Genomic DNA, 137196 nt, shown 5'->3' on the forward strand with positions numbered 1-137196 from the left:
TACCAGTAAGGAGAATGAATCACTGTGGCTTTCCGGTGGCAATTTGTTTGCAGAAATGTCTCTGATCTTCCTGAGGGACGGGCCCTCACTTGTGTGTTGATTTTCACCTGTCTCTAGAAGTTGGTGACCTCGTTTGGGGAGGTGGGCTATTATGGCTGTCAGTGCCCTGTATGCATTGACTGCTGCTACTGCCTACAATTTTTTTCCATCTACTCCTCTGTTTTGCTTACCTTGGGAGAAGAAGCGCCATATTGGAAGTGTTTTTAGAAGAATTTTTCTTGTTCTTTTGTCTCAGGGATATGGTGACAAGCGTGATACAGAAGCTAGTTTTACTTTTACATGTTTCTTTCTTGTTCTTACCCACCTCTGGATAAGATTGTTTTCGTAAAGTTGGGATCATAACGTATGCGTACCATTCCATCTGCTTTTTTCCACCGAACTTTACGTTTTTATGTTTTAACTTGATTTATGCTGTTTTATTGATGGTACGATATTCAGTCACACTCATCACCCATGATTTACTAAACAATCCCTCTGTTTTGGGTTTAAGGAAGCATATCTGAAGGAATTATCTGATCAAATTAAATCTGCTTGAAAGTTGTATATCCCAGCCTGTAGGGGAAGGCTGTTCATACTTGCTTGGTTATGTGGGTAATTCATTACTTTAGGACTGCAAGAGTGGAAATATGTAAACATTGCATTTGATTTCTTTGAGATTTTTTTTCTTGCCCTTTGTGCCCACTTTCACTGGAAAGTGTTTGCATCGCCCTCTTATCTCCCTCTTTGCCTCCCTCTTTGCTTTCTCCCTATGGTTTGTTTTAAAACAGGTTTGCAGATTGACTGCGTTCCTTCTGTGGAGGGTTACTCAAAATGAAACAGGGCATCTGCCTCTTGGGCGGCTTTCCCGGTATGGGGTGGATTTTCTTTCTTCCTGTCTGTGGCTCTGAAGGGCTGGAACTCTGGTCCTCAAAGAGCGTGGCAAAAGTTTACTGCTTTGTGAATGCTCAAGATAGGGCCCCTGTCTGTGCCTTGCCACCCAGAAGCCAGGGCAACCTTCAGAGCACTATGACTTAATGTAAGGTTACTTGCTTGACAGTGTTTGAAATTTCTGTGAGCAGCTTGCCGAGGGTGCGGAACAAATAGGCGTGAAGGCTGGTCATTCTCTGCAGATCCTTTGAAGCATTTCAGGGAGCACATGTGTTCAACCTGCCCATGCTTTCCCAGATTACTGGCTCTCTGAGGATTGTCACCTCACTGTCTATTGTCCCATGGAGAGCCCTTCTTGAGAGGAGCTTCTATAAACCAAGCAGGCAGTGCTGCTGGCTGCCTGCTACTTCTGGAGTGCCCTGCCTTGGTAAAGTAACCCTGACGAAGGTGCCTATCATCAGGGCATGCAATTTTGTCAGATGTCGGCAGGCATAACAATTAGTGGTCTCAGCAAGAGGCAAATCAAGTCTACTCTAAGGTACCATTTCCCACCAAGGAAGAAAATCATGACAAAATATATCTTTTAGGAACTAGATGAAATTAACATTCAATCCAGTATTAGCCTATGTAATATAGTGAGTATTTCATGTGTACTTTGGAAAGGCAACGGGGTCATTTTATGGACAGTCATTGCACATCTTTTAATTTTTTTTTTTACTGTTTATTTTTGAGAGAGATAGAGAGACAGAGTGAGCACAAGTGAGAGAGGGGCAGAGAAAGAGAGAGGGAGAGAGAGACTCCCTGTCGCAGAGCTCAAACCCATGAACTGGGAGATCACGACCTGAGTCGAAGTTGGATGCTCAATCAACTGAAACGCCCCGGCTCCCCCCACACCTTTTAAAGGATTGCACATTTTCTGCTCAAGTTAGTTAGTCAGCAAACATATTTTGAGGACCTACAATGTACCAAGTCTGTTCCAATGCTTGGGACCCAGTGGTGAATACCCTTGGAAAGTGATACCGAAGGAAGATAAGGATTAGTAAGCTACTAACCAATATTTACTAAATATTAACCAATATTTGAGGTCTCCTCTGGGCCAAATGCTGCTCTAGCTACTTAGGATCCAGAGTTGGACTGAGTTTTTTGGAGCCCATCTACTGTTCAGAAATCCAGAAGGAACGCTTTGAGACCTAACTACAACACAGGATTTGGGTTGAGAAGAGAAGTGTTCCTTCCTCTTTTCAGAGCACTTAGCTAAGTTTCTCTTAGTAGTTCAGTAAGAGAGAGACTCGTTTGTCCAACAGAGTGAGTCCAGGGCTAACCTGAGAGTCATTGAAGTGCTCTGGCATCCAGACAGGCCAGTGACAGCTCCAGATAAATCCATTCGTGCAAAGAAGGGCATCCAAGAAAACAACCAAGTAGCAACTTGAAAGCTGTCCGTGGTATATTAGAAAAAGCTACCAGTGGTAAGTTCCTGAATAGACCCCATTTTCTGAGCCCAGTGAGGAGATTCCAAAAGCTTTGTGACTTCGTGACTGTTGACCAAAAGGTAGAGCTTGGCGGGAGGGAGTGACAGCAAATCCTCCTTAATGGATACAGGAGGACCGATGTCCAGAGGAGGTCTGGCTGAGGACAGAGAAGCACATCTCTAGCTTGCCTGGCTCATTCCCTCCTTAAGTGTCCTTCGTGGGTGGCAGTAGGGAAAGCCAGTAAGAACAGCCGTCTGGGGAGATTTGGGGTTTCCAGCAGGTTTCTATTACAAATGTGATTTTGGGGAGAGCCTTCCTGGGGGCATGCTGTCAGCCTCTTTTCTATCGGTGATCTGGAACTCTCTGGAATCCAGAAACTTAAACCAATTCAGAAAGCAGCCTCCTACCTTGGGACACTTGATTTCCTTGTCTTCTGGGTGTCAAAGAAATAGATATATATTATATATATATATATAATATATATATTATATACACACATGTAAAAAATATATAATATATATTATACACGTGTATATATAATATATATCTATATACACATGTAAAAAACACCTTTTATTGGCCTGGCATGGCCCACATAGGGTGGGAAAATTGACGACTCTGCTGAATTCCTGTCAGGAAAATAGAAATATTCCTATTTCTATCTTGCACTTGTATTTTTACTTCCTCTTGGTCTCTTCTTGGTGTTCTATAGGGCAAGGGTGGCAAGAAGGTCTATAGCTTTAATAAGGTTTCTGAGGACAGAATGGGGTGCATGAGAATTTTCCAGGCAGATGCTCAGGCTTACCTGGTGAAATTGGCTCCTCATCTCTCTACTCTGTACTCTCTATTCTGTTCCAATGTGTCTTTGGTAGCACAGAGTACATTGCACAGGTTGTTGATGTTTGCTGTATACAGAGTCAAAGGTTTTCACCTGGAATTAATGGATTTCTTGGAATTAATACCTACTTCCAGTGGGTTCAATGATAGGTCACAAGGTATTCAGGAGCTACCTGAAATAATACCCAAACTTTTGAGAATGCGTATATGTCGGATCACTTTTTTGAGGACAGAAGTCATAACTTATATCAGATTTTCAAAAGGGTATATAACTCAAAATGGCTTTTAAAAATCTCGACTGGTTTAGATGTTTATCTTGATGATCTTTGCTCTTTGTCTTCTGTAGGGAAACATTCTATTTTTTATGTTTATTTATTTTTTGAGAGAGAGAGAGAGAGAGACAGAGTGTGAGTGGGGGAGGGGCAGAGAGAGGGAGACCCAGAATCTGAAGCAGGCTCCAGGCTCTGAGCTGTCAGCACAGAGCCCACCATGGGGCTCAAACTCACAAACCATGAGATTATGACCTGAGCCGAAATCAAGAGATGTTCAACCAACTGAGCAACCCAGGCACCCCTACAGGGAAACATTCTGGACTCAAGTCCCACTTGAGAGTCAAATGGAGAATTTCAAAATACAAAACATTACTGATTATCCTTTTTCTAATTAGAATAGAGTCCAGAATTTCTCTGACTTGGACAGTCTTGTTTCTTTTCTGGAAACACATTCTCAGTCAGAATTAAAAGTGACAGGAAGTGATAGATGGATACTCAGCAAAGCTTATCTGAGTTCAACATTTTGAACACACACCCTTTGCAAAGTTCCTGCTCAAGCATAAAGCATGACTTGAAGTTAATGAGTGTGGGCGGAACTTTGAAATGGCGGTTGTCACCATACACTACCAGCACAAAGTGATAGACCGAAAAGATACAAGAAAACATCTCTAAAGCCACTCCAAAAATAAATGAACAAAAGCAACTTGATGAAATGCTGCATCGAAGATCTTCAGTTCATGGCTGGGTCACCCCATCAAGTAAATATAAAGTCTCTTTTCCTTCATACAGGTTATTAAGTTCCTACTTGATTTTGCTCTGAGCCTGTGTTCAGAGGGTTTCGTTTGAAGAACGAGTAGCACTGACTTGATACCCGTACAGAATTTGCCTTTCTGATGTTGTTCTAAGATTCCAAGAGACATTAGGAGAATGGAAAGATAAAAGCAGCCCTCGATCTTTCTTTTCTAATCTTCACTCTGTAATAGATACAACTTTATATGTACATACAACTGAGTGTAAAGGTTTTGTAGAAAAATCTCACTAAATGGTATTTTCATAATTGATCCAGTTACTTCAGCTGTGCACTCAAACAGCCACGCAGCAGCTCAGGAGCAAAATAATTGGATGTGGTTCTGGTTGGGTAACTCACAGCCTAAGACTCAGGATCATGCAGCAGCAACAACAGGTAAACGGTTATGTCTTTTGTTTATCCATTGTCCTCAATGCCAGGTTTTTCAAGGTCAAGGAGAAAGGACATCCATTATCATGTAGAAATTTCCCACTGATGTCCCATCTCCCTCCTTCGGGAGAACAGGATCTGGTGCCATTTTATTTATTAGAGGGGCCTGTGCATCTGGGGACACAAGTGGATTCTCTTATATGTTCTATTTGTTTTCCTTAAGGCAACATGCACATAGAATCAATTATTTTTCCTTCAGAAGCTTCAGTTAGGAGATTCATGCAGAACATAGCCTCTTGAAAAGAAGTCTATTAGAAAGTGCATACTCCTACCTTCTGCTGATCTCATCATCACAATCAATGATAAGAAAGGGAAATGCTGATTTATGGATGGAAAATGTAGGCCCTGTGCACCGGTTTGGACATCTAAATCCTCAACTGTGAAGTGGAGGCAATGACTTGTTGCTTTCCGTCAGAATCTAGGCCTCTAACCAGTTTCCTGGACGTTTGACTATTAACTCCAAATCCTTCCAAAGTATTCTGAATTGAGAGCTTATGTGGGAAGAGATTCCAAGTCTCTAACAATGGGAGATGACAAGCATATCTTCCTTTATGAACTTTTATTGATGGACGATATGACCATATTTCAAAATAATTGGGCATTCTTTTTGCAGAAGGAGAGTAATAAAAATGGTCTTTAACCCTTGCTTAGCTTATAACACATTGAGTAAACCATATTTTTTATTTTGACAAATACTCATGTAAGGAAAATAGTGTTGATGTTATGTTGTGATTACATGTCATAGTGAATAAGGTAATGCTGGAGGGGACGTGGAGAATAAAGAATACACTGTTTTTAAATGTTGACAATGTTTATCTTCATAGAACAAACATTGTGACGGAAAAGGTCTTTCTTGTCAGTTCTTCATCTTGGGCCATTTCTGGGCTTTCTTGATAGCTGAAAAAAAGATATCTCATCACCTTACTTTTGTCTTTGGGGATTTAATAATGGTTTTAGCCTCTCTGCTTGAACTTTTTTTCAGCTTTTTATCCGAAGAATATGAAATATTCTTCTGGTGGACATTATGGTTGCAGAAATGGCAGTCTTGGGAAGTCTCAAACCAGGACTCTTATTTCTGATTTTATTAGTGAGATCATTGGTTCACTTTGTGCCTGCCTTTCCTGATTGATTACCTTCCTTTCAAAAACAGGCTCAAAATGTCACGTTCTGCTTTGCAAAATATAGTGTTGACATAGAAAGTGGCCATGGGCAAAATTGCTACAGGATCTGGACACTAAATGGAAAAAGGTGGAAAGTCATCTTTTTTCATCTTTCCCTTCATGTGGTATCCTTCTGTGTGTTGGGGATTGCGGGATTATGTATCTGGGCTTGCTGGTGGAAATATCATACCCTGAATTCATGGAGAATGATATTGTTTGGTGAAGATAGAGTGTGTTGAAGATGGTGGGCTAAGACTGGGGAGCTTGGTATCAGAATCATAGACTCAGATTTGGAGAGGATCTTCAATAGTTTCACCCAATCAACCCTTCTAATCATTTGATCTCCTACACAGTTTTCCTGCTAAGTGATCTTTCTGATGACGGGGAACACAATACTTTATGAAGAAGTTCATTGTTGGGTATTTCAGATTATAACCTTTTTAAAGCCAGCGTTTGGAAGAATAGTCATCCCCTGAAATTCTTGCCACTGGTCCTGGTGTGGCCTTTGGGGGAGCACAGACAAAAATTTAATCCCTCTGTGATGTTATAGTTTTTAAAAATTCAAAGACTGCTGTCATGCTGTCTTTGAGACCTCCCATTTGGCCTTTCTGACTCCACACAAGGCAGGGTCTGTCCAGAACAGTTTTTTCCTCTTTAAGATGAGGATCATTAACCGGATGATATTTAAGGTCTTTCCATTTCTGACATTCTATGACCTGCAGTATGGGCTTCTAAAATAAGTGGAACTTCTGTGCTTTTTCTATTTCTTCCCGCCATCTATATTACATATAGATGACTCTCTTGAGAAGTGAAAGAGGCAAAAGCATATTCAGTGCTGGTTCTTAGGAACTCATAATTAACCTTTCAACCATCAATTCAATTATGGTTACAACAGCTTTGATGAGCTCTAGTGGTACAACTCCCAAAACAGCAACCAAGAGGCGAGAAGCCCAGGATTGGCTTTCGTGGTGGTTTCAACCATCAGAGTCCAAGAACCATCTTCACACAACAACAGTAATGGCCGGTAATGAGCTATTATTATCTCATTTCATAAGATCTCTTGACAGTTTTCAATAGTTCATTGACCTCAGGGATACTATCTAAGTCTAAAGTCCATTCTGGTTTCACAAATGTTTTTGATGACTTTTGAAAGATCATGAGCTCTGAGATCCATGTTTGATTTTATAGCATTAATAGTCAGATTTCTTTTTTCTACTCTCTAGAATTAATACAGCCCCAGAGGAGGCTGATAAGAGCACTGTGAAAGGGGATCAGGTCTCTCTTGATGACAGAACTAAATGTTGGCCCTGAAAGATATTCTAACATGACAAAAGTCATTGAAGCTTCTTGACTTTCCATGAGAAAATAAAATAGCATAGCTAGAACTAGAAAAACATAGAAAATCTCCATCTGTGGAATGATTCTTGGGGTAGACACTGGCTGTAAGAAATGGCTGAAAGACAATCGGTTGCTCCAAAAGATAGCACAAATCTCATTCAAAATACAGGAAACCCCTTTTCAGTAAAAAGGCATCTTCTACAGTAACCAGTAAAAAGAGGCAGAGGGTTTCCATCTTCTTTCCAATGATGCAGCCCAAAGGGAAAACGTGAGAATTTCTCAAAACCTTGGCTCCAGTTCACTTTAGTCAACCCTTTTGGTGGACTAATAAATGCCAGGCATGATTTCCCTGTTAACGGATTCACTTTATTTTTCTGTATGCTGCAGTGCTGGTGGGAATGGTAATTCAGCTTTCATTCGCGTTCAGAGCTAGGGTGTTGTGATGCAGTACAAAGTCAAAACATGAACTAACCAATCATGAGTACAACTATGGGATTTTAAGAATGATTGACGTATGTTTAGATTACAAAATTTTTCTGAAGGTTGCTGAACCAAAAAAAAAAAAAAGAAGGATATGGGAAACGTTTCCAGTCTATTCTTGGCACCCTAGCTTTGATGGCATATGTTTAATTAATAAGTTAATAATCTGAAAGCCTGGAGGGGTGGGGGAGTGTTTACTGGCCTTTTTTTCTTTTGTGTCTTTGGTGGCATTATGTCCATATTTATTTTTTTCACTTCCTTAAAGATAACATTCAGTTGTAAAAGTCATAGCCGGTTGTTTTTCAATCTATGCATTAGCTTCAGAGACCAGGATGCAAGAATTTGGGGATACACAAGCTAGATGTCTCACTCTGCTCTTAAAATGTTGGGAATTCCATTATATGTTCTGTGCCTCATTTTCTCCCTCTGTCAAATGGGTTGTTTGGCATCCAGTCCAGCCACTAACATAAGTCACCATAACAGGTATGGATTCAAATATCATCTCAGCAGGCTGGGAACCAACCGAAGAAAACGAAGATGAAAGAGACAAACACCCCAGTTATTCTGGATCAGGCATTGATGATGATGAAGATTTTATCTCCAGTACCAGTAAGAATAATCAATTACAGTAGAACCATTTATGCAAGGCTTGATGATTAACCCGAGTGATGCCCAGGAGGGTCTATCTTGGAGAATCGTTAATGTGGAAAATGAGCATAAGCCCGTGATCACACTTTGGTTATACCTTGATAAGAGTATGAAGGAAGAAAAATGATTTCTTCTAATGGAAGCCCAAAGATATTGGGGGAAGCAATGGGGCAAATATCTTTCATAAAATTCCAAATGCCTTAGGTTCTTTCTGTTTTGTTTATTTATGTGGTTTGCTACAGCAGATTCTTCTTGAGCTTTGTCAGGGAATGACATAGTAAAACGTGACAACAGATATATATTGTGTACCTACTGGCTTGTTGCTGGGAACACAAAGATGAAAACAGCATTAACTATGGTTAATGGGAGCATTAGCATGTGATTGGGAGGTTACTGATTAAAAATTGCAGACGATTCTAAATTGAAGACTTAGACAGCCCTAGAAAGCCTTAAAAGTTGGGAACCAGCCTTCAAGACTTGTAATCAAAACTTGGTTGAAATCAAGGGAACAAACCTAGTTATAACATATGAATAGGGCACCAACAGGACTGAAAGACATTGAAGGGAAGGACAAATGTCAGCTGAGCTTTAACAAAACAACACCAACTGTTAAAAACAATCGTGTTTCAATAGCGAAACCACTGAATAATATCCACATTTGTGAGAGCTATAAAACTTTGTGAGAACAGAGATGGAACTTAAGCTGAATAACATCCTTAGGAAAAAAACAGGCAATGATCACTCATATTCCGCCAGGTGACTGGGTTCCCTAGACGTATCCGTATGATCTAAGTATTGCTGAACAGAGATGAGACTTCCGAACTTGACTCTATCACACAAGTCCTTAGAGAAAGTATACCTTTGCAGTGTGAAGCAGACTCTCCCAGGTCACTGAAGTCCTCTCTGTCTGTTGAAACCTGAAAGTACTACCCCAAGTGGGTAGCACCCAGGAAGGGAGGAGTCCAAACAATAGCTTGGATCCTGAGGCATCAGAGTATATGGGATTGAAGCCACAAATACTCAAGAGAAATAGAGAATACTCAAGAGAACTAGATGCTTTATATCTAAGCTTGTAAGTGGTGTATTCTTTACACCTCCCTAGAGCTTGGTCCATAAAACAAGGCAACCCTTTTTAATGACTTCAGAAAGAAAACCAAAAAACCAGTTTTATTTACTATTACACTGTATTGTGGGTTGAGGAAGTGGGCCCATCTTCCAGATGGGGCCATCAGTAAAGATGTGGACTTGATACTTCAGAAACTCAGCTTTCTTGGGTAGTGACCCAAACAGATCAATCTGAAAATAAACCGTGTGATCAAGCTCCTGGGGAAAACTCCCCTGGGTAGTTTTCATCTCAGTGGTTTATTTTCCAATTTCAGTTCCCTTTTCTGCTTGGTCCCTGTGCACACAATTCCACAGGATGCCTTCTTTCTTCCATAGGGCTGTGTCAGCTGCCACTTTTTCATGCTTATTGGGAATGCAGATAATTATTTGAAACCTGACCTGCTTAACTTGTGAAGTAGAACTGATAGCATTATAGTTCTGAAAAGAATTTTGTATCAGTTGAGCCTCAAAATTCAGTTTGAAAGAATTTGGGTGGATTTACAAATAATATTTTCACAAAAGCAATTGATCCCAATTTTGTCAGGATCCTTCTATCAGGTGCATCCCCTATGCCAGTATTGGGCTGCTGGTGGAAGGTTGCCTTTCTCTTCCGGGACGTGCTGTTAATGGTGGTTGGTTATCTATGGTGCTTTTCTACCGAATGTGTGAATCCTGTTTTTCCTTCATTGGCTGTGAATGGCTTGCTCATGAAATGCTTGGTCTTTGATGAGAATACCATAGGTGTTTGTAACTATTTGGAAATGGATAGCTGAATCATATGGCTGCCATAGGAGGATATTCTTTCTTAGAATCATCTGTAGGAAATCCATGCCTGCTGAAAGTGTTCCTTTCCCCGCCGAAACTACGAATGAAATAAAGTGATTATCACGGTATAATTTTTAGGTATCTCCCTCTTCAGCCTGAAGATCTACATGTAGCACCCTTGCCAGGGATACCAATTCCTTGGGCTTTCAAATGCACAGGGCCATTACAGACTGCATGGATGGGCAAAGCTCTGCTGTTTTTGGTGCTCCTCGGTGGAGGGCTGGTGTTTCCAAAACTGTCCTTCCTTCTGCTGCAGCTTCTTTGGCTGCTTTCTCCAGAAAAATCTCATGTTCTGACCCCAGCGTATTCTATGACGGAATGCAGAGGACACTGAGATGCTTAACAGTATGGCTGAATCAAGCTGAAGTCCTTCTCTGCTTTCCCTCCATTTCCACTCAACCATCTATACAGCCTGGTATAGATGATTCATTCACTGCATAGACTAAAGAAGGGAGACATGTGCAAAACAAGTGGTGAAGGCTCAAGACATAACATTTCCCTAATTGCTTCAATCATCATTATCACAGTTTCAACCACACCACGGCTTTTTAACCACCCAAAACAGAACCAGGATTGGACCCGGTGGAGCCCAGACGAATCGAATCCAGGAGTATTACTTCAGACAACTACAAGGATGACTGGTAATGGGTTATGCATACTTAATTAAGGATTTTTTTCCCCCTCAAAGTCTGTGATGCTGCAAAGGTCAATCATCAGGACACAGTGGGAAATTTAGTTAATATCTCATCACAGATTCCTAACTATCACGAGGATACTCAGATCGACCTAGGAGCCATTTATCAATCGTACCATCTGGGCTCAAGATGCTTTATGTTGCCTTATTATAAAAATGAATGCATTAAAATGGTTTATGGTGCTGCCCTTGACAAAGTAGTTGAAGTAGAATAACAGGTAATCATTAAGAAATTTCATGCCCATTAATTTTTCTCTTGGGAGAGATTGGTGGAGCCACTCAGCAGTTTTGGGCATAGATGCTCCGAGGTACTGTTTAGGCAGGGTACTATTAAATAGCATGCATTTTAATGGAAGAACAGAACATCAAAGGTTGGTTGATAAAAAGTCACAGTATATATAACCATCGTCACGGCAGATGTGGACAGAAGTGGCACCACTGCTAATGGAGAGAGCTGGACCCGCGAACCACACTCTACTCTCATTCACCATGAGCATCATGATGAAGAGGAGACCCAGCATTCTACAAGCACAAGTAAGGAGGATGGCGGTCAGCCATTCTGGTTTAGATGAGTTGGCGGAAGTCATTCTGAAGAATAGGAAAGACTTTTTTTTTTTAGACATTAGCCACATCTTCTATTTCTATGCAGTGATCTCGTTTATCCACAGAGCACGGAAAACTGCCAAATCTATACATAGGTTTTAGAAACTGGAAGAAGCATGCTAACTTGTTGCCCAGAAGGCCAAAATGTTGAAAAAGTTAAAAATGTTTTTAATGTATCTGAGATAGGTTTTGTGTGTGTGTGTGTGTGTGTATGTGTGTGTGTGTGTGTGTGTGTGTGTATTAGAGATTCCTAAGGGTTCCGTTTGGGTGATTTGCATGTGTTTATGGAAATGTGTGATGCAGAGTATATCTTTCGGTGCTGAGCAGTGGGATCCAGAAAGAAAGCTTGACCAGTGCATCGATCTTTGGAATCCTTATCATCTGTGAAGATCTTTGGTGAATCTGGTTTCTGTTGGTTTTTTTTACATTTTGTTCCTCACTGCACTATAGAAAGGCATCCCTGGTCCCCTTGGAGGAAAGGTCAGTAGCTCATATAGACTGTATTAGAATTTCCGTGACTGTTCTTTTTCTGTTATTAAGCCTGGAGTAACTTGAGGGAAAGCTTTGATGCTGCTATTTCTATGTATGTCCAAACATCTCAGGTTTTCCAAAACAATCTCAAGTACCACTACTGGTCTGTGAGGATAAGACAAAAAAAAATAGTAAGAAGTATATACTCTTCTTTCATCTCTCTCTATTGGAGACATGCCTATCATGTTTGGAATAAAAGAAACTTTAATTTAGGATAACAGCTTGTAGCATCGTTAAAACTGTGGTTCACTGTCATTAGTCTTAGATATTCTGAACACAAAAACATAAGAAACTACCACTTAGAAACCAAAGGGAAAATGCCATAGTCTGAGGGAGGCCTTCAGATGACAAAAGAAACATTTCAGACATCAACTAGGACATGGATTTTATGTCCTGGCCGTCGTACTGAGTATGCCCAACAGGCCTGCATCTCATTACTTATCCTAGTGGATTTTATTTTTGTGTGAGGATTACGGGCTGAGTTAACAAGAATCTTCCCATAGAAGACAGAAATGAGAAGCAGAAGTCTCTGGATTTGGAGTGGGATTCCATACCAATCCTCCTGGGAACCTAAGAGTATATCTTAGAATTTAAGACAGTTTGTACTTAAAAAGCAGAAAACTACTTAAGAGGCTTGGAATTAATGAGTCCATTGTTGAAAGGTGGTGATGGGGGGCAGGAGGGGACATCATGACTGGAGCATAGTTGAAAAACCAGACGGAACAGAACCTGACAGAGGGAAAGAGAAAGCAGTAACTACAATACCAGTGCCCTTATAGGTACTTGCAACCTAAAGAGATTCTGGATGGTGACTTCGGGGCTTTATTAAAGAACATTACAATTTCTAGAAGAGAGTCACCTTCTAGAAGAGAGTCAACCTTCATATTTTATGATGGAAATCCTACACTCTGCTAATCCATATGTTGAAGACAGGAGGGGTTACTGGGTATTTAAGTGATCATTATGTTTATAAAGATAGTGATAGAGTAGTGTGTGTGTGTGTGTGTGTGTGTGTGTGTGTATGCTCGCACGCACAGCATGCATGTTTGTGTGCATGTGCCCACAGGCATACATTTTTCTTCTTTCTTTTCTAAAAAGTTTTGAATGGGCAGTTTATGTTTGGGTTAATTTTCCCATTTTTTGTAATTACACCCCATGGTTTTTCTAACTTCATTATTCGTCAGGAGGTAGTTGATTTAGTCAGTGGGAGGTAAAACCGAAGATTTGGGGCATCTTCTTTCCTCCCTCTGGATAATCAGTTAACCCCAGAAATGTTATGGCCAATGCAAAGGTAAAACGAGGACACAAGTTTTATTTTTTAAAGGTTTTTCTTTTTATCAAATCACACATATCATTTTCTAAAATTATGAAATGCAGCCAGTCTTACCGGTTGCAAAATATACTTTGGCTTGGCAAGTTTATAGACTCTCATTTTCTTGATGAATTAAACATTTGCTATTAGTTGCTATACATGAAAATGACAGTGGCTTTCTGATTTTTCCCAAAGGCACCCTGATACATTTTATTCCATTCAATTTATTCTTTTTAAAACTGGACAATTACAACACTGAGAGGCTGGCATTTTTAGCCTGTCACACATCCCTATTGTTTACACAATGTCAAACACTGGCTAGAATAGTTTTCTTCCATTGACTTAATTTTGTTAAAAAGTAATTTTGACAATTTTAGAAGCCACATAGACATAACATCGTAACGTGCTGGTGCTGCAGCGTCCCAGTCATCGTCAACATCTATCTTGCTGGACAAATCCACTGCAGGTGCATTTCCAGGGCTTGTGACCGTGGGTTACGTGACCACCATTTAAGAAGTCTTCCCACTAGGTTGATCTTGTCCCCCGCTGGTGTATAATATATTCCTCCCCCCCAAATCACTGTAGCAAAGAGGTTAATCCTTTGAACACACAGTTAGTTCTCTCCAAGGCTATATGAGGCTGTGGACAACAGTAAATTAAGAGTCATACTGGGAATTCATGGACTGTGGTCTAGCCCTGACTTGGTGCCAGTCTGGCTATAGGATTTTGAGCAAGACTCCTTTGGGTCCTAGTTTTCCTATCTGAAAAATGGAAGGATTGGGCCACTGATTTCTAATACCCCTTTCAGAATATGAGTGGTCTCACTCCTTGCTGCTTCCCTTTTCTATCTTTTCTCCCATGTATATATGGCCTGAAAGTAGAAAGATACATGTTGGTTAGGAAACTGAACAATAAAGGCTCACAACTGACGTCTTCTCACAGCCCAGGAAATCGCTAGTAGTACAATGGAAGAAACAGCTACCCGGAAGGAGCCGTGGGTTGAGAACGGATGGCATGGGGGATATTCCCAATCACCAAAAGAAGACTCTCATTCAACAGCAGGGACAGCTGGTAATGGATTGTTTAATAAGCAGTCTTGGGTGGAAGCTTCCTTCTGGGTTCAATGTTGAGCACCAAGGACACAGAACAGAAAGACATTGAAGGAATTGTCACAAGATGTTAAGATTCTTTAATAAATTTTGATGTGGTCAACACAGAGCCAATCCTCAGATGCTCATAACAAATCACCAAAGGAGGAATGGATAGAGTGTACAAAGGAGACAGAGAATATGCCCCTTTTGTATATCACTTTCAGATCCAGTTTTGGGCATCCCCTAGTGAGATTGTAGCAGAGACTCTGATCTTCTCAAATACTCCCTTTTGTTTTGTATGGACAGCATGGCTTTATGAAATACTGGGCATGTTAGAAAGCCCTTGGTTAGAACCCCAGTGTTGGAAGAAATGGAACTAGAAGGTTTGGGAAAAATACCTCTCTGATGTCATTTAGCCCTTTTGTCATGTCTATCAGGAGCTTTCCCTTTGAAGTTATAGTGCTTTCTTCTTAGATTTACAAAAACCCACACCTTCGCTATTCCTGACTTGTGGGATCATGGAAATTGGACTCGAGTCCAGTCATCATGTCTAAGTGATGCCAGATAACTGGACGCTGCAGGCCCCTATGCATGACTCTTTGTGTGGCAGAAACATGGAAATGCCAGTGTGTGAAAGCCTCTGAATGTGAACTTGGCAGAGCTATGGATTCGGTGACTGGCCATGTGATGTGATGGTTGCTAAGGGGCTACTGTTGTACTCTTCTCTACCTATATGTCTCCACTGGCTCAGAATGAAGCAATAGCATGTGCTGAATTCTTATATGTCACTCGTGCCGGGAATCCCATCGTTAGGAGATAATGCTTCTAACGGATTCCATTCATGGTTTTGAGATGAATGGCATTTACTTTCATGTTTATCTTGTGGGAAGTTGTTACCTGATTCCTTCTCTAAATCACTACCAGCCTAATGTGCATTTCACTGGGACGTGGTCATCTCAGAATGACATCATGTGCTCAGACTTCCTCTGTTAGGGGATGGTGGCAACATGGCGTGTGGTTCAATAACTACTTCTTCATCCTCACTTGATGTCTATAAGTCATCCTGCACTCACTGCAGGAGTCATTAATGATTTTGTGTCCTCTAGTTCACCTGCTGACTGCTAGGTAAATGCACATGAACAAACTCATACCTGCTAAAACAATCTATGTTTACACAACTTCTTTGCCCTCTATACCAGGAAGATGGTTTCATTGTCTTGTCTAGAGAATAAAGTCTTTTAAAAAGTATCAGTGTATCCCTGGCCCGATGTCAACTAACACTTTGACAATTGCTTGAACTACATGGTCACAACAGCCCCAGCCCATGACAGCCATCCAGATCAAAGAATGACAACGCCAAGTCAAGAGGACAGCTCCTGGACGTATTTCTTCGACCCAATCTCACATCCGATGGGACGAGGTCATCAAACAGAAAGATGGATGGGTAATAGCCTCTGATCTTTTCTATATATTATCTTTTTGAAAGCCACCAAATGGCTATTTAACTAGAAATGTGCCCTTGGTTTTAGAACAGTGTACTTAATAACTTGAATTGGCTTCAAAGAGTAGTTTTTTTAGGTGGGAATGATATGTACATTCATCTGAATGGGAATTCCTGGGCTGAGACTGAAAAAATTCAGCCATAGGGGGTTAAAGATCCTAAGATGGTGAGAGTGGAGGTTATTTTCTCTGAAGAAGGAGCATTTGTTTCCCATTTCCTTTTAAGTGCAGGGTTCTAAAAAGACTGAAGTGATTGAATTCAGTGACTACTTTCATTATAGACCCAAAGATGTAACTTGTCTTTGGTAGAGAAATCTTACAGGTCAAAAACTGGTGAGTACTCAACTCAAAAATGTAACTAAAAAGCTCAGAAAACTTCCTTATTCAGTCATGCCACATTTAGAGAGAAATAGGGTACACAGTGACTTAGGCTTTAGACCACTCTTGGCTCTCAATAACTGTTTACAAATTTAATGAATGGGCAACTTGTAGACAGGAAGGAATCCCTGTTTTCTTAAATACCACTCTTACTTACCTATAAGCAATTAAAAACAGAAATGAGAGAGAGAAAGAGAAAGAGAGAGAGAGAGAGAAGGAGGGAGTAAAAAAGATACGAGTTTCAGTTCTGCAAGAATGGAAGATTGTGATTTTATTTGACCAATTTTTATATGCAAAAAGAATTCTTTCTTTACCAGAACTAATGACAGCTTTCCTGAGAGAATGTGCAGGACTTGGCTGCGGGTGGTGTCCCTCTTTTCTCAGTCCTTACTTAGCTGAAGATTCCATGTTCCTTACCGTACCCATAAGTTGAACTACTCAAGTTTTATTTTAATTATTCAATAAGATATCTTGATCACAAGAATGTAACATTCCGAAAAGAGAGATAGACAAAGAAACTCAATAGAGAAAAGTGAATTTTCGGTCCTACCATTGACTATATTATCTGGATCCAAACTGCCAAGGGCGTACATAACACAAACTATTGAAATGGGTACTAAAAACACAGTGATGAGGTCTCTTGATATTGAGTTGATCTAAATTATCTCCGAAATGAATCCCACAGTCTCTGTGGCTTCATTCCCTTAAAACACCCTATGCTGTACCCAAATATTAATGATCAGATATCTCTTAAGCTATAATTGTATTAAGTTTCTGCTAATGTGCAATTCATTATAGATACCCATTGATGCATGGGTCCACGCTCTTAAGGAACTTAAAACTTAGTGAAGGAAGGAAAACATTTATCATCAAAATATATCTAACAATACTAGACAATAAGCAATAGATGTCAGATGAATTTTGCCAACAATAAACCCAAAAATTCAGAGGACCTCCTAGAGAGTGTCTAAGAGAGGTGGATCAGATTGGTTTTTCAAAGATGGCAAAACATAGGGGCACCTGGGTGGCTTAGTTGGTTAAGCGTCCGACTTTTGCTTGGGTCATGATCTCGCAGTTCGTGGGTTCGAGCCCTGCATCGGGCTCTGTGCTGACTGCCAGCTCAGAGCCTGGAGCCTGTTTCAGAGTCTGTGTCTCCCTCTCTCTCTGACCCTCCCCTGCTCACGCTGTCTCTCTCTCTCCTAGAAAGAAGCTTTTGTGATTTAAAAAAAAAAAGTTGGCAAAACATGGATAGTCAGAGAAAGGAAGTCAGGGAGTTTTTCTTTTTTTTTAGGAAGGAGACTCAGGTAAGGAGAAGCATAAAGGAAGGGAAACCAAGGAATGAGTTTTTCAGAGTCACTGGGTCCATTTGTTATAATGGAAGATGAGTTGAATGGCTAGGCTGTGGCCACCGTGCTGAGTGGTTCAAGTTCTCCATGCAAACCCAACACACACACTTACACACATGGCTGCTGGAGGCTCGAGGGTGTCCACGGTGGAAACCCACGCCAGCAAAACAGCTTCAGAATCAATATTAAGTCTCCATACTGATGAACAGAAAGAAAGTCCATTAAATTAGACATGCGAAGGACAGTACAGTTGGCTTCAACCATAGAATGGTGCATTTCTGGGAGAATAGCCATTTGGGGTTTTAATTTGGGTTAGCTAGCCTTTCCTCTTTTTGGAGACCTGGGATAATACAGTTAGCCACATCTTGTCCTACAAAGATCTTGATTCTCTTTTCTTGTGTGTAAAGGCCGCAGTATAGATGTGAGGGCCCAGTATTCCAGTGTTTCCCACTGGAGTCATTGGGACCTGATCAAATCTCTCCGGAGGCAGCGGTGTGGGTGCACTTTGGGCGGGTGAGCCAGCAACACTGATGGTGCTTGTGGGTTGATTGGTGACTCTTTCACTGAGGACTTGCCGTTTCAGCAGCACTCTGATTTGTGACGATTACTAGATACAGGATATATCAATATGTCAGTGACATTTCTGTATCACTCAGCGTTGTACATGTTAAATTCCAAGGACACCTCATACTTGTGTTTATGGGGAGAATGATTCACTGACATCTGCTTCTTTTGTCTTGTGCCTGAATACTTCCTGTGGCCTTTCAGGAGGCAGTGTTTCATAATAATTTTATGTGTTATATGAACATTCACCTTGTGAAGCAAAAGAGGGCCAGAAGAGGGAAGAGAGCTGTAAAAAAAAAAAAAAAAAAGAAGCTTTTGTGCCAAGTGGGGGAGATGTGATAAAATGGGGTCTGAGCGAGGGCATTTTGTCTTTTCCCTATGATCCAGATCACATGCGTCTGTAAGGGGGGCAATGTGTATGGAATGGGACAGGTGACACATAGGCTATGTTGCTGCCTTTTTGCAAGGCTTGGGAGGCACGTCATGTGCTCATTTAGAGCCCTGCCAGGCCCAGCAAAAGCAAACAAAAGTTGTACTTTTTATACACTCAGCCTTTAAGGGAAGGCCAATTACTTCTTACGATACTCGTTTGAAGAAGCAGTAATTTGCTCCAGTTCTGCAGGCATGAATCAGTATGCACTTTTTTCCCTCTTGTCTGGGTTTGAATAGTTTGTCTATAGATCCTAAACCACCCTCAGGTAGTGGGTTAGTCAATCAAGCAATAACACTGATTTAATTCCTTCAGATACAGACTCCAGCCATAGTACCACACTTGGGCCTTCTGCAGAGCCACACACACCTTTGGTGGAAGACTTGGACAGGACAGGACCTCTTTCAATGGCGACTCGTAAGGATGTAACAGCCCCTTTATTGGCCGGTGCTCCTGCTTCAGCTCTTGCTCCCACTGGCCTGGACGCTGAGCTTGGCAGTCCAATGGTATAGATAGTGCTATGTGGCTTGGCCCGGCCCAGAGGATGAAAGGGACTTCGTTGCCGACTTTTTCCTGGCGGGTTCTTTAAATCTGATTTTTCCCTCATTCTTGGTGACTTCCGTACTCAATGGCTTTATCTTAAGGAAAATAAACTGGTGGTGGGATTCAGCTCCACTTGATTTTCTTTCTCTAAATAGTTACTTGAGTGAAACCCAAGACCACGGCTAAGACGGTGGTTTCTGTATATTTCAACCATCTCCTTATGGTTCCCATCCTTCCTCCAGTCAAAGCAGAAGAGGTGTAGGGCTGCTTTCATGGTTGTGAAAAGATAACTTTGGGGCCGGATAATCGTAGAGAGTAGGGAAATCACAGCAGGCCACAGAAGAGGGGCAAGGCATGTTGTTGACAATTAACAAAGGTGACCGGACCTGGGAACAGAAGAGGAATATTTGCCAATATCTCTTCCTATTGCTAACCATCTGGTAGAAGCAATGTTCAGCTCCTCAAGAGTCTTAATCTCCACTATATGGATAGGGCTATCCTAGAGATCTGCCTGAAATCATTCACAATTTCTTCACAGAATACAAAAGAAACCCAGAATCTAGAAATTCATTTCACTGCTTGCTACACATAATGGGTAGAGTCCTTCATGTGAGCCCTTCTAGGCAAAGGAAAACAGAAAGCGTGTGTTAATCACCAACAATGTGTGTAGTACAGTGTTAAGTATCAAAGGAGATGGAGATAAGCCTAAGAATGGTCTTGTGTTTCCACTTTATGTCCCTGCTGACTTGTATTCTGATATCGGGATTGGGATTTGGTGAATGTCTCTCTCCTGGTTTGTAACGTTTGCTTGGTGATGGACATGGCTTATGGTTGTGGTTTAGGGAATGCCTGCACCTGTAACTCAGAGGTCAGTACCTTTCATAGAAGAACACAAAAGAAATCAACTCAAAGCAATCCCAAGTGATTTCAGAGATGGGCAATGGTTCAACCTCAAATTGATATCTGTCAGTGAAGGTCCTGTGTTTGCCCAGGCAAGCGTGTGAGAATTTTAGTGGAGTGCAGTGATGAGAATCCCCACTCACACACAAGATCAAAACCTAATAGAGTGAAAATGGTAACTTTAATTTAATATTCTTTAGAAGCTACTGAAGTATTTCTTTGTGTACATTTGATCTGACTTACATGAGCAGGTTATTCTAGATTCTAGAGCTTCTCCCTTTGTTGTCATTAGAAGTAGACTACATGCTTCCATGATATTTATTTCCGTACAGTTGTACTTCTTGAGCTGCAGTTAGGTGCTCTTGATCATTTATGGGAGCATTGGAATTCAACCATTCCTTTTCCCCTGTCTCTGTGTTCTCTGGTTTTCCTGAGTGACGTGGGCCGGGATGTTCGAGGGTGGGCAAAGTCTTGATTCAGGCTTCACTTTGGCACTTTGTCTTTGTTGATTACATTGAAAAAAGAAGTGTTTAGGAGCCACTTAAGGACAAAACAGAGTCCTGTTATACATCCCTATCAGTCAGGAGAGAATGGTGTACGTGAACTATTGTATTCCTCCGCATCGACCCATGCAACCTTGCTATGGTTAGATCCTCCCTGTCAGCAGGTAACAGGATTTGTTTCATGGCTCCCAATTAATGCTGGACTCATCCCTCCTTGAAACAGAACAGAGTAATACTCAGAGCTTCTCTGCATCACATGGAGGCTGGGAAGAAGATAAAGACCATCCAATGACTTCTACTCCAATATCCAGCAGTAAGGATTGTAAAGCCCGGGTTGGCTCCAACTCTTGATACAAATCAATTGATTATGGATGTGTTTTCAGTGTCTTTGGTGGAAGCGTATCAGTTGGCTGCTGCTGTGCTGTTCCTTCTGATCAGAAGGTGTGGCTGGTGATGGTTCTTTGATTTTTCTGCTTTGTAGACCTCTTAGAAGCTATTGTATCTACACTGAGTGCAAACTCTATATCATAATCGTAAAGGTCAGGTTTCTTAAGCTGTAGAATTAGTGGTGTGGTTTTAAAATGACATCTTGCTTATATATGATTTGTAAATGGTATAAAGGTCTGAATTCTATCACTCTCTATTTCCCTTTCATTAATAATATTATTTTGCCATTCATCATCTGGACATAAATCCATGGTACTGGTGACTAAGAAGGAGTGCCCTTATGGCAACAGAAAGAATAATCAAAGCATCAGGTCTTTGGAACCTTGCATTTGCTATTCCATTTGCAGGCAGCATGATTTTACTTTTTAGTTCAGTGATGTGTTTTTTCCACTTCATCAAAGATGGGTCCAACTGAGCAAGAGCTCAAGATTATCTAGTGCCTGAATTGACATCAAGGTCACAGTTAGTTGTAGTGACATAAACCTGACTTTAATTAAATCCAGGCAGATACTGCAGTGAATGACTCTTCTGGGTATGGGGATCACCAAAATCGCCTCCATCGATGTCCAGGTGGTGCCAATTGCAAAATATTGCTTCTCTTCAACAGTATAAGGAAGTGCACTGTCTTTTGCTTCGTGAATAACAAGTGGAAAGCTTTTGTCGCATTTGCACCTTCTGAAGACAAGCACCCGATAGACGGGTGGTGGCCTTACAAATGTGGGTTTATCATTGATTCCGCCTCCACGCAGATAGGACTGATGGCAAAGGTGGAAGAAGAGGTGGACATCTTCCTGAAGACTCAGCTACTTCAGTGGGAGGTTTTACTTCTCCCTCCCCAGCCACAAGGGAACACAGGACCCTCATCCCAGTGACCTCTGCTAAGACGGGGGCTCCTGAAGTCACTGAAGTTAATATTGCTGGAGATTCCAACTCTAATGTTGATCGTTTCTTTTCAGGTAACTTGACCATTTGTTATCTGGCTTGATTTCTCTACAGAGAGAAACAACGTGTACTTGAAAACTATGGGGGACATTTTCTGTGTAGCCTGTGATTAGGCTGATTTGTGACATGGGCATGACTTTTATCACAGGTCATCATTCTAATGCAAATAACATTAGGTTTATTTTAGGTCAATAATGCTTTTATTTGTCAGTGCAATCTCCATTTATTTTTGTGACTTGGTTGTTATGGTAGAATTTCTTTCTTTGTTCTTAATCTTGTGATATACTAATTTGAACCATACGAAATCCATGTTTTTATAGGTCCTAGTAGTTAAATATTAGCAATTTCATTTGATTCAACTAAAATATGCTACCTGTTTAGTAAGGTTTTACCCGAAATGTGAATAATGCCATATGCTAATATCTTTGCTCTGAAATTATTATCTTTGCTGGTGATGGACTGGTGAATTTTCCTTTTGGTGAAGGGTGTGTAGCTAAATCTACTGATGATTTGCACCTCAAACTTTATGATTTAATCTACTAATTATGAATAGTCATGATTTCTCTTGTTGTAATGGCAAGAGGACTAAGGATGACTTACTCAATTAAGTTAGACACAGACCTGAAAGAAGAAGGAGACTTCTTTTTTCAAATAATGGTCTCCCCTGCTTCTCCCTCACTTTGTTCTTCCACTTGCATTAAGAAACTTCCACTGAAGGAAAGAGAACTAGAAATACGACCCCCAGCTAACAAATGAGAATTGAAATTGCTCCTCCTGGTACCCTTGCCATTCAACCATTGAATTATATTAAAGATTTGCGATTTAAAAAATACACACACACACACACACACATCTATCTATCTATCTATCTATCTATCTATCTATCTATCTATCTGTTTATTTATTTATTTATTTACTTACTTACTTATAGCAATATCTTTCTCTCCTTCTCCCCCAAAAGAATAAATCTTAGGAGAACCTAATATATGAACCAGATGATATCTGTGAGGCTGTAACTGATATGAGAACATGAGACTCTGAATGCCATGTACTTGGATTCTTTCCTCTGGGCTGCTCACCCCACACCTTCCGGGAAAAAAGTAGTTTTTAAAAATACTTGCTTTGGTGATATTGGCACGACAAAGCTCCTTACACCCTTTGGTTCTTTTTTCACCATGGTTCTGCCTTCCATTAAACAATCCAAGTAGCACTGTCAGTTTTGCTCCAGAGAACGGAATCTCAGAGCACTGCCTGGTTTCTCTTGGCAAAAGAAGGCCTGTGGTGCAATTGAATGAATTTAAAGTTTAAATGGCAACTTTAACAGTAATGGTATCCTAGGGGGATTATATAGCCTATTTGTGAGTAAATAAAACTCTTTCTACAAAATTGATATCCACATATTCTGAGTCCTTCTATATTCCATGGTCAGAGTTTTCTTGGTCCTCCATGGATTAAATAATTAGTAAGTGATCCGACTGTCATCCTTGGTTGGTTTCCGTCCAAACCACGTGGATGAAGCTCATTTCTTCTCATACGTTTTTCTCAGTTTTTATGCTTAACATTAAGAACAAAAACATTTGCACTTGTGATAGTGGTGGTGGTGGTGATGGTGGAGATGATGGTGGTGGTGGCATTGGGGCTACTTGTGTTGACATTTCAGCAAATGCTATTTTCAGGTATTCTAACTAAGGAACAAAGCAATCTGATTTCTCTGTACAATCATACAAGACATTACAGGTCGCCTATTTCTCCCTTCTCAAATCAAAGAAATGGTGATGATCAGATTACCGTAATCTTCATAATGGATGACTACAGCCATTGTATGATCCCATTGTCTCTTTCTGTTATTGTTGTTTGTCTTGTTTTTGTTTTGTTGTTGCTTTGGTTTTTTTTTAAAGATTCCCGTGTAGTGTTGGAAATGTGTGGGGAAGAGGGGGACGAGCAGGGGTTTCCATATGCTGACTCCGTGACCTGACCTGCAGATCCAGATTTTAGAACTCACAAGCTTGTTTCAATTGAAAGCCTTTTGCTGATGGAAGATTGAGAAGATGAGATGATATTAACTCTTGGTGTTGAAAATACATATTTAATTTTTGAAAAATATTGGCTTTTTTGGAAACATATTCTAATAACCAGGTCCACATTTTTCACATATTAGCTATCCCCTTATTCCTTTTTCATTTGTCTTCTGACTTTTTCTCTAAATAAGCAGTTGAGCTTTCTCTTTGAATCTTTACATAATTCAGCACCAAGATCCTTTCCTGCACACCAAAACCATTTTCTATTTCCTGCCTCAGAGAAATCTCCTTAAACGGCTTGTGCCCTGAGCCAGAGAGTACATCCATACCCAGTGATCACATTTGTGTAATTCAAAGCATATCATCTTCATTTCAAAGACACAGTATCAACTTCCAACCTCAGACCTGAGAAGACATCATAATCTTTTTGTTAGAGTATTATGGTTATTAGAGTTCTATCAAAACTACACTTCCTGTGGTCACCCTGGATGGTCTGTGCTATCCCAGTTTCTTTAATTTTGATTAAAGCTCTCACCTACTCACCAATGGGTCAAGCAATGAACAGTAATTTGTACCATGGGGCCATTCGAGGCTCCTTTGCCATTGCTTTTTGGGGACCTTTAAAAGACTAAACTTGGCAATGGATTGTCTGATGAGGCCAAAGTGAGGAAGTGCAGATGGCAGTGTCAACTGGAACACCCAGTGATGATCCTTTTCCAATTGCTCCTTACAGAAGACCAGGACTCACCAGTTCACCCCAGTGGGAGGTCCCATACCACTCATGGATCAGAATCAGCAGGTGAGTTTGAACTGCTTTAGTAATTTACTGTTATCATCATCGAGGCCGCTGATGATTAATAAAGTATGAGTCAGTGTCTCAAGAAGAGTGTGGTTCTCAGACTTCCTTATGTATCACAATCACAGACAGTGCTTATTAAACCACACTGTTAACGAAAATATTATGATGCTAGCTCCAGTACCATGGCTGAGACTTATGGTAACTGCTTTACATGGATTTCCTCGTTTAGTCTTTAAAACAATGCCCTGTGACATTATTATCCCAGTCTTAATCATTAGGAAATTGAGTCTCAAATCTCTTAAGCAATATCCTCAGTTAGTATATGGAGGAACTGGGATCAAGCCCAGACCATTCTGCCTCCTAAACCCATTGTTCTTAATCTGGCATAGTACAATGTTAAATTGAGACCCGGCTTGAATTCTTCCTGATCCTTCCACATGGAAGACTTTTCTCCAACGCAGTAGTTCTCAAAGTGCCGTCCCCATCCCTGCAGCATCAGCATCACCAGGGAACATACTAGAAATACAAATACTCAGGCTCTACCTCGGACCTACTGGATTGGAAACCTTAAGGATGCGTAAAGCAGTTCGCATAACCCCCAGAACATGGTACTGTACCTAGCATTTACTGAGAATTTACTGTGTGCTAGTGGCGTTCTAAACACTTCATGCATGCTAGGTCAGACCATAGGAAGCTGCCATTTTTGTAGGTCAACAACCAAATAGCCACAATGTTGTGTGGTTCATCTAATGTTACCATATTTCATCATCCTACAAACCCTGTGACTTATGTAAGTACTATTATCGTCCCATATTACAAACAAGGACACTAAGACTCAGAGAGGGTAAGTCCCTTGGCTGGGTTGACATGACTGGTGAGTTGAGTGGTAGAGCTGGATTTCAAGCCTTGGGGTCTCGTAATGCCTCTGTAGGCCTGTTCTGGAGAAAGCACTCCATAATGACCATAATTACTGCCAGGCATATATTATTAAATGGATACACGTTTGCCATGACTCAGATCACACCCCTGGAAATATTACTCCAGGCAACAGAAGTCTGACATGAGGCAGGTTTGCTTGTGACCAGAAACGCTGGGACCACTGAACGGTTCTGCCAGTACCGGTGTCCCTGGTATTGTCAGTCCAGTGATCCATGAAAACCAGGTAAATCCATATGAACCATGGTCTATCCTTCGTGAAGTCGGGACCAAGGTTGTCTGCTGGCCCAAACGCTCACACACTTAAAGCAGATATGAAGATTGATATTTACATGGTGCCTTGGTAATAAGGCTTTTATGTAAGAGCACAGGATATGGGGGCTCATTAGAAATGCTTCCAAAATAAAGACCGAAGTCCCAAGCTCTCTAGGTTCCATGGATAGGGCATTTAGCAAGTTAGCCTTTTCAAGTTTCCTTTACGTTTCCTTCTTAGTAAAAGGGGATCAGGATACCTGCCTCATTTATCTCCCAGAGTTCTAATGAAGAACATGAGGTATCAGGAAAATGAAAAAATCCTGAAAATGATAGGGAGTTATTAGTAAAACCCATGCTTTCTAAAATCAAGAGACCCTAGCTACTCTAAGTGTGGTCCTTGGACCAGCCGCTGGGACATCTCCTAGGAGCTGGTTGGAAATGCAGAGTCCCCAGCCATCCCAGACCTACTGCACAAGGCCTGCATCTTAACCTGACCTCCCCCCACACCAGGTGTGCACTGAAGTTCGAGAAGCTCTGTTGTCCAAGACTGTTTTTCTCACAGTTGGGGCCAGTTGAACGATCTCTATGCACATGTCTCAGGTTAGATCTCCTCTCCAAATTACAGCATCAGGTGTCCCTCTTTGCAGAACTTGCTTTCCTGGCCAGCCCTACCCCAGCAGGGTTTGCACACCGCTAGGGTGCAAGGTGAGGCCTGCTGTATCTCGTCCATCTTCTTTGGCTTTTGCTCGAAGTGAGAACCAGGTGGGCGGGAGCAGTCTCTTTTGTTTGACTCCTGTGCAGGTGTGTATTGTTCAAGTAGGAAGTTTCATCTTGTTGTACACACACCCCGATCTTTCCTTGCTGGGAGCACTTTTTTTGAACGCCAAAATAAAGAGATTAAGATCCATTAGTGGCCTCTTTTTCAAATATCAAAGGCTGCCGTGAGTCAGAGAAAGACCAGCGAGAGTATCTGCACCACTTACATGGATTTCAAGCCCAGAGATCTCCAGGGTACATGGCCCACGTCCTCTCACCTGTGCAGGTGAAAACCTGCCAGTGACCAAGGACTCAGCCAGGAAAAGCACCCTGGACTCCTCAAGTTTGTAAAGTACGAACGAGGCCACTGTCAAAGTGACAGGAGGTATGTTGCATGGTGAAAAGGCTAGTAAGCATTTGTTTTGTTCCATTTCGAGTTTAACAAAAGCATCGGGTTGCATAACCAGGAGTCAGCTTCTCCAACATAACCACCGTCGTCAAGATTTCACTGTCCACTGTGCACAGTCTAAAGTTTGACTGTCCGTGGAAATCTTCCTTTAATTCAAGCCTGGCCATCTTCCTGAAATGCTTAGCCAAACAGACTGCCCTGATGACTTTCTTCTCTTCCCTTGGTGGACTTGAGAATTTTGCAATGGGTCCCCCATTGGGGGGGAGTTCATTTTCATGGGATATTTTCAAATTTTGTTTTGAAGCAATGGAGGAAGCATAAAAAACACAAGCAAAAAACAAAGCATTAACTTAGGTGGGTCTCTTCACCGATGCCTTAGAAGTTTCCTTTAAAACACGATGACTCCCTCATTTTGATGAGCCTCCCGTTCAGACTTGTGGATGCTTTGTCTTGTGACACTTCCTTTCAGTTGGAGCTGTTTTGTTTGTTCCCCTGTTTTGTTTTGAAGTGATAGAAAATATTTATTCTTCTGAAAAGGCATGTTTCAATAACATAATAAATAGCAGGGACTCTCCTAGGGTGATTTCCCCCAGACAGAAAGGGTCACCGTCTCCTAAACCCTTATTTTTTATTATTTATGTTTGTGTCTGTGAAAACACTGCATGCAATTGTTAGATGCTTTGGAATTTCTGGAGGTATTAAATCCTTTAAGGATCTTGTTAAGATGAAGATTCTAGTTCAATGGGGGCGAGGCCTGAAATTCTATATTCCTAGCAAGCTCTCATGTGTGACACCTATGCAGCTGGTCCAGGGACCACACTTTGAGTGGCTGGTCCAGGACCACACTTTGAGTAGCTGATCCAGGGACCACACTTTGAGTAACAAGGTCCTAAATCAGACACAGAATGGAGCCACTACACACAATTCCCATCCTTGTGTCCTTCTTTAAACCTCTGTAAATTATGGTGAAGTGGATTTTATTCTCATCCCCATTCTGTGAATGAGAAACTGAGATTTGGAATGCGTAGCTTGAGTCAACAGGCATCGCTAGCAAGAGGTGGAGGCAGGACTCGAACCCAGGGCTGCCCGGCTCAGGAGCCCAAGCTCTTAAACACTGTGCCATACCACTGGTGAGAATTCTCATGTTCTTGATGAAAATAACACTTCCAGACTTCATCCTTAATGAAACCAACGTTTCTGGGGAGATATCTTTCATGTAACACTTTATAAATGTCAGTGGCTTGAATCTATAAATAGCTCCACAGTGAGCAGAAGGTAGAGAGGTTGGCCCTGTGTGCTGTTCTGTAAGGAGCTCGTGGTCATGCATTCCAAACTCAGGTTGAGAGATGTTGTTTCTTCCCCTTAGGACACACAAGTGGGAGTCATGAAGGTAGGGCAAACACAACCTCCGGTCCTACGCGGAAACCTCAAATTCCAGGTACGTTTCAATCTATAAAGCCAAAGAAAAAAAGGAAACAAAAACACATTCTTGGGGCACCTGGGTAGCGCAGTTAGTCGAGCATCTAACTCTTGATTTCTGCTCAGGTCATGATCCCAAGTCGTAGGATCGAACCCCGAAGGCTCCACACTCAGCATAAGCCTAAGATTCTCTCTCCCTCTCCCTCTGCCCTTCCCCCGCTCACATGTGCACTCTCTCTCTAAAAAAAAAAAAGAAAAGAAAAGAAAAGCATATTCTTTGTAAGCTAAAGGGTGAATGAGAGTACTTGGTAGGAAAGAATGAAACTTTCTTTTCTCTGGGCCCCATAAATTGAATGAGCTAATATTCAGAACAGTCCCTGCCTATCCCAAAGAAGTAGCATGTTAGTTAACTAATGCTTCCTTACCAAATGACGGACTCTCGGACTTTATGCTGTACCCAGATCCTTCCCATCCCGGCCATTTCCCCTTGATTTCTGGGTTGGTGGTAAAGCATGCAGCCTTCCTCTCACACTGCAGACAGTGAGGGGATATAAGGGCCATGTGTGTGGGGTGGAGTAAAGACATTTTTCCGATCCCCAAACTGCTTCTTCTCGAGGGACAGTCTTTACAGATCCAGACAGAAGAAAAGTGTCTAAATGAGTCACATTGCGCGGTGAGGTGGCTGGGACACCCGATTCTCCTGAACTTCAAGATTTAAGGCACTTGAAGCAAAATCTTTATTTGACTTGGGCTCAAAACTGAGCATTTCTAAGGCGGGGTTTGGGGGAGAGGTAGATTACAAAGAAGAAAGGGTTTTCCTAGGGTTGTAAATTCTCTTTTTAACCTTCCCCTCTTCAGAGGCCTCCAAGTGGAGTCTCCCTCGGGGAAAGGGAAGAATGTAGGAAGCACCTCACCCCCTTGCCTCGGCTTGCCTGAGCACAGCTGAGAGAGGAGAAAGTGGAGGGAGAGAGGGAGTGGGCTGCAAGGGCCGTGGGGGTGGGGATCTGCAATTTGCAGTAGCCTAGCTAGGGCGAATGTGAGGCTTCCCAGAGGAAAGACCAGAGAAAAGAACCCCCTGTTGGCCTCCCCGCCTCCTGACTCCACCTTCCTCCCCAAAGCCACCTAACCAGGTGGCAGTCAAGCAGAGGAGTCCAAGGAGGAAAACCAAGACTCTCAAAGACGAACGGACAATTGATGACTCCTCACCCTTCTTGCTTCTTGAGTTCGAGCTCATTGCACGGACACACAACCCACTTGGCAAGAGAATTGATTCAAGTTGTCACGTGTTTGTGCCATTAAAGCTTGATTTTGAGACCCGTATGTAAGGCTTTGGTGGCCCACAAGTGACACAGGACTACTGGAGACATTTTAGAAAATTCACACCAAAGGACAAAAATATAAATCATTTCTTATCTACCTCGCCATCCAGAAATATGGTTACTGTTTTCACTTATGTCCTTCCCAGCATTTAAAAATGTAATTTCTACACAAAAATGTAATTACAGCATGTGTGCTGTGCAGTAAGTCGCCACTCCCAGCTGGTTGCCCATCAGGTTTCCAGTGTCATTAAATATCTTTCTCCAGTTATCACAGCCCAGAATACAGTGCGCATACCCTCATTAATTGATCACTTACTATTACTTTATTTTTGTAAATTTTTTAATGTTTTATTTATTTCTGAGAGAGAGAGAGCGTGAGAAGAGGAAGGTCAGAGAGAGAGGGAGACACAGAATCTGAAGCAGGCTCCAGGCTGTGAGGTAGTTGTCAGCACAGAGCCCTACATGGGGCTTGAACCCACGAACCATGAGATCATGACCTGAGCCGAAGTCGGACGCTTAACCAACTGAGCCACCCAGGCACCCACCCTTACTATTATTTTAGGTCGTTTCCAACTTGCACTATTATAAATAGCACAGCAGTGAACATCTTCATAACTAATACTGAGGTGCTATAAATTCCAGGGAGTGTGACTGCTGGCTCGAAAGTAGGCGCATTTGGAAGGATGAGTTTTGCCTAATCACCACCCCGCTCCGTTGAATGTGCCTAAGTTCAGACCTCCGCGGGTGTCCTTTTTCTACCCATTAAGTACATGGTCCCCTTTTTGTTTCTTCATAAAATGTAAGGTGGATATTCTTATATAAGAGAAAAATGTTCCTTTCAAGGGAACCCTAAATGTCCTTTAGTCTGCATAATAATATCACACAGAAGGCATTACACGGAAGTTTCTGCAGGCCATTCTATGATTTTTTGGACATTCACCTCTTCTGGAGGAACTTGAAAATTCTGACTGGAGATAGAAGTTTAAAACAAGAGGCCTGTTGGGCAGACATCTATAGCAGCATTGTTCTAGTATCATCGGCCAGTTGGCGGGGCCGTTTGGCCAGACTCATCTGTGGTGCTGAGTGTAGTTCTTGTTTGGACCAGGTCAATTTATCAAGTGCATTTTTGTTTTTATGAAGTGTATTTCCTAAGCTCACAGGTGTCTTTTGGTTCACTCTCACCAGAATGGCTCATCATCTTGGCCTCCCTCCTGGCCTTGGCTTTGATTCTTGCCGTCTGCATTGCTGTCAACAGTCGAAGAAGGTAAGGGGATGCACCTTGGGGCCTTTGAAAGGACGTCACATAAATGCTGGGCTTTATGTCCTCACTATTCAGAGTGTAGCGACTGGATGCAGGGACCGCAACACTCTGGGATCTTGCTAGAAATGCAGAATCTCGGGCCCTACCCAGATGTCTTGTATCAGAGTCTGTGTTTTGACAAGATCCCAGGGATTCCTGCACACTTTAAGAACCCTGCTTTTGCACGTTCTTTAGATAAAACAGACACTGTGATTATTTGGACCACCACTTCTAAATAGTGTGGAATCTTTTGAGATTCTTAATTTTTCAGGGTTAAACCCTTGAGGATTCCATCTGATGAAAGTTATAAAATATCTCACTGGGAACGCATAAGAGTATGTACTCATTCATTGATTGATTAAACACTACTTAGTAAGTGCATCCACATTGCAAAACTCACTGTATAAAGATCTAGGACTTGGTTATCTTCTTTAGCCTGTCTAAAGCCCACGGAACCTTCTAGAACGCTCACCTAAAATAGGCGTTGGATTTCTGTGATTTTTTTTATTGTTTTTGTTTTTGTTGTGGTGGTTGTTATTTATAATGATACCATTTTCTATTTTCTGGGAACTATAGTTGAAAGGATTTGGGTGATTGAGTAGGAAGAGCTCCCCCGACATTCTATGAAATGATGAAGAATTTTCCTTAAAAACATCTGAATAAAGACAATCAAACAGCATGTGGGCTGTTTGCATAACCTCAGAGGTCCCTCTCTCTCCCTAACTCAACCAAGGCCTCTCACGCTGGAAGTTATTTAAATAATACATATACCTGATTGAGCTGTGACCAGGCTCCAGAAATAACCACCTAAAGTGAAATGAAGGAATATAGTCATTCTAGCAAAATTCAGGACATGAATTTTGACAGGGTACATAATACCCTGTAAGTACAAGTCTAAATTTCCTGCTCAAGATGCTCTAAAGATGCATTATTTTCCCCTGGTCATATGTAGAGGAACATTAAACTTTCTGTAAATGTCCCTTGAGATTGCTCCTTATATGGTATAAGAATCTTATTTCCAAGTACAGCTGCCTTTATTATATCACTAGATCATCTAACAGGCCAGAAAATGCCCCTAGCTTGGGTAGAAGATCTGGAGAAAATGCTAGAATGTAAAGCAACAAATAGCTTATCCAATTGCCATGTGCAGCCTATGCAGTATCTCTGTCTGAGGAAATCAAATAATGTCACCCTACCCTGGTACAAGTTCATAAAAGCGCTATATTAAAGTCAATAGCTGTTTCTACCTGTACCTTTGAGAGAATAATAACAAAAATTACTCACGATAGCCAATTGTATAAGGAACAAACACTAGGGGAAAAAAAAAAACCCGAAAAGACCTCCTAGAAGCCTCTCCTGACTAAATGGAAAGAGATTTGGTGTGCTGAATTTGAATAATGTGACTTGAGGGAGCCCTTACAAAGAGTCTTTATGCTCTCCCTCAGCCTTCGTGTTTTCTCTTAGATTACTTTTGCTCAATTAAAGATGAATTTCCCATTGTTGGAAATGAGTCCTTTTGTTCCAGGGCCTAGACTGGACCCCTTCTGCTCACATACACACATATACAGCTTTGCGCGTGTCGCCATGGAAACGCCGCCCCAGATGCTGTCCATGTGGGAGATTCCTCAGAGACACATCTCAGCTGTCTCCGAGAGCAGCTGGAGGCCGTGCATGGGGGCTGGCCAGCTCACATGTCTCTCCCATCATGTCAGCTGCAGAAAGGGGCCCCTCGGCTGCCCTTCCCCTCGTCCCAAGACCAGTAGTCACCCTAGCAACAGGCAAACAGGGACACGCGGGATCCGGCACAGCGAGTATCTCACCGGGAAAGTAGCTGCTTGGACCCGTAAATTACTATGTCCTGATTTGATAATCTAAACCAGATTTGCCACGCAGCTAGAGGGTGGTTAACGGCTGCACGGGCCCCTTAATGTGCGCTGAGTTTCTAAAGCTGCAAGTCCATTTCTAATCCTCTTAAAAGGCTGGGGCCTTTCTGCTTTGAACGTTGCATTTTAGAGAAAGCCAGAATCCTGTTTTCATCAAAGAAAGTCTGGTGGAAAATAAAGGCCTGTGACGGGCTTCTGTGTATTCAGCAGATACCTTTAGAGTAGCTCCTATGACAGGGTGCTAGCGAGGAAGAGAAGACTAAAAGCGGAAAGGGCAAAGGGCGCCATCCGGTTCCAGAGAACCTTAAGGTTTAGCGGCTGTATTGCCTTGCTGGGTCTGAGTCAGCTGACTGAGAACATACCATGTGCCAGGTCCAGATGTATGAATTTTCGTTAAAAGATGAAAGTGGAAAAGCAGTTACTGACGTTGGCCTGCCAGGGTTGATCACGGGCCTCCATGACAAAGCGATCCATGGGTCACGCCTCCTGAAGATGCCAGTTTAGGGGTCCTAATTAGTTCTTCAGCTTTTCTCACCCCCACATCCTCTTTCCTTGCTGTTGCTCATGTAACCGGACTCCTTGAATATCGGCTTTCCAATGGAAATCCTACTTCATTTTCCTTAAGAGCAAACAATTGAGGAGTCAGTTGGGTTGGTGGATATCGGATGGGGCCCAACAGAAGTTAGGTGTCTTTCTCTTAAAGAATTGATCTGACATGTATGAAGAGGAGGGAAAGAAATAAGAGGCCCTTACAAGACAAGGTTTCTCAAAAGAGAAATGATTCAAGGATGATTGTCTGCGGACTGTGCAGAAAAGGCCTTCACCGGCTGTCAGCATCATGGGACTAACCACCTTCTCTGTAAACCCCAGAGGCCAGTAGGTCCCCTCTAGAAAGCTCCATGGTTTAGAAATGCCTTCCTTCTCTCAGGCAAGCGCATTGGAGTCTGCATCCACACAGCCTCGTTCTGTCCTCGGTAACAAAGTTGTCCAATGAAACTTCCAGGAATGATGCAAATGTTCTACATCTGCCCTGACACATGACCACTAACCACTGGTGGCTCCTAAGCACTTGAAATGTGTCTAGTTTGATTGAAGAGTAAATTTTTAACCTTGTTTACTTTCAATTGGTTTTAAATTTAAGTAGCCACCGTTAGCTAGTGGCTACCATATTGAATGTCACAGCACTAAGACAAGGTGAAATAAATCTCTAAATATCTTTAAGGTCTGTCAGGTGGAAGAGACATAAGAACGGGTTGTTAAGTTACTCCCCTGAATCTTTAAGGATAAATTCCTCCATGCCCTAAATGCGTGTTACCTGGGTTCTCACTCCACCCAGCCTGTCCACTGTCTCCTGGTAAGACCCGAGTATGGCTCCTTTCACATCTCGTGGTCACTGTTTGGTCAGTGGATTGATGCCTGAGATTTAAGGAGAGGGAAGATGAGGGTGAGGATGCAATTCTGTAGAGATCTCTGACCTTTACGGTCAGAAAATCTAAGTTGCAGATACTCTGTTTGCTGCTGTACCTAGTGGTGTAGCCTCAGACGATACCCTTGACTTCTTGGACTCAGTCTCTGGTTTACCTAATGAAGGGGTTGGGCTGGATGACCTCTGAAGTCCCCTCAGCTCCAGTGTTCTTTCTGAAATAGAACTAAGAATGAAAAAATTAGAACTTGTCTTTTTAGAGTACTTACTAATGCTTCTGAGTTGGTGAACGGTGGAGATTTTGAGAGAATGGCATTCTTAGGGAGGCACGGAAGTGCCCACCCTTTTCCCAAACCTCGCCCTATGCAGTCTTCCATCAGGCTTCTGCGTTCCATCCTTCTGAAATAAACCGGTTGATGTAGTAAGTTTTTAAAAAAGGACTAGTTATTTATGAGAATCATCCTGTCCTCCTGGAAGAACTCAGATAACAGAGCCACATAAATCAAGGGAAACGAGGGACAGAACAGACACAAGCACAATATTTCTGAGCCCTACAGCTCTGGTGTTACCCACTTTTAAAATCAGCTTTGTTTAGGGGCACCTGGGTGGCTCAGTAGGTTGAGCGTCTGACTTTGGCTCAAGTCATGATCTCACGGTTCACGGGTTTGAATCCTGCATCAGGCTCTCTGCTGTCAGCAGAAAGCTTGCTTTGGTTCCTATTGTCCCTACCCACCTCTCTGCCCCTCCCCAGCTCATTCTCTCTCTCCCTCTCCCTCTCTCTCTAATAAATAAATAAATCAGCTTTGTTTAGACTAACTAACATGAATCCTTAACTCCCACCCATGCACCATTTTTTACAATTATTAATCACTTTCCTACAATATTTGATTCAACTTCAAAATCACCCATTAGGTCAGCAAATGGGAATTGCTTTAATTAGACACCTTCCCTCCAAAGAGCACCTGAGATACCAGTGGAGAATTGAAAATAATGCAAGCAGACTCCCACCTTCAGCCCTCTGGGTCGCTTCAGAGTAAATATAACAACTAGGCGGAGGCAGCCAGAAGAAACAAGTAAAACCCAGACTCATATGGCTCTGGTTATATGAACAGCGACAGCCAGGGCTTCTCGAAAATTTTCTGTGTTCCAGATTCTGTCCTAAGTGTTTATCCAAGGCCTTGGCTTCCTCACCCTATTTAGTAAGAGCAACAAATAATAACAATAAGGGACTCGTGCATCAATGCTGGGCTTTGTTTCAAAAGCTTTCCACAAACCTGTGAGATTGGTACTCTTTAACAGCCTGCTATTACTGTTAAGAAAACTGAAGCTCAGAGAGGTTAAATGAGCTGCCCCAGGTCACATAGCAAGAAGGTCTCAAAATCAAGCCCCTACCCTTGTGTATGTGGACTGCACAAGGCCCAGCCCCACAGATTTGCTCCAAAGTCCAAGCAACCCTCCCTCTGCCCCTCGTCAAGCACACATCATGCCAGAGGAGACAGGATCTACCTCCTGTTGAGAAGGTATAATTTCTATTTCCCCAAATAAGAGATTAAAGTTTATGGCCTTGGCAGTTCTAGAGGGAATGGCCCATGATCATGAATAATAGAGGCTTTGTCTGTACAACTCCAAACCTCCAGCGGCAAAGTGAACAATTCCGACTTCATACTCTTTCCAAATCTCCAGATGGTTGGCAGCATGAATAGAGCTGGGCAGAGCCCAGGCTTCTGGTCATAAAGGCGTAGATTTGAATATTGACTCTGTCTGTCTTACTAGCTATGTGACCTTAGGCTAGTTATTAAACGTCCCTGGACCTCAGTTTCCACTGCTGTGTAACTAGAATAACAGCTGCATTGCGGGATTATTGAGAGGACTTCATGAAATTTTATGTAAAGCGCCTGGCATTCAGGAGGTGTCCAATAAATGCTAACCTGCTGCCCCTCATCCCCACCCCACTTGTAGTTGTGAGGCTCTGCTACTTGGCTTCCGTCAAGCAATCTGACTTCTAGATGTGCAGCAGGGATCGTGTTACAGGAAAGAGGAAGTATTGCATCAGGCTGGGTGGGGGAGGAAACGCTACAACAACGCTATGACCCAGGGACATGATCAAGGTCATGCTCTTCCATACTAGACCTCCTGCATTCAAATCTTAAGTCATGTTACTGAGAACCCTCGCGGCAACAGTGAACAGCCTCCCTTATGTAGTTAAGCCTCTTGTGTCCAGGGTTATGTGGAAGTTACCCAATGTTAACCAGTGAAAATCAATACGGCCTTACACTTCTAGAAAAATGTTGCATTTTTCTAAGTCCATGCAGTCAGAACCCTGGTGAGCAAAGTGTCGCCGGGGAGAGGAAGTAAATGGACTTGGTTGAATACACAAATCAGAATGATTTATAGTCATCACGTTTGTGGTTCATCGAAGTCTGCTGAAGTTGCTAGAATGCCTAAAAAAGGCAAATGTTGCCATCGTGTAGGATGGAGAAGGGGAGTTAGAACTTAGGAGTCAGACACAGAAGGGCCGGAGTCCCAATTCTTTTATTACTGAATAACTAGGGCAATTTACTGAATTTTCTGAGCCTCAGGATCTCTTCACCTGCAAGAGGGGAACAATACTAGCACTGGCTTCCCAGAGCCGTGACCACAGATTTTCGAACTCAGGTGTGCATCAGATCCCCCCTTGCGGGCTTCTTAAACCACAGATATTAAACCCACTCCTGGAGTTCTCTGATTCAGTGCCCCTGGTGTCAGGCTGATTATTTGCTTTTCTAATAAGCCCACAGGGGATGCTTTTGCTGCTGGCTTAAGGACTCACGTTGAGAAGCATGGATGGTCAAGAGTCAGTAACATGAAACATGCTAGGACCATCGACAATTGTGATGGTGATGGTGGTGACGACAACAATGGTGGCTTGAGTCGTAGCACCTTCTCACGTGATTTTTTAAATCACTAGGTGCGGGCAGAAGAAAAAGCTGGTGATCAACAACGGTAATGGAGCAATGGAAGAGAGAAAGGCAAGCGGACTCAATGGAGAGGCCAGCAAGTCTCAGGAGATGGTGCACTTGGTGAACAAGGAGTCCTCGGTGACCTCTGATCAGTATATGACAGCCGATGAGACCCGGAACCTGCAGAATGTGGACATGAAGATTGGGGTGTAACACCTACGCCGAGGTGACCTTGGAAAGAAATGGCAATTGGAGACATAACCAATTCAAGGAGCTGGGACACTTCACAGATGCAATGTGCTACTGATTGTTTCATTGGGGATATTTTTTTAGTATAAAATTTTCTACTCCTTTTTTGGTTTTTGTGTTTTGTTTTTTTTTGAAGTCGGGTCCAATGTATAAAAATAGCATTGCTTTCTGAAATGAGGGCCCAGTTAATAATCCACAAAACTTTGACTGTTCCAGTTCCCACCTAGAAGCCTCCATCCCCCTAGCGCATGCTATGGATGGCTTCTAACAAAAGCCACAAATACATCTTCCTGATTCCCATTCTACCTTCCACTCCCCCTCCCAGGCAACAGCCACCTGCTAAGGACATCCCTCAGGGCTAAGGGGATTGATCCCTGGGAGGAAATTTGGGTCCTTATCCCCCTCTCCTGCAGCCCATTCCCTGGACATTTCTTTCCAGTGGGGTAGGGGGTCAGAATGTACTGGTTACACATCCCCTTCTACAGATCCCCCCTGGAAATTTTTCAGATGCTTCTGGGGAAATACCCAAAAGGTGAAGCTATTTATCTGTAGGAAGCTATTTATCTGTGTTTTTGAAATATTAAACCCTGGAGGTCCTTTGATCAGTATGGTTTTTTTTTTTTTTTTTTTTTTGGTTTCTTTGTCAGAGGCATAAAGGGTTTCAGCTGTTCATAATAAACATCTATACTTCTTCCACCATAACCCTTTGTGCTGTGATCCTTTAGTTTTTTTTAACCAGCAAGGTCTGGTTCTCATAAACTCATCAGAAAGATGTGAGAAGGTCCTCCTTGAAAGTCTTCATCTCAGAGCCACTAAGCCCCCATTCAGGTTCACTCAACCAAATCTCAAAGAACATCAAAGAAGACAGTGCTCTGTTATTTCTGAGGCTCCAAAGACTTTCTCCTGTCTGAGCATTAGAATTAGGAAAGGAGGAGCTTCAGTTGCCTTTATGTGTTAATGGCCATCAGTTCTCTGCTGTGAAAAGGCTGTGAAAAGTGATATTACATCACATGATCTACCATTTGTGGCACCCCATTTCATAGACACCCTGCCAAGTGATGTCCAAAACCAATATGGAAGTATCTTTTGATCTCTTATAGTAAAAAGAGAGGTCAATGGACATGAAAGAGAGTATAGACAGTAGCCAGCTGATTAGCACAGGTTGGGGAAGAAGGGAGGGAGTTGTGTAGATCCTGTTTGAGTATTTTTATGACTGTTATTTGTTTATACTCTAACAATCCAGTTGTCTGCCCCTGATGCAGTTACAACTCATGATAAGTTAAGTGCCTGGGAAGTTGCTTACAAGGTTACAGGGCTTCCCACCATTGAAATATTAGCACTAGATAGGCAGGTGTGTGACCACATAGGACAATAATAGGGTTTTTTTCGTTGCTTGGTGGTCTTTATTCATAAGTTCAGAAGGTCTCATTGGTCCTGGAACTTCCAAAGGTGATTTGTAATAGAAGAAATTGAATCTATAAAGTAAGGGCTTTTATAAAATGGGACCTCTTGCCTTATGCTCCCACAGAAAGTCATCTGTTGTGTAAATTGATATGTTTAACTGGCAATGTTTCTAAGACAGAAAGGGAGAGAGAATGAGAGAGAGAGAAGAGAAGAAGAAGAAGAAGAGGAAGAGGAACAGGAGGAAGAGGGGGAAGGAGGAAGGGGAGGAGGGAGAGGAAGGAGAGGAAGGAGAAGAAAATAGCTTCCACATAAGTCAGGGCTGGGTTTATACGCGGGGTGATTATGAAGGATCTATTTTTAAAAGCGATGCCCACTTCCTGCACTCATTTCCGATTTCCATTCTCCCTTCTCCCATGTGAACATAATCGGTCAGTTCCATATACAGCTGTCTGGTTTTCTTTTTATCTTCAAGTTGGAAGAAAAGAAACAGACATATAGCCACTCTGTTGTCGCAGCCACTAGTGTTCAAGTGCTCCCTGCTTTCCAAAAGCACAGTCTTCAGACAGGTTCACCCCATCTCTTTAGCCACTCCAGGATCAGGTGCAGGAAAGCTACAGCTGGCTCTACCTGTTCCCACATTCTCTTCAGACCGTGGAGAGTGTTAAAAGTCTCACAGCTAGAGATGGTTTTCCTTTTCCAGACCTTTCCAACAAATAGGCTAAGAAAAGCAATTGTTTTCTATTTCATTTTAGAATTAAATATGATCTTTTCTTTTATTATTATTGTATTCCTTACTTGGGTTTACTTCTGTGTTTTCAAGCTAGGAATGGGATAGGTCTAGAGCTTTCATTCCTTGGCTTCAATACCCCTGCGATATTGCCTGAAGTTGTGAAATACGATATATTCTCTCCCATTAAGCTGAGAGCTTAAGATGCAATTTTTCCTACAATTGTAAATCTACTGTGTCTCCTGGGAGCTGCCTTTAAATTAACACTGGGTGAAAAATACAATGGGACACCTTAATATCCACATTTTGCAGATTCTAGCCTGGCTGAATGGATTTCTCCAGCAGAACATCTCAAAGTTTTACACTGAGACTATGATGCCAAGAATTGATTCCATAGCCAATGTTTATTCAATGCTGGTACAGCAGAGGAGGGAGAGAAAGGAATCTCTGACTTTTCTAGAAATATCAAGTGTACTTAAGAATAATGGGGTCCATTCAACTTCATGTAATAGGTATGCCCTTTTATACATCATTTGTGTTGCATTTTAGAAGAATAGCTCGTTGTTCATGCATGTACAGTGACCATTGTAACTTTGATTTTTCACAGCACACCCTTCCACTGATTTTTGTATATTTATTGATGGACAAGTAGCAATGAGGAAAGCATATGTATATTGCCCAGTTGAAAGCACTTATTGGAAAATACTAAAAGGCTACTATTAAAAGGCTAAACGAAATGGACTCAGGAGTCTCTGATTTAAAGGGAATGGACATCTGGGAGGGGCAAAGCTGTGATTATCTGGCTGTCTGAGTAATTTAGAACCACGAGGCTAAAAGTGTTGAAGTGACCGAAGCTGTATACTCATCTTATTTTTTCTAAAAATAAAAATCAATTATGTGGACTTCTATCACTCGAGGGTCTCCTTCTGGAGAAAGTTCAATTTTCTATAGTAAGTGTGTGGCCCATATATATCTCACACTAAACAAGATATCATAATGTATTAGTTCTTTAAACACTGAGATCTACTCCTGGATTTCCAGATAGAGAGAATAGTGAATACACTCACTTCCATTTTCTCATGCAGGTCTCTGAAAAATCGATAAAGAGATATTCCAGAGTAAGCCAATGGGATCAAAGAGAATGGAAGAAGAGACAATAGGAACAAAAATCTGAAGCTGGAAAGTGACAGTTCATTAGTAACTGCGCAAATTTGGAGAAGGTAAATCCTAAGCCAGCAGTGGGGATGTTGAGACACAACCAGATTTGTGAAGCAGAACTCCTCTCCCTTGACAAAGTTTCAGAAACTGGAAGCATTAGCCCCCTCTGGAATGTGCTAGAGAAGATGGGGCTAAAGTTAGGAGGATGGGTTTAAAGTCTATTCGAGATGCAGTTATAACCCCAGATCTCCCTCTTCGCTCAAAGTACCTGAGTGACTATTTTTTCCCAGTCCCAACCAATGACTAGAAGATTATTCTCTCAAGAGGGAAAAATAGAGTCTCTGAGGGGCAACAAGGCATATCTAGTTGAAATTAGAATGCCATAGTGAGAAGTGAAAACACGTATAAGCAGTGTTGGGACTTGCAGCCTTCTCTCCCAGCTTGGCTTCCAGAATGCCAGCAGCCAGCCAGCAGCCAGAAGTTCAGTATTTCTGGGGAATCTGATAAGCCTGAGAGAAAACACTAAAGATACTAACATGAGCATTCCCACAAGGAAATGGCTCAGCAAAGCAAGCTACGCTGAGATCACATCTCATGTCATGCCAGGCACATGGGGCTTTTAGTTTCCTGTGGATTCTTCTTACACATCAGAATTAGAGATAATTTACAGAGAAGAAAACTTTTAAAAAACATCATTAATAACCAGTTGAGATCAGAGGAGATATTGTATCAACCAAACAAGAGCGCAATGCTAGGATAAAAAGGAACATGGAGGACCACCTACAAAAAAGAAGCTCCTTAAAATTGAAACTCTAAAGTACCCATTAAAAAATAAACTCAATAGAAGGTTTGGAAAATAATGTGGAAAAAATATCCCAGAAAATAGGAGCAAAAGCAAAGCAAAGGAAACAGGAGAAAAGATAAAAATAGAGAACATTCTAGAAAATCTAATATGCAAACAATAGGAGTTGCAGAAAGAGAAAACAAAGTGAAGAGAAAGATTTTTTTTAAGTTTTATTTATTTATTTTGAGAGAGAGCGAGAGAGCGAGTGAGTGAGCACAAGCAAGGGAGAGGCAGAGAGAGAGGGAGCAAGGGAATCCCAAGCAGGCTCCGCACTGGCAGCCCAGAGCCTGATGCTGGGCTTGAACCCACAAATTGAGCCAGAACCAAGAGTCAGATGCTCAACCGACTGAGCCATCCAGGTGCTCTGAAGAGACAGAATTCATTCAAGAGTAAATCAAGTTTCCCAGAATTGAAAAACATGAGGAGCACCTGGGTGGCTTAGTCGGTTAAGCGTCTGACTTCAGCTCAGGTCATGATCTCACAGTCTGTGAGTTCGAGCCCCATGTCGAGCTCTGTGCTGACAGCTCAGAGCCTGGAGCCTGCTTCAGATTCTGTGTCTCCTCTCTGCTCCTCCCCTGCTCACATTCTGCCTCTCTCTCTCTTTCCCTCTCTCTCTCTCAAAAGTAATCATTTAAAAAAAGAAAAACATGAATATCTAGATTAAAAGGACCAAGTAAGTGCTCAGCACAATGGATGAAAATAGACTCACACTAAAACACATCATCTTAAAGATTCATCACAATTGGGGCAAAGAGATTATTCTGTAAGCTTCTAGAGAGGGAAAATTGATAATACAGAGGATTAAGAATCAGAATAGAATCGGACTTCTCAACAGCCACATAGAACACTTGAAACAGTGCCCTCAAAATTCTGAGAGAAATATTCCCCAGCTAGAACTCTAATTTAGATAAACCACAAATTAAGTGAAAGGGTAGAATGAAGGCGTTTCAAATATGCATTGTCTCCAAACCAGTTCACCCATTTTCAGGCAACTCCCACAGGATGTACTCCATCAAAACAAGGGAGTTACCAAGAAAGAGGAAGGCATGAGATTCAGAAAGCAAAGCAAAGGGAATTCCTAAAATGATGAAAAAGGGAGATCCCAGGATGTTAGCCATACAGCAGATCTAGGGGAAATAGTGGGGGAGGGGGAGAGAGGCAAACCATGAGAGACTCTTGAATGCTGAGAACAAACTGAGGAATGATGGGTGGGGGGGAAGGGGGGAGATGGGCATGGAGGAGGGCCCTTGTGGGGATGAGCACTGGGTGTTATATGGAAACCAACTTGACAATAAACTATTTGTAAAATAATAAATAAATAAATAAATAAATAAATAAAAATAAAAGCAGCTGGGACATTGAAAAACCACTCCAAATGCAGTAACTTAAAATAGCAAACATTTATTTTTCATAGGTCTGCCCATTGACTGGGTGCTTCCTTTTTTTAAAAAAAAATTTAAACATTGGGGTACATGTGCTCCTATGCCTCAGCATTTCTGTATCCCTTGGGTAAATTCCTAGCAGTGCTATTGCTGGGTCATAGGGGAGTTCTATTGTTAGTTTCCTGAGGAACCTCCACACTGTTTTCCAGAGGGGCTGTACCAGGAACAAGGGGGAGAAGAAGGGCGGAAATGGTGGGGGAAAGGGAGAGAAGCAAACCATGAGAGACTCTTGAATGCTGACAAAAACTGAGGACTGATGGATGTGGGGGGAGGGGGGATGGGCATGGAGGAGGACACTTGTGGGGATAAGCACTGAGTGTTATGTGGAAACTAATTTGACAATAAACTATTAAAAAAAAATTTAATATTTATTTTTGAGAGAGAGCAAGCGCAAGCTGGAGAGGGGCAGAGAGAGAAAGAGACCCAGAATCTGAAGCAGGCTCCAGGCTCCAAGCTGTCAGCACAGAGCCCAACATGAGGCTCAAACCCACGAACCATGAGATCATGACCTAACTCAAAGTCGGAAGCTTAACCGACTGAGCCACCCAGGCGCCCCTTGACTAGGTGCTTCTTACTGATCTGGGCAGAGCTCAAATGAGCATGATTGTACTCCCACACGTGTCTGTGGTTAACAAACAGGTCAGTTAGAATCTTTGATGGCTCCACCTGGGATGGCTGGGAAGTTGAGGGAATTCTCTTCCTATGTGTCCCTCACATGCCCCCAGCTGCCTAATCTAGGCTCAGCAGGGATCCAAGTGATGGTAGCTGCCCACAAGTCTTCTAGAGGCCTAGACCCAGAACTGGCTCTCTACCATTCTACAATGTACTATTGACCAAACAGATCACAAGAGCCGTCCACATTTGAAGGATGGGAAATAGATTTTACCCCTTACCGGGAGGCACTGCAAAGGCACATTGCAAAAAGTGAGGTTATAAGCAGGCCAGTGATCAGGGTAGTTAGTGTAATCAATCTATGATGGATATGTTGAAAGGTTCTTGTGCTTGAAGGAACCTCTTATGTTTATGCTTAAGTACACACACCATTTTGGCTATGTTGGCTATAGCATTAATTTAGAAAACCATAAACAGCTTTATAAATGCCATGGTTATTGGAAAAGGAAGGGGCAGGATCCTGTGTAAATATATGTTCCAGAGATTGCCTGATACAGTAGAAAAAGCATGAGCTTTTGAATCAGACAGACCTGGATTTTAATACTGATTCTACCCTTAACTGTGCAACCCTGTTCATACATCTTAAGTAATTTGAGTCTTAGGGGCACCCGGGTGGCTCAGTCAGTTAAGCATCTGACTCTTGATTTTGGCCTAGGTCATGATCTCATGGTTCATGCGTTCAAGCCCAAGTCAGGCTCTGCAATGACAGTGTGGAACTTTCTTGGGATTTCTCTCCCTCTCTCTATACCCCTTCTCTGCTCTCTCTCAAAAATAGNCACTCTTGATTTTGGCCTAGGTCATGATCTCATGGTTCATGCGTTCGAGCCCAAGTCAGGCTCTGCGATGACATTGTGGAACTTTCTTGGGATTTCTCTCCCTCTCTCTATACCCCTTCTCTGCTCTCTCTCAAAAATAGATAAACATTAAATAATTTGAGTTTTGGTTTGCTTTTCTGTAAAAGAAGGACAATAAAACCTTCATAGGGCCACTATAAGGATTAAACCAGGTAATGATAGTACATGGCAACACCTGGTAAATATCAGGTCCTCAAAAATATTAGTTCCTAGGTGAATGCAAATTCATCTCCCTCATGCATACAGCAGTTACTTAACTTCTCTCTTCATCATCCCCTCCAGTTTCCTGAATGCTAATCAGCTTTTAAGCTATTAAATTAGGGTGCCTGGAACCAGAATATATTGGAATCCAAGGCTCTTTGATTTATTTTATTTTTTTTAATGTTTTATTTATTTCTAGGAGAGAGAGAGAGACAGCGTGAGCAGGGGAGGGTCAGAGAGAGAGGGAGTCACAGACTCTGAAACAGGCTCCAGGCTCTGAGTTGGCAGTCAGCACAGAGCCCGACGCGGGGCATGAACCCACGAACCTCGAGATCATGACCTAAGACTAAAGAGCAAGGAGTCCAGGAAGCAGATTAGGTGGCATCCCTGGATGAAATCTTGACCATTCAAGCTGTGGCTGTGGATTAACCAAAGTTGGGGCTCCACCCACGGCTTTGATCAAGATTTCCAGAAAGTTGCCTCACCACGCCCCTATCCACGCCGAGTCCATTCCCCCTCCCAGTGCCATCTCTTTACCTTGTCCACATGTCATCGAAGCAGGTCTGACTCTGCCACTTAATTAACTGGCCCATGGCCTGTCCTTCCTACAAGACAGCAAGCTTGAGGGCAAGATTTTGGCTCTGTATCTCCAATGCATGGCAGAAGGCCCAGATGGATAATAGCCTCAAAAGTTACCCTCTACTGAGCACTTACAGATCCTGGTTTTATACACCTTTGGGTCTTTCCCATAACCCATAAAGGAGAATTCTAATCCTATTTTTAACAGGTGACGCACCTGCAGACGCAGAGAAGTTCATTATTGTCCCTAAGATACACAAGTAGAAAGTGGTCAAACCTGGAATGGAGCTCAGCTCTGTCCAGAGCCTCTGACCTAACATGCCTTGGTGCCTGTAGTCAGAAGTTCAGTAAATTGAGTTGTCAGTGTTAAGAGCTTGTATCCAAATGCTGTGAACCAGGTCAGCATGCCCTCATTCATTCTCTGTGCCTGGTGGGACTGAAGGAGGCTTCCAGAAACCACAGGAAGGGCTTGGGAATGAGTAAGTGCAAATACATTCACTATTTAGGCCATATTGGTGATATAATTAATTTAGGAAACTGTAAACAACCTCAGAGATGCTGCCATGTTTATTGGAAGGAGAAGAAGCAGGCCACGTGTAGATATGATTTTTGCCATGCTGCCTGGGCAAGGGGTCAGGGGAGTAGGAAGTGTGGCTGAGCCATCCTTCTTTCTCAATAACCAGCACCACAGCCTCCAGCCCCATTCCTTGCCTGTGCTGACATTTGGCCTTCAACACCGGTAGTTTGCCCATCAGGGCTCCCCATAACTCGCCTCCTCAGTCCACCCCCTCAGGCTTCCAGACTGCTTGCCTCATCATGTGATGACTACTGTTTTCCAGAAGTCCAGTCCAAACCACTTCCTCTTTCCTCACTCCCTACAGAAAATGGCAAGAACCTCGAGAAAGGCAGCTAAAGTTTAGGCAGACAATGGTGGTCTTTAAAATAAAATTCTGAGTATAAATTAACGCTATCACTTACTCCCTATATGACCTTACAGAAGTTTTTGAATGGCTCTGTGCCTCAGTTTCCTCATCTGTAAAATGAGAATTATAATTACTACCAGAAATATGTGGAAACTAATTTGACAATAAACTATTTGTAAAAAATAATAATAATAATAATAAATAAATTTAAATTATTTAAATAAAAAAAAATAATTACTACCAGAAAGACTGATGAGGAGGTCAATGAGCTAATGTGTGTAAAAATGGGTGGAATACAGATGCACATAGGTTTTCTCCCTCCTTCTTGCCACCTTCAACCTTTTCCTTGTGTGAATACACAGGAGGGACCTAGAGAGAATACAAACCATGGTGTCGGGGAAGTCAGGGGTATTCTAAGGATTTCTGAGCCCCTCTCACCCTTCCGAGAATTGGGGTCCTAAAAACTTCCGACTCTGAGATTCCCAAATAACTATTAGAAAGAAAAGAAGGTGCCCCTCCTGTTTTCTGGGAACACGCAGGCTTATTACCGCCAACATCTCATGACACAAGACCCTGACGGGGCAGGGCTTCAGAGTGGCTTCTAGATGAAGAGAGAGGAGATGGGGTTGGAATTGGGGGAGGGGGCGCTTTGCTCCAGAGAGCCCAGGGCCCACACCTTGGGAACCTTTCCACAGAGAAGTGGACAGACAGGTTTTCATCACTAAAGGCTTACTGGCAATTCCAACTTCAGGCGAGGTTACTAGAGTTCAAAAAGAGCTTACGCTCTTTATTTTCTCCTCCTTCAAGGACTCTTTAAATCTCATTAAGAAATGAAGAAAGAAATGTCAGGAAAAGCTATCAGAAGGATACAAATAGAGTTAGAGATAAAACATTATAAAGAGCAAGACTTGAACAAATGTAGTGAAAGAAAAGTACTTACTTATTAAGGCCTTCCTGCCTACAGCAAATAGAGAGAACCTAATAGGCAGGAAGCAATCCCAAATGAATCTCAATAAGGATAGCACCTCTCCTCTCATTCCCATTGAGGTTTGCAGGGCAAGTAGGATTAGTCACACTTGACCTCTCTTCTCTTTTACCCTCTGAAATCAGCTTCCCTGGGTGCTGCGACATGGCACCTTCAGAACCACAATGTCTGGCCTGGGCTGCAGACCCACTGGAAACCCTGGGCTCTGTCTTAGGGCAGCACCAGGCTGGGACATCTCTCAATGGGCACCGACCCCCTGACCCTCTGCTGTAGGTCACTTTCTACTTCGGCAAAATTTAGAGCTTTGTGTAAAAGCTAACCCAAAAAAGTCCTATGTGTTCATTTAGCAATCCGAGGTTAGGATCCATGGGAATTTTCCTATCTAGGTTCAAGTCCTTTCAGAAATTGTTATTTTCCTTGTTTTTTAACCATCTTGTTGGCCTTCTCTGGCCTGTTGATGATGCGCCCCCTTGTGGACTTCCCAGAACATTTCCCCTGGTCCGTGTAGAAATTGGGTCCTGCACCTGACTTTGGTCCTTGTCTCCTCAGAATAAAACCAGAGAGAGGAGGGCGAAGGTGGGTGTCCTTGCCCTAAAGGCTTAGTTAGGGTGGAGTGGGAGAGGAAGTGGGTTGCCTGTATGCTGTGACAAAGGATCGGGGTACAACGGATGGTCCACGTGTTCTTTGTAATCAATATCTTGTGTTTTGAAAAGGATTCAATTATCGTAAAGAGGAAGGAACTATTACTTAGTTCCCATCTGATCATAATACCAAATACCTCCTCCATGCTGGGCACTGTGCTGTGAGACCCGTGTCTGAGAGACACAGTGTGGTGCCCGCCATCGCGGCCCCGCAGAGGAGGGTCTCCACCTGTGATGGCCGACACTGAGCGTTTGCTGTCTACCGGACACTGTTTAAAGCATGCTATGCACAGCAACCCAGTTATCTGACCTCTCTGTGGTTCAATAAATCATCATCCATAGCCTGTAGAGTTATCAAAACCAAAGGAATGAATAGCTTGGGTATTAGAGCCGTGCCTGGCCCGGTGCTCTCCATAAGCGTGTGCTGCAATAGGAAAGCTGAAATAAGACTCAGGAGAACCCTGTGAAATAAAGCAATTTATTACTTTTATTTTACAGATGGGGAAACTAAGGCACAGGGAGTATAGTCAGTAAGTGGCAGAGACGGGACGCCAACCTGAACAGCTCCATCACACTGCTCTCCTAGCCCCTCCATCACTCTGCTTCCACTCCAACTTACCGAACCTCGTACCAGGAACGACTTTCATTACAGCTCCTAGAGAAGGCTGGCTGATGAACTATTAAGTGAGTTTCAAAATCACCAGGGACTTTAAAACAGTTTACGCCTATGTGTCAGTTCCTAAATGCGGCACATATTAAGTTGTCTGGTGTTTGGGGAAAAGTTCAATCCTATACCAAATTTTGGCTCTCGATTTGATTTGGAATTATTCCTTTGGCTAAATAGATTTGCTGAAAGAATCTAGGGGTACTCAAAGAATACATTGGTTTATTTGGTGTATTTTATTGTTCCTTAAAAGGAATTTAACATTAAACATAGCAAAAGTAATGATCTATCCCATTTCTATAGAAAGGCAAACGAACAACCAAATGTCTGTTTTCTGCAAAATTCTTTACTCCCAGAAGTTTTGTGCTGGAAATGTTTTCTCTTCCAAAAAGTATCCTCGAAGCTTGTTAACCAGTCACACAAATGAGTTAAATTTCAAATCACATCATTTGGATGGATAAACTGATTTCCTTCTGCCTCCAGATATTAAGGAAACGTGATTTGAGCAAGATATTCTTTATTGTCCAATAAGAGTAAGGTGTCTGGTAAATTACCTCAGAGGCAAGGTGGGCGTGAATGCTCCTCCGGCATATTAAGTCCAGGGTATTCATTCCGCCAGAGCTGTCAAGATGAGTGGAAGAAAATAGTATTTGTTATTTAGGGCAAGACAGGGGTTTCTGAAAGAAATTAATTCTGGAAATGATGAGATATGTTTGATTTTAAGTAATCAAGGGGAAACCCAGCCACCACCCAGGGTGGCAATTTCTCACAAATTTTTTCCTCTGGTCCCTCTGGTTCTCAGAGACAAGGGCTCACTTTTGAGGAATCCAGAGGACATGGCGACAGAACCCATCATTCTCTGTGGAACAATTGTAACTTGACAGAGGAGAAAAGCAATTGACATCCAACATGGAAGGCTGGGAAAGCTGAGGGAAGTAGAAAGAACCAAAGGGGCAGAGATTTGATTATTTCTGTGGGTGGGGCTGGTGGGTACTGAGAGAAAGTGCCCGATATATAGGGATGTATCAGAAATATCTGATTTTGTTCTGAACCCCTGTTCATGGGGGAGAGATAAGGAACAGGAATGAAAAGGAGATAAAGAAAAAATNGATGGGGTTCATGGGGGAGAGATAAGGAACAGGAATGAAAAGGAGATAAAGAAAAAATCTTGGAAAGGCATATCTCATCACCCACCCCAGAAGGAAACCTCTCTCTCTCTCTCTCTCTCTCTCTCGCTCACACACACACACACACACACACACACACACTAGCTTTGATGGTTGTATGGTTTGGGGATAAGGAAGGTAGATCAGACCCACAATGCCTGGTCTCCCTCTCCCTACTCCATTCTTATAATTTTGTAAGATTTGGGGGGTGCCTGAGGGGCTCAGTCTGTTGAGCATATGACTCTTGATTTTGGATCAGGTCATGATCCCAGGGTTGTGGGATGGAGTCCCATGTCTGACTCTGCAATGAGCGTGGAACCTGCTTAAGTTTCTCTTTCTCCCTCTGCTCCCCTCTCCCCTCTCTCTTTCTAAACAAACAAACAAAACCCACCATTATGTAAGACTTTCAAATACTCAGTAGCTGGATATGTAACCCTCACAATAAACGTATGTCACTTGCAGTGTCCTCTGCACCTAGAAGAATGCCTGGCACATAGTAGGTGCTCAATGATACATGCTGAATAAAGGCACAGCTGAATCACAGAAAGGGGCACATCTTATACAACAGAAAAAGAGGAACCTAATTCACCGGTTACATTTTGGAGGCTTTTCCAGAGTATTTGAATGAGGAAATGATGTCTCATTATTTCCAACCCAAGTCATAACCTAGAAGTAAGCTGGGAATATATTCCCCAGGCCAGCTAGTTGTTAAAGAGTTAGCAAAATGTCACCAAGATGTCAAAGTGGACATAGCCAGTTAGCAGAGCAATGGTATATATAAGAGTTTCTCACACAATGGCCTATTGAAGTGAGGAACATATACAAGGCAGCTTAATGCTGGCAATGGGCTGACACTGCCCATTGGGAAGGGGTGTTGCATGCATGATTCCTCAACTCGAGAATGGATATTCCATCTCAGACATTCAGTTAAAGTCAACAGATTGAATACACTCATGTACGTATGTTCCCTCCTAAGATTACTCAAATGATAGCAAACGTATTAAAAGAGTATAGACCTATAGGGGCACCTGGGTGGTTCAGTCGGTTGAGCATCCGACTTTGGCTCAGGCCATGATCTCAAGGTTCCTGAGTTTGAGCCTCACATTGGGCTCTCTGTTGTCAGTGCAAAGCCTCCTTCAGATCTTCTTTCCCCCTCTCTCTGCCCCTCCCCTGCTTACATTCTCTCTCTCTCAAAACTAAATAAACCTTTAAAAAAAGGGTATAGACTTCTAAATACAGAAAGAATGGAGGAAGAAGGGACATCAGCAGAAAAAGAGATTTCAACAGATTTTGGAAGATAGAAAGTAAATGACAGTAGACTGGGTGGCTTAGTTGGTTAAAAGTCTGACTCTTGGTCTCAGCTCAGGTCATGATCTAGGTTCCTGAGATTGAGCGTCGCTTTGGGCTCTGAGCTGTCAGCGCGGGTCCTGCCTGGGATTCTTTCCCCCTCTCTCTGCCCCTCCCCCACCCTCTCAAAATTAAAAAGAGAGAGAGAGAGAAATAAACGGTAGCCAGGTAGAGGGATTCCTGGCTTAGCCGGTGTGAAAAGCTATAACCCAGCATGTGTGCAGGGCAAGGATCTCTGAGAGAAGCTTCTACAGGACCTGTCTTCCATAGGAAACACCTATGTGTTAGGCCAGCGAGTGGCCAGAGTGGAGGTGAGGGGCACAAAACCATGACTTAAGCTGGAGCTAGGCAAGCTTGGTCCAAAGGACCCTCTTGCTCAGGACTTTGAATCTTGAGACAATGGCACTTAGATGAGTGAGAGGTGGAGAGAGATTCTCAGTGATAGGAACGTGGCAGCTATGTCTGGTGACAGAGAGGCTAACAAGAAGCTATTGGGCAGTGTCCTTGCAAAATTAATCTGCCTCCCAGCCCCAAATATCCAACAGACAAATAGAGGAGGGGTGTCTTTTCCTCCCTGAATATTAATAGCTGAAGAGACATTATGCCTTCAGGCCTTGGGCCTCGGTTTCCTCATCTGTGAAATGGGGTTAGTACACCCCCACTAAGTAAGCAGCATGAGCATTTCCCCACAGCAGGACTCCGGCTGGACAAAGGAAAGTCCAGCTTCCTGACTCATCTCTTCAGAGGACAACTGGAGAAACATTCCTTGAGGGCAAAAATAACGATAGAACATCAGTTTGGGTTTTTTTTTTTTTTTTTTTGATCAATCAATTCATCATTTTAGCTTTCAATGACACAACCGCTTAGGGAAAAAAAAAACCACTTCTAATTTGAAATTGATGCAGAAAAAAATAACTCTCCAACGTCAATCCTAGAAAAACAACTCTTACGTTATATCGGCTGAGACTACCTTGATCTATGCTATCTTTTCCTCCACCCCGCCTTCAGAGGCCTCTCTGGTGATTGGGTTCCTTTCAGAACAGGTAAAACATATACCAGTTCCATAGGCATCATTAGATAGATACTGGCTCATAAGATGTGTTTCATTTTGCTTCCAAATCAGGCTACAACAAAGGGAAACATCTAAGCCGAAACCCCAGAGTAGGAGAGGAATTTCCCTAATATAGCAGGTGATTATTTGCAGTAAAAGCAACTGTAAATTCTCTGTGGCCCCAAATGACAAAGTCTATTGCTCAGTCATGCTGTATGGGTCCTGACCGACAGGCTCCGTCATTGTAGCCACTCAGAGCCCCTGACTGATGGTGCAGTCACCATACCAGGTATTTTTATTACTTGCCAGAAGGAAAGAGAGATTCTAGAAATGTGAGCACTTGTAGAGCAGGAAGAAGCAACTACTTCTCAACCCCAAACAATGAAAGATAAAATACAGATGCATCGTGCACTACCTCGGTCTCAGAGGCAAAATCAGTGAAGTACATGGTCTTCATATCCGCAGGAACTAATGTGGCATCCGGCATACTCTTTTATTGGAAAAAAAGTGGCTCAGAGAAAAAGAAATCTAAGGCTATGGCTCTTTGCCTCAAGCCTGATTGGCTCAAAGTACCGACAATTCCGAGAAAAGGACAATTTCTAGAAGGGCTGAGGGTGTGGCTATTGGCATAAGAGGCTGATTGGAGTCAAACTTATAAAAGCCAGGGAAGATTGTAAGAGTCATGATGCCAAAGATCTCAACTAGAAAGACTCTGACTGATGAAGACTTTCAAGGAGCCCTGAAGCCTAACTTTCTGTGAGCAAAAAGCAGAGGATGCTGCTAGAGGAGAGATTATTCCTATATGCTTTTCATCCAGCAACAGAGTATAATGGAAAAGGAGGGACTTCCTAGGAGGTGGAATGAAATACCATGGTGTGGGGGAAACGGAGTGGGACAGCCCTTTCCGGGAGCCAGATTAGGACATAATCAAGAAATTTGCCTTATTCAAAGTGTAGGGGGCCCTCTAATGCCTGCCCACCAGGATTTCTGAAATGCTATGTCTCAGTAACTTAAGTCTTCCATTTGTTCCCTTTCCAGATAGGATATTATGGTGATTAAACTGCCCTGATTCTGCCATTGGAGCATGTGTATGTGAGCCATGCGGGGAGGGGTGGAGAGGGGATGCAGCAAACTTGCATTTTGTTTTCACCAATTTCTGGGCCAAGAGGAGTCGCATCTGAACATAGGAACTTCCATGTGCCACTCTAAGATCCTGGACTTTGAGTCTGAAGCTCTGAATGAATGAGATTTTGTGTAGTTCCCCTTGGGGAGGAGGTCAGAGTACAGTTTGCATTTGCCAAAGTGTAATTTATTAGCACACGTTTCCAGATCTCATCCATCCTGAGTACAGAGGTGGGATTGCATTTTCATTCTCCCTTGAAGCTGCAGAGGACCGTGTGGCTACTTCTGATCAATGAGTTGTAAGCTGAGTTGACATTGGACTGCTCGTGTGGACGACCTCCCTAGAGCTCTCCTGCCCTCTGGCAATAAACCTGTGTAAGGTAGTAGCTGGTTTAGCATCTAGGGTTCCTGGGGAAGTACAATGAGCAGAATGACCTCTACAGATGGAGGTAGAGCCGTGCTAGGAGCCAATAGTAAGCTCATCTTGCTGAGACCACTGGAGTACAACTCCTCCCGATGGATATAATTAAGAATGGCAGGTAGGGATCCCCTCTCTTCCTGGTTTTGTTTTTTGCAGTCATTGATAATCAGTTGTGATTCCTTCCTAGTGAGCACACATAGGGCCTGAGAGTGCCTCACTCTTTTTTTTTTTAATGTTTATTTGTTTATAAGAGAGACAGAGAGACAGAGCACAAGTGGAAGAGGGGCAGAGAGAGATGGAGACACAGAATCCAATGCAGGCTCCAGGCTCTGAGCTGTCAGCACAGAGCCTGATGCAGGGCTTGAACTCCCAAACTGCGAGATCATGACCTGAGCCGAAGTCAGATGGTTAAGGGACTGAGCCACCCAGGCGCCCCAGAGTGCCTCACTCTTGATTGATCAGAATTGACATTCAAGATGACACCCATTGATCTGCTGACTTAGCAAATACTTTCAGGAAGAGAATAATTTGTTCTGACTAGTTGGGCCAGCTGTTATAGGTGCATCTCCGGACAACAAGCATCCATTGGAGATCTCTTTGCTAAACATGGCTTTCATGACTCCAGAGGGCACCTAAGCGGGTGATACAGGACCATATGGGATGACAAGCATGAACTATTTTGATTGAATGCCCTAAAGCCTCATGCATAATTAGGCTTCAAGACTAGATGTCAAGGAGTATTATACTAAGCATACAGGTTCAAATACCATTAAACATTGATAACATAGCAATATACTCTGCTGGGTTATTTGGGAAAAAAACCCGTATACTCGAGAGACCTCCAGACCATCTTTTTCTTTGGTGTATATGTTTCTGAATATCAATTGCAGTATCTGTAAAATTAAGGAAGGGGGCATGGTGGTGAGAATACCTACCTCACAGAATTATTGTGAGAACAATGCAAACACATGGTAGGCATGTGTGGACAAAAGTCATTGCTGTTGGTTCTTTGCCCAGATCCCCTTCTTGGGTCGGCATATCCATCCCCTAACTGCACTATTGACAACTAATAATACACAGCTTCCCCACTTTTCTAGAGAATGGTTCTCGGTAGATGGGACCTGCCTTATCCTGGAGATTATAACTCTCTCCCATCAGTAGCCCACAGCCAATGACTGACTGGTATGGGTGCTCAAAGACAGGTCTCCTTTCTTCAAGGACAACTCAAACTCAGACTTTCCCTGAGACTACTTTCTTGCTCCACTCTTTCTCTTCCCTATCCTGTTCCCTCAGTTCTTTATAAGGTTTTGTAAAAAGTAGTTCACTCAAAACAATCATGTGAACTTGAATCCTGTCTCAGGCTCTGCTTCTAGGGATCCCACCTATGACAGTAGCTACTGTTAGTCATAAATAACAGGCTCCTAAGCTTGTGGCTATGCCCCAAAGTTGCTGAAAAGCGTAGGAGGGCACCATTTTGAGATGATTCGAACATAGCAATGGATGAGCTCCCGAAACCATAAAGTTCCAAGAAGTTTCTCCCAAGTTCTGTTCTTGAAACTGCTGAGGGAGAGAACAAATGTCATTTGCGAGAAAGAAGACAAGGCAAAGGAGAAAGGGATGATGGGAAGGAAAGCCGCTGAGAATAGACCAGCCAAGGGGGTTCTGTAGGGTTGGGCACATTCCACAGAAATGGCCTTTCTCATGACACTAAGCTCTCCTAGTATATGCAATGCTGCGAGCCAGGGACTCCCCGAGGGGGTTCTCCAGTGAGGAAAGAACTGATTCGTTTCTGGATGTCCTGTTTCCCATTGGAAGAGCCAGCTCAGTCTCCCATCCTGGTGAGAGGCCACTTTAGCCAGGCTGAGACTCATTTCCTTTCCCTGAAGAAATCTAGTGCGTCTCCTCACTGCCAAGAATCACAGCTTTGGTAAGTAACAGAAGGAGGTATTAGAGGGCCATCTGGAATATCAGATAGCACAGGCTCGTAATGTCCGCGAAGCTTCTGTAGGAGTAAATAAAGAATAATCTCTTGTATTTGTCAAACAGAGTGCACCAAATATTGGATGACCAGAGACGTGGACTATGGTAATTTATTAGCACACATGTTTCTGGGTCTGATCCATCCTGAGTACAGAGGTGGGATTGGATTTCATTCTCCCTTGAAGCTGCAGGGGACTGTGTGGCCACTTCTGATCAATGAGTTGTAAGCTGAGGTGACATTGGACTGCTTGCGTGGAGGACCTCCCTAGGGCTCTCCTGACCTCTGGCAGAAAGTGCTGAATAAAGGAGGAACGGCTGGGGTCAGAGAGGTCATGGTCTATGAGCAAAGCCCAGATTTGTGGACGACCAGCTCTAAGTTCTGGGTTTTATGCTTGTGTCCACTTGATATGGTTGGGAAAGAGGCCAAACTGGGAAAGAGGAAGCATAGCTTTCTATAGCTGAGTCACTACGAAGTTATTACTAATAACGCTAAGGGTGGCAATAATGATGATGATGACGACGATGACGATGATTACAATGGTGGTAAGTGATGGAGAGCTATGATTGACTAAACCCTTACCATGCATCAAGTACTGTGCTACTTTGTGAATGTCCTCTCAATAGACACCCTGTATCATAGGCGTGATTAGCCCCATTCCACAGATGAAGACAGCGAGGCTAAATAAACCATCCATGGTCCATAGCTGGACGAGATACGGAACCAGGATTTAACTTCAGCTTGCCATTGTGTTGCCTCTAGCTCATTTCAAATTAGGGTATCATTTCCCTCATCTGCAAAAAGCATGGCTATACTTCAAATATTCGCCCTCTGAGGACCTTTCTGGCCTTATAGTCTGACGTGATCTCTGTCCTCTTCACCAAGATGAGAGGAAGGTTTGGGATGAGGAGAGAAGCAACGGGAAAAGGAACACTGTGTTCCAGCTGAACTTTTCACTCAGTTGAAGGCAATTTGGAGATTCTGGGGCCCCTCCCTCTGTGAGCAGTGTGTTACCCAGGCCTGGAAAACATCTGACAAGTGACAGAGGCCGTTGGAGAATTCCAGGAGAACCAGGTCATGCAACAAAAAGAATCGACCACAGACGACAGCAGTTCTATATTTTCCCTTTTTTCCTTAACTGGAGGCCCCTAGCTTTTTCCAGACGATATTTGGAAGGTTAACATCTGATGACCCCAAGTCACCAGCAAAAACAGATTTGGGGGTTTTGTATATTCATTCTGACCTGATAAAGAGGGAGTGGGGGTGGGTGGGGTCACAGTAAAGATTTATGTGTCTGATTTATGGAATTCAGAAGCATTTAAAGTCATTGCTTTTAGATGTTGGAGAGAAAGGACAGTATTTACATTGGATGATTTTCCTCTCTTTATGTTCTTTTTGGACAAGCGATGCGGACCCAGCCAATGCTCCCGAGTTTAAGGCCAACTCCCTGGCTCAGTTTTTCTTACAATGACACGGGACTTAAATATGGCCTCTCACTGCCTCAGTGGGTGGGTGAGTGGACTGAACTTTAAAAAACACCAGGAAGAAAAGTATGAAGCTAAAAAATTTGCATTGTTTCCAGGGACTCCACAGTCTTCTATTCTTGCACAGCCCACGTCAAATGTGTGGGCACCGCCACCCATGCCTTCCTGTCCTCATGAAAGCTCCTTGGCGGTGCTTGAACCCTCTGTCCCCTGTGAATCTTTGAGGCACAGAGACCTGGCTTCCTGTTTACGCCGCTGTGCCTGGAAGAAGAGGTGCCTGGGAGGTTCGGTGCCTTAGGTGACAGCCACATGGCTCGTCCTTTTCAGAGTCACTGCCCTTTATAGTTCTGTAGTCCTCCACTGTGGGATGGGAGAGGGTCGCTAAAGGGGCTGCTGGTGGTTCTTGGAAGAGGTGGCGAGTTTTCTTGTGACTTCCTGTAACGCCTTCTGTCAGGCAACTGTCTGCATCATAGCAAACGGCCTGCTGACGTCGGGGGGAGCTTGAGGGGCCTAGCGCCTTATGAGGAAGCAAGAGATGAAAGACTCCGTGGGTCCCATCTGGCTACCATCGGAGCTGTGTTCAAAGGCTGTACCATGGGAGTCTGAGGAAAGGATGCTTTGGCTTTTGATTTAAATTCCCCTACAAAAAATGTTCTGGTTTCATTTGCCTCAGTATTCCCACTAGAGAGATGGGCTGCATTAAACAGCCAACAGTGTGTGGATTATCCGGGGTTTCAGTGGTGGTCCACATGTGGGCTCACTGCAGGAGCCATGGGCAAAGAAAAGATTTGAATAGGTACTTTCCAACCGCACACACACATTTTTTTAAATTGCATCTAGGAGCATATATGTCAAAATGTCAGGGGTGCCTGGGTGGCTCAGTCGATTAAGCGTCTAACTTTGGCTCAGGTCATGATCCCATGGCTCGTGAGTTCAAGCCCCATGTCAGCTCTATGCTGACAGCTCAGAGCCTGGAGCCTGCTTCGGATTCTGTGTGTGTGTCTCTCTCTCTCTGCCTCTCCCCTGCTCACACTCTGTCTCTGCCTCTCAGAAATAAGTAAACATTAAAAAAAAATTTTTTTTTTAAATGTCAAAGCCTCCTAGGTTTTACACCCAAGAGACATATACAAGAATGTTCATAGCAAAACTGTTTGACATAGGAAAACAACTGGAAATGAGGCAAATGTCCACTGGCAGGAAAGTGAATAAACCAAAATGTGGCGTATTTTACATACTCTATTATCATACAGCAGTGATGATGAATGAACCATAGCTACTTGTAACAACATGTTAGAAACACAACATTAGGTCACAAAGAGATGTGTTCAAAAAGACTACATGTAGCCCTTTTTAGAAAGCTCAAAATAAGCAAAGCTTGCTTAGGCGCACATACCTGTGAAATAAAACCATTTTCTAAAAACAGGGGAATGGTAAACAAAATTCTTAGGAGCATTTCCTCTGGGAAGCTAAGCAGATGACTGGGATAGGGTGCCAAGGCCAGGGGAAATTATTGGTGGTGCTGTCATTCTTGCGTGGGACAATGGCTTTCTGCACTTCGATACATGTGGCAGTATAACTCCGATATAAGTTACATACGTGATACTTACCTGACTGGTAGGCAAATTTCAGAGTTCAAAAGTTTAGAAATTACCTTATCCAAATCCCTGATTTTACATATGCCAAAATTATTTCCAAATTGCAAAGGGACTTGGCCATATCTAATCAACTCTTTAGCGACTGTATGGTGATCAGAACTCATGTCTTGTAACCCTCAGTCCATAATTCCTCCTTTCATTCTTACACTTAAAAGAATAATAGCTATAATAATAATAATAATTATAATAATTACATATATGTGATTTGTATATAATACATAATAATTATATATATATTTTTTTGCCATGATAAGTAAAAGCAACATTCCACTGGCTTTCACAATGTCAATGGATGGATTAAACACCTCTGCTCCAGATGAAAGGGTAAGAAATTAGAACATGGGGAATCATACTTCCTGAACAAGCAAAGTCAAGTTTCTCTCTGGCTGTGTCCTTTGTCGAAGGACCAACCAAATTGTATCCACACTAAAGTGTTATATTTACCTTGATTGAGTTTTGTGGCTCTTTGCTATCTTAAAGTGGCAGCCCAGGAATTTACTGACCAGTATATATTCTGGAAATAAGATTTTAATACAATTTTGAATATGGATGTGATGTGATATATACTTGACTCCCAGGGAAGAAGGAAAAGTGTATTTAAAAAAATGTCCAAAAAAATAAAAAATAAAAAAATGTAAAATAAAAAAAAAATGTCCACTTTTACCAGCAGTTTAAATAAACTGGTGACATTCATAAAAAGACTTATGGTGTATCAATGTCTATTTTACTTATTTAAAAGAAAAAATTTGCTTCCTTTCATACCCAAAAAGAATGAGAGAGGATAATTAATTCATCTAAGCCATGTTATTCAGTATGGGGGGCCCTGGAGTGTCAAAAGAGAACTTGCCATTTTCTTGGGGGGAGTCTCCATTCCTGTACACGTACCTTTCCCTGGGTGAGAATCTCATCATGCTGAGTGTGATCCTACTTTTGAAGACCATGCATTTAATTGCTACAATATGATGTCAAATGCTTGCTACTTACCTTCATAGTAATGGTTTATCCAATGTTAGGGAAAAACTTACAGTGTTGGACTTATTGAAAGACTATATGCTTGTATGCTATCCTTTATGAATGATTTAAGGATTCTTTATGGCCAATAGTCATCAGAGCTATTCACCAAGCATTTCCAATTTTCTTCCTGGGCCCCTGGTAAGGTTACACTTCCCTGCCCCCTTGGAGTTAGGTAGATCCACATGACTGGCTCTGGCCATTGAAACATGAACAGAAGTGAGGTGCATAATATTTGGGAGGAAGCTTTGAGACCCAGTGTAACATCTGCCATATTCCCTTCTCCTGCATTTGGCAACTGCAGATGCGTGGAGATCAAGTCTCTTTGGGACTCCCTCAGTGAAGATGGCGCACAGCAGTGTCCTTTAGATACCTCGGATGTGCATTCTATGTGACTAAGAAATGAATCTTGTTCTAAACCCTGACATTTGGGAAATGGCCCATATTGACTAATTTATAGGGGAAATTTGGATTATATACTATTTTTGTCCAACTCACTAACTTTAGGTAAGACGTGACTGTTTTATGGCTCAGCTTTACACTTTCCTGGAAAGTATTCATTTGGACCCTGTAGTTTTCAATCCATAATTTCTCCAAAAGGAACACCAGAGGCCCTTACTATGTAACCAACACTAGTTTAAAATGGGAATTGAAGGAGAGGCAACATGCAGAGAAATTGGAATCCACATTTATTGATAAGAGATATATACACAAAAGTTAAAACACTTAGTGAAATATTGGATTCACAGATCATTTCCAGTATATAAAGAATATCCAGTTATTTTACACATGAAATGTTACAGTAATCAGTCCACATTGTAAGAAAGGTTAGAAAGCAGGAGGTGAAAACAAAAGAACTCAGCTAACCAAAATGTGCTTTGCCACCAAGGCATCTCCCAGAACTGTTTTTAAGAAACAACTCCAAAATTAGTTGACGTTTTAATCTTTTTTCATTCATTAGTCTTTAAACACTATGTGCTATTGATGTTCTATGCTACATGACTTTAGACCAATGGGGATTGTGAATGTGAGGGAAACAATTATCTTTCATTCTGGACACACAAGAATCTCCGTAGGAAATCCTGCCTAAAGGTTAGCTTTCCTTCAGTAAGGTTTCCATCCTGAATCTGATGAGGAGTTGAAGAAGCCACATTTTCAAGGAAAAATGTTCCTGTCTCACCATATATATATATATATCCCCTCCCTCCAATCATTTGAGAAGCCACTGAACATTCATGTGCTTTGTGCCCTCTTGGGATTGCTTAGACTTCACTCCTTTTGTGAAAAGAGAGGGACACCCAGTGTCCCCAACTGCACGTGGCCATTTTTCTCTGTCCTTGTGGAGGAGAAAGGGGTTACAGGAACTATCAACTCCAGAGCATTCCCTTTAGTGGTAATTACACAGAATGTGTGTTTTAGGAGGCAATATTTATATTAGTTCATCTCAATCACTGAAAACATGCACACAGAGCCTAATAGGTAGAGGTCATACTCGTGTCACATACGTGGGATCTGTGCTTCATCAGTTGCCTGTGCAACCTCAAAGCTGTGCACTGACCATTCCTGTGCCTCTGGTGCTCTTTCAACAGAAACTGTGCAGTGTGTTACCAGAACTGTGCTTTTGTGGGGTTTTGCCTGCAGGGAAGTTAGTCAGTGAATGCCCTTTCTGTACCCTCACTCAAGAAACCAAGGGACAAGGCTCTTCAGAACCTTTAAGTCATGAGTATCAGGATCAGTATTTGGCAACTAGAGAGGCAGACCTTGAACTAAGGACGTGACGTTAGCATGCAGAGAAGCAGACTAACCTTTTGACTCTCTGAGTCCAATCCACCAAGCAAAGGAGGGCTATAGATTAGTGTCCTCCTTCTAAGCCTACCTAAGCCTAGATAATCCAAAGTTCCACAGCCGCATTCACCATGCATATACAGAAGTTCAGATGACCTTTCACTAAGAATCATGACACACCTCCAGCCCTCCCTTGCTCTGAATGGCATATTTACAAAGATGCTGGACACCCAGACTTTCAAACAATCATTGGTACAAAGGATTCACAGCTAAGTTCTTCACTGATACATATCCCTAAATCACATTTAAAAAGAGGAGAAGCGATTTACTAGGTATCTAAGAAGGAAAAAAAGAGGTTTCAAACACCAATCAACATGTCTACTGCATTTAGATGAATAGCCAAAAATAACATTTAAATTAAATTAAAATACATCTATACACCATTTCACTGAAATTACACAGAGATATCTACATTATAGCTACACAAAGTGCATAGGCACTGTTCTTCATGCGCGAACCAAGTGTTACTGTACACACACAAGAACTTCATGCTTTGAACAGCTATCTGTACTTGAAAATCACAGGTACGATCGTTGCCAGTTGAGGGCACATCTAATCTGTTTGCTTAATGAGGAACAGTTTCAAATACATATCAGTACACTTTCTATGTAACTTTTTTAAAAAAAAAAAAAAACATGGCAAAAATACTAGCCCTACAACCATATCAGAGGGTGTGTTTGGCAGAAGGAAGACCCCTTCGTCTTTGCAGTAGCTACTGATTTGCCTTTTGGGGAAAGTACATAGATCGTTATTCACCTGAGGACACAATCTACCTGGGCTGCTTCTAGACGATTTCAGTGCGACTCAAAGCGCCCACCTCCAGCCCCAGCGATAAAGAGTATTGCTTCACAGTTGGTACTAATAACTTTTTTTTTCTTAAAAATATGTGCTCAATTCACATAACAATGTGACATTTACTTCTAATTTGCTTGGCAAGAATGAACTGCAACAAATCTGTCTTGATTTGCTTCCTAGCACTCGCCCTCAGGCTCTGCTATTCAAAGTTTTCCTAAGCCAATGCGTCCCTAAATAATTGGGAAGGCAGGGGAGGTTCTGATAGAGAAAGGATCCCACTATTAAGAGCTTAGTTTTTCATCTTCTTGCTGTTGCAAAATTTGAATGCTTAGCTGGAAAAATGAGGCCTGGTGTCAAAAATAAGGAGTTAGCTAGCACCATTCCTCAAGTTAAAAAGACTAATTGTGTCAATGCATATCTTAACCAGCTCACAGAGTTAAATGATTCCCTGTCCTTTAGGGTCGTTTTGTTCATCGCATTGCATCGCCAAGGACTGGATTCTTAAATTTTTAAAATGTGGCTCTATGCTCAGGAAACAACTGATAGCTCTAACTTGCTGTAGAAACTTCTTGTGCTCTAATCAGTTATAATTCTACATAGGTGGTCATATAGAAAATACCATAAGAAAATATCTGTCTGCAAAATTACAGATACTAAATAGATTAATTCAGTCTACACTGAGTTCTTTATGATTTATGAAGAGTAGATACAAACCTATAATATTATTAAAGGCTAAATCAATATTAAACATATAATATCCAGGTCTATAAATACATTTTCTCATGCTCTTTATAAATAATAACAAAGAAGCCCAGGGATTTGTTTAAAAAAGAATGTAAGATTGGGCTGGAGGAATTCATGAGTGAGGGGTGTAATACTGATCAGGGGGCAATGTACTGTCCCCGGTAACATTGATTCTTACCAGGAAGCCAAAATATATCTGCTGGCAGCAAGATCAAATTAGATTCACAGTTTGCCAGCTCTCTCCTTAAGCCGTAGAAAACAAATAGAAAAGCAATATACAAAAATCCTCACAAAAGTAGTCTTTTATATACAAATCTCTATAGCGACCAGATAATCTGATCTGTGGTGTGCAACACGGGAATGCAATGTTGAGGTTTCCCAAGGGGGAGAAGAGGCGAGGAAGTTAAGGTGATTTATGGAAAGATCTGGATGCCCAACGTTGAGTCCCCAGTAAGGAAAACTGCTCTCCTGGAGTATGAAGCAACCAGAGGGCCAGCATTCTGATCACACAGCTCAGAGGATTCGCTCCATGGGGAAGAAACCTGAGTTGTGCTAGACCAGCTTCCTTGGCTTGGGTGTGCATTTCTCCCCTACCGAAGGCAACAGCCACTTCTAGGCAGGCTGAGTGGTTGCCATGGGGAGACACGGAGCCCCGGAGGAGCAAGGCTCTCACTGCATCCTCCCCATCTCCGTGGGGAATGATGACAAGGGTAACAGTCACCTGTTACATTCCAACACTCACCCAGGTACTGGGGGTTTCTCCGCACAAACGGGAGACCTGTTATTACCCAGGCAGAGTCATGTGTCGACTCTGCAAAGCAGTGGGGCCTGTTTCAGCAACAGGTTTAGTCTCGGCATAAAACGGTCCCATATAATAATCGGAGGAACTTTAAAAATATCAAAATGGGTACCTGGTTTGGAGGTAGGAAGGTGAAGCAAGGCTGGACGTAGAAAAAAAAAACTCATCAGTAATTTTCAGGATATACTTTGAGTGAAGGAAATGAGAACTTGAGGGCTTCTCTTACTTTTCTAGGTTCTTATTTGGGTCAGTTAAGAAATAGCCTTTTTCTTGCTGTTCTTGCAATCTGGTCTTCTGCACTTAAAAAGCAAAGAATAATGGAAAACTTAATCCAGTCCTTTCAGCCCCAGTCTTACATCTTGTTTCCCCAAACCTAAAGAGCTGAAGTCTTCTCTGGCAATAAAGGTGCTCACAGCACCTTTGGTAAATACCAAACCTATTCCATATTTAGCAGAAGTCTGGCCACAGAGCAAGGATGAAAGCAGCGGCCCATTGCAAGCAGTACCAGAAAGTGCAAGAGGGTGTTGAATGGCCATGGCTGGTGGCATGCATCTTACAGACAGACCATGCATTTTATCTACCTTAGCAACTCCTGAGAGTTGAAGAGAGCAGTGGTAACCAGCCCAGCTCCATTCTTGTGAGACAGAGCTTCTGCGTGGTGCCCACAATAAAAGTGAACCAGGAGGGCAATCTGAAAATGAATTCAAATATCCCTGCCTATCTCTCCAGAGAAAGGACTTGGCCCAGGGTCAGCATGTGCTTGAAAGTGCATGGCTGCATACGGGCAGAGAGGGAAGGCATTGACAGACGGTCGCTGTTATTCTGTAAATCCTGCACCAAATTTCCTAAGAGTGTTCAAGTTTATTTGCCAAAGACTCCCAAATTCCCATTACTGGCTTGGTGATTAGGATGGTTTGGAGAAAACCGTGGGCTTTGGGTGTTTGGAACAGACTCTGTTGCTACGGCAGGAACGATCTAAGGCCTTGAGGGAAGCTATCGACTCACCCTGTCCCTCTGGCACCAGGTTCTTCTGAGCTGAATCGCTACTTCTACTAAGACAGTGAGTTAGGCAAAGGGCAGTTTTGTAAAAAGATGTCTGTTGGTATCCCCCAAACACCAAACTATGGATTGACACGCTTGTTGTAAAACATCAAATGAAGAGAGAGGCTTGAGTTAATATCCACCCCTCCCAAGGGGATGAAAAGAAATCCAAAGTGACTACTCATGATTGTGGGCCACTCTGACTTAAATTATAGGTAAGTCATATTTTATGGTAGTAAGCCTCTAATAAAAAAAAAAAGAAATTAAAGCAGAGATCATAATATCCTGGATTCTTAGGGCTGGAAGATGGTTTTAATCACTTAATCCGACTCCTTCACTTTACAGATGGGAAGGAATGAGGTTTGGGCATAAAGTGACTTATGTAAGTTATACAGCTAAAAACTGGTGCCATCCAAGGCAAATGTTTCCTGTGCCTGACTGGGTCGTTCCTCATCATCCCTATGTCATTACCTGAATTTGCTGTGCTATGCTGTGAAATGAGATCGTGTGCAAATAAGATTCCTCACCATCTTTTCTAAAGCCAACTCATGCACTAACCATGTGGTCTCTTACTTAATCGTCTCTTAAGCAGCAACAATGACAGGTGGAATGAGAAAGGAGGAGGAAGAGTGGGGACTTGGGTTTTCCTTTTGGGAAAACCATTAGGTACTATTGCCTGAGAAGCTTTGAACTTGCTCCACCTAAGGAGAACGATCTGCCAATGGGGCACCTGCCTAGGTTGGCACTCAATGGCCCTTATTCTAGGTTTTAACCAGAGAGTACCAGAGATACTGAGACCATTAATCTCTGACAACTAGATTTACAAAACTCAATTCCTTCAGGCTCTTTGCTTAAACTTGATCTTTTTAAGTTCTAAGAGAGGGTATAATGCTAAGCGAAATAAGTCAGAGAAAGACAAACACCATAGGATTTCACTCATGTGTTGAATTTAAGAAACAAATGAAGAAAAGAAGAGAGACTGACAAAAAACAAAACAAAATAAAACCCAAAAAACCCCAGACTTTTGAATATAGAGAACAAACTGGCGGTTACTAAAGGGGAGATGGGGTATGTGTGAAACAGGTGATGGGGATTAAGAGTACAATTATTGTGACCCTAATATTCAAAGAGCAAGTATTACAACAACTGAAAAAAAATGTCGTTGGTCCTTTTGCTTGGCTTGGAATGAATTTATTCGGAGAATAAGAAAAAGCAAAACCAGCACCCTAGACAACTCTATGGCCCTAAGAATAAAAAAGCAGCAAAGAAGAGCCACCTCCATTGGGTGTAGCTGCCGAGCACTTGTAGCCATAAGACCAAGCAAGAGCTGTAAACACCTGCTCCTCAAGTGTCTGAACCATGGAAAAATTCTCTCTGAGCATGTGCGCACCTGTTTGGACTTACTGCTGTATTTCACGGGGGAAACACAGCACAGACAGAGCCCTTAGTTTTGACAAAAGTAAAATATTGTACTGAAAACAAAAGGAAGTGTGATAGTTGCAAAAACATGGTAGGACTGGGTTTCTTTTCAGGGACCCGGCAGATGAGTTACCCAACTCCAAAAGGGTTTCTTGATGAGACACACTTGTGGCACATTCCCCATGACAAGTTGGAAATGACCTGAGGCCCTCTAATCAACCAGTCATTGGGATTCCTGACATTTCCTACCAGGAATACATCTCCCCATAAACTGAATTTCCCCTAAGCCTTTGTCAGTTTTCTCCAGTGTAAATCCAGGAGCTAGGGACTTTGACACCCTTTCTTTTAGCTGACTGGCAGTTGCAGGGGAGAAGAAAATACTTGTCTTTTACAGGACAAGGTAACTTCTGCAGGCAATGAGACTATAGACTGTGTTTCCACACACAGTAAGAAGTGAAGAATTGAAACTGACATCTACTTGGTTCAGATCTCATTACTTGAAGATCTACATAATCTAGATGACTGCCTTGATTCTTCCATGCTCTCTATGGGAGGCACATTCTCAAAGATCTCACCTTGAGAGCTAAGCCATTCTTCTTGCTGATGGGATTTGGCTCTTTGAATTGTAGTGAGTAATCAAATGATTCTACTTGGGTTTCCTGGTGGGCAACAATTGTAAAGGGGAAGATAAAGAGCCTGGTAATTGGTTTTCTCTCAAAACGATTCGGATTCCTAAAAAGAGTGAATGGGTCTCTAACAAAATGGTGTTGTCAAAGCCCTGACTTATTGACCTCATAGGATGCAGTATACGGGTCTGGCCTGCTATGTCTGTATATAACTTTTATGTATCATCAAATATTAATGGACCATTATAAGCATTTATATCTGTGTTGAACCTATGAATATAAATCTATGCATATAAATGACAGACTATACAAATCTTATTTAGAAAAAGCTTTTGAAGGTATATTCTGGCTCTGTTTGTTCTGTTGATGGCACACATGCCGGCCAAGGAGCACCCAAATGGGCATGGCATAAGAAGAATGAATGAGACCTAAAAAACATAGAGAACACAGTCCTATGTTAGCTCTACATATATCCTGGATTTTCAGGTCAGTCCTGAATTTGACAGATTATTCATTTTTAATATGCCTTGTTGACTTTCCAGACGAATGCGATTCCCCAAGCGTAGTCTCGTGAAATTTATTACACGTGGTCTAGACCCAGAAAAACCTGCTTTGTTAAGCATACACCTCGTTTCTTCTGAATCACTGTCCCATTATATATTCATAGGATAACTAGGAAAATGCTGAAGACAAAGCAAAGCAAGAAGACATCTAGGCAGGGTCTTGGGAAGACAATCCTGAGACCACTCTTTCGAGAAACACACCAGCATGTGCAGGTGCTCAGCTGGCCTTAAACGGCAAAACCCACAGACTCCTCACTGCCTTGCCTAGATCCTTCTCTTCACCATAAAAATGCTCTCGGGAGCACCACTTAAAGACAATCCTTAACAGTTTCATAGCTAAATCCAGGAACTGTCCCCTTGACCCACAATATCTGCCATAAAGGATGTGTTTTCCACTAGTACATTTCAGTACGTCCTTGGCCACCCAGTTAGTTGTTCATCTAATGAAAATGAAGAACCAATGACAATTTTTAAAAAAAAAAAGGGGGGGGGGAAGCTGCTTAATACTGCTCAATAGTGATCCTTATCCAAAAATAACTGGGGTTTCAGAGACAAAAACAATTGGAATCTCATGTCTCCTGTATGTTCTAGTTTGGAAAAGAAAAGTCATTGTGAATAGGTAATAAAGCATATGTGATGTCTAAAAATCCCCTCTCCCCAGAGAATTCGGACTCTAGGACTACTTACGTATACCCCAGCACCCAGCTGCTGGCCTCTGATGGCCACCAGATTGCTACGTGTGGACCAAGCTTCTACACACTTCTCAGAGTTAGTCAAGTGGGCTTTATTTCTCAGTGATTCATGTTCAAGTTCTCAGCAAACTCCCAAAGCCAGCAACCTTAGGAAAATACTGTGAGTTATTCAACAGAAAAATAATAGGAGAGACATCGACAGACTTAGCTTGCACGATCTATCATCAGGATTCGTTGGGTGCCTGTGGCATACAAGGCACTGTGCTAATCCACCTGTATTACTGACTTCCTCAAACCATGACAGCCTTGAAAAGATTCCATCTGTGAACCTGTGAGGGGCCATCATGTGCTCCCATTTCATGGCTCAAGGTTTTCTTGACTTTGCCACAGGAATGTCACCTTTATAGGGATTTACAAGTGCTTATTTTCTATGCCTTGCTACAGAGAAGACTGGGGAGGAAGACTGGCTCTGCTTTCAACTGTGCCCTGTACCTGGTTTTATGTGCTTTGATAGAATACCACCAAAAGCTTTCTGCATATTAGATCAACGACAGTGCTTTGCTTTTATCAAGAGGTGGTGTTAAAAGAGGCATAACCAACATAACTGTCCTCCCTGGGTGAGGAGAGTAAAATGATTAGGTCTTCCAGGTTAATGAGACTATCGCTGAAACCATTTGGGAATTAAAAATGCCTTTTTTGGTTAGAAACCCAAACACGAATTTTAGGGCTGAAACAAAGAAAGGAAAGCATAAACCAAATAGTCTCACTTGATTTCACTGTCAGGCAAATGCAAACCAATCCCAAACAAATTGGATTGTTTGAATCTGGCTCAAGTCTGTGTTGGCCGCGGTCTCTTGCTTTTGTCAATATATACGGCGGCTATGTGCAAATTACATCCTAATCTGTTATCCAATTTGAAGCAAATTATGACACATACTTTGAAATGTCAATGACTATTTCCACAGACTAGAGAAGGGTCGAGCAGAAACTCAGTGGGCTCCGTGATCCATTGTCGTGAGGAGCACAGCTCCCACTAGAATTCTTTCTGGAAGATTTAGTTTCAAGAGTATACAGAAGCTAGATTATCAGAGTTCCCTAAGGCAAGGTATCTGCTTTTAACCAACACATGGGCAAACTCTACAAGACATTTCAAGAGAACTAGAGGCTTCTAACAGAATCTCTTGTGCGTAATGAAGCGGAATCATGAAAAACACTTGAAGGGATCACACACTGAGTGCTCGGTATCCCACGTCCCCTGAGGGCGCCGCATTGCTGTAGTTGTATCCCCTGGGAAAAGAGCGTCCATGGCTCTGCATTTAGAAAGAAAAGGGAAGCTGGCAAGAATGCATGTTCAGTTCCAACTGGTTCCTCCAGCAGCATCCATTCAAACAATAATACAGGTGAGAGAATGAGATGGTTATGAAGCATTACTTGGCAAAGACACAGCACCGTGCCTACTGACTCACAACAGATCCTCGAAGCCTCGGCTAACAGATTAAGGAAACACGGAAATAAATGCATTTTTTTTTCTTTTTAAAGAAAGCTTGTTTCATACTCTCTTTTACCAGAGGATAAGCTGGGGAGTTTATGCAAGAATTTGCTGAGAGTCACATCCTTATTTTTCACGTTTCCAAGGTTCTTCCTCAACACTGCCGTCGGCTGACTTTCCGTTGGCTGCCAGAGTTACCTGAAAATAATCATCATCAACATGCAGCTTACGGGCCACGAACCAGAAAACCACCCCATAGGTTATGTGGAGGAGCACCAGATCCGAGTTACACTCTATGACTTCCGTGTTAGTTCTAAATGTCGTTCTTTCCCAATTGATTCTAAGCCAGTCTTGCTTTTCAACACAGATTTGTGAATGTTGAAAAGTCCATATTTACCTTGGGGGGTGTGGAGAGAGTCTGCAGTCTGGGGGCTAAGTTCTACTAATGCTTTCAGGGTTGTGGGGGTGTCTAACTACACACAGACCCATCATATAATAATGCAACACTTAATAAATACCACCTTGTGCTACTCCATACAACCAGAAAAAAATCCAGAACTAGACAGCTAGTTCTACACATGCACGTGTTCAGTTGCTGTGAGGCCAGATGGAGTTCATACACGTCCAATTTCAAAATCAGAAATCATGATGGTCTGGATACCAGATAAGCTATCTGGGCTTTAAAAATCAGGAAGAAAAGAGGGGATTGAAAGCCAGACATCAGTGACAAGTATATCCAAATTATTTCAATGCAGGCATTTCATAATCAAGTATAATCACCAGAGCGTCTGTATTATTCTCCCCTGGCTCGAAGCGAACTGAACCCTTACAGAGATAGAGTGGGAGGTATTCCCCTCCACTTCTAGATCATTTTCCTAGCTTACCTTCCGTCTGTCCTCAACGTCATGTGCAAACTTAAACCCACGACTGATATTCCACATAATGGAGAGACTGGATTTATGGAAGCATTAGGATATGGAGACATGACAAAGGCAGCGATGTTTGAAAGAAATCTGATCTTCTTCTTACCCAAGTGGCAGTGAAACGCATGCGTTAGGAACACACACTACATGCTAGGAACAGAACACAAGTGCCCTTCACAAACCAAGAGAATGAAAATAAAAGCCATTCGTTTCTCTAATCCCCAGTGGGCGCCCATATTTTTCTAGAAAGACCATGTGACAAGCAATGACCGCCCCACATGCAGTTACTCTGAATAAAATTAAAAAGTTCTCACAAGGCAAGAGTTTGAAAACAGAAGAAGAGGCCAACGTGACATAGTAATGCTCGAAGTGGTTAACATTTTGACCAGAGCTGCAGCAAATTTGTTTCCCCTTCAGTGAACTCTCAGTAAAGACTGCCAGGAACAAACTGTCTGCCGGGAGAAAGTTGCCTGTTCATTCTGACCTTGAATGTGCCTATTTGGCTTTCAGTGATGAACCAGATCAATAGCTGTGCAAAAGTATAAATCATGCTGTGCGGCCTTTGGAACACTGGGCCACACTTGGGGGTGTGCCTTGTTTGCTGAATACTGGGGCCTGTGTTTCAAAAGTGGCCGGGACACCCCTTTTTTTGGCATTTCTTTTTCTGACCTGGTTCAAGGAAGCCAACACTCTACTCCCCAGTTCATCCCACCCTACTTTGCTCCAACTACCTGAGTGATTGGAAGAAAAGCAGGAAGGGGAGGGGCTGACAGGAAGCATCGATGTCTCCCATCTTGGTTTTGAAAACAGTGAGACTAAGAATGGACCAGAAGGTCTAAGATATTCTGGGAAAGTGTGCAAATTCATCTCCATGGCTCTGGCTGCCCCCTTTCATGCATCAGTGGCAACTCAGTTAATTGGTGTAGGTAGGAAGAGGTGTTCACCTCACCTCGCAAAGGCTGAGGTCTACTAACTTTGTGAGTGGAACCCAAGGATTTCACTAAAAAAATTCAAACAGCCAGATAGTTATTAAACCAACATGGCCATTCAGCGTGTCCCTGACTTGCTCAGTGTCCTTCTGACCATCTAAATGCTAATTCACCAAATTTGCAGGTGGCTGGGTAGGCTGTCAATTATAGAGAGACTAAGCCAGTACCTACACAGAACTGTCCTGCAAAAAGGTTATCTGAAATAAAGCACAGGGTCAAGATGCTAAAATGATGTATACAACAAACATTTATAGAGCGCCTATTGCATGCCAGGTACTGCTTTAGGTGTTAGGATACAGCAGTGACAAAAGGGGAAACGGGGTCCCTCCTCATGGGCTTATTTCCTAGTGAGAGGGACAGTTCACAAATATCTTCCTTTAGGGCTTGAATTTTTTTGCTTTAAAAATATAGCAAATTTCTTCTGATGTGCTTAATGTCCTTTAAGGAAAAAAAATCCAGAAAGTCTGAAATCTAAATATATCTGCATATCTATACACCAGCTTTTTCAAAACATGTCCTTATAATACTATTAAGAAGCCTCTTGAGAAGCTCCAAAAGGAGCCACGCTACAGTCAATCACTAGGATTCTTCTTACATACAATTGCAAGATTTAAAAACATATGCTGATTTCATTTTATTTCATGCTATTATTTTTCCTTGCATGGCAGTAATTTGGAATCAACCCTTTTTTTTACTACAAAATTGTACATTCGCTTTTCTGTCCTCCCATTGCCTATTTCAGAGATTTGCAGATAATGGGCGCTCAATAAATATCTGATGAATGATCAAAATATAGAAGGTCATAGGAATGAGATGGCAGTGCTTAACTTAACCCCACAAGGCACACAATAAATACAGCACAAAGCCATTTCATGGGAATGTGGACCCTTGGTGACCCAAACTAACATTCTGATGGGGAATGATCCAGCACATTCATCTAAATGTGGGAAACGCTAACTTTCTAGGAGAATGGAATATGCACTTTAGATACATCTGCATTTCTAATAATTTGAATCATTTTCACTGAGTCCGTTTTTGCAGCTGCCTCTTGATGGGAAGTCCTTCCTTAATATGTACCAGAGCCTTGGTTCACCCACACATGTATCTGATATAGAGGGGATGAGCAAAAGACTATTGCTGGTCCATTAGACTTCTGGACCTCTGTTACAGTCCAGTAAAGAGAATCACTTCTATGTCACCCTTATTTGCCTGGCAGAAGCCATGTGTATATTTGGAATGACCCAGAAATAACCCAGGAAGAAATTAACTATTAAATGAGATCTTGTCAACGGGAGTCAAAAGAGTATCAGAAATCTGTATTGGGTGCAGACTGCTTTCAGTTGCTGCTTGGGACCATTTTAGCAACCCAACCCCCAGAGGAGACTCTGCTCACCTGCCAGGGTTTCTCCAAGTTTGCTTCACTCTGGTCATGACACTCTGTCTTTGACAAGGTCAAGTTAGTTACAATGAAGGCTAGACAGAGCCCATCAAGCTTGAAGACTTAGCACCCAGCAGCTTGGAAAAGAGTCCAGAACATCCATGTTTCAAGAAAGCTAGTGCCGCCACTGTGTGAAAGGTAGTGTCTATGGATAATGGTCCTGAAGGATAGTTATCCTTTACTTGAAATAGCTTCCCCATTCTTGGAGCACAGTGACTGCAAGGTCAAAACTCACCTTCCCACAAAAATAATTAAGAGAAAGATAGTTGCCCAAAGTTGTGTGGGCACATTTTTGACCAGTATGTAATATATGGCAAGTAGGAATACTTGTGCTACATAAATTGAGTGGTTCTGGGTATTTCTTTTAGTGTTTCATTCAAGGAATAGAATATTTGCAATCCAACAAAGCCTTAAGAGCCACAAATTCTTTGGCAAAATGTTCAAGAAAACCAATCAAATGTGTGGAGTGGGTGGAAGAGGGGTGGTGGTCAGAATGATTGTTTTATATTCCATGGATGAAACAAGCAACTGATTGGGTCTTTCACTGTTAGACCTGCCACGTTAGACACAGAGTTAGATGATCTGGGACTCCTAGAAGCTCAGGTTACATGATTCTTCAGGAAAATGTGACAATAAGACATGCAGGACTTCCGGTGCTTGTCTTAGGAAACTGAGCATGCACTATTATATACAGGTCTCAATATCCATGAATGAGAAAGGTACCTTGCACTCATCTACTATGACAGAGTTGTGGGCGGCATAGACACATTGATTAGAGTTGCTTTCCCTATGGTTCTTCATGTCATCATACATGGACTGAGTCTTGGTCATTTCAATATCTTCATGCACACGGTGCTGGGAGTCAATAGTATCCAGCTCAGACTTGGAGAGGTGATAGACAATCCCAGCCCCAAAGGAGTCACCCACAACATTGACTGAAGTTCTCATCCTGTCCCTGGGAACAAAGAACAAAAATGTTTAGTGAAGAAACAGTGAGAGGTCAAGGTGGCTGAGAGGTCAAGGTCTAGAACCAGGGAAACCTGGGCTTGAGTCCTGGCTCTACTCTTCCCTTTGCCTGATCTGGGGGGGAGTTACTTAATCTTTATAAGCCTTGATTTCTCTGTTGGTCAACAGGAGATAACACTCATACTTCTCTGAGACCCTTGTGTGAAAATCAAAGAGATAATGTAAGTAAAGGCCTGAGCAAAATGTCTGATGGGTGGTAGAAAACCAATAAACAATAGCAAAAAAAAAAGAGAGAGAGAGAAGGAAGAATTGGAAGAAAATAATTCTCAGATCTTGGAATTAGCACCCAAAGCTCCAGACACTGCTAGCTGTGTCCAGCAATTCCTCTTGATTTAAACTGTTCGTTGAAGACTCCAGATCACATTCACTTCTTTTACTTATTAATCCTACCTGTGAATTCTCCCATAATAGAATATTCACCTCTTCATAAGGACTGAAACTAACATTGCCTTTCCCTCTGCACCTCATTCTCCCACTAACACATCCAGATACACAGGCACAGGCACAGCTGATGGGTGAGAAACCCAGTCACAATTCTCTCCCTGACCAATAAGCACAGTGACTACGTGTCTTGGAAAAACCAAAACACATGTCCTGCTCCTTTTGTTAACCAAAAACATTTAAATCTTCCAGAATGCCTCTTGAATTGGGAAGTGTTAAGAAGAACCCTTCCTCAAATCTTGTTTCCCAAGTTCTGATTTGAAGAAAATAGGGGCGCCTGGGTGGCTTAGTCGGTTAAGCGTCCGACTTTCGCTTAGGTCATGATCTCGCGGTTCGTGGGTTCGAGCCCCATGTCGGGCTCTGTGCTGACTGCCAGCTCAGAGCCTGGAGCCAATTTCAGAGTCTGTATCTCCCTCTCTCTCTCTGACCCTCCCCTGCTCACACTCTCTCTCTCTCTCTCCTAGAAATAAATAAAAAATATATTAAAAAAAAAAAAACAAAGAAAATAAAAAAAGGATGGCCCAGAACTTTCCCTCTTAGAAAGTCAGCACCAGGAACACTAAGTTCTTAAAAGTAAGTTATGTTCTGTCGTCCACTAGTTCAAATTGGTGTGAAAACTCCTTTTAACCATGTTTCTGAGATACTCAAAGTCTGAAAGAGAAGGGTGCTGGAAAAAAAATTTTTAATAGAATTTAAGCAAAAGTGCTGCTAAAATCTCTTAGTCCAGGATACTCGAGCCTTTAATTCAGAATTAGTTCAAGGCATAGTGGAAGTCTTAATTCGTTCTTAGCACAAAGGCCTACAATAAATTCTAGTTGCTACTATCAAATCTATTTCTCATTATAGAAGAAGAGGAATGAAGCTGCACCAAGAAGAGTCTGGCCCGGCTTCCTTGCAAGGAGCTTGTGAGCCAGCTACCCCCTGGGTTCAAGTGGAAAGACATTGCCCACACAAAAATCAAGATCAGAACCTGACATCAACTCATCAGGGGCATCTCTCCATCTAAGAATGCTCTTCTCCTCCTTTCCACTTTGGAGAATCTGTCTTGAGGTGATAAAATCTATACATAAATGAAGACTGAGTCTTGAGGTCACAGAATTAGGCACCTGTGGCAGAGACTGTTAAGAAGTCCCAGTGTGAGGGTGTGAGAAGGGATACGTGATGGTACGTGAGAGAAAATATGGATTCTGGAGACAGCCTGACTTGGATTCAAATGCCAGTTTTTTCTTTTACTTGTTCGACAACTGATCATACTTGACCTTTGTAAGCCTTAGTTGCCTCAACTATAAAATGGAAATAATAAAAATATCTACAACACTGGGTTGAAGATTAAATAAGATAGCAATGTGCTTAGCACGGTTCCAGACATTTAGCAAGAATTCACAAAACATTAGTTATTACATGAGGTGTACTTTAAATATGACCATTAATCTTAGGAAGTCAATTTAAATGTATTTTTGGCAGCTCCTAGGGAGAACATCCAAACATGCCTAGTTAACTACTATCTCCCCCTGAGAACATTAACCCTGTTTGCAGGACAATTCCTATGGCAGCACTCCTGACTGGCCAGCTGAGTTATGTCCATCCTTTAGCTGTGGTCCACTCTGTTGTTTTTCAACTATACTTTCAATCCCTCCTGGCATATGTTCTGAGTCATGCACCCAACATCCTTGACCGATTGTTAAATTCCAAAGAGTGCTAAAGAGTTGAAGACGAATTCTCCGAGAACCTGTTTATATCATGGCCCAGAAAAATCTCCCTCATTGGCAAGGAGAAGGACCAAAGGTGATGGTGTGGACGATGATAGTAGCTGATATATTAATGTCAATATGTATAGGAATATGCTTTATAGCCATTACCTTGTTTAGTCCTCACTACAATCCTATGAGAAGTACTATTATCCACATTTATGAAATTAAAACACAGGGGTATGGAGAGATTAAATGGCTTCCCAAAGTCACACATCCTAGTAAAGTCACAGAACCAAAAAATTTGAGCACAGGAAGTGTGCCTGCGGAATGCACTGTCTGCCACATGAGGCAAAGCACCTGGAAGCCAGATAGCTCTGATTTTGAACCTTGCTCAGCCACTTACTAACCGTGTAACCTGGTGACTTCCTCTATCAGGATTTTTCTTGAGCAGGCAAAATACATATTTTATAGGATTTCAAGAAGAGAAAACGAGTTCCTGATCCATAGTTGATATTCATTATATTCTGGCTCCTTCCCCTTTAGGGAACAGCCATTACTCATACCCCCATTATATGGGCAATAGCATAAGATACTATCCTCAAGGGCTAATGACTTTTTAAGTTTAAAATTAAAATTAAAATTAAAAATTAAAATCCACTGCCACTCAAATGGGTGATACAAGTTACAAACTCTTGTTTCTTCAACCCTTGACTTTCTCTGATACCAAACCCCTACTGTCCAAAGCAGCCACTGAACCAAGTTTTTGAATAGGGCACCTCTTCCATACTCTCAGATCTCCTTTTTCTTTATTTTTTTTTAATTTTTGAGGTTTTTTTTTTTTTTTTTTTATTTCTTAGAGAGACAGAGCACAAGTGGGGGAAAGACAGAGAGAGAGGGAGACATAGAATTTGAAACAGGCTCCAGGCTCTGAGCTGTCAGCACAGAGCCCAATGCAGGGCGTGAACCCACAAACTGCGAGATCATGACCTGAGCCAAAGTCAGATGTTTAACCAATTGAGCCACCCAGGTGCCCCTCTCAGATCTCCTTGAGTTTGAAAATCAACCCTGGCCAGAGGAAATATCTATCAGACCAGGAATGAATGGAAGACAGAACTGGAGCAGAATCAAAGCATACTGATGTTTGACACCAAAATCAAGACGGAAATGGCCCTGGGCTTAGGGCTGGAAGCTCAACCCAGATCTTCTGACTCTCTTACCTTGAGCAAATCACCTCTCACCTGAGCATGAGATACAGAATAGAGCTAATCCCGATCTCACAGAAGATTGTGAGGGTTAAATAAGATGAGAGAAATATTCGGCATGCCTTAAGTACTTATTAAAGACTGCAGGAGCACATGAGCATCAAAATGGCACAAAGAAATAAGAAGAGAACACAGACTCTGGTACTTGCTGAGGTCTTTGTTAGTTCGTTCATTGATTGATTGATTGATTGATTGATTCATTGATTCATTCATTCAACAAATGTACAATGAGCATCTTCGTGTGTGCAGGACACTATGCCAAGTGTCCTGGCAGCAAAGAACAAGAAATGGCTCTTCCTATGCTCCCTCTTCCTCTGAGCACCCACACTCTCTTTACGGGCTCTATGGGATTTAGCAGGTAGGACATTTTATCTACACTTGGGCCCCAGGAAAGGCTTGAGCAGAAGTGTGCCAAGTTAGGTCCTAAGGATAAATCTGAGATAACGAGCTAGAGAGAAGAAATAAATAATGCGAAATCGAGGAGAAATAAGTATGCAAGAGTATTCAGGAGGCAAATGAACGTAATGAGAGGCAGAAGGTAAGAACTGACCAAATCACGTATGGTCTTATCAGCCAAGTTCAGAAGGTCAGGGCTTTGTCCCAAGTGTGATGAGGAGCCACTGAGGAGCAGCAAGAGCACGCTTGTTCCCATACGAAGAATGGTCTGAAGAAGGGCAAGGCCGAAAGAGCAAAATCCACTTGGTGAAGATGTGATGAAAGATTATGAGACAGAATTACAGGACTTGAGGATTGATTGGTTATAGAGAATACACAAGAAAAGAGTCAAGGATTCCTCTCAGGTATCTGGTTTGGGCCACCAGTAGACAGTGCCACCACGTGTATGGGATATGACAGGTCAGGGTGAGAAAGGTTCTCATGTCAGCTTGAATGTACTGAGTGTGAGGGTTAGGACCCAGCAAAACAGAGATGTCCCACAAGTGTTGGGAATATGGACTAGAGATCAGGACAGACAACTAGGCTGCAGGTAGTGAATTAGGAGTCAACACCTAAAGAGGCCGTGGGTGGATGCCACGGGTGTGTTTGGTTCATTCTTGGAGAGAATGCAGAGTGGGAAGAAAAGACAGTCTTATCTAAACCCTCAGAGTGACCAATATTTAAGGAATGGGCAAAGGAATAAGAGTCTGCAAAGGAGGAAGAAAACTAAAAGAGTTTGAGAGAAGCATGTTGCAAAAATAAGGATGTGGTGGACAATTCCAATCACTGCCTAGAGATCAGGTAAGAGAAGAAAAAGAAGCACCCATTGGTTTTAGCGACAAATCACTGGCAGGGCAGCTGCAAGCCAGAGGCAGAGACAGTAGCCAGCTCGTCATGGGTAGAAAACTGAATGAGAACCGAGAAAGGAGTGACATGATTTATAATCACCTTATTCAAGACGATTGACTGAGAAGGTGAAGAGAATGAAGGGAAGATGAAAGAAGACAGGGGATAAAATTTTTGGTTTGCGATTGAGGCCACCAGAGGGGATGTCTGACCAACTCTGGGGAAATCCAAATGTGGCCAAAAACAGGATATGGGAGTTTATGGTTCAGATATGGAAAATTTTTCCACAGGTAAATGCTTTCATTTTGCCTCACAACCAGCCTTGACTGTTCAGGAAACCCTGCTGACCTCAGGAGCTTCAAGGCTACACGGGAAAAAGAATTTCAGAGAGCGTGATGCTGTCCTTGAGTCTGGACACTGTGTGTCAGACCTGTGAAAAGGAGACAGAGGTGACATCAGAATCTTTCACTGAATGGGGTCCACGGTAGATGACATAGCTTTTGGGGGCCACCAGGAACCAAAGGTGAGAGATGGGCTTGCCTAAGTTATTCATACCGAGCCACTGGGTCTGGTCTCCTGGGAGAAAAGTAATTGCTAAGGTGCTCTCTCTCTTTTCTATCTCTGGATCTAAATTCTCCGGCAGCAAGGTGTTAGAATGGTCTGAAAGTCCTGGTTTTCACAGAATAACAGAGCCAAGGGAGCAGGGTCACCCAAAATTCATCTGGTTCTGTGTATCAGGCTGAACCATATGAAATTGCCATTTCTAGAAGTCCCCACAGGCCAAAATATTGGCAATTTCATGTGACTCAACACTCACGGGAAACAAACCATCATGTCTGCCTCTCAGACTGCAGGGTGCGCAGTATGGCGGAGGGGTCGTCCGAGGCCCCAGGCCTGAGAAGGCTGGCACGATCCTAAACATCCAAGGGCTAAAGCCACATGGGGTTGAGAAGGAAAGGAGCGTCCACGGAAGCACTGGTTGAGAGTGTGAGCTTTGGATGGGAGCCTGGACCTGGAGGCCAAGTTACTTCGCTTTTTCTGCTCAGCTTTCTCATTTGTAAAGCATGGAACAGAATCCCTCCTTCCAAGCATGTTGAGAAGATAGTAACTGCTAATGCGTCCTGAGTGCCTGTCATCAAGAGGTCATCTGCCAAACCCTGCATACAGAAGGTCTGACACAAACCCAGTGCTCAGCTGTTGGCCCATCCCCCTCCTCCTCCTCACCAACTCAGTCCCAGTGAAAAGGGGAGTAGACCACTTCCTCTTTTGTTCCTCCACCAAGTCCTGGGCATTTCTCTTTTTTGCACCTGGCACACTCAGGTTGGGAATTTTTGATCACATCTGTCCCGATTACTAGACTACAAGCTCTTTGAGCGCTGATAGCATGTTGTATCTATTTATGACATGGGCAGGGTGAGGGAAGCTGGTGGGCAGGTGCGTGAAGGAAGGGCAGGGAGGGCTGTTAAAGGGGGCAAGTTAATTGTAGAAAGAGAACTCTTTTGTTCAGCAAATGTCTGGTTGGGCGTCTTGGAGGTGAAAAGTTAGGGCAAGGGCAAGATGGAGAGGAGGGAGGAGGAAGAGACAGAGAGCCCAATTTACCCTGCCTCCAAAACAGGACAGGTGTCCTGATCACTGAGGGTGAACACAGAGACGGGGATAGGGAGGCCCAGCACACACAGAGAGATAGGGGCCAAAGGGAAAAACTGGGCAGGGACAGGTACTTAGGAGGGGCTGGTAGGCACTAATGGATTTATTTTTTATTTTTTAAGTTTATTTCTTTTGAGAGGGGAGTAAGGGCACAGAGAGAGAGGGGGGGGGAGAGAGAGAGAGAGAGAGGGGAGAGATAATCCCAAGAGAATTCCGACACAGGGCTCAAACTCACAAACTGTGAGATCACGACCTGAGCCAAAATCAAGAGTCAGATGCTTAACCAACTGAGCCACCCAGGCACCCCAAAGATTTATTGTTTAAGGATAAGGGGTACCTCGGGGCGCCTGGGTGGCTTAGTCGGTTAAGCGTCCGACTTTCACTTAGGTCATGATCTCGCGGTTCGTGGGTTCGAGCCCCGCNTTAACAGGGATTACTTCAGTGATCAAAACTCAAGATTCAATTGCAAATATGGGGAGATTTTCTCTTTTTCGTAACTCTCCCGAGCTTTGCCCCTCCCCTTGTTTTTCCATGAGCACATATTTCTTTTGTGAGGCATTGAAAAATGATTCTGCTGTGCAGAACTCTAGCCCCACCCCCACCCCACCCCCCAACTGCAATCTCACAGCCTCCAGTCAGGGACACCTTGGCAGGGGCGGAATGACTCAGGGGGAACGAGTGACGTCCCAGCTGAGGCTGACATAGACTGGAGGTCAGGAAAGATGTAGAAAAGAATTCTGTGGGAGTGGGGCGTCAAAGCACAAGACTTCAGCAATAAACTCCAGCAATAAACTTCAGAGATATGGCGGATGGAGGAATTGGTTTTCTCTTTCACCAGATACGGAGTGGGGTTTCAGTCACACATAGCTGCACGTGTGTCTTAAATAAGAGAATGAGACCCCAGACTGGCGGGCCTGAGCCCCCAAGGGACAGCCAGATCACCTGGGTTTGAATCCTAGTTCAGTCACTCAATATCCACTAAATTGGAATAAGTTACTTTTCTCTGAGCCACAGTTTCCTCAACTGTAAAATGGGGACAATACTATTAACTGCCTCATAATTTGGGGCATCTTTTAAACATGTCCATGTAAAGTGCTTAGAACATGGTCTAATATTTAAGGAGCACTTGCTAAGTATTAGCTCTCAGTATCCTGAGCCCCTTCCATCTGTTTTCAGCGGCCGGAGGCACGAACTGCCAACTGGTATTCAGAAACAGCGGAGGTGCTTATATGTCCACAATTAGGGCTTCCTACTCTCCCTTCCGTATCTCCAGTCTGTGGTTTCTGGAAGTGAGGTCCCTGGCCTGAATCACCTGGGAACTTCCTGGCAATGCCAATTTGTCCCCACCCCAGACCTCCTGAATCTCCAGGGAGTTTTGGTGCATGCTCGAGTTGAAGAATCACTGCTCTATTCCCTCCCGGACAGGATGCTAATGGGGAGATTCAGAGCCCCCCCGACCCCTCACCCCAGGGTGGAAGCCCTAAAGGTCTTCCTAGTAAGTTCCATTTCACCTCTATCCCCCAGCTAGTAAATGTGTCCACAGAACTGACTTCCCAGCAGTCTTAGGTGATAAATGGGTCACAGATCCACTTGGGTTTTCCCTTTGTTTGGGCTTCCCTTTTGCCACCTGTGGCCAGACCCGGTCATTTAGTCGCTCTTCCTGGTACTGGCTCCCAGTTTTCACTCCATCTTGCTTCCCTCGGAGAGAGAGGGGTGGCTGCGAGGTCTCTTATAAATATCAGCGGAGGACTGCTGACACAAAGGGCTTCTTGGACCCCGGGGAAGGTTCTGGTTTTACCAGGCCCGCCCATCCGGTGTTTGAGGACTCCCGGCATTTTTCAGGGCCCAGAATCTTGGTTTTCACCGTGACATTTACAGAGCAGCTAAGCCTGCCCGCTGAAAAGCGTCCAGGGCTTGGCAGGCAGTAATGAGGCTGGTAGGTCTCCAGCAGCCAGCAAACACTGTGGCACATTAAATGTCACTGCAGGCTTTGTTTGGTTTTAAATTGAAAAACTGCTAGAGTTGAGAGAGCTTACACGCTTTGCCTGGAGAGGGGGGAAAAACCCTCACCTATTCCTTTTTTCTGCTCCCCCCCAAGACACACTATTTTACTAGGGAATGGCCAGCCTCCCCCTGCACCTCTGTCTCAGCTCTTCCCCCCTCCAACCCCTTTCACGCTGTAATGGGCCCCCAATAGCCACGGAGCCCATGACCAAGAGCATGTTTCCAGAACTCCACTTGCTGGTGAGAAAGAATGTGCCGCCATTACTAATTCAAAGCAGATCTGACCTAGCTACAGACCCCTACGCACATTTTCCCAGGATCCTCTACCCTCCCTTTCTCTTCTCTTCTTAAAAGGAACGTCCAGGTTTATTTGTGTACAAACATCCATCACCAGCAGAAACCTGGTCCGGGTCTTAAAACCAGGAGGGCACTCAAGGGCATTGGATCTAGACTCTGCTCTTGAGCTGACAAGTTCTTATCCCCATTGTGCACATGACACAGGGGAGGTCCACAGAGTAGCTTGTGCAAAGTCCTCCAGGGGGTAAGCACAGAGCTCAGATCCAGGCTTTCCTTTCTCTAGTTACATGCACCCCCTGCACCTGAGATCAGACCCCAGAACCAGAGAACAGCTCTTCATTTCTTCCTTCCTTTCCAGGGCCAGCCTGGGATCGAGTTTTCTCACATACGGTTTCACCAATATAGGTAATCCAAATGTACCATCAGTTTTGGGTTCGGCCAACTCCCTTCTGCTGACACGTGTCCGCCATGGAGTTAGGACTCCCTGCTCTCCATGCAAGCATGAATATGAGAGCACTAGCGTGGGGTGATCAGGGAGGACCCAGCCCCCCTATTCCATTCGCTAACATTTAGGTCAGAAGTGGGCAGGGTCTTGGATGTTTCATGAAATGACTCTCATCCAACGGGCTTGGAAGCAAATGACTGCCAAGAAGACCAGGGCCCACAATGGTCTAAGAGTAGCTGAGACCTTGATTGTACCCTATTTGTCCCCACTTAGGCTTTTTCTGCTCTTTTGTTTTAATCTTGAGAGGAGGAAAAAACAGGTCAAATGAAAAATCCCCTGGTTAGTATGTAAAACCAGAGGTGACCCTAATAGGTCTGTCTTCCCTAACCTTTCTATGGACTCTTTGCTTCTGCCCATTGCTACATCTCCTTGGTTCTAAGCAGGAAGCTGTGTCAGGTGGGGTAAAACTCTCCAGTGCCGTAGGCAAGACACTTAACCCTTCTGATTCCTGGTTTCCTCATCTGTGAAACACCCCTCCGGGCCCTTTAAGGATTTTTTAAATGTTTATTCATTTGTTTATTTTTATATTTACTATATTTTTATTTTTAGTTATTTTTAATACACTTGTCTTTCAACTTTTTTTTTTTACATTTATTTATTTTTGAGAGACTGAGTGAGACAGAGCATGAGAAGCGGAGGGTTAGAGAGGGAGGGAGACACAGAATCCAAAGCAGTCTCCAGGCTCTGAGCAAGCGTTCAGCACAGAGCCTGACACAGGGCTCAAACCCACAAACTGTGAGATCATGACCTGAGCCAAAGTCGGGCACTTAACTGACTGAGCCACACAGGTGTCCCGCATCTTTCAACTTTTATACTAGAATTAAAAGTGATTTTTCACCACCATTTGAGTAATATAGATTATCTATGTGTTTACCTATACTAATGAGTTTATACTTTCATATGCATTATGTTGTTCAGTGTCTTTTCATTTGAAGTTGAAGGACTTTTAGCATTTCTTGTGAGACCTGTTACTGGCACTGAACTCCTTCAGCTTCTGCTTGTCTGGGAAAGTTTCTATCTTTATGTATGAAGGACAGTTTTGTATAGTATTCTTTACTGGCAACTTTTTTTCTTTCAGCACTTTGAATATATAATCTCACTCTCTTGGTTTATGATGTGTCTGCTCAGAAATCTGATTGCCTTACGGAGATTTTTCTTATTTGCTACAAGTCAGTTTTTGAGAGACAGAGACAGAGATAGAGACAAACACAGAGACAGAGAAACAGAGCATGAAGGGGGAGAGGGGCAGAGAGAGTGGGGGCACAGACTCTGAAGCAGGCTCCAAGCTTTGAGCTGTCAGCAGGAGCCTGATACAGGGCTCGAACCCACAAACTGCGAGATCATGACCTGAGCCAAAGTCAGACACTAACCGGCTGAGTCACCTAGGCGCCCCAGGGCTCTTTAGGGTTTAATTGCTAACAGATGTAAAGAACATGGCGGTACCCACCAAGTGTCATCTCCCTTTCTTCATTTCCTGATGATATTAATGCATTTTTTATCCCACTCAAAGTAAGGCATTTATATTATAATGAGGGAAGGCAGCCTCTGTAATGATAATTTTTTAAAAAGATAAACCTCTAATGGTGGAACCCAGCCTCAGGAACAAACCCAAGAAGAGACTAGGCAATGCAGTCACAGCAGGTTAGGGTAGCTCGAGGATACACCGGTTCAGGAGGCTCAAGGAACAAAGAGGCAGAGGCCTTGGTAAGTCAAAGTCACAGGGGAAGCAGATTTCATTTTAATAGCTTCCTCTGTCTTTCTTCCTGTGTGGAGAGGCCCCTACACACAGCAACTCTGTGGTTAAATTGAGCACACATATTATTGAGCTCCTACTGACCCTAAACTATTGAAAATGTCTGCATTTCCCCTTTGTCCTCCTCCTCACTGAAGCTTACCCCACTCCTTTACCTCCTTGATCTCATTCCTCCCAACCCTTCCGCCCACATACCACTGTACTGCAGCCGCCATGACGGTCTTGTCTGAACAGACGTTGTGAGGAAGGCAGCTCTTGGGGCCGGCAAAGGCACTGAGAACAACCACTCTAGCAGGGAGGACCCAGCCACCACCCCTTGAGAGAGCCTGGCAGAGACAGATAAGAGGCTATTTTGCTTACTCTTCACCTTCCCACTAAAGGTATTTCTAGAGCATATCTCTGATGATGAAAGAGCCAGTCAGGAAGATCCACGACCTTCCTCACAGCCCTCCCTAAGGTGAACAGATTACATCCAGGGAGCCACTTCTCCATTCTCACCTAAACCGTAACAGCAGACAAGTTCTATGGAGAGGCCAGGCTTCCTCCTAGCTTCCCAGAGTCCTTCCCTTCAGCCACGTGCACATTTTTCTCTTTGGAAGGGGGAATGTAGGGGGAAGGAACTGCCATTTGAGCATGCTGGAAACTTGAGTCCATTAAAGATGGCTTCTGGCTGTGAAAATCTATGCTGATAGATGTCAGAAACATTGCCACTACCGTGTGGAGCAGTTTTTAAAAGTGTGTGTGCACTTTGGCCTTGGACCCCTGCACCAGCACTTGTTGCTCTGCGCCTCTTGACATTGAACCCAATAGCATTCCCCAGCCCCTGTCACTTAGCTCCAAGACTGGACATGAAGTATCAGTGTATACCCCACAGAACATGAGAGGCCGAGTGGGCCCTTGGCAAGACTGACTCCCATCTCCCTATTGGGGACCTTCTGGCCAGACGTGCCCACCTGTGTGAATGGGCAGTGAGTGTCCTACATTTGGAAAATGCCCTTGACTGATAAACATACTAGGAAAGGTAGCTGGGCTATGTGTACACAGCCAAGCTCAAATTTCTCTGCATGGCCGTACAAGCTATCCATTTTTTTGCCCCACGGCTCACCAATCCCTGCCTCCCGTTCTGTGCTCCAGAAATGCTAAACCACTCCTGGTCCCACCACTGTTTGCTGCCACAGTGCCTTTGTACATGGCCTTGGAATGTCATCTTTCCTTCTCTACCTACATCTCCCTACCAGTTATGATTCAGTTCAGCGATCACTGCCTTTGGAAACTTGAACATAGCCATGATGGAGAACACGGTGGCCTCCCAAACCCAGCCAACCTAGAGTCAAGTCTCCGTTCACTCTCAAGTCCTTTGCCTCCCTACACCTCAGTTTCCCCACCTGTACAAGAGTGATAATACCAAAACTTGAGGGTTGTTCAAGAGCATAAGACATAAAGTGCCTGGTGCCATGGCTGGCACACGGTACACATGCAAATTCAGTTGCCATTTTCATTATTTCCTGATTCCTCCAGGAACTGGGGAGGGTGCCCGTTTCTATCACTATCCTTCTATATGTGTATGCTATTTTTTAATCTATTTTATTGACATATAATCTACATACAGTAAAATATATCCATTTTAAGTGCACCGTTTGATGAGTTTTGACAAATGTAGACACCTGTCCGTGCCTGTGCCTACGGAACATCTCTACCACCCTTTCTGATTTCCCTGCGCCCCTTCCCAGTTAGTCTCTTACCCCCTCCAGGCCCGGGCAACCACCAAGCTCTTTCTATTGCTGGAGATTATCCTGCCTTTCCTAGGGCTTCATATAAATGGGATCATACAGCGTACACTCCCTTTTCTTTTCTTCCCTTGACATTAACATTGTGTTGAGATCCTCTGCCAGCATCAGTAGTGGGTTCCTTATTGTGATGCTTTAAATTTTGTATTATAATATCTGATCCCTCCCCTAGACTGTGAGGCCCTCAAGGATTCTTTCTTCTTCTTTGGTTCGCAATAGGCACTCAGTGAATGTTAAGGGGAAGAAGGGAGGAGAGGAAGGAGGAAGTTGTCATGGGGACTGGCTAAGACCTTGGCTGCAACCTTGCATCTGGGAGGCAGTACACACACCCCCAGCAGAGCCCCATCCGCAGGTACTCACAGCAGCCAGTCCACAGCCACCAGCAGGCTGATGTCCTCCGTCGGCAGGCCCACAGCCGTCAGGATGAGCAGCATGGTGACGAGGCCCGCGCTGGGGATACTGGCCGCACCGACGCTCGCCAGCGTGGCCGTGAGGCTGAGAGAACAGAGAAGACCAGGTCACAGGAGAAAGAGGACTTGGAAAATCCATCCCTGGCACGCAACGTGAAGCTCCAATTTTTCCCAGCGGTCATAAAAGTTCTTTTCTTTTTCAAGAAATCTAGAGTACCGAGACCCAGGAATTGGGGTCTGTTTGGATTCTACTGCACTGTAATGGAAGTTTATAAATCCATGGATTGGCGCCTCATCCTCAGCATGATAGCCAACTCGCCTAATGTATCACAAGGCTCAACTAAGGTAAGCGTGGCTGTAAAGCAGGCAAGGAAATAATAAAGAAGGAAAACAAATTGCCCTTAATCCTCCCATGGGAATATCACCACATTCATTTCTGCTGACGCCTGTTTCTGTGAGCCCCAGAGACATCTGGACTCTGTGGCAAGAGTTTGAGGAGACCACTGCCAATGTTAACATGAGAACTCAAAAGTGCAAATATCCAGACCCAACTGAGTGGACATCGGGGGAACAAATCAACAGATTCCAAATGACATTAAGCTTCAGACGCCTGGACATTTCACCATGGACTGGAAAATACATTATTCAAAAAAAAAGGGCGCCAAGAAAAGATAATGAAATAACAGGAGGCTTTCTTTCTGAAGCATCTCATCACCCACAATGCCAAGGGCACACCCAGCACCATTTTGCATTTGTCTCTGGAAGAGGGTTTAATCTAGGGTTCAAGTGCCCTGTCTAGAGGGCCAGCCAATAACTTTTTCTCCTTTTTATCTAGATGCCATTTACAAAAGTCATCATTTCTAACTGGGAAAGATGCTTCTGAAAATATAGATTCCCAACTTGCTTTTGTGGGTGCTGTAAAGAAGAGGGGGTGCTTTATTTGCAGTTAGACACTCTAGACTTCATAGAGGAGGCCTTCCAGCTCCAAACTAAGAAACGGGCTCCCAAACCGGTTTGCCAGAGCCCAGACCACTGTTGTGAGCAAGCACAGAATCCTTACAGGTCTTACAGTGGGGAGGGACCTGAATTTACCTAATCTTATGTATGAGGAAAGGAAGGCCCTAGGAAGTTTCGTGGTTTACACCGGTTTTTCCATAGTGCCATCCTTCCAGATTTAGACCTGATATCACAGACACCTCTCCTAGGTGAGAGCTACAGAACTCATCTGTGCTATTCCCCTGCCCCTTCAGTGTGAAGCTGGCATTAAGGCTTAAAGAACTCCATATTCTTTGGATCCTTCTGGGTCATAGGAGGTAGTAGTATTAGTGGTTATCAATGAGGATTATGGAATGAAACAAACTCGATTCAAACCCCAGCTCTGCCAATGATTAACCGCATGACTTTGAGCAACTTACTTAACCTCTCTGTGCCTTCATTTCCTTATCTGCAGAAAAGGAGATAATAATCATGTCTCACTCATGGAGTCGTCAGAAGCTAATAAATAAAAAGCACTTAGAAGAGGCCGGGCACATTGCAATCTCCCAGTAAATGCGAATTACTATTCTTATCAGGAAATCTGGTGGGGGAGAGGCCACTTTGCAATAAAAACTTCCCTAAAGCCGCAAGAGTTAGAAGGTGGTAATTCTCAGCCATTTCCCTGACATGGATATAACACTAGGAAAGGGGGACTTCCCGAATCCCAACGGTCGTGGCCTCAGCCTTTTTTTTTTTTTTTTTTTTTTTTTTTTTTTTTTTAAAACATCAGTTGCTTCTGTTATGAGTCACTCTTACATATCCCTTTGCACTGTGGCCACACGGTCTGTCTGGTCCCTCCTGGTCTGTGCGAGACAAGACCCTATAAAGAGAATTTTTCCTGGCAGTTGGTTCCCCAAGATGGTCCCTCTATCCCAACGAATACCCTCACCCTGCTGTGGGACGAGTGTCTGGGTGATTCTAAGCCCTGCAATAGCTTCTTGGGGGCAGTGATCTCCCCTCTCTCTCTCTATCTCTTTCTGCTTTTACTGTCCTTCCACTCACTGGCCCACTTCTCTAGGGTTGGTTCTTGGATGCTGTACAAGGTATTACACACACATTATCACAGCAGAACCGCACAGTAACGCCGCAAGTACATATGGTAGTACCTGCTTTCCATCTGGGGAAACCACAAATTGGATGGATGGAGAAACTTAGGGTCAAACAGCTTGACCATGTTCTGCTAGGATTAGAAAACTTATCCAATGCCATGTCAGCCCCTGGTACCCCCTGATCCCTTCCAATGCTGAAAACTCTGAATTAATCAATCATTGGTTGCTGGTCCATTCTCCCATCTTTTAATCTTTCATCTAACAGCGTGAACTTGATGGACCAAGAGTTCAGAGACCAGAATTCATCTTGTTTGGCTTCAAAAGAAGGGGCTTCAGGGGCGCTTGGGTGGCTCAGTCGGTTAAGCGTCCTACTTCAGCTCAGGTCATGATCTCACGGTTCATGGGTTTGAGCCCCATGTCAGGCTCTGTGCTGACAGCTAGCTGAGAACCTGGAGCCTGCTTCAGATTCTGACTCTCACTCTCTGACCCTCCCCTGCTCACACTGTCTCTCTCTCTCTCTCTCTCAGAAATAAATAAAAAAAAAAAAAAGAAGGGGCTTAATTAGGAAGCCCTGTTCATCTTTGAGTTTTAAAGCAAGAGAGGTTGGTGGTCTCACATGTGATCTGCGAGAACATGATTTAGAAGTCATGATACCTGGATCTGAAGCATGTTTTCCATTGAGTAACAGCATGGTGCTCACTGCATCACTGTCACGTTTGTTGTTGTTGTTTTTTTTCATATTCTAGAAGAGCTGTATTTTATTGAGTATCAATAATAACAATAAAACTAGTAGCTAACATTCATTGATAGGTGACTATGTTCTAGATACAATGCTCTCAACCCCCTAGAATGTGTAATTACTGTCCCCATTACCCCAGTGAGGAAACTGAGGCTCCCCTATAGCACTGCTATAGACTGAGTTGTGTTCCCCCATCACCAAATTCATTTGTTGAAGCTCTGACCTGCAGTGTGATGGTGTTTGAAGACACAGTCTCTTGGGGGTAAGTAGGCCATAAGGGCTTAGTGCTCTTATCAGAGAGATGTAAGAGAGCTTGCTCTCTCTCCATGCACCAAGGAAAGGTCAGGCAAGCAAACAGCAAAAAAGGCAGTTATGCGCAAGCCAAGAAGAGAGAATCACCAGGAACTGAATTTGCCAGTGCCTTCATCTTGGATTTCCCAGCCTCCAGAACTGTGAGGAATAAATATGTATTGTTTGAGGCATCCAGTCTATCGTCTTTCGTTATAGCAGTCTGAGCTAAGACAAGTATGGACCTTGAGGGTGGTTGTAAGGATTAGATAAATTAATATACATGCACATAGGTGTGACCAAGTTTATGGAGAAGCAATGTGATTGACTGATTCATTCATTCATTCATTCATTCTAGAGACAGAGAAAATGAGAATAGAGGAGAGGGGTGGGGGAAAGAGAGAGAGAGAGAGAGAGAGAGAGAGAGAGAGGGAGAGATATCTCAAGGAGTCTCCATGCTTAGTGCAGAGCCCAGTGTGGGGCTTGATCCCACAACCCTGCGATCATGACCTGAGCTGAAATCAAGAGTCAGTTGCTCAACCGAGTCACCCAGGTGCCCCAGAAGCAATGTGTTGTTCTTTTTTAATTTACTTTTTAATTTACATCCAGGTTAGTTAGCATATAGTGCAGTAATGACTTAAGGAGTAGAATCCAGTGACTCATCCCCTATGTATAACACCCAGTGCTCATCCCAACGAGTGTCCTCCCTAATGTCCCTTGCCCATTTAGGCCATCTCCCCACCCGTGACCCCTCCAGCAACCCTCAGTTTGTTCTCTACATTTAAGAGTCTCTTGTGTTTTGTTCCGCTCCCTGTTTTTATATTGTTTTTGCCTCCCTTCCCTTATGTTCATCTGTTTTGCATCTTAAATTCCACGTATGAGTGAAGTCATGTGATAATTGTCTTTCTCTGACTAATTTCGCTTAGCATAATATACTTTAGTTTTATTCACGTTGTTGCAAATGGCAAGATTTCATTCTTTTTGATAGAAGCAATGTGTTTTTAATGTCCTCTTGGGAAGGTGTTCTTCCTAAATTTCTTTTTTCTTTTTTAAATGTTTATTTATTTATTTTGAGAGAGAGAGGGCATGAGCTGAGAAGGGACAGAAAGGGAGGGAGAGAGACAGAATCCCAAGCAGGCTCCGTCTCAGCATGAGATCACAACCTGAGCTGAAATCAAGAGTTGGACACTTAACCAAATAAGTCATCCAGGTGCCCCTCTTCCTAAATGTCTTAAACAATGAATACATTTGGTAAAAACAAGTTTAGTAAAATACATCTATCTATATTTGCTATTTATTTGTAATAAAATGGTTTATGCTGTATTGAGGAATCTCTTCCTTCTAGTATTTCATCATTTCTGCCATCACCCTCTGAAACGCTGAAGGGAACATATTTTAACAAAAGGAAAACTGGATCCAGAGTCAGCTGATGTCGGCCCCAGTTACAGCCCTCCTGGCTGCCATGCTCTTTGAAGGCTGTGCTTCCTCATCTATTAAACAGACATAGAAATAACTGCCTTGCAACATCACAGGATTGTGAAAAATCAAATAATATCGAATTTCCAACGCAATTTCACATGTGCAATACAAAACAGAAGGCCTGAGTATGAGCCGGCTTCTTTCCTGTCACGATATTTTCCCTTTGCGACAGCCAATAATTCCTCTTCTGTGTTATTTCCTTCATCATTCTTCCACCAGCAGAGCTAAAATTCAAGTGGCCCTGTTAAATGGAGTTAGTGTGGAAGGGGATAGGGTAAAAAGCTATTTCAGTGTTCCCCCACCTACACCCCACTCACCTCACAGTCACAATCTGGCCTCCATCCAAGACAACACCATTCATTTGGGCAATAAAGATGGCGGCCACCGCTTCATAAAGGGCTGTGCCGTCCATGTTGATGGTTGCTCCGACTGGAAGGACAAACCTGGTTACCCGCTTATCAATCCCCAGGTTTTCTTCCAGGCAACGGAAGGTAACAGGCAAAGTTCCCGCACTAAGGAACAAAGACAGAACGAGAGAGACAAGAGTTTATGTCCACTTTAGAGAACCAGGACAAAACACAAACTGGAATGCCAACCGCAGAGTTTTTGATCTTTTGTTCCAAACAAGCCACGTGACGTGCAAAAAGCAGTGTCTGGAGGCAAATTAAAGCCCAACTGTTTGGAGATTCAAATTCAGTCTTATTAAGATGCTCATAGGCAGCAAACTCTTTTTGTTGGTTCTGGTTTTCAAGATCTACTTAGAGTTTCAAATTCTTTTTCCTTTGATCAGTGTTCCCCTCTTGGATTAAATATTAAAGGCCATCTGATTGCCCACATTAATTGAGCTGCTAAAAAAAAATGTGTCAGGAAACAATCAGCTGTCAACAGTGAAATGGAATGAGGAATTTTCGGCTGACCCATAATTTCATGCTAGAAACACTGTTTCCAACGAGATGACTACACAGGCTGCATCTAGCCTCTGGGAATTGCCCTGAGACAATTTTGAGAATGCTGAACGAACATGTTAAGTACCATTTAGCCTGAACCTGAGCTGCTAGCAGTTCACTGGGGACCCCCATACACAATCCAACTCCCTGATACATGGTCACCGGCCAACTGTACAGTCTTTCCAACAACATAGGGCAGAAAAGCATGTGCTCTGTAGCTAATCAAAGACCCAATATGGAATGACTCCACCCCCCACTCTTCCCTGGAATTCCTGTCCAGAATTCATGACCGCATGACCCAGCCTCAAGGGCCAGAACCCCTGACATGTTTGTGTGTCTTCTAAATTAGGAGACCTGTAAGGATAAGTGTTGCTGAGAGCCAAAATATGATTTCTATGTGGAGGGAGGGACACGGGACGGTAGGTGGATTTGCTTCTAAGTTTAAGTAATATGGAAAGAAATGCAGAATACCCATACTGCCCTGCGAGTTCTTTGTGGTCCATTCTCTTTTGGGGTTTTTTTGGTTTGGGGTTTTTTTGGTTTGGTTGTTTTGTTTTGGTTTTCATTTCTGGTTTTTTGTTTTTTATTTTGCTTTTTGGCCTTTTTTTCTATTCAAAGCTTAGCAAAGTGAATTGGGGAACCTCCAATGCAGACACGCTTATTTCTTTCATGCATTGACAGCCTTAGCCATAGTTTCCTCCTTCTACTGGCCAGAAGTAGGCTCCCGCCAAGCTTGACATAGACAGTTGCCAGAGGTCTCAGTTTCTCAGAGAGCAGGAGTGAGCCCCCAGTTTCAGAAAAGTCAAATAGAATGCAGATTCCAGGGCCTACTCAGAAACAGGAACCAGAAGCTCTAAAATTAGAGTCGCCTAAATCTGCATCTTAGTAAACCACTGACCCACAAGCTCCTAATAACAATTATAGGGAAGTCAGAGGCATCTTATGGGAATATTCTTTGTGATTTCAGGTCAGGGGTCTGTCTTACGATTCTTCTTTGCTCTTAGGTAGAGAGAGGAAATGAATGTTTGGAGACCTCTCCTTACTAAAATCTTATAAACCCAGGGAGAAGAGTTGGGGTCATTGTGCCTGGTTAGCTGCCCCAGCTGTTTTAATGAGACATTAACGTTCCTTTATTCCTCTCACCCCCAGGCCCTCCCACCTCACCCTTTCTTAGGACCCCTTTGAAGGTTTCCACGGCACCATGGCTAGTCTGAAATGGCAGCTGTGGTTGGTGGCTGAGATTTTAAATGACATGAATCTAAGAACGCTTCTCGGAGGACTAGAATATAATAATTTTTATTATGGCATTCATTTTCCCAAAATGTCACTAAGAGGTCTTCAACGATTAAATAGATTGGGGAAAGGAATTGACAAGGTATGAAAAAACTCTCAATTTCTTTACTGAACGGGCTTTGTGTCTTAAAAATCGATACATATCCAACCAATTCAAACTGGGACTTGAGAATTTTAACTCTTTCCTGTCCTTCCAACACTCTGACATGGTTTTTGGCTCCTGACTCAGTAACCATGATAGTCCTCAAATATTGCTAATAATAACTATCAGATACTTGGCTGTCTTCTTTTTTTTCTAGAGTAGTTTCAAGAGCATGACGTTTAACTGATGTCAGGAGGATGCAGAGACATGTGTCCTGGGGCATCCCCTCTGTCAGTCCTCCCTGACATCAGCCTGTTGAGAAAATGGGGTGAACTTCTTCCCCTTCTCCATCAGTCCAAGGTCCAAGGAGGTAGAAAGAATATTTAGCTGACTGTACTGGGGCTTTGTGTTTTTTCCCTGTGGTCATAATGGCTGAGATAGTTCTTAGTATGTGACTCATGCCACAGTTTTTTCTTTAAGTGTATTTTCTTTTAAAAAATGAAATTCTGCTTCCAGGCAAGAGCCACAGTTTAAAAAAAGATTAAAGACACTTGAAAGACAGTAAGGAAAAGGATCTAGCATCTGTGGCCTTGACCAGATAGCCTAAGCATTTGGTTGATTTAAATATGAACATGGGCTACCCATATGCTTTTAAGATTTACTTTGTCTTATAAAGGTACTAGGGATAACTGTCTAGTCATTCAAAGGAAAGATAATAATATTTTTGAAAGAGTTAAGTTTTGAAAGATCAAAACTGCAAAGGTATTGGAAGAAAATATAAAGTATTATGTTTTATAATTTTGGATAGATACTTTCCTGAGAAAACTGAAATTCTAAATACTAAATACTAAATAAAAATACTAACAACTGCAACGATACACAAATTAATAACTTCTAGGGGCAAAAAGCACTGCAAATTTTCAAGACAAATTTCAGGTGGAGAGGAACATCATTTGTGACATGTGACACATGAGTTAATATTTTTATACGTGAAGAGAGTTAATAGCCAATCAGGAAAGGATGAATACCCCAACAGGAAATGACCGTCACAAATAATTCACAGTGTTGGGGAGGGGAGAGTAGAATAGTCAGTAAGAACACAAAGAGATGTTTGCCTTTACTAGTAATCAAAGAAATGTAGAATCAATGAGATCATTTTTCACCAATAAGATTGGAAAGTATTAAAGTGACTGATAATATTCAGTGCTAGCAGGTAGGTGGGGAAAAGCATACTCTCACACCCAGTTAGTGGGGGCATAAACTAACATACTTCTCTGAGCGGCAAATGGGTGGTATGTTTTAAAACAGTCAGTGTGCTTACCATTGGACTCAGAAATTCCACTTCTATAAATTTATCCTGAAGGGATCATCAGACAAGCTTGGAGAGATGTATTTATAAGGATGCTTGTCACAGCCCTGTTCAATAGACATGCCTTAAATGTGCATCACAAGTGGAGATAGGGTTGTATTATAGCACCTACAGTGTATTATTACACCATTAAAAAATAGTAGGGAGATCTATATTGATAGATAGAAATTTTATAATATGTTTATCGGTAAAAAAAAAAAAGATTGCAACATCTATATATAGTAAACCCTGGAAAAAATATATGACTGTTAAGATTAACCAAAAGGTTTCTATCAATTATCATTGGGAAATAGAATAACTGGTGACATTCATTTTCTCCTTCAAAACTTTATTCGCTGTCTGAACTTTTTCCCAATGGGCAAATACCACTCTTGTAAGCAGAAAACAAATATAAAACTAAAAATGATTGGTTTTGAAAAAAAAAGATTTACTTTTTCTTCAAAGAGAGGGGATCTTTATGGAGAGAGATACTTAGCCATAGGAAATTTATAAGACCAAGAAGGATAAAGAAATCTTGGGGCGTTGCCCTTCATCTCGGGAAACCGAACGCAGAATCTAGATCTAGATTATATATACTTTTAGCATCATCTGAACCCTCACATTCTACGAGTACCAACATCTCATTGATTTGCAAGATGGAAATGCAATCTGGCTCCTCAGATGGTCACTACTATTGGCCTGTTGGGTCACTTAAGGAAAACCTGACTGCCGGCTCAGTAGCCTTGAAAACAGCAGTCACTCTGTGTCACAGGGTGACCACGTCACTGGCAATGCATGGTCATGGGATCAATGAGAACCTGCAGACCGGTGACTCCAGAGATCAGGCTGAGCGAGGGGCTGCAGTCTTCTTGCCCTCCGGCCACCTGCTTCATGACCTCTGTCTCAGTTTTGTGACCCGTAGTTTGAAGCAGAAATACAACTAGTGCAGGCTGAAACAATAGAACTCTTTAGTCTTTGAAATTCTAAGTTACTAGGTGTTTCTAATGTATTTGTTCCTGTTTGTTTGTTTGTTTTTGCTAAATTCAGTTCAAGAAGACATCCAAAAAGATATTTTTTTTCCTTTGTATATCTCTGGAATCCTCACTGGCTTCAGATGCCCTGGAACTTAGTTAATGAAGAAGGAATGGACTCTCAGTCAATGGCAAGTTGAAACAATGCCAACCTGATTTTCTCAAAATCAATGGGGCAGAATGGTCCATTAGTGGTTCATGCAGAGGTCACAGACTTTGTTGACTTCCGGTTTATTTTTTAAAAAAATCTCACCTAACATGTTTACCATGTAAAAGCTCATTTTTGCAGTTTTGAACCATAACTCCAATAAAGTGATATTTTCTGATAGCATTTTTCAAATCACAGGTGGGAGAATTTCTTAAGTAGCATAATATCCTGTTACATCTTTCTGGAAAACATTTGGAACTAAACCAGTGCTAGATGTGGCAACTTAAGCATGCATAGTAACAGCATGTATTCATCTGGGAAGTTTAATATGAGGTCATATTTCCAGGACAGTTGCATATCAGCAAAAAGTATTCATCAGAAAGCTCCTACATTTCTAGGAGCCAAAACGACAAAGCATTTATCTTTTCCAGAAATATTTTAATAATATGTGAAACATGCTCTCATTGAACTTTTCGATGAAAGGGTTTTTGAAAAGAGGAAGTGGCAGAGAGGGGAAAGGAATGAACAGAGAGAAAGACAGGTGATTTCTTGTATTCTCTACCTGGAGGCAGTACCCAGGGCAGTGATCCAAGCTTGGAAAATGCCAGCAAAAAAGGAGAAAGGGTTTTTCCTGGTGACTAGAAAGTAAATCAAGGGGAGAAAGATGCCCCCATGGATGATGAGGCCCACAATCACCGTGACCATGTACATCCCCAGTTGCCTAGCAACCACTTCTAAGTCCTTGATTGCGATGATCTTTCCACAGATAAGGCAGGCAATACCCAAAGGAGAGTACCTGAAAAACATAAAAGAAAAAAGAAAGCACTGAAGAGAGCCTTATGGAATTCAGAACCTAAATCTGGGCCCTTCCATGTACTGCACTCTGAGGAAAACCCTTTGCATTTCGGTACAAAGAGTTTTGCTGGAGGAAGTCCTTGAGATTCAACTGTTGCTCTATTTTACCTCGGACTAACTGTAGCCTCTGAAATCTGTTCCATCGATCTGGCAGGGGGTGGGATAGAGTGGCCTGCTCTGATGAAAAGTCCAAAGTCGAATTCTGTTACTCAGGTGATTTTTAGGAATAACAGAATCTAGCTTTACCGTCTCCCGGGTAAGCACCAAGCTTGAGAGACACACAGGCTATGTCTTTGAGAAACTTGATTGGTTTCCCTGATCCCCAACTCTTTCCCTGAAAAATGGGAATCCATTCTGAGCTTCCCAGAAAGCTCATTAGAGTTTCACCAAACTATACGCTGGTGTTTGCAAATTTGCTTTGTTTTTGCCCGAAAGATAGGAAATTTATTAAAATATGAGAGAGAGTCAAAGAGAGAGAGAGAGAGTGGGACCTGCCAAATCAAGAAAACGATCTCAGCCAGAGGGCATGTTTAGAGGAATGTGGCTTTATTACTTACTTCTAAGTCTGAAAGTGTTTCTTTCCATCCTTACTGTAACAGCAATCCTGGCTAACATGCATCATGTCTCAAGCAGTGCAGGGGCGCCTGGGTGGCTCAGTCGGTTAAGCATCCGACTTCAGCTCAGGTCATAATCTCACAGTTCGTGTGCTGGAGCCCCGCATCAGGCTCTGTGCTGACAGCTCAGAGCCTGGAGCCTGCTTCAGATTCTGTGTCTCCCTCTCTCTCTGCCCCTTGCCTTCTTGTGTTCTCTTTCTCTCAAAAATAAACATCAATTTTCAAGTGGTACAGTAAGAGCACTGTACGCATAGCCTCATTTAAATCCTACCGCAACCAAGAATACAAGGTATCATTATTCTTATTTGGCAAACGAGGAAATTGAGGTTCAGAAAAGTTAAATAACCAGCCCACGACCACAAAACCAGGAAGCAAGAGGAGAACGATTCAGGTCCTGTGAAACTCCAAGGGATTTTTTTTTCCCCTCACCAAGCCAAACCACTTCCCTTTAACCGGCAATTGTAGCTCTTTGTAGATAAGCCAACAATTTGCCACATGCCAATTTATTCTCTATAACCTTATTTTATATTTCTATCTTATTATTGTCTGATAGGAGCTTAGAAACCATTTACTGTTGTCCTCACTCTTGAGTAAGCTCACCATGTGCTCTCTCAGTTGAGTGTATTTTTCCACTGTTGGGTAACATCCTCTCTCTATTGCCCAATCTGGTAGACCTGGGGCATAGACTTTTCAGCCTGCGACACCTTCTGACTGAAATGAAAATGTTCGTGGGAAAGTTGGTACCTTAGTAAGAATTATGAACTTATTTGAGAAAAGACTGTGGGGGAAATGGAGTCCAGGATAAGGCCGTCAGCAGGAGTAAAGGAGAGGAACACACCCAAGCCAGATGTGATAATTTTTTTTTTTTGATTGTGCCAGAAGCAAGCCCTTTCCTGGGTAAAGAAAAGACGTGAGGAGTAGATGGGAATTATAAACACATTGAAGTAAGACACGGAGTTTGTCCAGCCACTTATCAGCTACATGACCCTGGTTAGAGACTTATACCCATTTTACAGACATCCAAGTTGAGGCTTAGGCTAACTCCAACCTCGTGGGATTGCTGCCAGGCTTACATTTTTGAAATGTAAATCCTGCACCCATCCCTGTCAGCACCAATTCATCTCTGACTGCTGACCAAGGGATCTTTTGCATGTTCTGTTTTTACACATATCACACACACCATGTTCTCTCCCCCACCATGCTTAATGAGTCAAGTCTGAGTTAACGCAGCTTTCTAAAACATCGCAGACTACTGTCACCCAATGGTGGGTGTTTTTATAAGCAAAATATTTTGTCAAGGGGGAACCTTCTTCTGAAAGAGCTGATTTGTAACTGGCAATACGACATGCAGTAAAAACCTTAGAATAGCTGTTCCCTTCCCAGCCAGTAGCCTCCACATGTTTCCCTGGGGTAAAGACTGGCGCTACTTGAAGACTGTTTCCGCAGGCATTAGGGAGCTATGTTGTTAAACCCTTGGCTTTCCCACCATTTTACTCTCCCCAGGTGTGCCCATAGTCACAACACCTCCTAGATCAGCGGGGTGGTGTCCGAGGCCAGCTCTTTGTTCCAGGGGATTGTAAGTAACTGAGCACAATGCACCTTCCAATAAAGACAACAAGCACTTATCTTCATAAACCAAGAGATCAATTCTTTCCCAAGCACCAATCACCCTTTTATTAATCTCCAGGAAAACACAAATATGAGGTGTTCTGGGTGCCATTCAATTTTCCTGCTCTTCTGGAACAAGCCATTTGCAGAATGCAGAGAAAGTGCTATCAAGGCTCTTTGCCAAGCAAGACAGCTATAGACTCCCCCTGGAGAACACATTTGAGCCAGAGCCAAATGGATTAGAGAGAGGGAACAGGTTACCTCCAGAGCACTCAGCTCTCAGGGAGAAACATGAGTCTCCCACTATAAATGGGGAGCGTTAATTCGAAGGCCAGAAGGTAGAGTGTTAGAGTAAATAAATACAGCAAGCAGGGGCCCTAGTTAACCCAAACACCTGAGTCTCCAGAACTAGAATGAGCATTAATTAGGATAAGAGCTTTCAGCTCTATGGTGTCTTTTAGGGCCATTAATTTCCTGCACCTGTTTTCAAAACAAGCCGCTTAAGCTTCCACTCAGGAGCTGGAGCTTCTGAGTTCCTGGGTTTCTGTATAATTATCTCATTGAAAATGACACTCCATAGAAAAAAGAAAGAGCAAATGCCCAGGAGTCAAGGTCACCACTCAAAGCTTCTGAGATGAAGCAAACAATCAAAGCCATAAACCAAAGTTCCTAAAGAGGCTGAGGGCTCCAGTAAGCTCTTGAAGTCAAATGGTGCCCAGTAATTGTTGGGCCAGGTTCTAAGTTAGAAGGACATCACTGCAGAGCAGGGGGACAGAATGCTTCCCACAATGCCCTTAGACTGGTTGTATCTGCAGTTCTGGGCACTGTTTTCAAAGCCACTGATTCATCTAGGACTGGCCTGTCAAGCCTTGTTCTTACTATTACATCATCCATTCTTGCCTCCATCCACTTTGTACCTCAGTCCTCATCATCTTAAGGTCCTTACCGAGTTGCCTTGCCCAAGACTGCTCTCTACTCTACAAACACAGACTCGTACACAGAATTTAACGTGCCCAAACCTCAGGGTGTCTGTTCATTCATAGACGCCGGCTTCAGAATCACCTGACCTGCCTGGATTCCCTGGACTCACCCCATAACTATAGAGTTAGAATTTCCTGTAGCTAATCTGGGGGTGTTTGTATTTTAAACAAGTTTCCCCCAGGTAATTCTGGTGTGTTCAGAAACCAACGCTTCAAGGAACAAAATCTGCTCTACAACTGATGAAATGCAGATAGTACTTGGCTAGCCTTTGGAAACCATTTACATTAGCTTCAATGTATTCAAGACCTTTGGTCTTAACCCATTAAAGTAATTAATGCAGGACTTCTAGTCACAGGACAGAGGGTGGATCAGACACTTCGATGGTTAGTGGAGTGACCTTCTCAGTCTTGCCAGAAAGTCACTCTGGTTCTGTCCCACACCGCTATTGGTTTTCAGTAGCAACATCAGTCTCCCAGTTTGTGACAGTTCCCAAGAGAACTAAGAAATGGAAGAGTCTCTCAACAAAGAGCTAAACACACATTCTAACAGTCACCAAAATGTGTTGTCTGTTCTCAGGCTCAAAAAGTAACACAAATCTCCATTTTCCCCAGTCCACATAGAGATGGGTGTTCTGGCTATCCAAGGAGTGACTCCTGAGAGTTACTATGTGTAGACTAGAACTTTGGTTCAGGATAGAGGGGACATCGGTATGTAGAGCCTCCAGGCTTATAGTCCTCCTCACCCTCCCCAACCCTCACCTCCCCAGGGACTTCCTTTTACAACTAAATAGACCCCAACTCGTCAAGGTAGCCTGCAAGGCCTTATGGACATCTGCCTCCTGCTCACCTCTCCAACCTCACTGCCTTCCACACCCCCTCACCACCCTACCACACTACAGATACTTCCAACCTTCTTCTGACCCTCAAAAACCTTTCACTTGCTGCTTCCTCCCCCTGAAAAATTCTCTTGTCAGTTCTTCACAGAGCTTCAGATCTTCATCCAAAGTCAGTTCCCTAGACGGCCCTCTTGGACCCCCTGAATAGAGTCCAAGCTATACTTGCATCCCCCATTACTCTCTGTCCCACTCTTCTGGTTACTAACTCTGTAGCACTGATTGCTGTCTGAATTCTTATTTGCTTCCTTTTATTCTTTCTCTTTTTCCTTCCAATAGAATGTAGGCCCTGTGAGGGCCAGAATATTTCTCTGTCTTCTTCACCATTACTAAAATTGTTATTGGCATAGAAGAGGGGCTCATGAACATTTATGGGATGACAGAATGGATGGATGGGTGGGTGGTTGGATGGATGGATGGGTGGATGGTTGGATGGTTGGATGGATGGATGGTGGTGGTGGGTTAAAAGGGAGGGGGAATTGAAAAGAGTGAGCAGAGATCTCACTTCTCACTTTGTGTTTCTAGAGTGGTGAGATTATAAAAAGCTTTACTTTCTGTTTAAGGTTATCAGATTTTGAAAAAAAATGTTTTAAAGAAATTTGTAAAAAATGAGGATATGAAAATCAGACTGAAATTAAGGGTTTTTCTTTTCTTTTGATGAATCAGAGTGCCTTTTAGACTTCTAAAGGGAATCCATGAACACAGAGAAACAGAGGATATGGAATGAATTGACAGGAGTAAGGATAATCACAAAATAACAACAATGATCACACTGGTTCATAGAAAGTGTGTAGACAGGTCCCGGCCTATGAGAAATGCTTTGTCACTGTCGGTCACAATTCCACCCAATTCTCACGGCAAACCTAAGACATTGATTCTCTGATCCAGCCATTCAGATCAGAACGTGGGGTTTAGAATGTGTCTAATTTGCCTAAAGTCATACAGTTAGTAATAGGAGGATCCCAGATTCACTCCAATCTGAAGTCAGACAGAACATGAGTTAGGCACCACTCCCGTAGTACTCCCATTTCTTAGGCTGTGCAAGGCTGGGCAAGTTAACTTCTGTGCTTAGTGTTTACAACTGGAAAATGGGGCTAGCCAAAGTACCTATTTCTGCTAGGTATTATTGAGACCAATAAATTGAATTAATGTATGGAAAGTAATTGGAAAAGTATTAAGCATATAGCAGGAATTTGGCAAATCTTAGTTATGATTTAATAATTATGATAATAATAATTAGCTCCTCTGTAATAAATAAGTACAGTATAATCGCTGAGGTAGTACTGAGCACAGAGCAAGAATTTAATAACTATATATTATAATTTAGTAATAATTGTTATTAGAATAACAGTGATCTCTTCAATGTTATATTTTGCCATTATATACTATTCTTACTACCACACAGAGAATACAAAAGAACTCTGATTATTTAAGATTCGAGAGGGTCAGTTAAAGAGCGATTGACTGTCCTACCCCAAACCGTCTCACACACGTCAGTATCAAATGCTGACGAGACAGCTCAGGAATGAAAGAAACATGCAGAATCCGCATCTCCTGTCACCTAACACCCTCCTGACTGCCAAGATGAGGTAACCGAACAGCTGTCAGAAATCATCCCACAGGCCTTGTTCCTGACTCACAATTGCCCTGCATCTCCTGGGATTGGACGCTAAATCTTTAGGAGCTTTGGTCTCAGTGACTAGGAAACCTTGATCCACACCCCTCATCCCTGGAGAAGTGAGCACACACTTCATGCCGTGACTCATCTCCTACACTTTCTTTCTTTCAAGGACTCAGTGGAAATGATATTGCTCACATCATTGGCCTCATGATACAGAAACATGAACTGTAGTTTTAGAGCAAGGATGTTCATTCTGCTCAAAATCCCAGGAGACCCGTGCAGAACCTAATGCTTACTACCAAAGGGCATATTCTGTGTCATTGTTTACTAAATTCTCAGCAAGTGCAGGTGGATATCAAAGACTCTAAGCATTTTTAGAGCGTCATATAATGAATGTGTGACGTTAAATTTTCATAGAAAAGAAAGATTCAGAAATCTAGGGTTGCCTGAGAAGTTGAAGAATCCGTACAATAAAAACAAAAACAACACCACATTATTTTGCCAGCATCCCGTCCATGTTTTAAAAGTACAGTAAAGCAATGATCTGAACAAGCCAGGTCTAGTAAATATGGTTCATGAAATCATGAGAAACATAACATCTTTTTTTTTCTTGCTTATTTACTCATTTCTTCATTCAATAAATACTTTTTTTCCCGTGAAGTGTATCCTGTTTTTAAAAAAATATAATTCACTGTCAAGTTGGCTAATATACAGTGTATACAGTGAGCTCTTGGTTTTGGGGGTAGATTCTTAAGTCAACAATAACCAAATTATGGAAAAAACTCAAATGTCCATCAACTGATGAATGGATAAAGAAGATGTGGTTTATATATTCAATAGAATACCACTTGGCAATGAGAAAAGATGACATCCTCCCATTTGCAGCAACATGGATGGAGCTGGGGGGTATTATGCTAAGTGAAATAAGTCAGTCAGAGAAAGTCAGGTATCATGTTTTCACTCCTATGAGGAACATACTGATCTGAGCTAGCTGATTGATCAGCTAGTCCACTCACTCCTGAGGTTTTAGTAAGAATTATTACCGGCACATCACAATGCTGGGTTCTGTGGGATAAAAAATAAGTCAAGAGCAGATTCTCGTTCTTGTAAAGTGGGAGTAGGGGCCAAGAAAAGGAAGAAGAGAAAAAGAAGATAGAACTTTAGTGGGAGGCACCATGCAGAAGCGAGAGAAACTCAGAGGAGGAGGAGGGTTGGAGAAGGTGAGTAGGTTGGGAATACTCAGAGACAGAGAACTTGTAATCCCAAATTCCTGTGACAGATAGCGCACAGATGCCATTTGGTCTAATAATGGTTTTGTTTCTTTTGAGGCAGGCATATCAGACCATCATAGAGGTCTAGAACAAATGCACGTAAAAATATTTCATCCGAGAGAGAGCGGACACTAGGGTTCTGAAGGTGGCACAGCTTCTTTTACAAAAGAGCAGAAACTCCTGGACTGCCCTAGATTTCAGAATCACTGACCATGAATACACAGGAAATAAAGCAGAGACAGTACTGCTTAGATAATTCAAACAAAAAAGCCACCCACTTAGTCATCAAGGATTATGAAATCAATAGGAACTCCAGCTTTTCTCCCCACTACATATTTCACCTTAAGCAAATTAGTTCACCTCAATACACCTCAGTTGCCTTTTCTGTAAAATGGGAGTCATGATGCCATGTTTGCGGGGCTATTGGGATTACTAAGCACTTATCCTAGCTCTTGGCAGATACAAGGAGATCAATAGTTGGTAACCTTCATGATTATAATGATCACAATGATGTTAAAGCATCAAGATTCAGTGACTCTGGACCACAGCTTTTTCTTCTATAAAACTAGAGGGTAGAACAAGGTTTCCAAGAGCACTTATAATTCTAATATTCCCTCTGTGACTTCACTGTTTGCATGGCCTAAGAACTGGCTCTTTTTCCTTATGCATGAGTCATAAGTCTACAATATATTGCTTTTGGACACCAGAATATTAGCGTAGTGGTCCTTCCACATGCCCTCCGTCATGCCCTATCATCCTCGGTATCTTGGACTTATCTTAGTGTTTCCTCACAGTGCTCAAGTTCAGTGTTACTAACTGGTTTTTCCAGCTTGTCTCTCTTTTTTTACTTTTTATTGTTGTTTTTGTTTCCCACAAGCAGGAATAGGCAAACTTTGTATGAAGGGCCAAATAGTAATTACTTCAGCCTGTGTAGGCTACAAATCTTAGTCAACAAAGCAACCCTAAACAATATGTGAACGAATGGGTGTGGCTGTGTGCCAATAAAACTTTATTTATGGACCCTGAATGGGAAATTTCATGTAATTTTCATGGGTTATGGAATATTATTACTCTTTTGATTTTTTCCAGCAACGTAAAAACATAAAACCCATTCTTAACTTGTAGACCACAATAAACACATAGCAGATAGGATCTGGCCCAAGGATGGGCCATGGTTTTCCAACTCATTTTCCAGGGGAAGCTCCCAAAAAAAGATTTTCATCCTTTTCTCAAAGCTTTTTAGAGGGAGTCCTTTGCTTGGTCTATGCCCTCTCTCTCCTACTGGGGGGGGGGGATCCTTATCTTCTGAGGATCCCATGACCTTCATGCCCCTCCCCCAACACTGAAATAAGAACAAGCCCACTTACCACATGATCATGATCACTAACTTCATTACAATCTCATTCAAAATGTTGAAGAATTCCACCATCAGCTTGGCCTGCTCTCCCATCTTCCCCATGGCGATGCCAAAAGCAATGAAAAACCCTATCAGACCTGTTGAGTGAATCACATCACACAGAAGGACAGATTACAATACATGTGTTTCTTCTCCCTCCTTCTCCATTCCCGACATAGGGAGCCACCTTCTCACCTGCCTGTTACCCTGCAAATGAGGCAGTAGGATAATTATGGCACCCCTTAACATTTCCCACAAGAGCAAGTTGAACTGTCAGCGATATTAGTTCCTTGAAAAAAATGAATTCTGTTTTATTCCAAACTCAAAAGTACACTCTTCTCTCTTCTCCTCATTTACCCTGGGTAAGCAGATTCCAGAGTACATAGATTAACAAAGGAAGGCTTGTTGAGGCTTGGGGATTATCATGCAAACTTTGGAGCCCACATTAGAATTGCAGAGACCACTTAGTCAATAAAGTCTCTGCCAAGGTTATATCTATATCGGTTTAGCGCTATCTCAAATTCATGCATGGCTGGTGTGGAGAAAAAGCCTAAGTATAAAAGTATCTTTCTACTGCCTAATACGAGAAGGAGGGAGAATGTTGAAAAGTCAAATGGAAAGCAATGAGAAATCCAAAATAGTTGGGAAACCCCAATTAACCCAGTTCATTTGGATTTAACCTGTGATTTATTAATTCCTCATCATTCTTTTCATGGTCAAAACGGTTAGAATGCTTCCTTTTTTTAAACTATATATATTTTTATCAGTATCATAAGGGCAGAACATAGACTTTGTAACTTCCTAGCCCCTCAGTCCCCTTCTCCCGTCACGTGACTTCCATCTAAATCCAGCCCCACCTCAGCCTCTAGGGTCAATCCTAATCCCAGGCTGGAAGCATGTGAGGAGCTCTGTCCCCATCAAATGCACTAGGTCCTGGACAAGCCTCAACACCCAGCTTTGAGTCTTATCTCTGTGTTGTCTTTGCCTCTTTCCCTGCACCCAAGTATCTTCCTAGGAAGCTGCCACATACTTTGGCTTTTCCAAGCTTGGCCTGGCTTTTCTTTCCCCAGAAGATTCTCTTTCCCAACCACGCCTTCCCATCCTTTTCCTCAGAGTTTCACCCCCTGCCTCGTCTTACCCAGGCCCACCCAGGGACTGGGTCACTTCGTGGCTAACAGATATCCCCATGATTGTCTGGGGGTTGTCTGGATGTCTGACTACCAGCCACTATGTGCCCCCTTCCCGCCCTGACCCATTATTGCCAATCCTGGGGCTCCAATTCTGACTACTTCTATCAATCAATGTTGCTGTCCCCATGGCTATAGGCCCTTGCTTGCCCATCTGACATTTCCTCTGAACCGTAGTATGGCCAATCCTCTATGTCCTCTCTTTCCCTCTTCATCCCTAGGCCTGCGCTGTCCTGGTCTGGCAGGCCTAATTTACAATCCTCTCTATTATATCCAGTTTCCTATTGTATCTAGTTATGCCTGGAGTCTTGAGTTATACTGGGTAAATTATAGCATGATAACTGGATTCTCTTAGGGAGGAATTCCTGCGCTCTGAATCTCTGACTTTACCTGTTTTCCTTCCCCAGAGATACTCACCTCCCCACACTATGCACATAACAACCCAGATTGTTCAACTATCCTTCCCTGGCCCCTCACTCTCTTTAACAAAAAGAACTTAGCACCTGCACTCAAGATTGTGAATTCCCTGGTAATGAATATTGCTCCTTTTCATTTCTTAGCCAGGAAGACTGGCAAGTGACTTACAAGTGAGTTATTGGCCATAAAGACAGAGGCTTAGTGAGAATCAGTGACCAGGGGAATGTGGTCTTGCTCTGCCATAACATACGGAACCAAATTCAGACTATTTCCAAGCCCTTCTCTCAAGCCCCTGAGGAGGAGTTTGTTAGGTGTGCGGTGAGACATAATCTGTGAACATTCTGGCTGAGGAGACCTAGTATTACCCAGTTAATTCCACTTGGTGATTTTAAGAGAAACTCTTCAAGGTCTCAAAGTCAGAAAATGCTGGCATAAAAAAGCTACCCTTGCAGGGTCAGCAGAAACTGAGCCATATTTATGACTATGAGACAGAGAGAGATGCTGGAAGGAGCAAAGTCTCCCAGGAGTTGACTTAATGGTTGGGGTTAGAGTGGAGCTCAGAAGTGGTCTGGAGATTTTGGGGGAGAGAAAGGAGTCCTTCAAGAAGTAGGAGGCCAGAGCCAGGGTTTTGTCTTCACGTACTGGAATGTTTCATCGCTGGGACTTTCCAAAGCCAAAAAAAAAAAAGCCACCTTCTCCACCCTTAGAAGACCAAGAGAAGAATCTTGTTTTAGCCATGATTTGTAAATGAGAACTTTCCCAACAGTCTAACTTCCCTTGGCTTTCCAGGGCCTCACTCTGCACTTGGACACTCACGTACAACTTCCATGTCATTTCCCTCTATAAACACAGCCTCACTGAACTCACTTACTGGAACTAGGGTGTTTCACTTGAACAAAGCCCTTTTAGACTTGATCACTGGGGCTGAGAGAGTAGTGAGTTGTGTTGAAACTCCCTAGGGCAGCTCAAGGTCAACGTGACTTCCCAGAATCCACTGAGACTCTGGAAACAACTGTGAAAGTCTTCTGAATGATTCACCCCAACGTTTGGCCCCATTACTCATGACCTTAACCTCTTCCAGAGTATGTAGAAGACTGTGGGGCCACTTTGACTATGGGGTTTGGGGGAACAGAGCAGGGCTAGGAAAGTCCTGAAAGGCTCACAGACATCTGGGCAGTGGGGGAGAGGGGTGGATCTGGGGAGAATGTTGAGGGTATTTGCAAGGCCTCCTCTGAGGGACTCACCCACTTTCTCCTCTCTCCTTCCTCCTGTCACCTCTCACTGATTGTCAACAATGTTTACGGATCTTCCATTGCCTGCCAACCTATTCAGGGTATCTCCTCTCACACTCTCACTTACTCAACCTGTTTCCTTTGAGGTCAAACTGGAAGATTCCCTCACTGAAGCTTCTGCTTTTCAGTGCCTGGACAATCTTTCTCCTCTACATCTTTCTCTCAACCACTCTGGCTGAGTTACTCATAAGATGATCAAACTTAGAATAAACAAACAAACAACCAGAATACCCAGATAAATGTGAATTGCAGATAAACAATGAATGTATTTTATTTTAGTATCTCATGCAATATTAGCGACATACTCTACACTAACAAATCATTTGTTGTTCATCTGAAATTCACCCTTAACTGGGCATCCAATACTTTATCTGATAACCCTACTAAGGAGACAAGGGTTTTGATCTCCCAGATGGCAAAGTGGAAGGACCATGGAGCTGATCCATTTCTAACCAGCTGCCACTCAAACCCTTAGAAATCTTGCTTGTATGAATCCACATACTTGTACCCAGCTTCCTCACTTCTCCCAGCTTAGAGCCAAATGTCCCTCTTTCTTGTTTATGGGACACCACTCTAACAATGGGTGGGGGTTATGGTGGGGAGTGGACCCATAGGGTGGATGGGGAGTAAACTGACCAAAGGGGAGTCTCTCCCATGATGGGGAATCTTCATCCTCTGAGGGGCCGTTTTCTTACTGTGCTCCTCAGCTCTCTATCCACCTTGGATAATGACAGTAGCTCAGAAGAGAGCACATGGTATATACTACTGCACCATCTCATTCAATACTCATAATGATATGCAGGAGAAATGCAATCTCATCCCCACATTACAAATGAATCTTGAAAGTGGAGCAGCTTGGCCATGGTCAGGTAACCAATGAGTGGTCCTCAAGGGATCTGAACCCAGCCTGTCTTCCTGCAGAGCCAAAGAACCAAGCAATGGTATGCTACAAAGGCTCCAGGCTAGGGGAAAGGCCTCACTGGAATCCTTATCTAAAGATTATAAGCTCCTTTGGGCACCAACACCAACACTTCACACTCCTAATAGCACTGATTGTTATAAAGGCTGTGGACGTTGGGGCAGGCTGGCCCTGTGCCTAGTGCAGCACTGGCATACAAGGCAGCTCAAAAAACATGCTTAAAAAAATGGAAGACTTGGATGTGTAACTTCCCGAAATGGACAGTCAGACAAAGTTATATGCCAATACCACATAGTCATAGAATGTGCTCTATGAATGTTAGTCCCTTCCCTCTTCCCATAACCAACCTCTAGCTGGCATGTCCTCTCGCGGTCCTGCATGCCCCCTCCCTCTTCCTTAATATTTCAACTATCAGTCTCCATGACCCCCAAATTATTCCCCAGGGAGAGCCTCTGGCTCCACCTACAGGACGTCAGAGTGACTGGTTTTCTGAGAAGGGAGTGAGGAATGCCAAGGTGCTGAGATGCAGGAAAGGCTGGCCATTGTCTCCCCCCAGAGATGAATACCGGGTTGCCTACCTAAGACATTCATGCCATCCTTGAACTCCAGGCCCTTCTTGATAACCACCTTCGCTTCTTCAGGTGCCTCCGTCACAGTCTCATTCAATAATGAGATGACAGTGTTGGTGGCATTGCCCTCCTCATCTGATGGAGGTGCCACCAGGACTTTCTTGGTCACCGTTTGAATCTAATGGGGAGGGGGGAATATAAAGATAAGAGATTTGATCGCCAAAAGCCTAGGCATTCACACGTTTTTAAAGTCCCTAGTATGTTAAAAAAAATAATTAAGAAATGTCAAAAAGGTTATGAAAGTTGGAAAATATTTTGTTTGTATTTAACAAAGTGATATTTTATTACACAAATACAGTAGGAAATGATGGTCTTCATCACTTAATAATTATAGGATGTATAGCATTCATTTGTAATGTAGTGTGATCCAAAAAGGGACACAAGCTTCAAGTTGAGGGACAGGCATCTACTTCTTTCTTTCTTTTTTTTAATGTTTATTTATCATTGAGAGACAGAGAGAGGCAGAGCACAATCATGGGAGGGTCAGAGAAAGGAGGAGACACAGAAGCTGAAGCAGGCTCCAGGCTCTGAGCTGTCAAGCACAGAACCTGATGCAGGGCTTGAACTCACAAACCGTTGAGATCATGACCTGAGCTGAAGTCAGGAGCTCAACCGACTGAGTCACCCAGGTGCTCCATGTGTCTGTCTATTTCTTTCATTCCCATGATTGTAGTCCTGCATCTCAGAGACAACATTCAGCATCAATCATGGATGCTCTTCATAATTGTGAAACTCAGTTGAATGTTCCTTTTTGGGACATCCCAAGAGGGGCCCTGGAGCTAGTCAAGAGTAGGAAAGTGAGGGTCTTTGCAGATAACAGGTCAGCACCTCATGGACCACCTGTTTTGTTCCTTCCTGCCTGGGACGTGTGTGGCAGTCTTCACAGACAGACTCTAATTTGAGCTCCTTCCAGAGTCATGCTCTGCTGGACAGCTCCATCTGGGCACCAGATGTACTAGCTGCCAGCAGCTGCCATGACAGGGATGTTGGCTTGTATTTCAGATCAAAATGTAAGGTGGAAAGACACCCACTCCTTCTGGGCAGTGATGCCAAGCTTTGCTCAATGTTTGCCAAGCATCTCTGTGCAAGTGGCCCCCTGGAACCTCTCATGCTATTCCTCGACATCTGTGGCATCCATTCTAATTTTAAAGGTGTCAGTCACCCTGCATACCGAGTGCTGTAAAAACACACTTCTGATCCCAGAGAAACAATACCTCCAAGGGCATTAAAATAGAACTCCTGCAGAATCCTAGAATGTCAGTGCTGGTACATAGTAGGCAACAGATGGCTCAACCCTGAATAGATAAGGAAGAGGAGGTGTGGAGAACTCAAGTGACCTGTCAGACGTCACAGAGTTCTTGGCAGAGCTGGGACTTAAACTCAGAAGGCCTGACCACCACCGAGTTCTCCCACTTCCTGTGCTACAGAGACCCAATCCCACTGCAGCTAGGCCTAACGGTGAACAGCGCCAAACTGACTGGCTCCCCAAAGTGGGAGAGAAGCAGGATGTGCTCTGTTCTAGCCTGGCCACGTGTGCTTGTGCAGGGAGGTAGGAAGCTCGGGCTGAGTGTGCAAGGGGAGAACAGGCAGCTCATGGGCTCCTTGGTCTGGGCAATGTTGGCAAAAAGAAAGAATGCAGGAATGATCAGAAGGGAAGCTTCTGTGAGCAAGAGTCATGCTCCCAAGAAAAATGGGAGGACCAGAAGCCAACATTCTCTATCCTGAGAATGCTAAAGAAGCCAGGTCTTGAGTTGAAAGTACTAATGGCCATGGTCATAAATAAACGGTGGCTGTCAGGATCAGGTGGGCAGCGGGTGTCCCATGTTTGACATATATTATCTCTTATGCCAATAGTAGCTCCTCAAGGCTCAGGGAGCTCACTAACAGCAGGGCAGACTCCCAAATCAGCTTCCAAATAGCTCAAGCCAGTAGCTCAGGTTGAAGGCGAGGAGATAGCAATACTAGAACACAGGCCTGGTTTCTGCCTCAGTTCTTGATGTGAGCCTGTTTGAGTTGGACAGCCCCATCTGGATGCCAACTCCAGTCTACCCGAGTCCAAGCCACCAGGGTCTCCCACTTTAAAACCTGCAAAAGCCTGTTCACTGACCTTCCCACGCCCCTGACAGTCTGCCCGCAATCACCAGGTAAGTCTGGCCACCAGAGCTCGGTCTATGTCCAGAGCTGCCCGGTTGATTTCTTAGAAATAGAAGAACAGCTGTGTCCATGTCTAAAACTCTCTTAGAAGTACCCAAGTCTGACCCCAGCCTACCNCATCTCTCCATTGTCCTGCCTCCAGCCCTCAGGGCGCACTTATCTGAATTATTAAATAGCTTATGTATATACCTGATGTTTAGTACAGTGTCCCCCATCCCTCATAGGTAAGGGACCCCCCCACCACCACTGTCTTCCTGCCTGTGGCACCTTGTGCACAGCGGGGAGCCAGCACCCAGGAGGTGCTCTTAAATATCAGATGGTCAGCAAACACACACCATCGCATTAAGACCCATGCGGGCCCCTATCACCGGGCTTGACGGAGTGTGGTCACACCGCACCTTACAGCCCATTGCTGTCCTGGAACCTGGAAAGCTCCGCTGGTTCAGCCGCAAGCAGCAAGCAGGAGGCCCCCCTCCTCTCTAAGATGCAGGGTCTGCTGCCTTGGGGAAGGCAGCCTCTGCTCTGGGGACAGCGCGCCTTCCTCTTTCCGTCTCTGTGTCCAACTGTGGCCTGAAGCCCTCCACCCCCACGACAAGCTGTTCGTAGTCATGTCCAGCTATATCCCAAGGGCCCAGAAGGCACCTGTCTGGCATCCCTTCTCTCTGGTAAGGTGATGTCACCCTACAATGGTTTCCTCTCACTGAACCCTCTTCAAGGGCCCCAAGGGCCCAGGGATTGCTCCTAGTTTAAGACCCCATTCTTGTGGGCTCCCTGAGGCCCACATGCTCCCTGGCCCTGAGGTAAATAAAAGATTCTACACAATTTTTCCTCTGATCGTCCTAACTCAAAGGGGCATGACCGTGGACTGAGCTGGGGGACTAAGGGCTTGTTCCTCATATGAGTATTGCTAGGGGAGCGGGGCAGGTCCAGGGCAGGGATGGGGCAGTGAACGGCTCAGCCCTCTATTCTAGTGTGCACGGGACCCCTGCCGTGGGCAGCGTCGTACCGAGATTGCCCACTGACCAGACAGGTCACCGAGTGTGAGCGCGGCCAAGACCACAGTGAGGACTCCAGGTGCCTGTCTGCTTTGGTTCTGCTCTGCTGACTGTGACGAAGGGGTCTCCTCGGATGGAGCATGGTCACAATGGGGCCCAGGACGGAGTCCCCAATCCCTGCCTCCCCCATGCCTTTCGTGCTGCCCCTCCCCCAAGTTCCAGAGTGCTCTCATCTTTCTAAGTCGGTTCCCTCTACAGCACCTCTCCCTTCACTCCCCACCCCGAAATGGTTTCTTTTATTTTTTTATTATTATTAAAAAAATTTTTAAGGGTTATTTATATTTGAGAGAGAGACAGAGCGTGAGTGGGGAGGGGGGCAGAAAGAGAGAGGGAAACACAGAATCAGAAGCAGGCTCTGACAGCTCAGAGCCTGATATGGTGCTCGAACTCACAGACTGCAAGATCATGACCTGAGCCAAAGTCGGATGCTTAACCGACTGAGCCACGCAGGTGCCCCTTTATTATCTTTTAATGGAGGCTTTTCGATTTCTTCTTTATCGTTGCTTTTGAATTTTATTTTATTTTTCTTTTTTAGTGAAGTAGAGTTGACACAAAATATATTACATTAGTTTCAGCCATACAACACAGTGATTTGACAAGCCTGTACATTACGCCTTGCTCACAGCAAGTGTTGTTACTGTCTGTCCCCTCACCACACCATTACAGTATCATTGGTTATATTCCCTGTGCTGTGCCTTTCATCCCCATGACTTCCTTCTATAACTGGAAGCCCGTGGCTCCCACTCTCCTTCACCCATTTTGGCCATCCCCTGCTTCCTTCCCTCTCTGATAACCTTCAGTTTCTTCTCTGTACTTAGAAGCCTGTTTCTGCTTTTTACTTGTTTATTTATTTGTCTTGTTTTTGCAGATTGCACACATAAGTGAAATCACGTGGTACTTGTTTTTCTCTGACTTATTTCACTTAGCATCATGACCTTCAGGTCCATCCATGTTGCTGCAAATGGCAAAATCTCATTTGTTTTTATGGCTGAGTATTGCCCCATTGTGTATGTATACGCCACATCTTCTTTATCCGTGAAATGGTTTCCTCTAACATAGCTCTATGCCATAAGTGCCACCAAAGTGGCAATGGAAATCAGAGAACACATCTTAACCCAGAATAATTGGGGCTCAGCAGTGGTTGACAACAGCATTTGGGGGGCAGCTGAGAAGGCAAACTTTTCCTTGAGGCATCCTGTTTCCCAAGTTCACTCTTCTGTGGTTCCCTGGAAATGGCTGAAGGAGGCTCCTTGGTCCTAGTTGACTTCCTACCTGGGCTGATGGGAACTGATGTGTATTCTCACCTAACCTGGCCTTGGGGCGAGACAACAGGCTGGGGAGAGGGGTCAAGGTTTCTCTCTCAGTGGTTCCACCCAGCAGATTCACCCATTTTCTTAAAGTATAACTTTTAAAAAACTTGATCTGCCTGTAGGCAGCTGCTAGACATACATTACTACAAACTTTTGTAGAGCCATTTTGCAACATCCAGCAAATTTGAAATCTAAAACTCTGGCGGGACATTAGCTTCCAAGAATTCATTTTTTAGAAATAACTACACAATCATGAAAAGAGAGGGAGAGGATGGTAAAGCACTGTTAGATAAAAGAGCACGGGGTAGCACAGTCCATATAATGCAGTTCCCACTTGGGTTGAATTTTTTCTAATTATGCACAGAGGCAAAATATATATATGGAAGGAAACAAAATTCCCAGCATGAGTAGTTCTAGGGAAGGAAAGTGCATCTACACCATTTAAACTTTTTACAGCCCTCATGTATTACTTCTACAATTTGAAAACACCCAATCCCTAGGCCTACCTTAGAGACTCTGACTCCGTGGGGCATGTGTATTTTTTAAAAGCATCCCAAGTGGTTTTGCTATTCTACTAACATAGAGACCCATGGGTCACTCTAGAGGGTTGTTGGCAAGAGTGATTTTTAAAAATGTGCCCCTGGGGGCACCTGGGTGACTAAGTCGGTTAAGCATCCGACTTTGGCTCAGGTCATGATCCCCCGGTTCGTGGGTTTGAGCCCCGCATCAAGCTCTGTACTGACAGCTAGCTCAGAGCCTGGAGCCTGTCTTTGGATTCTGTATCTCCCTCTCTCTCTGTCCCTCTGCTGCTCCTGCTGCCTCGCTCTCAAAAATAAATAAAACACATTTAAAAAATGTGCCCTTGCACAGCACATCAATGGAAGCCAAAAACAAGGGGAAAAGTAATAGGAAAAAATAAAAATAAAAAGGAAGAAGGAGAATCCCAGAGCAGAGAGATGCAAAGTGGGCTGGAAAAAAAGGAAGGTTAATAAAATAAAGCAAAATACAATTTTAATCCCCAAATCCTGCTCCAAATCACCTCCTATGATCCCTAGACAGAGAAAATTAAATACGGGAAAACTGCTCCCCAGTGCTGGCTCACTGAAACACTCCCTAAGTTATCGTCTTGATAACTGAAGGAGGCTGCAGAGGCAAGAGCAGCAGAGCTTGAGGTTACCTGTTGAAAACACGCTTGGACAAGGTTTTCAGGAAAGAGGTTTCGGATGAGGTCCAGGAAGGCATCCAGGCTGGACACTTCATCGTTTTTCTTCCCGGGTCCCAGCTGCTTCTTGAGTTTGGGGTTCCCCGGGTGGATAGCCAAGACCAAGATGACCCCCAGCACCGCGGCGATGACGGTCGTAGACATGTAATACACCATGGCTCTCGTGCCCAAGCGTCCACTGGCCTTAGCATCCAGGCCCGACAGACCTGGGTTGAAAAGACATGGGAAGGATTCATCGTGTGATGCCCATCTCTGCTTACCTGGTTTTCATACTCATATGCAGGAATGCTTAATTAAACCTCCTCCTACTGAAAGTTTGGTCCCACAATTTACAGTTCTTTTTTCTTTTTTTTTTTTGTACTATTATTTTATTTTAGAGAGAGAGAGAGCACACACGAGAAGAGGAGAGGGGCAGAGGAGACGGGCAGAGAGAGAAAGAGAGAATCCTAACCAGGCTCCACACTCAGCACAGAGCCTGACACGGGGCTTGATTTCATGACCCTGGGATCGTAACCTCAGCCAAAATCAAGAGTCCAACGCTCAACTGAGTGAGCCACTGAGGTGCCCCCTCCAGTTTACAGTTCTGTTCTCCAAGGACATTTTTGAGATTCTAGGGAACCAGAGAGAGTTGAAGATTTCTGGTTCAGAGTGTATAAAATGGTCAGTGACTACTTTTTGTCAGTCTGCAATAGTGAGTTAAAGTTGAATATATTCTATTTTTAATTCTGAGATCATGTCCTTCCCACTTATTTGGTATTAAGATACCCTTTCTTTATGAAGTGATGGTGCCAATTTTTTTTTAAATGTCCTCCCTTAAAACGAAACAAAACAAAACGCTGGTAGTCCTGGTGATTGATATCAAAAGTCTAGCACAGCAATCTAGCACAGTCCTCACACCTCTGAGGTGAAGCATAATGGAGACCCACATTTTCCAACAGAGTGCAGGGATTAGAGAACACAGAGGTGGGTGCTCCGTCTACACTGTGGGAGGTTCTGTGATTGGTAGAGGAAATTCCAAGCAAGTCACAAAAACTCCTGCCTTCACTAGGTTTTTTCCCAGTTGTTTCTTCAATTTTTCTACTTCCTGGTTTCAGTTTCTGCTCTTACTAGACAGAGAGACTGCAGCCCTTGCTGTGCAGGAGGAAGTCACTGTCATATACTTTTCTGAATTAAGCTGACCTGTCTGTGAGCCACTTCTCCTTACAACCTAAAGTCAAATTCTGGCCAACAGACACTAAGTTTCCTTGCCAAGTTGACCAGCGTATGGTCTGTTAAACAGGCATGGCGAACATTCTCTCTGGTTTGAAAAGGAGCCTTTCAGGTGAAAGCAGTTTCGCTCAGTCTGGGGCTGAATGAGGAGACCCTGCATTCACTGGGCTTGCTGGTTGACCAGAGATGAGACTATATAGAACAACCTGGCTTAGTGTCTGAATCTCTTGATGCTTCCAGACCTTTGCTTCCTTCAGAAGGTGGATAGCCCCGAGGGACAGCTTTCTCAAGGTCACCTAGATGGCACCCAAATATCAGTCAAAGCCTAGCTTTCAGCCTTAACTCAGAACACAGTCTTTAAACTACATCAGTTTAACAGGGCACCTGGGTGGCTCAGTGGGTTAAGCATTCAACTTTGATTCAGGTCATGATCTCTCGGTTTGTGAGTTCAAGCCCCATGTCGGGCTCTGTGCTGACAGCTCAGAGGGTGGAGCCGGCTCTGGATTCTGTGTCTCCCTCTCTCTGCCTCTTGCCCACTCACACACACACTCTTTCTTTTTCACAAAAAGTAAATAAACGTTAAAAACATTTTTTTTAAAAACCTACATCAATTTATACCCTATTTGAGCAATGTTATTTGGTAAAGAGAAAACTACTAGCATAACCCCAGAGAGGTGAAAAAATTTGTTCCAATAAAACACTTCTTTCAGCCCCAAAGAGTTGAACATGATTTACATACTAAGGGTACATTTCTTCTTAAAAACTTGAAGGGTTTGGGGCACCTGGGTGGCTCAGTCAGTTAAGCATCGAACTTCAGCTCAGGTCATGACCTAGCAGTTTTTGAGTTCAAGCCCCCCGTCGGGCTCTGTTCTGACAGCTCAGAGCCTGGAGCCTGCTTCGGATTCTGTGTCTCCCCCTGCGTCTACCTCTCCCCTGCTCATGCTCTGTCTCTCAATAATAAATAGGTATTACAAAAAAAACAAAAACAAAAAAAAAACCTTGAAGGGTTTCACATCTAGTATTTAGTTTATTTTTAATACCACTTCCTTCTACATCCAGTTAAATAGTTAAGAGAAAATATCCTTTTCTATTTATTTTGTCAGTATCTGAACGAAATATAATTTGGAAAATGAGAAAGTGTACATTCAAAATTGAAATCACTCTAGTTATCACTTTGAACATGTGGCAGCTTCCTTTTCATCTCTTATTGCCACACAGAAGGACTGACCAATAGATGGGAAATTTGTGCTTAGGGTTGATAATCCCCATTTTAGAGACAGAAAAGCCAAGGCTCTTAAATACAATGACACAGATGACCACACTCACTCATTCATTCCTTCATTCCACCAAATTGAGATCTGATGGTCACTCCACAAGCCAGAGTGAGGGTCTGATCCCCTGTGGCCTTACCTGTGATTAAGCTGGAGATGATGAGAGGCAGAATGAGCATTTTGAGCATCCTCATGAGTATATCCCCTGGGAAGGCTATCAACATAACCACATCAGGGTGGAGGGGAGATGCCAGGCGAAGAAGCCCTCCACATACCGCCCCCAGGATGACACCTACAAGGGAGAAGGGGAGATATTTGAATTTATTTTTTGCCCTAGCTCTCAGGATTCAGTGACGTTGACCTGTCTCATACTTCCCCATTATCAGACAATGAATAGCACGTAACAAAAATACCATTTGATCAGTAGAGTTGACTTTAATGTCTAGTGAGAGAATATCGTGTACCTCCAACCATTCTAAAAGGCACTACTGTGAGAGTGGAGGAGAGCCCTGATGAGGCTTTGTGAGAAGGACGATACGGAAACTTGACTAACTTCTTTGAAGATGCTGTCCACTTGTAGAGTCCTAGAGTCAGTAGAAATAATCCACAGGGCCACATACTGCTTTGCAGGCCCTCCAAGCCTACGCCGGGCCATCGGTATGGTGTTTAACGTATCTCTTTCCTTTCTGACTGGATACCAGATAAAAGGAACACTTGATTTACCAAGCTGGTGTGAGTTTCCTTTTTCCTTCAATTTTCTTTGGCTCCCAACAATTTCCCCATGGCTCATTCTCAAGGAGTTCTGTCCTTGACTTCTATGTTCTCTTACATAATCTTTAGACTTGCTGATTTTATGGTAGATTAGGGGGGGTCTCTAAAAGTATATAATTTGGGAGGAAACGATTTAGGCGAGTTGCTGGCAGGAGCCTTTCACTTTGCATACTCGGGGATTCCGCAAGACAAACTTTATTAGATCTCTGCAAACAGGCAGCCAGCATACAAGATCCTTGTAGAAACCACAAATCAGGTCATAGCACACTGGCTGGGAGGGAGGGAGGAAGTCCCTAGGTCCATGGGCTACGGTGTTAACTCCGGGGATATCAGGGGAGTGATGTGGCTAAAAGCCTGCTGGTTTTTTTGGTTATTTTTTGTTTTGTTTTGTTTTTTACTTCTACAGGTAAAAAATACACTTCTTTAGAATCTACGATAAGTGAAATTTCTTTATGTGAAAGGTAACCTTTGGAAACCCCTACCACACCTCTGTCTTCTTTCATTAAGTAAACTGAGCTGTGGCAAGCCCCTAATCTGGACCCTGGTCCACTGACATCCAAGATGACTGGCTCAAAGGAGAAGCCACGGAACAGAGTGGGGAAAGGGCTGGGAGTGATTAGTTGTTCTTCGCTTTCGTGTGGAGCCTAAGTGAGAGCTGAAGAACAAGGAGGGATCGAGAGAGGAAATGATGTGGTTGTCATTACAAGATACTGCAACTTGCCCCATTTTCAATGAACCCTGCTTGAAAACCCAAGACCAAGATTGTGTCAACAGTCACCCAAAAGGACAACCATAGCTGGGTGCGGTCCAAAGCAGAGGAGTCGAATCAGACTTTTGTGAAGGAGCCAGCCCAGGTCAAGACTTCCAGACAAGCCTCTTCCACCCTGACCGCATTAGCTAATGTGCTAAACTAATCGAAGTTAGTGAGGGTGTTTGTAGGTTAGACCTTGGGAGCCCGCTTCATGGGGTTTTCAGTAACTGCCGTCTTAAACTCCGTACAGGTATTTCTCTAAATGTGGTATGCTGACCATCTGCTTTGGAATCACCTAGAAGCTTTGTTAAGATGCAGATTCCAAGGCCTCACTGCAGATGGCCCAAAGTCTCTGTGTGTAGGGCCTGGGAATCTGCATGTTCACATACTCACGAGAAGTGCTGAGGACCACCAGAGTGCCAAAGAAGAAAATACATGGCTAGAGCAGGTGTCAGGGGAAAGGGACTATATCATCAAGGCAGCCGTGCCTGGGTAAAGGTGGCCTTAGGTAGGGCCCGGGGCTTCCTTTACAGTGAGAGGGCAGCCTATGGGAGCCAGCTTCCCCACAGAGCCTGGAGACAGCCAGAGAAGACAGGCAGCCCCCGTCACCTACCAAACACAGTCAGTGTGAGCAGGAGGTTCTTCCCCAGCTTGTCACACAGGCGCAGGCCCAGGGGCCTGTGCTTCGGCTCCTCTGAGCTCAGATGGCTGTCGAGCATCCGTACTTCCACCTGCTTGGGCATGTTGTTGGCACTGCAAGGTGAGCAAAAGTGGAGGTTAGGGCCTGCTGGCTGCCTCCCTTGTGCAGGTGAGGGGCTCAGGTAATAGCAGATGAAATGGGCCTCCCACCAGGCACGGTGAGGTTTCTAGAACCACTGGCATGAAAATAAAAACCAGAGCAACTCAGGGTATTCTAGGTCCCAGTTTACCTATAAGCAGGATACCAGGACACAGGGAAGACCTCCACGCCAGGCACTTTTCTCCCTACCATCTTGGGTCATCATGGTAGAGGAAAGGCATACCACAAGCACAGGTGAGGTTTTTCCAAGAGCTGCCCACCACAGCTACTATGAGAGGCATAGTATTTCTGCCCTGTTTTCCAGAAAGTAATTTGCTCAGGGTCACAAGGCTAAAAGAAATAGAGATAGAGGGTTGCCTGAGTGGCTCAGTCGGTTAACCACCTGACTTCAGCTCGGGTCATGATCTCCCAGCTCGTGGGTTCAAGCCCCGCATCAGGCTCTATGCTGACAGCTCAGAGCCTAGAGCCTGGAGACTGCTTTGGATTCTGTGTCTCCCTCTCTCTCTCTCTCTCTCTCTCTCTGCCCCTTCCCCCCCCTCAAAAATAAATAAACATTTAAAAAAATGATTAAAAATTTTAAAGAAAAAATGGAGGTATCCACCCAGCTATGTCTGCCTCTGAAACCTGACTCATTCTTGTATCAATAGCCAAAAGTAACTTTTGAATTATCAAAGGTCAGAAGAGTCACGACCTAAGTCACGCTAAATTCAAATGCCTCTGAGCTCCAGCCTTCCCCACCCTGGTCACGGAAAAGCCATACATGTGGGTAGTCCAAGTGTTGTCTCTCTTTTGGAAAGCATGGTTTATCTAGTTTGTTTGTTTGTTTGTTTTCAATCTACTGTGGTTTTTAAAAGGTTATTTGCATTATCAGGACTTTGCTAAAGCTGCCCAAGGGTCATGCTACTCCACATCAAGGGAGTGTGGCTTTAAGAAGCACATGACTGCCTTCACTGCAGTGCAGCCCGGCACTTTTCCAGAGAAGACACATAAGCCCAAGCTGTGGCGAGAGTCTTGCCGGCGAACCTGGCTGGGGTACGGGGTACACTGCCTCTTGTTCCAGCTTTGTCATTAGGCAGGTCTGTAAGACTTCAGACACAAGCTTGGAGACTGACATAGGCCAAGGTTTTACTTTGCCAACTTAAGACACTTCTGCTAGTTGCCATTTACAATCACCATCATGTGATTTAAAAAAAAAAATTGTTTAAGGGTTAAAACACTGGGAAGACAAGTCACAGTCTCTGAATAAATGTCTATGCCCTCTAAGATGGGAGGGAGTTAGCCTTACCCAGACATTCTCGCCAGAGACTGGGAAAGCCTTCCTTTGGAACCAGTATCAATCGGCAGACCGGTGGTTTGGAATCACTGGTTACAATGGAAATAGTGTGGGTTTTAGAGACAGGGCACCTGGGATTTAAATCCTGCCTCCATCACTTGTTAGCTGTGTGATGTGTAGAAAGAAGGACTTGACGCCTACCTTGTGGAAATTAAACATGATAATGTATGTTAGGGACCTGGCGTGACACCTGGCATAGGCTGTGACCTTGTCTAAGCAGCAGGAAGACACACAGCCTTCATCAAGTTCATTACAAGGGTGACGTTTGCTCCACCATTTCAACAGGACACCAAGCTTAGCCTCCAGAGTCTCAGACTGAAGACCAGGGACCCAAATACAGCACTTACTCTTTCATAACGGGCTCCTTAATATACTTGCTACCAAAATGTTTTGAAATTAGGAATGATGTCTCCTGATCTGGTTAGAATACCCAAATGAAAATAGTAGTTAAAATACTGGCATCTTGGTCTCCCCTTAGTGGCCTAATTATCTACTCATCTAGTTCGTTTTGGGGGCAGCCTCTGACTAGCTGACATGTGTGTGCTAATGATCACTCAGCCTGTCTGAAAAGAAAGTAGGGCATGACTGCTCGCAGCAAGCAGATGAGGGCCAATCTGGTCAGCAAGCAACAAACACCGCTTCCTCTAATCACCAAGTGAAACAGACAGAAAGGCTCTTTTTACAACACAGCAGGGGAAAATGATCAAAATGATCTTTTTTAACACGGGCAGACCATATGTTTCCACTGGGATCTTTTGATATTTTTAAAGATTTCTCCAGCCAGTAATCTGAAGCTCTAAACCAGGAAATGGCCAACAAAGAACCCAGGCCATGTGTGTTCTGAAATGGCGAATGTATCCATCAGCCAGCCTTGGGCATTGCTCTATGTCCCTTTGAGATTGTAATCCCCTAACTTCTGCTTCATTTGAATCCCTTTTGCCACTGAAGTTGGACACAGGCACATGGTTAGTATTTAAGTGAGACTAACAAGTATTTAAACCAAATGCTCTGGCAAGATCTGAAGGACAGAATGAAAGTGTCGGGCATCAAAACAGCCATGTCAAAGTGAAAACATGCAACTGTTAGGTTAATGCACACACTCAGTCCAGCAGTGTGTTTGGGCGTCTGTTGCACACAATTCTTAGTTGTACACAACTGCTGTAATGTTTAATGGTTTGTTTTTCAGGCCATGACAAAATGTCCCTGAAACCCCGAATCAAAACGGCCACATCAAAGTGGCAGCATCAAAATTCCATGAACCCACATGTATTTATTGAGAGGATTCCTGTGACTTCCTCAGCTCCCTTGAAATGAACCAAATGCTCCAGGCTCATAGGAGTTTCTGACATCTGCATGTAGAGAATGATTTGTGAAGTACATCAGGATCCCAGCTTCCAACTAGGAACACAAAGTCCTCTAAGAACTCTCAGTAAAAATTCTAACCAGTCTACATGATCACTGCATCACTAGAATACAAGGAGAGCCTGAAATGGGGAGTATTATAGAACACAGCATTAGAACATATTTTATAATAACACAGCTGTTTGTAAGACTTATACATACACAGCTGTACAAATGCTGGTTACTGAATGCACAGAATAACAGCGGCAGTGACAAGGATACCTGGTATTTACCAAGTATTCTATATGTCAGATGCTACAGTAAAGAGTAAGGTGTATTCCTTGCTCTTAAAGAGCTCAAGGGAGACAGAAAGCACATCGTACAGTACGTGTCTGCTTTACACGTGGACCATGGTCAAGCTCTGCAGGGGGTGCTATGGAAATGGGGAAAATGGCACCCAACGTAGCTTTGGGGAAGACCGATGTTCGAGAACAGCTCCCAGGAGGGCTGATACCAGAGTTGTAACTTACAGGATGGATTTAATTCAAATGTCTATATCTGTCACCGGTCTGTGAACCCCAGGAGAGCAGGGCCGTGATCTTTCACACCTGGTACCAAGTGCTTGATGAGTGTTTGCTCAAAGAAATTAGGAATTGCAAAGCAACTACAAAGGGCAGGCGCCTTCCTTTCTCCTGGCAACGGGGCCCTTTTATGGATAGAGTGGTAGCATACCGCTTCCACAAGCCTCTTTCCAATCTCGCATTTATTCCACAGATTTCTATTGGACATGTATGACAGGCCCCATGCTGTTCTAGATGCTAAAGATATCACAGTAAACAAAGCAAGCAGAACACTTGCTCTCATGGAGTGCACATTTTAGTGGAACAACAAATAAATGGACAAACATATTTTCATGTGGAAATACGTGCTGTGAGGAAAACGACGCGTGGAGAGGAGGCGTGCTATTTTGCATCAGGTGGCCGGGGAAGGCTTCTGTGATAAGAGGGCCTTGGAACAAAACCCCGCAGGGAATGAGGGCTCTCCTACATGAAATTATCCAATTTACCCAGGACTTAGCAAATAAACAGAATATATACTGTTTGGAAACCTGTACTTCCAAACTAGAGTCCGAAGCTCCCTCCAGATGCAACTCTGGGTGTCGACATGCTGGTTTCATAGCACAGGCACTGACTCAGATGAATGTTAAACCAGTAACGCCACACCCTATCGCCATCATGAAGATTCTGAGAGTTTCCGCTGTCCCAGCTCCCAGCAAGAGGAATGATACCAGGGAGAGGTGAGCTGGACACCAGAGGAAGGCTAAGGTCACAACAGCCTGCACATTCCCTTCCCTAGCAATGAACGGAAAGGGCAAGACCTGATATGGGCAAGCGCACTGGATAGACACAATGAGTTATCTCAAGTGTGTGCACTTACTCCCTTATCATTCTTCCCTTCCTATAGCCTGTGCCTGTGTACACAGAAAGGCAATAAGGAATTTAGAAGCCCAGGTGCAGCTTGGTGAGACCAAGTCCATCCAGCCTGATGCTGTCCAACCCCGCTGACCACCTCTGTTTCTACTTGAGTGCCTTCTGGATGGAACATTCAGCAATGCCATTCCTTAACACTGGAAGTTTCCACATGCCAATTCTGCCGGATCGCTCTCTATTGCCCCACAAAGGAAGGCCATGTGATGGGACAGCTGTTGGGATCATTGAAAACTTCAAGAACGAGCCTATAATTTCCTTCAGCCATAACTCCTCTGTTGAATTCTTTAAACGGCTGTTAATTTTGCAGTCGCTGCCCTGTCCCTTCTCACGCAAATACACGAGTACTGTTTTCAGCTTATCGTGCAAGACTTCCTCTGTGGCTCAAAAGGGAACATGTAATGGGGCTGGCTGCTGCCGAGTTTTAAACTATTCTGAGAACCTGCTTTTCATTAGCATTCGATTTCCCTTGCTCTGTCAAGAGCCTCTAAGAATAGGCTCGTTAGATGTGGGGTCTGATTCAGATTTCCTGCCCGCACACTTCAGTGCTGCCTTATCCGGCACCACATTCTTTCTTCCTCCTCCACGGGCTCTGTGAGGTGGCAATGGAACATTCCCCAGGGAACCTGAAAGCAACTGATGTGTTTTTGCCTGGAGGATGTGAGATCTACAAGGGGCGTCACCATCCAGCCCTTTGCTGCCCGAGTCCAAGGGCCTGAGGAGACGATGCCCAGGAATTGCCCTAATGGGGAATACAAGGTCAGACCCTCAAAAACAAAAACAGAGACTGCTGAGGGCCTTTCTTCTTGGGACGTTGGTGTGTTTGGAAAACAACGCTGGAAATGCCAGGGCTATCAGCTCTGGGCACTGAGGACCGCAAAGTGGTGCTTAACAGCTGTGACTGCCCCACATCCGGGACTTCCCCAGCTCCCTAAAGAATGCCACCTTCGCTGTAAAAGGGCCTGGAGCTCTAAGACAGTGGGGGCATTTCCAGCCCAATAGTCCCTCCACCATTGCTAGGTCCTGTAAGACCTGGTTGAATGGTGTCAAGGATGCTCACTGACCAAGAAGTTAGACTCTCCCTCTGACAGCCACTGTGTCTTCAAGGATCCTGTGAACGAAATCTGAAGGTCTGAAACCTCCAAATCTCCTTCAGTCCCTTCTTCTGCTCATCTCTGGCTGCTGTGTCCGTGTCTCCAATCACAAACATGCTTTCTAGAAAGGTCCCACCAGAGAACCACTCTATAGACTTCACAAACGATATTCCTTTTCTATGGCTTTTTCCTGAACATCCAAAGGTCTGGTTAAAGAGCACAGTTTATAGTTTTCCCAAGTCATGACAGGATTGGGCTTGGGGACAAAACGGAACTGGAAGTGAGGAGGCCTGGGCTCTAATTCCAGGCCTACTGCGAGCTGGTGGTATTGGGAGCAGCATGGGGATAAATGGCTGGAAGGCTACTTGCCCATGACCAACAAACAGGGCATAAAGTGGTATGAAATGATAAACACAAACTCAATAAAAGATACCAATAGGGTGTGGGTATCATTGTTGGCCGATTTTTATTTTTTAGGTTCCAGGCTCTTAATCTGTAAAATAAGGGACTTGAATTAGAAATTCTTTACTGCTCTAAGATCCTGTGCTTGTCTGGGGGGAAGGGGAGAATATTCACAACCCTTGGTAGCTTCCATTTTAGTTACTCAAGACTGAATAAGCTTACACTTTACCATGGGATGAATCATTTCATCAACCCTGAGGGGACAGCCCGATCACTGCATATCGGTTCCCACAGGGAGAGGCAGATGGGTGACTCAGAGACAAGAGACAAAGCAACAATAAAAATAACCATCGTTTCTTTATGTCTTTACCTCCATGTTTCCCTATCCTCTCCTACCTCTGCTACAAAAGCACGTTTTTATAGCACTACTAATGCTGAATTAGGGGTCAAATTTGCTACACAATTCAGACCCAGGCATCTTCTTAATCCCCCATCTACCCTTGACCAATTCTCAGTCTAGCTTTCTAGGACAGGCAGGTCCATGCCATAGGCACCGACTCAAACAGGGGAGCCAGCACTGGGACCAGACAATTGCTAAATTCATCCCTCAATCATCACCCATATCATTTACAGTCAACTCTCATGGAATGGGAGAGGTGGCATTCACAGAAACATTCCAGATGAAAAACCGAGGGAAAGAAGTCTTTCTTCATAACATTTCCCAAACCAATGGGCCCAAACTGGCTAATGACATGAATGGTAAATACGGAGCTAACTGGGGCTGGAAGAAATTATAGGAGACTGAATTCTGAAGAGATAAAGAAAAATAATCCATACTCATTTGGCCCAGAAACAGAAGTTAAAACACCAGTCACCAATTGATTAGCAGCTGCCAAAAGGCAACGTGGTAGAATGCAATTACATAAATACATGGCCAGTGGATTCCTGGTTAAAATCTCCCTTTTTCGGCCATGCCTAGGACAAAGCACTGATTTCTTGGACAATGATGTGCAGCTCACCAGGTCATTACAGAGCTTCAAGAAGGTAATACACACAAAAGCACTAGCAGAGTATGCAACATGCAATTGATACTCAATGTTAGTTTCTTTTTCTTTTTCTTTTCTTTTTTTTTTAGTTTTATTTATTTCTAGGGGAGAGAGAGAGAGACAGCGTGAGCAGGGGAGGGTCAGAGAGAGAGGGAGTCACAGACTCTGAAATAGGCTCCAGGCTCTGAGCTGGCAGTCAGCACAGAGCCCGACGCGGGGCTCGAACCCACGAACTGCGAGATCATGACCTAAGCCAAAGTCGGACGCTTAACCGACTAAGCCACCCAGGTGCCCCTGTTAGTTTCTTTTTTTGTCTTAAATGCCTAAAATGGTGCAAAATGACCCTTAAGATGGTTTCTGCACAGTTGAGTTTTGGCAACAAATGGTACTTGTGCTTTTTACAGAAAGAAAGTCCCAGGGGCTCCTGGGTGGCTCAGTTGGTTGAGTGTTTAACTCTTGATTTCGGCTCGAGTCATGATCCAAGGGTCTTGGGATTGAGCTCTGTGTTGGGTGAGGTGGGGAGAGGGGGGCTCAGCATGGAGCTTAAGATGTTTTCTCTCTCCCTCTCCCCTGCTCGCTCTGTCTCTGTCTCTGTCTCTCTCCCAGAAGACCAGAGTGGGTGGGGGCCTGGGAAGTTCCCACTCCATAAGCTTCCATGCTGTGGAATAGCTGGACAACCTCCCAAAGAACATCAGGAACACAGTCGTAAGTATAAAAGCTCTGGACTTTTGTGAAACCCTCCCAAAGTCAGAGACTTAAACTGGCCTTGACACAAAAGATTTGCCCATTTCCAGAAAGGCTCACCACCCAAAACAGAAATAAGGTGCCATGGAATCGTGACCCTCGGGGGCCTGGGTGAGAGGCTGGGGTGGGGTGTTTAATCATCTCAAATTGGGAACCTCTGCTAAAAATAAAGATTATGCCATGACCCAAGAAGACGCTGGCCAGCCCTGTCTCCAGAGGCAGGTCACTCCTCTGAGAGTGACTGAGAGGCAGCACCCACCTCCGGCTCATGGAACAACATGAAAATACATTTGAAAACATCACACAAATCCAATAAATGGGGAGGTTCATGCGTTCTGGGTTTTGAGCCACAAGGAACTTGGTCCTGGTCTCAGTCTGCCTTGAAGCAAATGGTTTCCTCTGGCTACAATGTCCTCTCCACCTTCATCTCCAACCCAGCCTTCATGGACTGACTTCTGTTTCTTCTCAGATCTTCAGTGTTCACTGGTAAATTTCTAACAGTGTATTGTGTAAAGTTTGTCGTTTCATACTTCATACACTACAGTTGCCGTCACTGATCCCTGTTTTGCTGGCTTTTAAGCTACTTGGTCAAAAATCCTGCTTCCTTAAAACCTAGAGAGTTAATGAGCATCTCAAGCTTTTTCTTTTCCTTTTTAATGATGCCTGCACTATCAGAGTATTCTAGTGTTCTCTTCCGTTTGGCATATAATCATGCACAACCTTTTTATTTCTTTGAGGTGGGAGTATATTTTTATTTCCTAAATGCCATACTATACAGATCAAATTCTTAAGTGTGCTTGTGCAGCTCAAAAGAAAAGATATATTAAGGGGGGAGAAAAAGAAAAAAAAAAACACTGGTCTAGAGACAAGGCACACTTAAAGCAAGTTTTACTTTTGGTTGTATTTTCTTTGTATATTATAAACATTTATTTAACTTGTTGCAGTTTGAAGTAAAAAATTTCCAAAATGTATGCTCAACAATAATCATTAAAATGTTTGCAGTGTTAAAAAAAAAAAAAAACTCAATTCAAGTATGACTTTCCTCAGAAAGTCTTCATTGACTTTTAGATGCTTGTCCTGCAGCTTACCTGTGTTTATCCAGGCTGACCCCTCTTGAGGCATTTATCACAATGACTGATCTGTTTCCCCCACTGGAATGTAAACTATTTGAAGATCTGGCCTTGTCTTACTTGATTCTCTCTCCCTCAGCAGTTTCTGGTATATGGTAGATACTCAATTTCGGTATGTTAAATGAATGGACGAATGAATGGGCAACAAGCTAAAAGGCACGTTCTAGTCACAGGTTCTGTGGAATGGTGCCCTGAAAGCCTGGGACGTCTGAAAAGAGAAAAATGAGAGCAAAAGCAGGGAACACCTGCATTAGGAAAGCCGATAGGTGGCAGGAAGGGGCAGTCTGACACCAGGTAGGGCTGGCCCTTCCCAGCTGGCAGCTTTGATCCAGCTGCCTTGCCCAAGGCATGGTGGCCCCAGGGGTCCCCGCATTCTCAGGGGAAGATGCAGCCATGCACCGATCCAGGCTTAGCTAATGAGGCCTTCCGGGGAAACTGACGAGGACGCAGGAAGATGCCTTAGGATCTAAGTGCCAAAATCAACATCTCTAAATCTGGACCCTCGAAAATGTCCTTCTACCAAAGCGCATGACCCCTCTTTCCTTTTCAAGAAGGCAGTGGAATTCTGATTACTCAGGCCTGGGAAGTTCTTCTTCTAGTACCTGAAGTTTCCAAGCTGAGCCTTCCCAGCTGGCCAGGCAGCTAGGATGTTGACTAAGTGGCTTAATTAGCTGCAGTGCCTTCAGGCACCAGGCAGAAACCAGGTGCCAGGAATGGTAGCTGGGACTTCCTGGACATTCTGGTCACACCTTACAACTGCTTTTCATCCCTGTGGTCCTTGCCCTTCTTGAGCGAGCAGTCAATGTGTCTTTTGTCTCCTTTTAGACCAAGCATCCAGCCTTGCAATGCAATGTGGACTCCAAACAAGAAGACAATTGATGTCCATGACCCCCCTGCAAGTAGGGAGATACCCCAGGGCTGCACTGGAAACGCCACACTATGCTTTTGTGGGGAGGTGTTTTAGGACTTCATGCTTCTCTGGGGGTCTTCAAAGGTGCCTGCTTCTGGCTCCCAGGGGCCTGAAATTCCTCCTTGAAAGTCCTGTCGTTTGCATCTCAGACTGAAGCCACAGCCCACAGAAAAACAACCCCTTCACTGACAACCCAGTATGAAGGTGCTTCTCAGATCTCTCCCTAAAAACAGGGTTTGCTGGGGAGGAGGGCGGGGCCTTGACATGAGTCCTGGCCAGCACCACACCCAGAAGCTAAGTAAAAGGAGAGGATCTCAGGACATTGGACACACTGTCGCCCAGGACCCGTTCTGAACTTAACTGCGTTTAAAACTGTGGCCTCAACAGGGTTTCTTGAATACTGACAATTTCCTTTCCGTTTTTCCTTTATGTTTTTAACCTGGATGCCAGTTTCCCAGGTGTGTTCAATTTGAGAAACCTAATCAGGCTGGTCACTTAAGGTCTGTGTGCTTTTTTCTGTATGCGCACCGGACTTGAATAAAGTTTAAAAGAAACAGGCAAATGAAATTATGTTGTTGGCCCCCAAATGGCTGATTCCAGTCATGTTGCCTCTGCAGCAGAAGGTGCAAATTTTGCCCACCCTCGGCCCGGGAGGCATGTGGAAGTCTCCTTCCGATGAGACAAAACCAGTAGGATCTGGGTGGCCCAGTTATACGGGAGTGGTCGCACTGGCCAAAACAGATGTCTGTGGTCCCTGTCTTCCTGCTGCTTGCCCATGCCCATAGCTGCGGAGGTCCCTCAACACATGACCTTCTCTTCCAGAGGAGACCCCTGCAGCTCTCCACCTCGCCTTCATCTCTTCAATTATGAACAATCACCAACGTTTCATCAGTCGGATTTCTTAACAAGTACATTAAGAATAATTCCATGATAAACCAACATGTGCAGAGATCACAAAGAACTGTCATATCCATTACCTCACTTTGTTCTCATGACATCCCTGAGGGGGGAGGAATGGTCCCATCTTAGACATGGAGACTCGGGGGGCACCTGGGGGCTCAGGTGGTGAAGCATCATGAGATCAGATCATGATCTCACAGTTTATGGGATCAAGCCCCACGTCGGGCTCTAGGCTAATAGGGCAGAGCCTGCCTGGGATTCTCTCTCTCCCCTTCCTCTCTGCCCCTCTCCAGTTTGCTCTCTCTCTCAAAATAAATAAATAAATAAACATTAAAAAATTAAAAGAAAAAAGAAATGGAGATTCTGAAACTTGCCAGTGCTCACATCATTGAGAAGCCACAAAAGGCAGGCTTTGAACCAGGTGAGTTCTGCAGCGGGGATTAAACCCGCAATGCCATCTGCCTTTGAGTCCAGGGCTCTTTGGGTACATCCTTCCTAGGAGTGTTTGCAAAGTGACAGACACCTTCAGACTTCCAAACCCACCAAAGCACTAGTAATGTCAGAGACCTGCAACCCAGTGCCCAGGTAAGGAAAGCGGAGCGAGGAATATACTGCCCAGTGAGGGAAAAGGGGCTGCTGGCTGCTTGCCTTAAAGGATGCATGCTCTCGGCCCCTGGCCTCAGATGTAGCATGGGTGAAAGTGGCAATCACTTAACTGACTCCTCCCCTCAGGCCACCAGGACACACAGCAGTCACTTTGTTCCCGTGGACTCAGGCAGCACATGCTGATGTGAAATAACCTTGAGCTCATCACCAGGAAGGACTCCCCACCTCAGAAGGACTCAAATATCTGGTAACTGGTAATAATAAGGAAACAAATTATGATGAGGATAATAGATAGCTAGTGTTTATGCAAAGCTTACTTTGTACCAGGCATTTTTCTAAGACTTTTATATACAGGAACTGAATTAATTCTCACAATAACCTCCTGAAGTAAATACTATTACTAGCAACCTTTACCGAAGGGGAAACGGAGGCATAGAATGATTAAATTATTGGTCCACTGTCACAGTTGGCAGTTTGCCGAGTCTGGATTTGAAGTTGAAGGCAGTCCTGAACTTGAAAAAATGGGTCAGCTCTCTGTCTCTCCAGCCCTAGAAAAAACTGCTCTTTATATTCAGTAATTTCATGCTAGCAGTAAACATGGACACTGAACATTTAGCCAAAAGAGTGATTTTGCTTAAGGGGAGAAGAGTCCAGAGAGAACAAGGAACATGCCTAGTCCAAACCAGACATGGATGTTTAAGAGCTATACACAGTTCCCACAAAATCCTAGAATTTGGGGAGTGGAGAGGATTCCAGTCCTCCATCAACCTCAGGACAAATGATTATCTGGTCCTGAGGCCCCAAATTTGCCTGTGGATCACTTTTTAAGACACCGATCTCCAAAACTGATGTCCACACATGGATTTTTTTAATAGCAGCTTTAAAATTAGGAAATTATCAAATTGCCAAAACTTGGAAACGACCAATATGTCCTTCAGTAGGCGAACGGATCAAAAAATTGTGGTATGTCCGGACAACAAAATATTATCCAGAGTTTAAGAGGAAAAAAAATCAGGGAGCCTGGGTGGTTCAGTCAGTTAAGCATTTGACTTTGGCTCAGGTCATGATCTCATGGTTCATGAGTTCGAGCCCCAGGTCGGGCTCTGTGCTGACATCTCAGAGCCTGGAGCNTGAATAAATGTTAAAAAAAAAAAAAAAAGCTACCAAGCCATGAAAAGACACGGAGGAAACTCAGATGTGCATTACTAGGTGGAAGTTGCTAACCCAAAAAGGCTACACACTATATAGGACACTCTGAAAAAAGCGAAACTATAGTGACAGAAAGATCANGTGGGGGAGGGAGGGGGAAATAGGTGAAGTAGAAAGGATTTTTCTACTTCATAAAGAGCAGAGATACTTTGTATGACACTATAATAGTGGATACATGTTAAACGTTTGTCCAAACCCATAGAATGTTCAACACCAAGAGGGAACCCTATTGTCAACTACTGACCTTGGGTGGTGCACTTAGGTTTGTGGGTGGTAACAAATGTATCTCTCTGGTGTGGGCTGCTGATGCTCTGGTAGGTTCTGCCTGTGTTTGAGAACATGGCAGTGGGTGCATAGGAAATCTCTGTACTTCCTGCTCAATTTTCCTGTGAATCTAAAGCTGCTTTTATAAAATAAAGTCCACTGGGAGAAAAAAACCAAACAGATTTAGGTTCCCATCTCTGAATATCCCAAATGAGCATGTCTGGGTGGGGCCTAGACCCCTGGGCTTTTTTCAAAGCACCTACCCACACGGATGCGAATATCTGGCCAATGACCCAACAGCTGCAGTGAAGAGGACCTGATGCATCACACGCTTCACCATCATGTCACAGCACAGCCTCAGCAATTACAAAGCTCTTCCTTCCCGGTAAGCCTAAATGTTTCCCTGTAGCTTCTACCCACTGGTTATTTTTCTACCCTGCAGAGCCATTTAGTAACACCGGCCCTGGTTTCTATCAGGCAACTGTACTAATTGCTTAGGCACAGGTTTCACTGACTCCTCCCAAAGCTCCCCCAGGGTAGATGCTATTGTTATTCCTTCTTAACAGACGGAAACACTGAAGGTCAGAGGTGAAGTCATTTGCCTAAAGGCTGGTGCTGCTGAGCTGAGACTGAAAGAGCCAGTTCTACCTGAGCAAAAGGCTCATGCTCTTGATCATAACCCAACACTTAACAACATGCAAACCCGGCCTCCTTCATCCACCAGCCTTCCAGGCACAGGAAGGCAGCTCTTTGCTTTGCTCAGAGTTTTCTCTTCCTTGCCATCCAGGCTGCAGCACCCCAAGTCGCTTATACCCCTTTACAATGTGCCTCCTGGACCCTCCAGGTGGGGTGTGACCACACCCCTGCTCCCCCGAGCTAATCAAGGTAGGCTTTCTACCCCTCAGCTTGCAGCACCTCAGAATACACCAGAGCTGGGGCTCGGACCCCCCAATGGGGGGAGTGCTGGTAATAAATAGGAACCACGGATGGACTTTTTAGTAGGTACCAGTAGTAGGCATAATAACATCCTCACTCCCACCCCCAAAATGTCAGTGTCCTAATCCCCGGAACCAGTGAATATGTGAGTTACGTGGCAAAAAGGAATTAAGTTTGCTAACTAACCTTGAGATGGAAGGTTATACTGGATTACCCACGTGGGCTCAATGGTATCACAAAGTGGAAGGGAGGCAGGAGAAGAATTAGAGCAACAGCAGTGAGAAAGGCTCACCCCACACTGCTGGCTTTGCAGATAGAGGAAGGGGCCACGAGCCAAGGAATACGTGGGTGGCTTCTAGAAGCTGGCATGAGCAAGGAGAGGCATTCTTCTTCAGAGCCTCCAGAAAAGAATGCAGCCTGCTGACTCTTGGAATTCAGCCCCATGAGCCCCATTTTGGACCTCTGCCCTCTGGAACTGTAAGAAAATAAATGTAAGTTGCTCCCCAAACACTCCATTTGTTATTATATGCTAGAGCAACAATAGAAAACAAATGTAGTCCCAGGCCTTCAGCTAAGGGTTTCCTGCATGATCCTATGTGATGTTTACAATAAGCCTGAGAGGTAAGAGGGCCGACGCTAAGATGCTCCCAACACCCACTGCTCACCTTCTAGAGCTCTGCCAGAACAGCGGTGTGCTCGGACAGCTACGCGCCTCCTGGCCTCCTGGCTGAGACTCTGGCCGAGGCTCCCTCTCAATGCTCCCAGCTCCCAGCCCCGAGGGAGGTGTCAGACAGGCTGAAGCAGCACTTGCTCTCCTCATTCAGCCACCAGTTTCAAAGGCTGGCGGACATCACGTCTCTGGTGGCTCCCACCACCCAGGGAAGCACTGCAGGGCCTCCCTGGAGGACCTGTGCCTTTTCTTACTTTAGTTCCTTCTAATGAGCCACGAAATTTTGTGGCCATTGATCAGTTGGCTAAATATTCCATCCCCACGGTCTCCACTGGTCACTCAGCTTCCCAAATGCCCAATCACTTGTGTTTTTTATTTAATGTTTACTTACTTGATGGGGGGGAGAGAGAGAGGGAGAATGAGTGGAGGAGGGGCAGAGAAAGAGGGAGACACAGAAGCCAAAGCAGGCTCCAGGCTCTGAGCTGTCAGCACAGAGCCTAATGTGGGGCTCAAACCCACAGACCGTGAGATCATGACCTGAGCTGAAGTCGGACGCTTAACCACCTGAGCCACCAAGGCGCCCCCAAATCACTTCTTAACTAGTCCGACAGGCTGATTTTACAGGTGAAAAGCCGAGCCATCCAATCGTCAGCAGGGCAATTCTCTCATCAGGAACCCTGCTTCTTAAGAGAAGATTGGGCATTTCATATGCTGGTCGCTCATTGAGACCATTTGTTGACAGAGCCCTGCATGGATGTGGTACAGTCCATAAGCAGACTACAGCCCCTTCCGTTACCCACTTCCTACCCACTTCCCCTGCTTTTCATAGACAAATGCAATGCTTGGTGTTTGAGTATTGTATTACTTCTCACATCAGAACCTGAAATCTTAACGGACTCTTTGATGTTGCTCCTTTGAATAATCCTTTCCTGAGCCCCAGCTTACGTTTCGTGCATCTATGATGCTGCATTTCCCATTTCGTTATAGGAGTATTGTTTCTTTACCGTCTGAATGGCTTCCCTAGCCGACTACAGATTCTATTCTGGAAGGGCCCATCTCTATCCCTGGACCCAATACGTATTAGATGCTCAATAAGAATCTGTTGAGAGATAATGCCTTGGAGGTACTAGGGGCCCCAATTCTAGAGATCTGGGAAGTATCTTTGGCAAAAGTGTTCCCAGCTCAGGTGCCAGATAAGAGGTTCCTCCCAAGGATATGGATTTGGAGAGGAGCCAAACAAAGCACGAGGAAAGGGTGCATGAAACTCCTTAGCCTGGGGTCTACCAAAGCTCAACCTGACAACCAGTGACCTTGCCAAAAGCAACCCGAAGCTGCAAGTTACCACAGGTGGACACAACTTGACCTTTTATGCACCTCCTGAAGTCACTCCAGCCCCACCTGCCCTGGGCTCCCCAGGAAGTGGTCCAGGACATTGGCCATTGAACCATCAACACCACTTCACTGCATGGCAACTGGAGTGAAAGTCCTTTATCCCAGGTGTTTGGGAAGAAAGGCTCCATCTTGCTCAATTTATACAATCTTTATTTCCAAGCATGGTTTCTTCCTGAGTCAGCAAGTCGTCTGGTGGGCTCTTAAATCATGACATCAAAGCAAGATGATACCCTGTCTTTGCTTGAATCCACTATATGATGGTGCATGCGATGCCAGACACCTAAAGTTGTAAAAACTAGTAGATCACCTTCAGTGCAAGGACAAATAAGGGAATGGCGGGGAGGGATAAGATCTGTGGTGTTCCCTGGGCTCCAGCACATCCTAAAGGTTTGAGTTAACAGAGACGCGGGAGGCTCTCCTCCCGTGTGCAATGGCGCCTCCTTCCCCAACCCACCCTCCCCCCTCCCCCGCTGCACACAGTGTCACA

The 137196-nt window shown here is 43.6% G+C and overlaps 2 protein-coding genes across 5 annotated transcripts in view; one reads left to right on the plus strand and one right to left on the minus strand.

Annotated features, from left to right (window-relative positions):
• The window catches only part of CD44 (CD44 molecule (IN blood group)), a 90201-nt gene extending 49543 nt beyond the window's left edge, over positions 1-40658 (plus strand). Inside the window, exons 5-17 of one of the 4 annotated variants that reach the window (XM_077777513.1) lie at positions 1-5; positions 8204-8329; positions 10825-10938; positions 11409-11525; positions 14380-14508; positions 15844-15972; positions 19062-19163; positions 20916-21005; positions 21889-22095; positions 24833-24898; positions 28621-28692; positions 31178-31256; positions 37546-40658. The exon at positions 1-5 is cut by the window's left edge and continues 226 nt beyond it. In XM_077777513.1, the coding sequence (XP_077633639.1) occupies positions 1-5; positions 8204-8329; positions 10825-10938; positions 11409-11525; positions 14380-14508; positions 15844-15972; positions 19062-19163; positions 20916-21005; positions 21889-22095; positions 24833-24898; positions 28621-28692; positions 31178-31256; positions 37546-37750 (1441 nt within the window). In that variant the 3' untranslated portion in view covers positions 37751-40658. The remainder of the gene's footprint in view (positions 6-8203; positions 8330-10824; positions 10939-11408; positions 11526-14379; positions 14509-15843; positions 15973-19061; positions 19164-20915; positions 21006-21888; positions 22096-24832; positions 24899-28620; positions 28693-31177; positions 31257-37545) is intronic. The other 3 variants (XM_077777514.1, XM_077777515.1, XM_077777516.1) reach the window with 3 other exon arrangements.
• A 20129-nt stretch (positions 40659-60787) lies between these two features.
• SLC1A2 (solute carrier family 1 member 2) lies at positions 60788-121195 on the minus strand. Its single transcript, XM_077777480.1, has 10 exons — positions 121060-121195; positions 119064-119216; positions 116400-116650; positions 110653-110821; positions 106231-106357; positions 97584-97817; positions 92490-92684; positions 87533-87667; positions 74202-74433; positions 60788-70326 (listed from the first exon to the last, which is right to left on the minus strand). Exons 1-10 carry the CDS (start codon positions 121187-121189, stop codon positions 70255-70257), a joined length of 1698 nt encoding a protein of 565 aa, XP_077633606.1. The 5' UTR covers positions 121190-121195; the 3' UTR covers positions 60788-70254.
• Positions 121196-137196: the final 16001 nt, after the last annotated feature.

The sequence above is a fragment of the Crocuta crocuta genome, unplaced genomic scaffold (genome assembly GCF_008692635.1).
Source record: "Crocuta crocuta isolate KB4526 unplaced genomic scaffold, BGI_CrCroc_1.0 scaffold384, whole genome shotgun sequence".
NCBI classification, from domain to species: domain Eukaryota; kingdom Metazoa; phylum Chordata; class Mammalia; order Carnivora; family Hyaenidae; genus Crocuta; species Crocuta crocuta.

Excerpts from the sequence above, each read along its gene's own strand:
- SLC1A2 (XM_077777480.1), bottom strand. The coding sequence starts at position 121,189 with ATGCCCAAGCAGGTGGAAGTACGGATGCTCGACAGCCATCTGAGCTCA. Across the intron at positions 110,822-116,399 it reads TCCAAGCGTGTTTTCAACAG|ATTCAAACGGTGACCAAGAA; the intron begins GTAACCTCAAGC and ends CCTCCCCATTAG. Across the intron at positions 106,358-110,652 it reads GGATGGCATGAATGTCTTAG|GTCTGATAGGGTTTTTCATT; the intron begins GTAGGCAACCCG and ends TTCACTCAACAG.